At 38.3% G+C, this 117570-nt stretch overlaps 35 protein-coding genes across 35 annotated transcripts; 15 read left to right on the plus strand and 20 right to left on the minus strand.

Moving 5' to 3' along the window:
* Nucleotides 1-3658: 3658 nt before the first annotated feature.
* GCK72_002355 (uncharacterized protein) lies at nucleotides 3659-6553 on the plus strand (the record flags this gene model as incomplete). Its single annotated transcript, XM_053723386.1, has 6 exons — nucleotides 3659-3703; nucleotides 3754-3920; nucleotides 4461-4671; nucleotides 4934-5054; nucleotides 6307-6434; nucleotides 6527-6553. 6 exons carry the CDS (start codon nucleotides 3659-3661, stop codon nucleotides 6551-6553), a joined length of 699 nt encoding a protein of 232 aa, XP_053592031.1.
* A 377-nt stretch (nucleotides 6554-6930) lies between these two features.
* Nucleotides 6931-10342, minus strand: GCK72_002356 (uncharacterized protein; the record flags this gene model as incomplete). The annotated part of the gene is made up of 10 exons (XM_053723387.1): nucleotides 6931-7065; nucleotides 7113-7341; nucleotides 7386-7499; nucleotides 7550-7687; nucleotides 7741-9587; nucleotides 9632-9744; nucleotides 9790-9934; nucleotides 9984-10108; nucleotides 10161-10266; nucleotides 10310-10342. The coding sequence occupies 10 exons, from the start codon at nucleotides 10340-10342 to the stop codon at nucleotides 6931-6933; spliced, it is 2985 nt and encodes a 994-aa protein (XP_053592032.1).
* A 2799-nt stretch (nucleotides 10343-13141) lies between these two features.
* On the plus strand, nucleotides 13142-16083 carry GCK72_002357 (uncharacterized protein; the record flags this gene model as incomplete). The annotated part of the gene is made up of 11 exons (XM_003111971.2): nucleotides 13142-13228; nucleotides 13278-13337; nucleotides 13388-13487; nucleotides 13606-13700; nucleotides 13750-14167; nucleotides 14277-14527; nucleotides 14575-14634; nucleotides 14723-14873; nucleotides 14921-15200; nucleotides 15295-15814; nucleotides 15868-16083. The coding sequence occupies 11 exons, from the start codon at nucleotides 13142-13144 to the stop codon at nucleotides 16081-16083; spliced, it is 2238 nt and encodes a 745-aa protein (XP_003112019.2).
* Nucleotides 16084-17111: 1028 nt separating this feature from the next.
* Nucleotides 17112-17968, plus strand: GCK72_002358 (uncharacterized protein; the record flags this gene model as incomplete). Its single annotated transcript, XM_003112103.2, has 4 exons — nucleotides 17112-17249; nucleotides 17447-17550; nucleotides 17602-17751; nucleotides 17800-17968. The coding sequence occupies 4 exons, from the start codon at nucleotides 17112-17114 to the stop codon at nucleotides 17966-17968; spliced, it is 561 nt and encodes a 186-aa protein (XP_003112151.2).
* Nucleotides 17969-18599: 631 nt separating this feature from the next.
* Nucleotides 18600-24617, minus strand: GCK72_002359 (uncharacterized protein; the record flags this gene model as incomplete). Its single annotated transcript, XM_053723388.1, has 17 exons — nucleotides 18600-18818; nucleotides 18863-19003; nucleotides 19056-19196; nucleotides 20129-20350; nucleotides 20416-20495; nucleotides 20543-20646; nucleotides 20710-21012; nucleotides 21060-21316; nucleotides 21495-22007; nucleotides 22116-22302; nucleotides 22388-22522; nucleotides 22571-22741; nucleotides 22787-23234; nucleotides 23859-24030; nucleotides 24076-24253; nucleotides 24303-24457; nucleotides 24504-24617. 17 exons carry the CDS (start codon nucleotides 24615-24617, stop codon nucleotides 18600-18602), a joined length of 3540 nt encoding a protein of 1179 aa, XP_053592033.1.
* A 6310-nt stretch (nucleotides 24618-30927) lies between these two features.
* On the minus strand, nucleotides 30928-32264 carry GCK72_002360 (uncharacterized protein; the record flags this gene model as incomplete). The annotated part of the gene is made up of 3 exons (XM_003111928.2): nucleotides 30928-31341; nucleotides 31894-32070; nucleotides 32115-32264. The coding sequence occupies 3 exons, from the start codon at nucleotides 32262-32264 to the stop codon at nucleotides 30928-30930; spliced, it is 741 nt and encodes a 246-aa protein (XP_003111976.2).
* A 913-nt stretch (nucleotides 32265-33177) lies between these two features.
* On the plus strand, nucleotides 33178-35023 carry GCK72_002361 (uncharacterized protein; the record flags this gene model as incomplete). The annotated part of the gene is made up of 5 exons (XM_003112216.2): nucleotides 33178-33348; nucleotides 33399-33478; nucleotides 33692-33811; nucleotides 34202-34760; nucleotides 34856-35023. The coding sequence occupies 5 exons, from the start codon at nucleotides 33178-33180 to the stop codon at nucleotides 35021-35023; spliced, it is 1098 nt and encodes a 365-aa protein (XP_003112264.2).
* A 7043-nt stretch (nucleotides 35024-42066) lies between these two features.
* Nucleotides 42067-42408, minus strand: GCK72_002362 (uncharacterized protein; the record flags this gene model as incomplete). Its single annotated transcript, XM_053723389.1, has 1 exon — nucleotides 42067-42408. One exon carries the CDS (start codon nucleotides 42406-42408, stop codon nucleotides 42067-42069), a length of 342 nt encoding a protein of 113 aa, XP_053592034.1.
* On the plus strand, nucleotides 42108-46417 carry GCK72_002363 (uncharacterized protein; the record flags this gene model as incomplete). Its single annotated transcript, XM_053723390.1, has 7 exons — nucleotides 42108-42276; nucleotides 42526-42620; nucleotides 43068-43950; nucleotides 44238-44578; nucleotides 44693-44787; nucleotides 44838-45309; nucleotides 46073-46417. 7 exons carry the CDS (start codon nucleotides 42108-42110, stop codon nucleotides 46415-46417), a joined length of 2400 nt encoding a protein of 799 aa, XP_053592035.1.
* Nucleotides 46029-46424, minus strand: GCK72_002364 (uncharacterized protein; the record flags this gene model as incomplete). The annotated part of the gene is made up of 1 exon (XM_053723391.1): nucleotides 46029-46424. The coding sequence occupies one exon, from the start codon at nucleotides 46422-46424 to the stop codon at nucleotides 46029-46031; it is 396 nt and encodes a 131-aa protein (XP_053592036.1).
* A 543-nt stretch (nucleotides 46425-46967) lies between these two features.
* GCK72_002365 (uncharacterized protein) lies at nucleotides 46968-50807 on the minus strand (the record flags this gene model as incomplete). The annotated part of the gene is made up of 14 exons (XM_053723392.1): nucleotides 46968-46992; nucleotides 47036-47106; nucleotides 47149-47697; nucleotides 47747-47816; nucleotides 47862-48050; nucleotides 48094-48238; nucleotides 48347-48523; nucleotides 48615-48723; nucleotides 48767-49060; nucleotides 49142-49293; nucleotides 49341-49432; nucleotides 49480-49588; nucleotides 49637-50281; nucleotides 50723-50807. The coding sequence occupies 14 exons, from the start codon at nucleotides 50805-50807 to the stop codon at nucleotides 46968-46970; spliced, it is 2712 nt and encodes a 903-aa protein (XP_053592037.1).
* A 519-nt stretch (nucleotides 50808-51326) lies between these two features.
* GCK72_002366 (uncharacterized protein) lies at nucleotides 51327-53264 on the plus strand (the record flags this gene model as incomplete). The annotated part of the gene is made up of 5 exons (XM_003112020.2): nucleotides 51327-51383; nucleotides 51671-52204; nucleotides 52340-52637; nucleotides 52685-53056; nucleotides 53104-53264. The coding sequence occupies 5 exons, from the start codon at nucleotides 51327-51329 to the stop codon at nucleotides 53262-53264; spliced, it is 1422 nt and encodes a 473-aa protein (XP_003112068.2).
* A 740-nt stretch (nucleotides 53265-54004) lies between these two features.
* Nucleotides 54005-56160, minus strand: GCK72_002367 (uncharacterized protein; the record flags this gene model as incomplete). The annotated part of the gene is made up of 5 exons (XM_053723393.1): nucleotides 54005-54202; nucleotides 54252-54977; nucleotides 55020-55610; nucleotides 55663-55856; nucleotides 55905-56160. The coding sequence occupies 5 exons, from the start codon at nucleotides 56158-56160 to the stop codon at nucleotides 54005-54007; spliced, it is 1965 nt and encodes a 654-aa protein (XP_053592038.1).
* Nucleotides 56161-57172: 1012 nt separating this feature from the next.
* Nucleotides 57173-57742, plus strand: GCK72_002368 (uncharacterized protein; the record flags this gene model as incomplete). Its single annotated transcript, XM_003112141.1, has 3 exons — nucleotides 57173-57196; nucleotides 57375-57523; nucleotides 57568-57742. The coding sequence occupies 3 exons, from the start codon at nucleotides 57173-57175 to the stop codon at nucleotides 57740-57742; spliced, it is 348 nt and encodes a 115-aa protein (XP_003112189.1).
* A 67-nt stretch (nucleotides 57743-57809) lies between these two features.
* Nucleotides 57810-58629, minus strand: GCK72_002369 (uncharacterized protein; the record flags this gene model as incomplete). The annotated part of the gene is made up of 3 exons (XM_003112060.1): nucleotides 57810-58225; nucleotides 58272-58467; nucleotides 58513-58629. The coding sequence occupies 3 exons, from the start codon at nucleotides 58627-58629 to the stop codon at nucleotides 57810-57812; spliced, it is 729 nt and encodes a 242-aa protein (XP_003112108.1).
* GCK72_002370 (uncharacterized protein) lies at nucleotides 58503-59531 on the plus strand (the record flags this gene model as incomplete). The annotated part of the gene is made up of 2 exons (XM_053723394.1): nucleotides 58503-58611; nucleotides 59428-59531. 2 exons carry the CDS (start codon nucleotides 58503-58505, stop codon nucleotides 59529-59531), a joined length of 213 nt encoding a protein of 70 aa, XP_053592039.1.
* GCK72_002371 (uncharacterized protein) lies at nucleotides 59461-63175 on the minus strand (the record flags this gene model as incomplete). Its single annotated transcript, XM_053723395.1, has 13 exons — nucleotides 59461-59637; nucleotides 60267-60461; nucleotides 60510-60689; nucleotides 60734-61177; nucleotides 61223-61842; nucleotides 61887-62039; nucleotides 62087-62213; nucleotides 62263-62387; nucleotides 62435-62516; nucleotides 62559-62725; nucleotides 62778-62914; nucleotides 62968-63078; nucleotides 63126-63175. The coding sequence occupies 13 exons, from the start codon at nucleotides 63173-63175 to the stop codon at nucleotides 59461-59463; spliced, it is 2568 nt and encodes an 855-aa protein (XP_053592040.1).
* A 257-nt stretch (nucleotides 63176-63432) lies between these two features.
* Nucleotides 63433-64939, minus strand: GCK72_002372 (uncharacterized protein; the record flags this gene model as incomplete). The annotated part of the gene is made up of 5 exons (XM_053723396.1): nucleotides 63433-63570; nucleotides 63628-64125; nucleotides 64174-64356; nucleotides 64522-64770; nucleotides 64817-64939. The coding sequence occupies 5 exons, from the start codon at nucleotides 64937-64939 to the stop codon at nucleotides 63433-63435; spliced, it is 1191 nt and encodes a 396-aa protein (XP_053592041.1).
* Nucleotides 64940-65588: 649 nt separating this feature from the next.
* Nucleotides 65589-69040, plus strand: GCK72_002373 (uncharacterized protein; the record flags this gene model as incomplete). The annotated part of the gene is made up of 16 exons (XM_053723397.1): nucleotides 65589-65666; nucleotides 65720-65858; nucleotides 65910-65972; nucleotides 66019-66157; nucleotides 66210-66298; nucleotides 66377-66519; nucleotides 66567-66806; nucleotides 66987-67109; nucleotides 67161-67298; nucleotides 67342-67575; nucleotides 67619-67771; nucleotides 67814-68149; nucleotides 68193-68291; nucleotides 68336-68628; nucleotides 68673-68858; nucleotides 68905-69040. The coding sequence occupies 16 exons, from the start codon at nucleotides 65589-65591 to the stop codon at nucleotides 69038-69040; spliced, it is 2589 nt and encodes an 862-aa protein (XP_053592042.1).
* Nucleotides 69041-69267: 227 nt separating this feature from the next.
* On the plus strand, nucleotides 69268-69878 carry GCK72_002374 (uncharacterized protein; the record flags this gene model as incomplete). Its single annotated transcript, XM_003112010.2, has 3 exons — nucleotides 69268-69326; nucleotides 69422-69567; nucleotides 69613-69878. 3 exons carry the CDS (start codon nucleotides 69268-69270, stop codon nucleotides 69876-69878), a joined length of 471 nt encoding a protein of 156 aa, XP_003112058.2.
* A 269-nt stretch (nucleotides 69879-70147) lies between these two features.
* GCK72_002375 (uncharacterized protein) lies at nucleotides 70148-73578 on the minus strand (the record flags this gene model as incomplete). Its single annotated transcript, XM_003112157.2, has 11 exons — nucleotides 70148-70363; nucleotides 70428-71085; nucleotides 71128-71493; nucleotides 71544-71666; nucleotides 71721-72001; nucleotides 72046-72307; nucleotides 72351-72620; nucleotides 72675-72785; nucleotides 72864-73140; nucleotides 73205-73296; nucleotides 73349-73578. The coding sequence occupies 11 exons, from the start codon at nucleotides 73576-73578 to the stop codon at nucleotides 70148-70150; spliced, it is 2886 nt and encodes a 961-aa protein (XP_003112205.2).
* A 2072-nt stretch (nucleotides 73579-75650) lies between these two features.
* GCK72_002376 (uncharacterized protein) lies at nucleotides 75651-79245 on the minus strand (the record flags this gene model as incomplete). Its single annotated transcript, XM_003112052.2, has 11 exons — nucleotides 75651-75866; nucleotides 75917-76541; nucleotides 76588-76995; nucleotides 77065-77199; nucleotides 77250-77551; nucleotides 77604-77832; nucleotides 77885-78061; nucleotides 78180-78368; nucleotides 78714-78804; nucleotides 78849-78943; nucleotides 79016-79245. 11 exons carry the CDS (start codon nucleotides 79243-79245, stop codon nucleotides 75651-75653), a joined length of 2697 nt encoding a protein of 898 aa, XP_003112100.2.
* Nucleotides 79246-79443: 198 nt separating this feature from the next.
* On the plus strand, nucleotides 79444-79912 carry GCK72_002377 (uncharacterized protein; the record flags this gene model as incomplete). Its single annotated transcript, XM_003112136.2, has 2 exons — nucleotides 79444-79524; nucleotides 79571-79912. 2 exons carry the CDS (start codon nucleotides 79444-79446, stop codon nucleotides 79910-79912), a joined length of 423 nt encoding a protein of 140 aa, XP_003112184.2.
* Nucleotides 79913-80151: 239 nt separating this feature from the next.
* Nucleotides 80152-81067, minus strand: GCK72_002378 (uncharacterized protein; the record flags this gene model as incomplete). The annotated part of the gene is made up of 5 exons (XM_003111953.2): nucleotides 80152-80250; nucleotides 80298-80432; nucleotides 80487-80701; nucleotides 80809-80926; nucleotides 80972-81067. The coding sequence occupies 5 exons, from the start codon at nucleotides 81065-81067 to the stop codon at nucleotides 80152-80154; spliced, it is 663 nt and encodes a 220-aa protein (XP_003112001.1).
* Nucleotides 81068-81315: 248 nt separating this feature from the next.
* On the minus strand, nucleotides 81316-82120 carry GCK72_002379 (uncharacterized protein; the record flags this gene model as incomplete). Its single annotated transcript, XM_003112219.2, has 3 exons — nucleotides 81316-81489; nucleotides 81574-82037; nucleotides 82087-82120. 3 exons carry the CDS (start codon nucleotides 82118-82120, stop codon nucleotides 81316-81318), a joined length of 672 nt encoding a protein of 223 aa, XP_003112267.2.
* Nucleotides 82121-82454: 334 nt separating this feature from the next.
* On the plus strand, nucleotides 82455-83045 carry GCK72_002380 (uncharacterized protein; the record flags this gene model as incomplete). Its single annotated transcript, XM_053723398.1, has 4 exons — nucleotides 82455-82532; nucleotides 82585-82689; nucleotides 82742-82834; nucleotides 82911-83045. The coding sequence occupies 4 exons, from the start codon at nucleotides 82455-82457 to the stop codon at nucleotides 83043-83045; spliced, it is 411 nt and encodes a 136-aa protein (XP_053592043.1).
* Nucleotides 83046-83197: 152 nt separating this feature from the next.
* GCK72_002381 (uncharacterized protein) lies at nucleotides 83198-92141 on the minus strand (the record flags this gene model as incomplete). Its single annotated transcript, XM_053723399.1, has 27 exons — nucleotides 83198-83276; nucleotides 83323-83429; nucleotides 83475-83594; nucleotides 83642-84125; nucleotides 84172-84311; nucleotides 84357-84555; nucleotides 84602-84723; nucleotides 84780-84969; nucleotides 85293-85520; nucleotides 85564-85678; nucleotides 87672-87759; nucleotides 87807-87998; nucleotides 88048-88407; nucleotides 88466-88618; nucleotides 88675-88888; nucleotides 88933-89483; nucleotides 89533-89722; nucleotides 89850-89967; nucleotides 90012-90255; nucleotides 90300-90450; nucleotides 90499-90792; nucleotides 90907-91139; nucleotides 91207-91350; nucleotides 91394-91504; nucleotides 91786-91869; nucleotides 91920-92054; nucleotides 92100-92141. 27 exons carry the CDS (start codon nucleotides 92139-92141, stop codon nucleotides 83198-83200), a joined length of 5088 nt encoding a protein of 1695 aa, XP_053592044.1.
* Nucleotides 92142-92537: 396 nt separating this feature from the next.
* On the minus strand, nucleotides 92538-93085 carry GCK72_002382 (uncharacterized protein; the record flags this gene model as incomplete). Its single annotated transcript, XM_053723400.1, has 4 exons — nucleotides 92538-92720; nucleotides 92795-92902; nucleotides 92949-93010; nucleotides 93058-93085. The coding sequence occupies 4 exons, from the start codon at nucleotides 93083-93085 to the stop codon at nucleotides 92538-92540; spliced, it is 381 nt and encodes a 126-aa protein (XP_053592045.1).
* Nucleotides 93086-93470: 385 nt separating this feature from the next.
* On the minus strand, nucleotides 93471-94385 carry GCK72_002383 (uncharacterized protein; the record flags this gene model as incomplete). Its single annotated transcript, XM_003112184.2, has 3 exons — nucleotides 93471-93533; nucleotides 93587-94149; nucleotides 94229-94385. 3 exons carry the CDS (start codon nucleotides 94383-94385, stop codon nucleotides 93471-93473), a joined length of 783 nt encoding a protein of 260 aa, XP_003112232.2.
* Nucleotides 94386-94583: 198 nt separating this feature from the next.
* On the minus strand, nucleotides 94584-95355 carry GCK72_002384 (uncharacterized protein; the record flags this gene model as incomplete). Its single annotated transcript, XM_053723401.1, has 3 exons — nucleotides 94584-94817; nucleotides 94866-95142; nucleotides 95192-95355. The coding sequence occupies 3 exons, from the start codon at nucleotides 95353-95355 to the stop codon at nucleotides 94584-94586; spliced, it is 675 nt and encodes a 224-aa protein (XP_053592046.1).
* Nucleotides 95356-95965: 610 nt separating this feature from the next.
* Nucleotides 95966-96498, plus strand: GCK72_002385 (uncharacterized protein; the record flags this gene model as incomplete). The annotated part of the gene is made up of 3 exons (XM_003111913.2): nucleotides 95966-95971; nucleotides 96017-96158; nucleotides 96209-96498. The coding sequence occupies 3 exons, from the start codon at nucleotides 95966-95968 to the stop codon at nucleotides 96496-96498; spliced, it is 438 nt and encodes a 145-aa protein (XP_003111961.1).
* Nucleotides 96499-97360: 862 nt separating this feature from the next.
* Nucleotides 97361-97887, plus strand: GCK72_002386 (uncharacterized protein; the record flags this gene model as incomplete). The annotated part of the gene is made up of 4 exons (XM_003112182.2): nucleotides 97361-97468; nucleotides 97512-97597; nucleotides 97647-97758; nucleotides 97807-97887. 4 exons carry the CDS (start codon nucleotides 97361-97363, stop codon nucleotides 97885-97887), a joined length of 387 nt encoding a protein of 128 aa, XP_003112230.2.
* Nucleotides 97888-98866: 979 nt separating this feature from the next.
* Nucleotides 98867-101670, minus strand: GCK72_002387 (uncharacterized protein; the record flags this gene model as incomplete). Its single annotated transcript, XM_053723402.1, has 12 exons — nucleotides 98867-99018; nucleotides 99064-99163; nucleotides 99212-99342; nucleotides 99387-99564; nucleotides 99608-99663; nucleotides 99711-99777; nucleotides 100056-100274; nucleotides 100322-100408; nucleotides 100454-100555; nucleotides 100863-101209; nucleotides 101253-101327; nucleotides 101637-101670. 12 exons carry the CDS (start codon nucleotides 101668-101670, stop codon nucleotides 98867-98869), a joined length of 1548 nt encoding a protein of 515 aa, XP_053592047.1.
* On the plus strand, nucleotides 101485-103371 carry GCK72_002388 (uncharacterized protein; the record flags this gene model as incomplete). Its single annotated transcript, XM_053723403.1, has 6 exons — nucleotides 101485-101562; nucleotides 102304-102422; nucleotides 102468-102633; nucleotides 102681-102878; nucleotides 102926-103059; nucleotides 103107-103371. 6 exons carry the CDS (start codon nucleotides 101485-101487, stop codon nucleotides 103369-103371), a joined length of 960 nt encoding a protein of 319 aa, XP_053592048.1.
* Nucleotides 103372-104565: 1194 nt separating this feature from the next.
* On the minus strand, nucleotides 104566-107821 carry GCK72_002389 (uncharacterized protein; the record flags this gene model as incomplete). The annotated part of the gene is made up of 9 exons (XM_003112153.2): nucleotides 104566-104682; nucleotides 105598-105757; nucleotides 105803-105923; nucleotides 105970-106068; nucleotides 106376-106558; nucleotides 106715-106873; nucleotides 107027-107179; nucleotides 107522-107670; nucleotides 107715-107821. The coding sequence occupies 9 exons, from the start codon at nucleotides 107819-107821 to the stop codon at nucleotides 104566-104568; spliced, it is 1248 nt and encodes a 415-aa protein (XP_003112201.2).
* Between the last annotated feature and the right edge of the window lie 9749 nt (nucleotides 107822-117570).

The raw sequence follows: 117570 nt of genomic DNA on the forward strand, positions 1-117570 counted from the left end.
GACATCCTTCCTCACTGGATTATTGCGTCATATCATTGCGTTCGACAGGATGTACAAGTATGTATGAGTGATATTTGATACAATAATAGGATAAGAGAAAAGGATTAACCGACCATTTAGGTTGAAATACGAGGCAATTATGTTGTTAATTTGAGAACGAAAATGTTTTGAAACAATGAATAGGTTTCCTTTTTAGTTCCCTTTTAACTTTTTAATTGATATATCTTCTCAAAAATTCGGTAATTTGGAAATATTCAAATATGCAAGAAACACTAGTGTCCAGCTACTGTATCAAGGTTAGTAAAACTAAAGCCCAAGGTGTTGAGTAATCCAGATTAGGATACACAATGTAATTCAGGGATTAACCTTAAGACGGAAGGAAAGGATGACAAGAGTCCAGATGTCACTGGGAAGAGGAGACATGTTCCCTTACAGTACCTTATAGGTCGTATCAGAATTCTCGATTTCTTTAAGAATTCACACCTGTTCTCAATTACGAAACACCACCAATTATAACAATTTCTCACTTCTAAACGTTTCTTTCTTTTCCCAACTTTTTGGATCTTGACACGAGAAATCGAAGAGTCCATTTGAGGTCGTAACCCTATAATTATCACTTATGGTGTATTCACAGAGAAGAACAGAAGTTGGTGCGAACGGTATCTCGGATTCTGGGAAGAAATGACGGCGAGGTATGAAAATGAATACTGTGGGCAGATGATTCTCTGATATGGATTGTTGGAAGAAATGACTTCAGAGCATTTGAAAGAAAATTAATTCCATAAAAGACAATGTGTCTTTTCATAAAAATAATGGCGCCACCTGACTCATTCCCTTTCGTTTTTATTTTCTTCACACCTTCCGAAGACGTTGAATCGAAGACGTTGTGACACCTGTATCAATTGGTTATTTGCCTCATTTCACACCACAAAATGAACACCTGCACACGAAGAAAACAAGTAGGGAAATGAATTAAATCTTCAAATGAGACCATTTCCGAAATGTTCTTTCTTGACTCTTTCTCTTCTGAATGTTGTTACCTTCCCACCCACCAACAATATTTATCTAGTATTACTTAATCAAATGAGTGGTCTCATCCATAAACTGTCACTGTTCCTTTTCTCTTTTTTCTACGATGAGGTGACAGAGTTTACGTAACAGAAAGCGAGGACAGAGGAGAGCCGTCAAGGACATTCCACAACTGGGGGAAAAACAGTAAAGATGGAAATGAGACACCAGAAAAAAGAGAGTGATGAATTGGGTAAACTGCATGGGAACCTCTTTTATAAAGTGAGCTCTGTTTGTGTTCTCATGACTGACGGCTCTTTTTTGATCTTCCGGTTCACACTTCCGTTTTGTTTCCAGATACCAGGTTCACACTTTCAACAGGAAGTCAAGACAACGTGAGAAAATGTCATCATGAAAACGGGATACAGGGATATAGGGATAGGTATCCATTTTCTAATTTTCAGTTCAAAACTTCTGAATATATTGATAGTGTATCCCCGCGTTGTTTCGTATCAGGTAATCTCAATTTTTGGAAGAATAAGACTTTCCGGATTCCCTGAGCTTGTTTTGTTTCTTCTGGCGCCACTGCTTAGGGAGAGCTCGTAAAAATATATCAACTGCAGAAATGAAGATTCAGGGATGTTCCATGACGAAAAAACACAAATCATAATTTGAATCTACCGTATAGTTTCAGGCATCACAAAAAAGTTTTAAAGTTTTCACAGAAAACGAACACATTTCTGCTACCGTAATCCCTCTCCTATTCTCCTTTTGTTTTTCGAAAACACCCATGACGAATGGCTCCGTTTCCAGTTGTTATACACCTCCGTCTGCTTACAATCCATTCCTTCTTTTCAATCCGAACCTTGTCATTAGTCGGCATATCCACTTTAGCATTCTTCGTTTCGTTTCTTCCTATATATGAAGATTCTCCTTTCTCTTCTTTTGTATATACTATCATTAAATATGTATCACCAACTTTTTAGAAGTATTTATGAAATCTTCCCAAAGATTCGAGACATTCCGAAACCAACGAGAAGTTTCGAAATTTCCTGTAGCCTTTTCCCCGCATCTTCTTCACCTTTCAATCCACTAATTTGATTACCTTACGTATCCTTTTTCTTATAACAGCTCGCTAATAATTGTTCCATATGCTATTAGATAATCGGTTATGAACAGATGATGCCGGAGTACATAAAAGGGAACCAATTAATAATCAAGATGTCGTTCTGCTCATCTTCTTTTTATCGGCCACCGCCGTGTAAACTCACAGGTGTAACGGGAAGTGTTCCCAGAAAGAGGAAAAAAAGAGGAGATTCTATCAGAAATAGAGACCACCGTACCGACAAGAAACAGAGACAAATTGTGTGTGAAAAAATTGGGAACGTGAATTTATGTGAGGTCGTTGACGATGGGCAGGAAAGAGAATCACCTACCGAATTGGCTGGGACATTGAAATGTTGCTATACGTTTTTTATGTTTTTCTATTCAATTTTTCATCTCCACTGAAAGTTTGTTATTCATAGATTCCTATCATAGACTTGATCTCTCAAAAGCTACAGGGATGGCTTAGAAAAGTTGCCTCTAAACTTCATAAGTTGTCTCAAAATGAGCTGAACTCTCAGCTCCCTTATAATTCAAGTCATCAGAGACCGTGCCTGCTCATTCCAGACACTTTTTGAACCCGTATACATTAAAACATCTCTGTTTTCCTTTGCCCATTCCAACATTTTAAAACAAAAAGCCGAAACTTGAAATCAAGTCTTCGAAACCCTGTAATTTAAAGGATTCGTATAAAATGTACTATCTTCGAGGGAAGAAGTGACATGTCTCGTTTTGGTTTTCTCGAGAGAAAGACCAGAAACAAAACCAGCATCTTTTCGTATTTTGGAAGAAGAACGGAGAGAAGACGTTTTTGGACAGAAGGTATGGGATAACATACCCTGTTATTAATACATTCGTGTGTATGTACCACTCTTTTGACCGGCTGCCACGTCATCTGGAAGACAATGTTATTCTATGTCGTAATGAGGAGAATGACATAAGCTAGATTAGTCAATCCACCTGTAACAAGATTAGGTCGTTCCTATTTCGGAGTACAGTAGCTCAGAAAATAAAGTGACGTGGAGTTTTGAACGAACTTCAGGAAGAACGGAACAGGGCTTCTGAGGAACTCGATAATCCATGGCTCCACATTATCATAATTTCTTTTCTCGTGTACCGTACTCCAGTGCATATTTTATTCGCTTCAACGAAATTCTATACTTTTCAAGTTTCAAACCTCAATTTATAATTTGTTGACACAAATCGCTTTCTCAATTAGTTTCTCAGAAACCGAAGCTCTCAACCCTTTAATTTTTCATCCGAATTCCAATTCTTATCACATGTATGTCTTGTTATTGCCACGTCATCATAACATATCATTCTAATAACACCTTTTCAATTTACTGCTTTTCTCTTTTGTTTTCCACTACCACATCTACAGTAGTCGTCGTCGAAAAAGGGGGCGGAGCCTGTTTGCCCCTCTTTCCCATCAACGTCGTATTGCATCGCCCCTCCTCTTCTTCTTCTTTCACTCTTTCTTCTTCTTTTTTTTCGGCTCGCTTCTTCAAAAGTGAAAGAGAGTATAAATTTATACCCTGATTCAGATATGTTGAATCCATCAGATGCTGCTTCCGCCGCCCTCTCATTTTCAGTTAGTTTCTGTGAACTTTAATTCAATTTCCAACGTTTTTAAAGTTTCAGGTTCCATTCCAAATGAGTGAGAATCCACTCTCAAAACTCGTTGAGCACTGCAATAAATTTGTTCCGGGCGGGGAAAACAAGATGAAACTGGATCCGTCGAAATCAGATGCACTCCTCCTTCCAACTGATATGAATGCGTATTCTCCGTATCTCACAAATCCAAACTGGTTAGTTTCTATTCATTAGTCCAGATATCCATAATCGTCATATTTGCGTACGAGATTCGTATAAACTTTGGTAGAGACCAGATATAAACACAAATGATATCACTGCTCTTCAGCTTCGGCAGACGGTTTCAATGTATTTGAAGAAGGAGCAAAAACATGTAAATAAGTTTTCGCAGATGATGTCATATCCATATCTAATTCTGACTTTGAAACCATTTTCGAATGCTTAAAACCAACGCGTAAACTTATCCGAGAAGCCAGACCTCCCGTAAAATTACTGGCGGGCGGAGCATGTGATTAACACAGAAACATAGAATTACGTTTTTTTTTTTACTTCGACACAGTTTGCGCTAAATTCTAACAGTTTTGTATATGCGAAAAATTATAAAATTAAGATATGCGGGAGTATAGAAGTATTGAACTCCACAACTTACAAAGTAAGACTTGTGAAAGTTTCAATCAGGTTACTGCACCCTTTTCCTTCCGAAACCTAATATACTCCCGCAGTTATCTCCAAAAACTTTTATTAATTCATTTCAGGTGGGTAGAACAAGCAAATTGGTCGCATCTCTATCCTACAGTAACCTCTGCTTCCTCAGTCGACGCATATCATAACTATTTGGCATCCACACAACTCGGAGGCCTTCTGAGCTCGTCAGTATCTGCAGTTGCTGCTCAACTCCCATCATCAGTCAGTGCACAATCAGCTCTCTCCTCTTCAATCGCCGCTCAGCAAAGAAGTATTTCAAAGGTTAGTGCGAGCGAAACTTGTGTAATTTTGGGTCGTATCAAAATGCACTTTTCCGTTTCTGAGATTTCGAAAATAGGTGAACGATTAGGTGGCATTTGTCAGTGTAAATGTCTTGCCTAATTGAAGGATAGAATAGAAATCTTATAGACTAGTACTACGTAAACTACGGTTATCACAAGAAAGATAATTGGTGTGTGGAAATAGATGATCAGAGAGCAACGTACCTATAGCCACAGAACACCAATATTTCTAGAGTTTGCAGCAAGCCAAATCATCTGCATCATCATCTGGATCAGCTAATTCAAATGGAGGTGGAAAGTATCAAGCATCTCGAGCCGCCAACAAATGCGAGTGTCCAAATTGTCAGGAAGCAGAGAAATTCGGTAAGTTTGAGTCTCTCCGATTCTTCTTTTTTACCAAAAAAAAATGAAGAAAGGGGTGTTGAGGCAATGAATCAAATCGTTCCGTTTATTCTTCCTTCTCATCCTCAAAGCGTTCAATTAAACACGCAAGATTTCTCTCTTCTCTCTCTTTCTACCCCACTATTTCTGTCTGTGGTTATTCTGGAGGTGTCACTTTTTTCGCTCGGAAGGAGGGAGGGAAGGGACGACGTTTTTGGAAAGAACGCAAACGCATACATTTTATGCGACGGAGCTTGAGCCTCTCGGACAATTTTGATGGAGGAGAGGGAGTCGAAAAGAGTGAAAATTCACGCATTGATGGAATTGAAAGAAAGAAAAAAGGAGTGTTTCTTGAAAAAAGGGATTTATTTCTTTTTTTGTTTTGGGCAGATTTCATAGAAGTTGAAATAGGAATGACAAGTTTTGATTGGATCAAAACATAAGCTTGTACTAACTCTTGGAATGTGGCATTTCGGAATTTTCTGAAATTTATTTGAGCTTAGAGGGAGGACAATACAAAATAATCTGATAAGCAATTCTAGCGAACAGAAAGCTACCGTAATCCACGAGAGACTGAAAGTGTTATTTTTCTTATTGATATTTACCGATAATCGGCTCACATGTTCACTCGTATAATTGCTTCTAATTCTGTTATTTTCGAAATAATTTCTCCTAAATGCTACCTTCCTAAATCTGTTTACCAGCTCGTCCCACAGCAGTCCCACCTGTTCGTTGATCTAAACGCTTAATCCGATATCCTCTTCAACCGGTATTCCTTTTAGAATTTTGGATAATTACCGTGGAATAGATAGGAGGAGAGAAGGAGGAGGATGAGCTCTTGGGAGCATTTAGATGCCGCCCGATAATAATAGAGATTAAAAGGAACCGTAATGAAGGGAAGAGAAATGATAAAGATCTCAGAGGGAAACTGTCACGATACGTAGCAAAATGCGGGAGAATAGGAGACAGAGCAGATGATTCCAATCTCTAGGAACATTTACTATGGGTGAGCATGGGAACATTTACCAAAGAAAAGTTTTATTGAAAGAAGGGATAAATTTTTAAATGCTACACTTTAAATGTATTATCCGTCGCCGCTGATGAGTTTGACCTTATGACCAGAAGCTTATCGGTTTAAAAGTTTCACGCCGCCGAGCGTTCGCCACTATGCACACACCATGACAAGCAAAATTCTATTAAAAAGTCTAAAATTTCTATTAAAATTTCATTCTAGGTCCAACCGCTGTTGCTGCTCGGAAGCGCGGAGTTCACAACTGTCATATTGCCGGTTGCGGCAAAGTATACAACAAAAGTAGCCACTTGAAAGCTCATTTGAGATGGCATTCTGGAGAACGTCAAACGGTAAGAAAGAACTGAGGAATCGACACGATTTCAGGTAAGTTGATTAGAAATTAGATTCCCAGTTTCAGAGTCAACCAAAACTAAATTTTCAGAAGAGACGTTCCGGCGATAGCACTTGAATGAAGCAACGAACCCTGAATCTGTCCACATATCTTTTCCCGACCTTTCTCCCATTTCCCACTTTTCTCATTTGTTCCCTATTTCTGGTCCTCTTTCTTTTGTTCCATATTTCAGAATGATTTTATTAATCATGCACGTAAATGAATTACAGGAAAGATACTTTGGCAGGAAAGTTGCTTGAATAGGATACATGAAAGCCTTATATAGGGGGAAACTTATAAACAAGGTTCCTTAAGGAACCGGTGCAGTAGAAACTAGACGTATAATTTGACAGAAAGTTAGAATATAACAAGGTTACAAACAGAAAACAAATTCGAACAAGAAATGTACTTATAGATATTAGAATAAATTAACAAAATTTTAGTAGAAAATGTAATTACAGAAGAATGTAGAGATGGATGAGGATAATGTAAATGACGATACCGAAAACCCCATACATATAGTTTTGATTTTGGGCCAGATGATGAACCAGTTGGCGCAGCAGTGAATCAATATCCGGATATGCTTGTTCCTGAAAAACATAACATTCTCATTAATATCGACACATTAACAACTCACAATGACAGCCTGAGTTTGGTTGTTTGTTTGTCTTGAGGACTGTGCCTCATCAACGTTGTTTTGACTCTCGTCGAGATCAGTTAACTGTTCTCCAAGCGATGGAACAGAAAATGCTTTCTGACACTTTGTTAACTTATTCTGGGTAGCAACAAGTGCGGTGACAAGTCCCGAACGATCTTGCGCGCTTTCGGACTGAAGATAACTGTTTTCTTCTTTTAGCTGAGAAATTCTGAAATCAGATTCGGTTTTTCATGAATACTAAGCAGCTCCTACGTTTTCTGCAGTTCCACAACCGTATCTTCGGTCTCCTTGACTTCGGATAGTTTCTCTGTCAACGACAAAGTGAGTTTTTCGGTGGAAGTCAATTTCTCTTGAAGCACTTCATTTCTGTAAAAATTAATGTAGTGTTACAAAGTGGATAATAAAATAAGCAGTACTGTTGTTGGAGTTCATCACACTTAGCAATGGCCTCTTGAAGTTCGATTCTGGCAGATTTCAAGTCCTCATCTAATCTTTTCTGTTGGGCTTTGGCGGCTACTTGAATGACTTCGAGGCGAGACTCGAGTTGAGCTGCCCTTCAAGAAAAAATTATGTATTATTTTTGTGAAATTTTCAAATTCTGGCTTACTTGTCTTTTTTTGGTGACAAAGATTCTTCCAATTGCTTAGTGATTTGCTCCGTTTCTCTCTGGAGCTGCAGTTTTTCTTCGTTAACTTTCCTAAAGTCGGCGGTCTTCTGATCGATATCTTTTTTGAGATCGTAGAGTTCCTCCTGGAATTTAGCTTTCTCTCGCTCGTAGCTCAAGATGCGCGTCGCCAAGTCCTCAGATGCAGTTTGATACTCCATTCGCATGGCTTCCTTTTCCTTCTCCTGCTCTCTGAGCTTTTCCATCCAACTATCCAACTCCTCCAGTTGCATCTTAAATCCAGCAACCTCTTCTGCACACTTCCTTCTCTCCTCTGACAGTGAATTCTCGTACTTTTTCAGATTCTCTTCGTTGGTTTTTCTTAATTCTTCATTAACTTGATCTTTCAATTTGTGCTCAGCTTCCAGTCGGTTTGCTTTGTTTGCTATCGCTTCCACACTTGCCATTGCTGATTGCAGAACATTTCCAATTTTGGAAATGGCTTCGTCAGAGCTAGCATCTTTCACCTTTTCTTGTAGCATGGTTAAGTCAGCTATAACCTTTTGAACATCACAGTGTTGGACCATAGGGGAGGTATCCTTCAGTTTGGGAGAGACAGGTGTCTCGCTTTTACGCTTTTCAGCTGATTTCGCTGCTTTTTTAAGCTTCCAGAGTTCATTTTCTAGATGCTTCTTAGCTTCTGATTTTTGTTCAAGAAGAGCTTTTTGAGAGCGTTCCAACTTGTGCTTGAGAGAATCACATTCGTCCCGAATACTTTGTTTTTCGTCTTCCAACAGGCTCACTAAAACATCAGTCTTCGTACGTTCCAGTTGTTTGATACGTATGAGCTCTTCTTGCTGTTGAACGGTTGTAGTCTTTAGCATTTCAACGGTTTCTTTCAGATCAGAGATCTCGTTTGATTGCTTTTGCGATTGTTCGGCCGACAAGGAAGTTGTTTGTGCATTGAGCTCTTGTTGGATTTCCAAGGATTTTTCCGACGTTTCCAATTTCTGGCAAACCTCTTCATAGCGCTTACGCAAGCTCTCAGTGGAGCGCTGTAATTCCGCGATGCGACGCTCCGATTTTTTGTCCACAGTAGTTGTTGTATCTCCGCCAGAACTCTCCACTGAATAATTCGATGTGTTAAGACCAGACTCATTAGCAGATATATCTGAAAGTCTTTCCGAAACATTGATATCCTCGGGTTTGTCCTTGTCAGCAATTCGCTTCAGCTTTTTCACTGCGTTATCCTTCTCCTTCCGTGTCTTCTTAAGAAGTGTTTTCGTTTTCTGTAGTTCCTCAGACTCTTTCTTCTTTTCTTCTCCGACCTTTTTCACTGTTTCCTCCAACCTATTTTTTTCTAAAGCCAGCTTCTCGTTCTCCTTGTTCTTTGCTTCAAGAGCTGTCAAACTGAACACGTGTTTTCCATGCTCTAGCTGGAAACTAGCTTGCATGCTCTGAACAGCTTCAGATAGATTCGTGAAGTCGGTCTTGAGCCCAAGGAACCGTGAGATTCCTTTTGTGGCTTCCTCGACTTCATTTTCGAGTTCGAGAAGTCTCTTCTTTTCATCTTCCCGAGGGAGCAGTTGACTTTCCAGATTTCTACTATCGCTGAGCTCAGTGGAATGGTTTTCGGTAGTTTCGGCTTGAGCAATGCTGGGAGTAACGAGTTCCACATCAGTTTCGGTAGAACATGTTTCGACTTCCGAGCAATGTGAACCAATTTCTTTTTCTTCCTCTTCTTGCAAGGGTGTCTGATCAGAAGCTTCATCATTGATCACTCCTTTCGGTTCAACCATTTCCTCCGACAACTGACTATTGTTCAATGGAATTTGCACCAATTTTTCAGCCTGAGAACGGAAGAATAAATTATTCAATATAACAAAAACTATACCTTCTTCTTAGACGCCTTGTCTTGAAGTTTCCGGAGAACTTTCATTGCTTCTCCGAGGGCTTCACTGTTTTCCTTCAACTCGCGGACAATGTATTCAATCTTTTTCAGGTCAGCTATTAAAAAAAATTTCATGATCCGAGTTTATTAAAATTTCTCACCACGCTGGGCCCGATTTACAAGATCGCGAAGTTCCTCGGGTAATGATGCATACAAATCACGCTGACTTCCATCAAACACATCAATGGCACGAACGATCTTTGCATCAGAATCTTCGGTTTCATTCACCACAGACAAAGAATCGGGCTGAAATGTTGACATTTTTCTTCTTCTCACAATCAGAAAAAAAACTAACAATAGCACTGTCCACTCCAGCGGTTTTGACAAGTCGCACGTGCTCAATGAGCTGGTTGGCAGTGTCAAAGTAAGAACATTTCTTGTTCAATTCAGTCACAATCGAGGTAACCGCTTCGCCATCAACTATAATAACAAAGTGATCTTTAAATTTGTTTTAAAGATGTTTTTATGATACCGTTTTGATCACTTTCCAAGAGAACGTGGAGCTGTTCAAGGAATGCATTGAATACGGCATGTTTATCCGACGGACCACCGCTCGCTAGAGACTTTTCAGCAGATTTCTGTTTAAAAAAAAGATGAATGTTTATATACTCGAACACCAACCTCTGAAACTTTTGCCTGTTTGACACGGGCCATATCGAGAAAACTCAAGTTTTACCTGAAATTTTTCGTATTGAATACCGAAATTATCTGAAAAATTGAGAAGCATAAAGATATCAAAATAGGACCGATCGACAAAGTAATATTTGGAGGTGCTAACATTAAAGGTGCACGGAATTAATCAACCATTCGTGCCGAGACCTCCTGTCTACAGTAATACCGGAAACTGGTTTGAATATTTTTAAAACGTAGTGCTCAACAAAAAGATGCAAAGTCGGTAAAATTTTTCAAAATAAAGAGTTTTCTTCACAGTTTTCATCCACTGAATGCACTCATGGAATGTGCAGCTTGCGACATCGCAGGTTTTTACATAGCTGTCCTTGTAAAATGAGTAAAACACACGCCGTATTGTCTGTCTTGAGACATTAAGTAATTAATCTGTTTTCATTGGTTGAAAACTTTATTGGACAAAGAATCAAAAAACGGAGAAAGCGGGACTTTACGAATAAAACGGTGATCAGTATTGTAGACAATTAATTAAACAAAAGGGGTTTCAAGGTTGTGACTCGTAGCCGACGGAATTTCTCAGATGCGTTAATATAAAGATGAGCTTCAGACATCGCACTTAGAAACCTCCACGAAGAGCAAGCACCAAATGAAGAACTGATCCGCCGAGAACCTTGTAATCTGCCGCTGTCTTATCATCGTTCATTTGCTTCCCGGCGAAGATGAGACGCTGCTGTGGCGGTGGAATGCCTTCTTTTTCTTCCACCTGTAAAATGAAATTTGGTCAAGAACACTTGCTGTGTCTGAAAGTACAAAAATTCCCGAGAATAAATGACTTTCAAGATTAGGATAATATAATTTCGAAAGTTTTACCTTCTCCTTGATACGCTCGACTCTGTCATTTGGTTCGATATCGAGTTCGATTTCCTTTCCGGTCAATGTTTTCACTTTGATGAGCATCTTTCTGCAATCACCAAATACGGAATTAATTATTGGAATTTCGAATTTTACAAAAAAAGGCTTTGGAATAAGTTTGTGAGACGTGGACAACTTAATAGCACAGAAGAATGAAGCGAAAAGGCGGGGGAATAGAGATAACTTGACGAAAGAAAGACCAATTATCTAGAGGATTATCGATTGTTACGCAGGTTTAAATAACTAAAATTAGCAGAGCGCTTGTGTCGACGAACGCGTTCGCGAATCGAGTGTGAACTATTAAAATTGTGCGGCAGGGTTGCATTCAACCGCGCACAATAACCTTATTTCCTTTCTCGATTTACCCGGTCCGTTGGATCGCGATACTTTTTTCTTACTAAATCTGATATTTATATCGAATCGAACTGAGAGGAAGGTGGGAGAAAAGTCAGGGAAAAAATGATTGGTATCGAAGAAGTTGATCAGAAAATGCTCTCTAAGCTTCAGGTTATATGAATACATAAAAATCAACCGTGCAACTCTTATTGAACAAAATCAAAATGATACTTTTATCAGAAAAACCACGATATCACGGTGATTTTTTCGGTACCACCTCCTTTCATTCTAACGAGTTTTTCTCAAAAATGAATTAAAATTTTCGCAAATTTTATTGTAATTACCCGAGGTAACTGGAGGATCTATAGCAGTTAAAAAGAATTTTCCGAAAATAATTAGCCATTTTCGAGAAAAACTCGTTAGAAAGAAAGGAGGTGGTACCGAAAAAATCACCGTGGATATGGCCTCATAACAAAAGTATATTTTAAACTGGATCAAATTCTATGATGTTCAGTCTAACGTAAATCGCCGACACAAAATGACCGTCCGCAAATGCGCCCCACCGCACACCCATATTTTGAATAATCAAATTTATCAAAAAACACCACACACATTGGGACCTGCCGCACCCTCCTCCTCCACTGCCTCGGTGGCTCAGTAGGGAGAAGGTGCTGCCGGTAGTCAGTAGGTGTTGGGTTCGAACCCATGCTGGCGAAATTTTTTTTGATATTTTTTTAACATTAATTCTCAGTTTTATTAGTAAGTTAGGAAGATTTTTTCTACTTTTTGGGCCTTAGGACAGATTTTAGGACAGATTTTCACTATTTTAAAACTGATTTTTACTTTGAGCCTCTATTCGAGTTTCTACTAAACGTTTGGGTATTCTCTCGCTGGGTTTTTCTAAAAATTCAAGATTTCTGACCCAGAATTAACTGGTTACAAAACTTAGGAGACTTTAGCTTCATATCTCTATAATTATAGTCAAAACATTCAAATCTCGCGCCTATTTTTAGAGTTCAATAGAGCGCATTTGCGGACGGTCATTTTGTGTCGGCGATTTACGTTAGAGTATGATGTTCCTGGTTAACACAGTAGTTGTGGACTTCACAATTCGCGCCAAGACAAATATCGGCAGAATATTCACAAATTACAAAAAATCGCGAATTCGTACAAATTTGAGTTGCTTAAATATTTATGCTGATATATAAAATCGAAGGTGGCTTTTCGATGTTTCGTTGACACCATATATTATTATTAGCTGAAAGAGACAAATTGCACTACTCAGAATTTTTAAAATTTCACAGAACAAAATGAGAATGCAGATACAAGTTTTCGTAATATATTGCGAAAATATCACTGAACATATTTCAAAACGCTGAGAGTTTCCGGCGGCAAAAGTCATGGGAAGTTGATGGCCTCCTGGCCGAACGCGTACTCTTCCAGCTACGTCGAAGTGAGACTTCGATTTTCCCGTAACTACAGCTTCACCACTTCTCTTGTCATCACAAATCTCAGTTTCTTTCGTTTTCAGCTCAAATTATACATTACTCTTTGTTTATTCTCTCATTTTCAGTCAAGATGCCGACAATGGTGATGGCGAATCCCCCTAAAACGGGGAATAATTCGCTCCGCAAGCGTCAAAAGAACAAAAACGACAACATAGTGGTGAGTGACACCATCAAGTGGATATGTGAAGAAAAATTGTTGTTTTCAGGCTATTAGTTACATGTATGTCGGTACTCCAAAGAAGAAGTTCACTTTCTATGTGAGAGAGGTACCTAAAATTTTCAAAAATGCTAGTTTATTTCAAGACGTAAATTGCAGCGCTTGGTATACCGATCAAACGTTGAAGTGACATACGAAGACGTCTACAACTTCCTCGCTCACACTTCCAACGATGACACCATCTCCTTACATTATTCAGGTTAGCGGAAACGCACTAAAATAGTAGATGAATAAATAACAATAACGAATAACTGTCAGAAACTCCTGCTAACTTTGATTAATTAACAATTTTTGAGAAGAATATAATCATGTTCCAGTTAATGGGTTATATGTGCCAATCACCACCACTGGACAACTGCATACATTTATCCGTCATGTTCATAATGACTCAACTGCTTTCTTGTATGTGGAGGTAGGATATATCATTTATAGAATGAGATCACCATCATTTAACTTTATAGAACCAAGACTACGTGTGGAATGTGACACCACAGGACAATACCCACAAAATGGAAAAACGTGTTCCAGCTGGTGGGGCTGCTCCAGGTGATGGCACTTCTGATCCATATGATTCTATGGAAGATGAAGACGAATCTCAAAACGAGGTTGGAGACGAGGAGATGACTGAAGAGGATAACAGTCAAGACGAGGAAGAATACGAAGAAGAAGGAGAACGTGACGACAAACAACAGCCAATGCCAATCTTCACGGATGATTCTGCTCCTGCTGTTTTTGCTGAGAAAGTTCCTGTGAAAGAAGCCTTCCTTGAGCCAAAACCAAGAGTGGTGGTGAAACCAAAATCACAAACAACGACCGAAAAACCTGCGAACAAGTCAAACAACCGAGCCAGTTCAAATTCTGAACGAACCGTAGCCCCGGGTAAGAAAAAGAACAAAACATTATTTTTTGATGTTTCCCCCTTTTCCGATGTGAATTTTTAAATAGTAGCGAAAATAAGTTCGCTTAAAGTGATTACATTTATTTTCAGCCGTACCGTTTCCTTCTAAGAAATGGACAGTACAGGAAGCTTATTTCCAAGTCAAGACGATGTTGACGGATGCTCTTACTAACAAAACGATGGGATCCGTTCCAGAGCAGGTATCAGAACAGCTGGTTGTCAACGTTTGGAATCCCGCATTCCCACCCAACACCCAAGTCCTCAAAGATACTGTTTCGTTATTGAAAAACAGCATTGGAACTGGAATCCTCTATTATTACCATAAAGTTATGTCAAAAATGGTATGGTTGGGGAAGTGAAATCCCTAGTTCTAAAAAGAGGCTTTCAGAGTCCGGAAATCTCGAACGGGGACAAAGCCGATTCAATGGAACTTCTTACCGAATTCATGGTGATTAATAGTAATTCAAATTCATTGGCGATTTTGATGAATCTAAAAAATAAAAATACGTTTTATCATATCCAGTGGCTTTTTTCAGCCAACGCATGATCCCGAATATCTTGCGGAATTCGTTGAGAGTGCTTTGATTGCAGCCTGTGACATTTTGGAAAGTGTTCAGCATTTGGCTCACCTCCAGAAAGAGTTTGACTACTTCAACCAGGCTAACGAAAAGCTCGTGAAGAATAACGGTGAATACAAAGTATCGGTCTTGTTACCGATGTTCATTTAATTTCAGAACAAGCTGAGAAAATGCAGTTGCCTAACCTTCAAGAAATTCATGAACACCTGAAGACAGCTCTGGTTTCGGCTCATTTTGGATTCAATCTTCTGAATCCTGTCTTCCCAGCTGGATGCGAATGCAAAGAGGCGATACGTTTAGTAACCTTGGAGCTTCAAAAACTTGCTGCGGTCATGAAAAATGTTCATCAAAAGAGTTCCAGCCCTCAACAAATTCAAGAGACTGAAATCTTCCTCATCGAAAATGCTCACGAGATCGTCAAGAGATTCACGGATAAGTACGTAATCGCATGAATCAGAAAATATTATTATACAAACGTTCTAATTTTGAAAGAAGGTCATGTTTTATCTCTGTACGCTATAGTTTTTCAGGGAATGTCCACAACACCGAACGATCGAGCTTGCACTCCGTAGCTCTGAAATATACAAGTGGCGTAAAGATCTCTGCATTGGCTACGACAAATGGGTTGGACTCCGTGATGCTGGAGAAAGTCGTCTCAAGATACCTCTCAACTGTTATGACGTCGTTGTTCCACTGCCAGCTCCGTTTTCCATCAAACCGGAAGGAACCGTTGGAGACCCGAATCTTGTTCCGATTGCACACGGATTAACAGATATGCATTCCAACGCTACACCATTGAATATGCCTTCTGATAGTGCTAAACCACCTGCGCAAAACCAAGCTGATTTGGAAGAAACTCTCGATACAATGAGAAGTATGACAATTAATGAGAAACCAAAACCAATTAGTGTTAACAATGAGACAGTCGTCGCCAAATTGACTGCTGCTCCCACGACTACATCTGCAGCTGCTACAAACACTGGAGAAGTAGCTGAAGATACAGGAGAGAAGAAAATGAGTGATCAGTTGCAAGCAATGGTTGATAAAATGGTGAGTGAGACAATTTACATGATTTGTTCCTAATCAAATATTCAAAATTTCAGTACAAAAGTGTTCCAAATCAACACAACTTCGTCTACCCCCCTCCACCAAAGCCGGGGGCTATCCTCATTCCTACAGGAGGTTTGGCTCACTGTCGTTGCTCTAAGAATTGTCCAGAGTTCTTGATGGAGCCAGCTTACGAATACATCGAACGTTTCAACGAGCCACGCCAAACCGTTTGGGAAAAAACCAAACAAAAACGTTTCAAGAAGAACTAGATTAAATGACGATAATTTATATGTTCTTCCATCCTGAATCCCGTCCTCCCCAATGAGCCGTTGCTTTAGTTTCGTTCCCAATGACTTTTATTCAACCGTTTTTTGTTTTCATCACTTCATATGTGATTAATCATTCTTCACTGGCTTCCCTTGCTCAGTAAAACAACCCTTTTTGTATTCACAAAAGTTCTTTTCGAAATTATATTGATTCCAATTTTCGCTTCGTGTTTTATTTGTTCCCATACTGAAGAATATTAGACTGTCTTTTTTTTAATCGAAACATGTGGCTTCACTAAAGTTTTTTTTGCATAATCTGTGTTTCTTCAGATTTAGCCATATTCTTTCTTGAATTCCTTCCTTTTTTCTGACGTTTCGCTCTCTTTCTGCATCTCTTCTGCTTTTCTTGTGAATTGTGCATTGGAGTACACTTGTGAACGCATTGAACCCTTAGAACAGTTGTGTTTCCCAGTAGTTTTTTTTTTATAATATTCCCTCTTTTGTATTTGCCCCTACAACCATTCGATCATCAATGCTTATTAAATTACAAAAAGTAAATCAATGAATTCTTCTGTTAGTTTGTCTGAAATCTGTATCAGAATTTTCATTTTCTATACCGCTAAAGATACGGAACTTGCGATGCTTTATGAGTAGAACCGAGCCAGCATTTGAGTGATAAGAATTTCTAAATAACATACATCCCTCAATTTTGAGCTGGCGGGTGTCATCCGCAAAGGAATCTTCAGTTTCGTAGCTTTTGAAGTTACGGCAGCTGCGATTGGATTTGCCGCATTCCGAACTGTGAGAAGAAGTGAAGAAAAACGAAAATATTTGTACCTGAACTGGCCGTCTTTAGCATCTACATACTACTGGGTAGAAGATTCCATTTCTTTCGGACAACTCACTGTAAGTTACCAATTTCCAGAATCATTACAAACCGAAGATTACAGGGAACTCGTCTCCGATTAAGCGATCAGCGACGGTGGGCACAGATTGATCCGAATTCGGAAAATATAGAAACCGATTGAATAATGGTTTCTAAATCTCAAATTCAAACGGGAATCCTTGGTGCGAGTCTCATGATGGCTATTACATGTGGATACATCTATGAGTACTGGCAAAAGCACAAGCCACCTCCAGAGATTCCCATTCAATCGTGGGATAAGTATGTGAAAATGCAGAAAGAGAGTGGCAAAGATTATTAGGTTAGGTTTCGTTTCATCGTTTTTTTTTAAAAATATTAATAAAAATTATTATTATTATTATTATTAACATTATATTCAGTTTATCATGTTCTTGAAATGGTTTTGTCCCATATTCCTTCTTCTATAACGACGATTTCAATAGAACCTTCAATCATTTTCAGATGTCACAAACAGGTCCTTTTATTCGAGTAACAACAGTCAGCGCACCATTGAAAGGTTCCTTTCCATTGGATCATGAAGGAACTTGTAAACTCGAAATGCTGAAGTAAGAAACTTTCGAAGGTTACTGGTCTGAAATACAGTTTTTAAATTTCAGTTATATGGTGTGTTTACACGAAAAGAAACAGCAAAACAGTGAGTGTCGACACGTCGCAAAGGACTATTTCGAATGTCGAATGAATCATGGATTAATGGATAAAGAAGAATGGCAGAAGCTTGGATATGGTGATTCGAAGGAGATATCAAAGTAAATTAATCGTTGTTCCTATTTTATTTCTTGTTATCGTTACTCTAGATCCAGTTCTTTGCTCTTTGCCTTTTCTTCTCCAATTTTTGAGAATAAACAAGAGTTTTTAATATTTCGCGCTCTGCTTCGTGTTTCTGCTGATAAGAGTGACGGCGGCGACCGCGGTGCTGGTTGGTACCAGGGACAACCCCGTTTGGAACTAGCCGTTATCGGATGACTCCCGGAGCAAATAAATGATAACAATAGAAAAAAATTTGATGATGATAAAAACATTTGAGAAGAAGATTTCTGAAATTGTGAGAAACATATGGTGATGTGATGGAAGAGTGAGAGAGTGGAAATTTCTGATGTCACTAGTCCATAATTAGCTCTGTGAAGTTATTAGTATTGTAGAACCAAAATTATGAATTTTTCGATTACATAAATAACAAAATGCTTTCTTTATATGACGCAAACGTTGTTTGTCTTTTATCGTGTCTTACTGTAAATTATCGCTAGAAAATATATAAGATTTATTGTTGAAAAATTGGATAGTAATGAGGTGAAAAGAAGTTGGAAATGTTTAGATTTGCGGTCAAATAATGATTTTTCAAAGAATTTCTTTATATTTCAGACAGAATATACCGGTAACATGTGTGTGCAAAGTGCAAAAACTGGAAGAGAACGTGATCTACACGGGATGAATTAGTAACGTCATGGGGATACTGTAGAAGAGAGGAAGTGAAAGAGGTATACTGTAGAATTGACAATTGATGACTAGTGAGAAACTCGTGACGACATAGATTCGGGAGAAGTACAATTATTTGACAGAAATGTGGCGAGGAACGGAAAATTCAAACAAAAAAAGTTCAGAAGATATTCTTGTATTCCGGTGCAATGGTAATCGGCGAGGAGACAGTTGGATCCGCTGGAACTTGATGAGTGGCAGCTGGAACAGATTCAGATGATGTCGTGGTTGTTGAAGACGTTGTATTGTGAAGAACAGGTTGATATGATTGATAGAAAATGGGTTCATAGTATTGAAGTCGCATTTGAACCTCAGTTAGAGTATCTTTGAGTAATTTTATCTGCAAATTTAAGAGTTTAGACGGGACAGCGAGATAGAAATTACCTGATTTCTAAGCATCATATTATCCGTCTCCAATTGCATCTGATTCTGAACTCGTCGTGCACGGCAATTCAATGCGTATCCTCGGTTTTTGAGAGTTCTTCTTTTTTGTTTCCACTGCATTACCACATTTCTATCTTGACCCTGAGAATAAAAATAATTCTGAATGATTTAAAATTCAGAATGGGCGACTTACCATAAGTTTTTGATTAAGTTGCCTGACTGAGATGTGAGCAAGTTCTTCATCGGATAAATGATCGAAAGAGTGTGGGCTTGGTGATCCAGACGCTCTTGATGAGCTCACGGATCCAACGGAAGACATTGGACTCAACATTTGCTGATTATTATTCATAATGGAGTCGCTTGAGACAAAGCGAGCGGTTGAACACCACGACTTCGCAATAACTGAAACGTTTGCAATTTTTCGAACACTTTTTGGTTCAGGGAGAGGGAAAAATGGGTGGAGCCTGGAGCCCTGGAGTGACTCTGATAAGCGACGGTAGGTGGGAGGGAAAGTTGTTGCAGGCAGAACCAAATGTAAACATAAAGGAGGGGACAAAAATCGGCGGAAGCAGGCAAAGTCGAAAATGGAGTAACTTTGAGTTAACTTTGGGGTTGTATTCAAATGTATTCCATTCTGATTTTGTGAGAAATTAACTGAGGAATCAGGCAAAACTTAACCATTTCGTACTGTGAGTCACATCACAAATTCATGAGAACTGTCATCAGAATTTTGGAAAACTTGAAAAAAATAATCTAGTCGAATTTTTTCAGTTTCGGTAAAAGTATCATTTTTTAGAACAACTAGATCCCGTAGCCATGTTCAGTGCAGTGCGCAACTATTACTGAGCTTCTTCGCTATAATCAAGTTGAATCTTTTGAAAGGGTCCGTACAAAATATGGCTAAATATAAAAGTTGAAGTCCAGAATTGTTCTACATAGTCAACAAAACATAAGAGATTCTATAGAATCGTCGATTTTAGTAACACTCTGAAATTAGTGATTTTCGACTAAAATCTGGAGAGTACAGTACATTTCGCGATGACAATCTGCATAAATCTGTGAAAAAGCGTGAGTGTTAAAGCTCAAAAAACCCAAATTCAAAACAAAAAAGAAAGAAAACAACTTTGAACCGACAAGAGAGAAGGGATAGAGGGCAGAATGAGAGGATCTCTGGTCTGAAAATGGAGTATTAGGATCAACTATTAACTAAATATGGTTAAAGAATCTACCGGCTATGAGTTCTACTTCAAAATCAATCCAACTAACCTGTTCAAAATTGTCTTCTTGCGGGGGAGCAGTTGGTACAGTAACCACCGGAATAACTGGAACCATTGGAACCATTGGAACCATTGGAACAACTGCTTTCCCAGCAACAGTTGATAACACTGTTCGCATGCTATTCTCGATTGAATCAGCCAGAAGTGCTCCTACCTCGTCTTCCGCTTCTTCTAGTAGCAGGTTGGCAGCTGATGAGTTGATTTTCTCGTCCTAAAATATCTGTTTGTATAGAAAAAATAATTTTTAGGTACCTGATATCGTCTACAAGCATCCACTAACTGCTGAACATCATCGTCAAGCCCTTGTTGTTTCTTTCTTCCAACTATCGAAAAACTTCGAGAGAATTTACTCGCAGCTGGAAAATTTAACAGTTTTCTCTATTCCTGATTCCGAAAAAGATACCTTCTGTCTGTGTTGAGACATCAGTTGAATGAGTACTTCCTCTCGAAACCGGCACATGAACTGACGCCGTTCGAGTGACTCCGCCTCCCATACTTGACGATTTACTGGAAAATCTACATTTACTGGTAAAACATTAAAATATTAATAATGGTTTCTTCGAAACTCACCTTGCCGAACCACTTTGCACTGAAGTTCTCGCAGTTGTCTTCGATCCAAGATGTTGTTGTTTACTCGTACTATCATAAGCAGCTTGAGAATTTCCAAAGTGACATCTAATCAGTTTTGTAGTTGTATAAGATGCTCGAATATTCTTCTCCGGATGCATCAGAATTATATAGAGCTTCGGGAAGAATAGAAGAGCAAGAGCCACCGAAGCAGATAGTGAATAGGAGAAACTCATGACTAATGCTTTATGAGTTGTACCCATATGAAGAACGAGGAAGGCAATCCATACAACGACAGTACAGTACCTAAACAATAAATTTATTTCTAGTTTCCGGAACTCATGAAAACTCACATCGTAAACCCAATAAATTTTGCTTCATTAAAATTCTCCGGAAGGTTTCTTGTCTTGAATGCGTAAAGTGTACACAGAGTGATGAGAAAAAAGTCCCAGAAGAACGGAATTAGAAATGATTTTGTCTCCGTATCACACTCCAGGATCAGTTTTCGAGGCAGTGCATACTTGGCATACGTGGCATCTGGCCAGTCGCGCATCAGGCCGACGCCTACTATTACGCACTGAACAGCGACAAGAATCCATGTGATGACAACCTGGAAGCTGGTAGGATTACTTTGAGACTTTCTCTCTAATTGTATGTGTCTTTCCGCGACTCGTTTTTTTTCCTATTAACAAACTTCTTCAATTGGCTTCCAAAATGAGTGAATCTTCGGAAAACCGCTAACGAAATATGGATTGTCATGATACCAGAAATCAAAACACCTGACTCACCTGTGAAAAAGTGGTCAAAAACCTCGGCTTCTTCGTCAGTATCCTCTTTTTGCTCCCCGCCAATATCCTCGCTATTCGATTCGTTTTTGTCAGTAATGCAGAATAAACAACAGCAAATGCAATCGGAGGAATAACTCTTGTTATAAAACATGAAGATGTCGATGGAGTGGCAAGAAGAGCAAATGAGACAGCATAGCAAGCGACAAGTCCCGATAAAATAATATAAGAGAGCTCTCGAGTGGTACTTTTTACAACTGGAGTTGAATTGTGTCGAAGAAAAACAGCAAGAGTGGCAAGACTTGTGATGATTCCAGTTACTGCAAGGACTAGAGCAAGAATATGACCAAATGATGTCCAGGAGACAACTTCTGGAATGATATCTTCACATCCAGTTCGGTTCATATTTGGCCATGATCCAAGAGAACAGTTCATGCATTGATTCGTTGTTTTGTTGACGAATTGAAAATCAAGACAAGATTCACAAATCCAACAACAAGCCATAGTTTCTCTTTGCTGGAAATCAACAGACATTTATTTCAGTTTTACCGAGGTTTGTATTTGACTTTTAGTTTTCACACAAAATAAATGTGAATGAGGAATTTTCAGAGTAAAAACACTTACCCTCTGTCCAACTCCACACGGTCGACTACAAACACTTTCCGGTAGAATTTCAGTTTTATCGTAAAACATTGAACTAGCAGTCATATCCAATTCTTCGACACCGTAATCATTTATTGATTTAAACGATCCCACTTCATTGTACGGATTATCAAGATCTTTCGTTCCGATGTAGTTGAGAATGTCGTACCTGCAAATGTTTCTTTCCCAGTTGGTCAAGATAGTGGCGAGTTTCGAGTTATGGGTGCAAACCCACAAAACTCATTCCAACTCACCATGCTGGTGGATCCCCGTTTCGATCAAAATAAACTGGCTGTTTGAACTGATCACTGTACGTTACATTTAGCAGATATTCGTACAATAAGGTTCCATTTCTCGATAGCATTTCAGTGCAGAGAGTCGAGTTGTCTCTGGAAAATAAACTCAATAGCACGAAAAAGGTGAATTCAAAAACTCACCGACACCTATCCTGATACATAGCTTTCAGTCCCAAAGCAACAACTCGTATCGAATTAATCACTTGAGATAGTTTTGGATCCTCTTTGTATTGCTCGTCAAGATTCTCGTCTCCACTACAGATTCTGATGTTTTCATTGTTCTTGTCTTCTTTCGATACGGCAAATTGGCAACTGAATTCAGAAGTTTACAGACTATCACTTTTTGAAAGAACTCACTTAAATTTCTGCTGCCAAAACTCTCTAAACCATGGATTCATTGTATTATTCTCTGGATGAAGTGCAGTATAATATTGTCTGAATCCTGGAATCTTCGGAGCATGAATTCGAATCGAAAACGATCCCTCAGCCTCCTGCTCCAGGTCTTCCACAACATCGTTTCGATCAGCCCATCCATCAGATCCAATCCATTGAAACCGTTTCATTTGTCCTTTTCCATCAGCCAAATGTTTTTGAGCTTTGAAAAATTGTCTCATTGAAGCACCTTCACAGAAACAGACAACCACTTGAGGACGAGAGTTTTGAGAATCCAATCGAGTGAGGACCTGTCTATATTCTTGATCACTTGCTAGAGTTTTAATCTTTTCGGAGTAAGCTATACAGACAGATGATGATCGATGGGCAATCAATCTCTCCAGACTTTCGAATCCTTTTTCTCCGTAGTTTCCTGAAAGAATAAATTGGTTTGGTTGTTTTGTTTCAGTTTCAAGTAGCTCATTTTCTCAAATTCTTTTAAAGATAGAATCTGACATCCCGACTCAGCCGAGGATTCTGATTTGGAGTGGAGCTTTCAAATAAGTTCAATACAAACTTTCAACTTTCCCTTTTTTATTTTTTGATCCCTCTTTTCAATTTTTCCCTATCGTCAATGCCTTCTGAATAGATATCAACGTCTACTTCAGATGCCAACAATTTAATTATTTTCTCTTTTTGCACAAGAAAAATCCCCGCATCCACCCTCAATCCCTGTTTGAGCTCTCTTCCTCTCTTTTTGCTTGTATCATCAGATGGCAAAAACGAGATAGACACAAATTCGATTCCACTTGAAGCACCCGCAGGGCATAAGAAGAAGAAGAAAAAGAAGAAGTGAGTGAATAAGGAAAAGAGGTTAAAAAAGATAGAGAGAGGGGATGAAAAAGAGAGGGTGTATCATGTAAAACATTACTTTTTTATGATTCATTTTTGAGAAAAACTGTTGCTCAAAATCTGAGTGTACAGTAACCAGCACTTTACTGAGCACTTTTTTGACCAGTCTACTGTTAGGTTATAGTTTTAAATCCCCCAGACATACCTGCAGAATATAAAACAGCAACGTAAGTCCAATTGTAATGATGGAGAAGTCGATTAATCGCTTGTGCTTGAAACACGTCAGAAGGTACGACACGAAGGAAATAACCGAATTGTTCCTTGTCGGATAAATCAGGTGTGGTGGCAGAATATCCGACTTGAGGTATTCGAAAGACCTGGCAGAATTTGAATAATTGGAATCAAATCAATCAACAATTTACCTGTAATAAATTCTGAACTGCAATGGTCGATGAACTCTTTCCAGGTCCTATAACTGCCACCACTGGAACACTCTTCTTATTACAACCAGGTGTTTGACAACATGAACATTGTGCCACTCCTTCTCGTAAAAATGCAATCGTCTGCTCCATTGCTATTCGTTCTGTCCAGCATGAATCTCTGCAAGCATTTAATTATTGTTTTTTTCAATTGAAAAATAGGAACTAACCGTATAGATAAACCTAATTTAAACGGTAACTCTTCATTCAACTGTTTAACTGTGAGCATTGCTATCTCTGATCGTTGGATTCCATATTGTTCCCATATTTCTCCACAACTTTCTGATCCGGCGATTTGACGATGGATTGGAAAGAGGGCACCGATCTGCAAATTTGCAAACTTCAGTTCAATAACTTCCATGTCTCCTCACCTGAATTTCTCCATGAATCTCGGCCACCAACATTCGTGCTGACTGTTGAACAGTCGTCTTGGCGACGACGTCAACGACGCGAAGCATGAGAAGTGTGACATGACTGTAGAGCATTTCGAGTTCTTTTCTACACACACTTCTCCTCCAATTCTATATCTACCACCTCGCCTTCATTCCTATTTCACTGAAAAGAGTGAGAATAAAAGTAAAGGATTACTGAAAAGAAAAGAAAAAAAGAAGAAGGAAGTGAACGGATTCTTGAGGGTAAAAGATGAGATCCTCTCCCTTCTTGAGAAGTTTTTCGTCTCTTATAGAAAAGAATGGCTAAACAAAAAGAGATGGAGGCGTGGATGGACATATTTATGAGGTTTTACAGATATACAAATAGATTATGTTATATTCTCTCATTTGGAAAAAATAAGAAAATACGCATTGATTTTGAAACAGTATAGGTTTAGGGGGGCTCTTTCTGGATTGTTGTTTTTTGAAAGTTAACGATGAATTCAGACGTCACTGTCAGAAACTCCAGAAGTAATATCTCCAGAAGTAATATCCAGCTTGGAATGAAATTTGGAAATCAGGAATCCTTGAATTGATTAAATCTAGAACTCCGTTCGAGAACTCAAGATACCATTGTTTTAGAATCATGAACCTTCTCAGATGACGTCACATCTTCAGAATCGTAGAAACAAATCCTTCAGAATCTCAAATGACATGTGTGTCACAAGCTGGGCTTAGGAATTTATTCAGTAGGGAAGGAAGAAAACTAACAACCTGGTGGATAACACGGACCAAAAATCGTGGAAGAGGGGAAAAGAGGCCAGAAATTTGTGGGAATAAATAGGGAATAGGATAGAAAAGTTTCAAGGTTCTAGGTTCAAAGTTCTAGTTTGATTATGTATTCTGAAGTTATCAGAGTTGGAATTCTCAATCTATCAGTGGAGTTTTTTGGTTGAAAAGTTTTCAAAAACTTTAACTTGAAAAACGGTTGAATGCTCTGTGGTGCAAGTCGTGAACTTTAAAAATGATAGTGTTATCTATGAAAGAATTCAAAGTAATCGAAGAGAAGAAAATGAACATTTTTGTGTTGTGTCGCTTGTTGACCCCTGTCTTCTCTGATAACAAAATATTATCAAGAACCGAGAGGGTCCAAGAGAGAAAACATGAAGAAAAACAGAGAGTTGGTTCTGTTTTTCGTTTGCCTTCTTGAGCAGTTTTCTTCCATACATTTTCAATTATTAGTCGCCTTTTTGCTCTCCTTCTTGAGAAGTCAGTCTTCGCTTACATCTAGTCAAGAATACCGAAGAAAAAGAAGGGAAAAAAGAAGAGAAAGTGAAGAAAAAACTAGAGGTGGGCGTGTAGATTGAAAACAAATATAGGCAATAAGTAAGGTCTATCTCAGAAAAAATGAGTCAGGAGATGCATGTGAACAGAAATATGAGGATATCTTGTTCTTTAAAGGTCTGCTTTCAAAGAAGAGTCATTCGAAGGAACAAGAAAACTTTCCTGCAGATTCTCAAAGATGAAATGACACCTTTGAGGGACGGTGGGCCCGTGTCAAACTTAGTATATGAGAGTAACAGAAAGAGGAGAAAACTAACAACTTTATCAACATGAATACCAGAAAGAGTTCTCTTGCCCTTGAAGTTAGGCTTCTCCAGAGCTGCCGTAGTTGGCGGTGAAGGTGTTGGACTCCTCCCTGATCCAAGCTTGTGAGCTTCATTCGCCGGCACTCCATGTAGAGATCCACGCAGCCATTCTCCAAGGTTCCTTCGGCAGACACGGTAGAACATCGGAGAGTGAATGATCGAGAGACGACGACTTCTGACGGCTTCCTCTTCCTTTTATGCACAGAATGTAAAGCAGATCCTTATCGTAAGGTCACCAGGTTGAGTTTAGGAGAGCACGCCCAGAATAGTATTTGTTTCAGTATGGTTGATCACGGTTCACGTTTCACGCAGTTGTTAGTGTTCATTTTATTATTTATTATATTTAGAGTAAATTGTGTAAGTCTGGCAATGGACCAGGCTTAATACTCAAGGTCGTGAATTAAGACCTATTGGTCCAATTTTAATTGAAAACTGCAAGACCAGACTGAAACGAATCTCTGGTCAGGACTGAACATGGAAGGCTAACTCAATGTTTCTTCTTGTTTTTAAAACTTCCAAAGGTTCATATCCAAGAAGTAAGATACAGACTTTAATAAAAATTCACAGAGGAACTTAACTCAAAACCCGTAGTATCAGTTTTATGTTTATCAAAATACATTAGATGACTTCTTCAAACAAACGGTCTTAAACTGAAACTAGTAGTGACAACATGTCAATTGTCAGTTAATCTCACACATTGGCTCATCAAAAATGAGTGAAAAACTATATTTATTTGTAAACCGATATGCGTATTGTTACTTCTCTCCGTCTCTCTGTTAGTTTACACTTTTGAAAAGTTAGAGATCAGCAAGATCATCAAAAACCTTCTTTTTTCATTTTCTTCGTTTTCTAAATCATATCCTGAGGGGATATTCAAAGGTCACAAAGTAGAAAACTATGTGGGTGTGTGAGAATTCAAATACTCTTGTCTTCTAGAGGATGGGTCAAAAAGCAACAAATTCATTGTGGAGCGGAAAAAATAAGAAGAAGAAGAAAAAGAGAGGGAGGAATTCGGATTTAGCAGAAGAAGACTGGAAAAGGGAAGAAGAAGAAGCGGAAGCGGTGGCTCCAAAGTTCAAAGAAATGTTGCACCGATATGGAGTAATTGAAATGAGAATCGTGACGTGGCAGCCAATGAATTCGAGAAGCTAAGAGTATGCAATAAAAGCAGTGATTGACTAAAGAGAAAAGCTGCTGCAGTCGGTAAGCCACGAATCAATGGAAAAGTAATTGACTGGAATTGAGAAAACAAGAAATCCAGTAAAGTGAGTTAAAAGTTGTTTGGCGTTCTATTGTGGTTGTTGTCAATAATCAATTCATTGGCCAAGAAAAAAGTACTGAACATTTTTAAAACTAAGACTGGACGCTCGCATTACGAAAAAATTAGAGACTGAGCTTGCAAACAGAATCGTGAAGGATTTGAGATGCTATTGATCCAGTTTCAAGACCAACATCTTCAAAAAATATCTATTTTTCATTTTAAAAATTCTAACAGATGAATCAATTAACAGTAATATCTGCTTCCTAAACATTAATGTGCTTGTTGACTGTCCAACTTAACTAAATTCGAAAGAAAACAAAAGCTTGTTTATATGGAAATTTCAGAGAGACTCATAGAAAATAAACAAAAACTAAAACGAAGTTTTTCTCGTTTTTCCTATGATTGAAAAAACCTAGAAAATCATCAGGATTGTCGCAACCCTTTTCGATAAAGAGAGGATCGGAATTGTTCAAATCTTGGTAGTCAGCCACAGATTTTTCGTTTTCGAAACGGTAATCGTCGATGAACAGCCTAGACTGAATTCACTGTATTACAGTTCCAACTGATTAGAAGTTGAACAGAACTTTGAGTTTTTCTCAATTCTAGAAGATTACGAGATTCTTCTTTTTCTCCTATATTTCGTTATTCCGAATTTTTTCTAAAGATGATATGAATCTTATGCAAAACTCAGAATGAGGGTAATTATCAGAGACAACCTCCTCTTCTCTCTCTAGAAATCCAAAATTAGGGTTGTCCGTATCGGATGCCACATGTCAAAAACTCGAAAAATATGAAAAAGTCGTCGAAGATGTATAGAAAATGGGATAAAAAAGAGTTGAAGAAGGCGACAGAAGTATGTCGACGGAAAAGAAGAAGAAGAGAAGACACCCTCTTCCCAAATCAGTCAACGCCTTGCGTATTTTGACGAACTTATGTTAACTCAACGTCTTCTTTTCCTCTTCTTCTTCTTCTCTTCTCCGTCGTCGTCAGAATTCTCGTGCCGCTGAAGTGTGAAGAGTGTGAAGGAGAAGCAGGATGAGAAGCACAAAAAAGAGAGTGAATTTTAAGGGACCGCCCATTTCGAGAAAGAGTTCATTTAAAAATAAATTTAGACAAGAGAGAAGATTTCTCTGTCTGTCTGATGCTCCGATCTCCTTCTTTTCTGTCGAATTCGTTTTTGGTAATTCTTCGAAATTCTATGTATTAGATTACTCTACAGTCACCGAAAAAGCTGGAGTGGGCCAGACGCTTCTGCAACTATCTCCTCATCCAATACTTTTTACTGGAACCGTTTTCAGGAAAAGTAGGATGACAGAAATTCGTGGAATTCACAATTGAACTGTCTGGAAATAGAGTTAGCAGTTATAATTTAGCAGAAAGCAAGATTTTCCTAACCTTCTGAAAAGAAAAATCCTTCTGGTTTCACAGACTACTGTCATTTAAACGTTTTACAGTTTTCGAATGTAATTTTTTAATAGACAACACGAATATTATCATCTGTCTTTAGTTATCGAAAAATTCTCACAGCGTTCGAAGACATTCGACCATTAAAGATTCAAGAAAAAACACCGGAAAGAAGGTATTCTGCAAAAAAACGAGTACTCCTTCACACGTTTATTTTCTGAAAAAAAAAAGTGCTGATCAAATTATTTCCGGAGAGCAGCAGCACGATGAGGTACAAGTGAAAAAAGGAAGATATCGAAGCGAGGGTGGAGAAAAAAGAGAAGGATTCTCTGGAACAGATGATGTCATTGGAAGAGTGGACATGAAACACGTCACGGTCTGATGAAGAAGGAAAAGACGATGGGTGGGCGAGATCAAGGTATTCGAAAGTTAATTTTCCAATTGATAAATTTTCGAAAGATTTTCAGATCTTTTCAATTCGGGGTTATGTCTAACGACGTCGGACATGATTGCCGAGTACACGGGATTCTAGAATAGGAAGAAAAACTAGTTCCAAAGTTTCCCAATCTTAGACTGGTCATGTCAACTGATGTTTCAATTTTCTGGGTTACGGTATCGACAGTAACTAAACTGTGAAGTGCACCCAATAAAAGTAGAGATGTTAACCGAAGACTAGTAATTCTAAGAATGATTTTTTGAAATATCTAAAAAGCTAGTGGAATACAGAGAAAACTTTGAGATCAGCTCAATCTAAACTCACAAAAATATACTCTAGTAATCCTCTCCCCGTTCAAAAATCAATTGAGCACTTACAGTATTCCCACGGAAGTTTGTCTACCGACTTATTATGAAAGTGGAATTGACATGTCGTTTTGTGGAGAAAAAGAAAAACTTTGATCTATTGAGTTCGAAAAATGAAAAAAAAAACATTTATTCCCAATAAAATAACGATTTGAGGGTGCCACATGTGTTAGAACACAGATATTTGAAGCAAGGTGTCAATGTGGAATCACGTTCAAGAAAAGGTTTTCCCATGGGCTTTTAGTTATTTCAGAGTCTTATGTTCTACTTTTAAAGTTTTTCAGAAAATCTATAACTCTTTCTGAAAAATCAAATGAAGTGGTACGTCATCATAATGATTGCCTCCCTCGCATTGAGGTAAGAAGAGAGAAAGAGAAAAAACGGGGCGTCGGAGGGTGCCGATTCTATTCAATTTGTTTCCTCTTTTTTTTCGCTACTGCTCCAGAAAAAGGACATATTCTCGTGTAGTCGTGCTTCTGATGTCCTTCTACGAAATATGGAACAATTATTAGATGGTGGCGCTAGAAGAGAAGGGGGAACGAAAGGAAAAGAAGAAAGTTTTGAAAAGAAGAAAAAAGAGAAAAGGATTCTGGATAATTGTGTATAATGGGACGACGGAGTGCAGTGGTTTCAAAGGGAAAAATTATAAAAGATTTTTTTTTAAAAGAATATGATCTAAGAATTGAGTAAATCTGACCTAAGTTCCATCTCACCGGCTATAGAGACAACGATCATGGCGCCTCTGAAACAATAAGTTCATTACAATTTAAGACGAAAAACAAAAGTGGAATTTTAAAAAGGAGACCGAGTTATCCTTCTTCTCTATCTCTGGAATGGGCCATTAGGTTCAGCCGTCGTTGCATCGTTGGGAGTTTGTCGTCCTCTTCTTTGAGCAGGCAATTTGTTATCCCTTTTCTCCTCCCCCGTTTTTGTCATACTTATTTTTGAAACTTTGCGTCTATGTGTGGAGCAGAAACGAAAAAGGCAAAATTTGCCGACAAAAGAAGACGAAAAAAAGGAAAAAGGTGACAACAAAGAAGGATGAAGTAGAAGACGTCGCGCCGGCTTGATTCGATTCTGGCTGTCGCATCCACTTTAATCTCACGTCTTCTGAATCTTATTATGAGCTGAAACAGTACTCGTGATGACTTTATATAAACTCTTATTTACAAGCGCGACACAATAAAAATGACTCGTGATTGATGAAATTTTGGATGTTTCCCAATTATGGATGGGCAAGGCATGAGAGGGAAGAAATAAATAAATAAATCACTAATGAATGAGTATAAATATACGAGAATCACTGTTATTAATTTCCTCCAAGTCGGGCACCGGCACCTCCTGGCCAGTGATGTCCACCACGTGGTTGTTGTCTTGGCCCTCTGATATCACCGTCTTGTCCATGAATACCTCCGTCTTCATCCGGAATCAAACGATGCAAAAATTCCGGAGTAGATATCAGATCAACACCATATTCATCTGGATACTTGAGTGCCACGAAGAAGTAGGCGTGTCCTACGATGATTCCAACGAGTTCGTTTGTTCCACCACCACGAAGAACAGCGTTGAAGCCCCAGAGTACCCATGGTAGATAACGAGCTGGGAACCTCATTCCGAACCAGAAGGATACGATCGTGTCTTTGTTGACTTGGCACCAAACGTAAAGAACTGACATCACCATTGGTTCGAGTAAGAAGTAAATGCCCATCGCCATACAGATTCCCTGAAAAATTCATGTTATTGTTTTCATCCTGAACACATTCGACCAATAACAGGTAGCTTGACACATCTCCCTGAGTCATTCTGTATATTTTTCATGTAATTCTACTGATATCGTAGATTTGAAAGCCAGTTTTTTGCAGACTTGCAAAATTTGGGCCCGGTCGGCACGGATTCAAAAAATGTGCACAATTTTTTTCAAAATTAGTCAAAAGTCCTATTTAAGCTAGAGTTTGATCAATATTTGGAAAAATTTTATGCAAAAAAAAATCAACATTTAAAATTTCTGTAACGACACCCGAGCCGGGTCGGGCCGGTAAAAATCTCAAATCGCCCCGGCTCTACTCGTTGCATGTCTGATTTTTTGCAGTTTGATAGAATTTAATATTAAAAATATCATAATATACTAGATACATTTTGCTAAAATGCTTAGATAATTTTTCCTCTGTTGAATATATCTAAATTTTTCTGATATAACTTGAACAAATCTTCTCGTGGTCCCACAGAAAATTCAGAATTTGAGCGGATTTTTTTCTAATTCAACAATAAATCTTACCACACAGAAGAACCAGTTGAATATGAGCATGAAAAGGTAGTCAGCTGATCTGCCACGATACGTTTCTCTTTCTAGTGCTTTTGAGTAGTTGTATAGAAAATAGCACATCATTAGCCAGTGGAATCCAGTCTGTGGAGTGATCGGGTAGTATATTGCAGATGTAAGAGGTCTCCATATCTGGAAAATTGAGCTGATTAAAATAATTTGTGAATAAAAATTACATGGAACTTGCTGACGACTAGATCCCATTCAAGGTACATCCATTGCATCTGGATGAATCCGAATCTACCGAGAAGAGGTACGATCGTCGACGCGAGAAACCAGTACCTCGTAACGACTGGTATTCCCAAAAGGAAACTTTCTAAATCCATCTGTAAAAATATGTTTGATATTTTTGAATAGGGAAACAATTCGGTTACGAAGAGAAAAACAGTTAGCAATATTGTCGAAAAGCTGACGTCGTGTAAGGAAGAACACGTGTACAAAGGCAACGCTATCGATTTTTTTGCTATAGTTATGAAACGTATGGGTACGTATGCTATTTTACAAAAACTCTGAATCGTAGGAGATTTTAATACTTTCAACAATCCAATAAATTGATTCATTTAAGTTTAAGAAAATTTCAATATCAAGCAAAAATTTTGTAGTTAAAAATTTTGAAAAATATCGTATTTTTAAGTAATCTTTTTTTGAAAGAAATCTTTCTTTTTTTTAAATTTTATTCAAATAACTGTTCAACAAGAAGGTTTAATTTCGATTCTTCAAATAAAATATATGTGAGCTTAGTTTCAACATATTTAGCCTTGTTTTTGTGATTACTGGTTTGAAGATTAGATGCTCAACTGAACATTTGATAAAATTAAAATATTTAAATCGATATGAGCTTTCCATGTTGAAGTTCCAGTAATCTAGATTCATTCAGTACTTTTCCACGACGCACGGCCTCCCACAGAGGCCCTTTCAAAGTACTGCGCGCAGTGCATTGAGAGGGCCTCCGCTGGAGGCCGTGACGACGTCAGTACACTCCTGCCGGCAAATCGTTGCGAGACCCATCCACCGTATCTCGCTCCCCTCTTTAAGTGAACGTGTCTTAGTCGGTCACACCACATGGACAATTGATTGATTCAGATGTGAAGCAAACAAGTTTTGCCACCTGTTCAATGTCTTGAAGATTCACATATATCTTCAAAAAAGCTCTTATGTATCGATTTTGCGCCGATCCTCTCTAATTTCACTCGATTTTCGAAGGTTACTCTTACAAACGATTATTCAATTTACAGAAGAATGACGGATGATATGGATGTTGTAGCAGAAACAGTCACACCTTCTGAGGACATTGAATTGACTATTCGTCAAGCATATCACACGGAGAGCGATCTGAAGTTCACATGTCCAACAAACTGGACTATCAAACAAGTAAAAGAGCACGTCAAAAATACCCTCACTAGTCATCCAGTAAGCAAAAATGATATCAATAATTCAAAAATCATGAAATAAATTTTTAGGATGTGCCAAACCAGCGTTTGATTTATTCTGGAGCGTCCTTAAACAACGATCAAATTCTTTCCGATGTTTTGAGAGAAAGGTACTTTGAGTTAACTATTTATTGTCGAAATAAAAAAGTTCCGACATTTTTTTTCACGTCAGAATGCAGACACAGTAGTAATTTTGTACTGAGTCTGCATTTTGTCGTAAGAAAAAATGTCGGAACTTTTTTATTTTGATAATAGTTAGCAAGTATTTTTTCTAATAACGTCTAAAAATCCGTCAAAACCTGAGAAAAACTTCAAAAATTCAGAAATCATATCGCTGGAGACCAAGTCTTCTTTCACTTGATGATTTCACAACCATACCAGCAGGCTACGCCAGATTCCGACGTTCGCAGAAGAAATGTAAATGGAAGTGGGACCAATTCTAAGTTAGTTTTTTCAAATAATTTTTGAAAACTTCACCAAAAAAGCAAATGAGTTTGTAAGATTTTTGAGCTAGCTGTAACTTGAGTAAATTGTCGGTTTTGAGTAATTATGTAGTATAATTAATAATGAAAAAGCACTCGAAAATTGTTTTTTTGTAAATAAAAGGAAATTTCCATCCGGATCGTATTGAGAAATGACAAGTATGATTGGAAATACCACCGAAACCTTTCATTTCCATCAGTGATGTTTCGTATCCAATCAAAACGATAGCTTAAAATGAGTTAGAAAATAGCATATAGTTTTACCATATTTTCAGTCAATAATTAGTACTTTCACCTTTTTCTGATTAGAATAGCATTAATCACTTGTTTTAACTGAATTAATTTTTTCAGTGCGACAACAGCATCAAATTTGAACTCGGCCAACTATCCTGCTTACGCTCAGAATATGATTGCCTGGCAGCAATACTGGACGGCTTACAATCAATTGTCTCCTGAACAACAAACATCTGAGCAAATGAGATTGATGACTCATTACTATACTTACGCTATGACTAATCCAGCAATCTCAATGAATCAAACTCCAGCGAACAGTCAAGATCAGAATGCTGCAGCATGGAGAGCTCGAGTGCAAGGAGGAAATCCTGGCGCTGCAGTTCAAGCGAATGGAAATCAAGCAGCTGCAGCACCGCGTCAAGGAAGAGTTGATATATTGGAAGTAGGATATCGAATTTTCAAACTTGTACTATTATTCTCGGCTGTTCTTCTCTACTCATCATTCGAACGATTTGCTTTAGTTTTGTGCTCGGCCCTGTTCATCTATTTCATTCAACTTCGTAGAAATCATGCAAGAAACAGAGCTCAAGCTCAAGCCGCTGCTGCTCAACCAGCAAATAATCAGGAGGCTCATGTTAACAACAATAATAACGGAGAAAATGAAGGAGAGAATGCGGTTAGTTCTTGAAAATTTAGCATATTTACATATTACGATCATTAATAGTTGTGATAGTGAATATCAAACGAGGCATCAATAAGATACATTTACAGGCTCCTGCCACTGATGGTGAGACGCCGGCTGCTCCTGAAGCCCCAACAGGACCACCTGTAGTACAACCAACTGGAATGCAAGTCTTCATCGCCACTTGCTACTCGTTTGTCACCTCATTCTTCGCATCCCTCGTTCCGGACCATCCGATGCCGATGGATCTTAACTAGGTCGTCATTTCAAATGTAATTTTATTCATGATTGTCATTGGTTTTAATATTTTCTCACCGGCTCGTATCATTCTCTCCAACTCTCCCGATGTATTACTGTACAACCGAAAACCCTATTTCCAGATTCCTTTTACACATGTAGCGCACCGTCTAGACACCTTTTTTGTGTATATGTATCTTAATATCGCTGTTTCTTCCACCCGCGGGTTGCCCCACTCTTCCGTCTCTTCTTCTCTTTTTTCGAATAAACTTTATTACGATTCGTTCAGAACCGTCGCCTATATGTTCATTATGCACGATAGAAAGGACTGGTCTATCCCTTCCCTTTTTTGACCAGTGTCCATTGCTGACCATCACTTGTCTAGTTTTCTCTACTCACATAATCGTCATACTTTTCGTGTCGTTTCGTACACTGGTTCGGTTTTTTTCAAATGTGTCGATTTCGAAGGATAGTTGAATAACACTGAAACTTCTACTAGTTTTCTACTAATCATCATATTAGGATGTAATTGGGTTAGGAAAACGACTTGTCATCGAAAAGCAATCATGTTTTCGGTTTGTTCAGGTTTAGGAAATCATTAAAATTTTAGAAAAATAGATGACTGGGTACTGTAATTGACCGATCTTTTTCTATTGGAATCCATGAATTATGGTAATCAGATAAGATTGAATTCAAATGAATCTGGATATAAGTCTTCCAATCAAAACAATGATAAATCTTTTGATTGAACCAGAAATTTAAAGATAAATCAGCATTTCTCAAGAAGATACGCAGTATTGTAATAAAACTATTAATTAGAAGCGTTCTAGGTTCTCTGACGAACATCACATTTTGACTGTTTTTGAAAAACTAAGATTTTTCGAAAAATGCGATTTTAGGACCAAAAATCCTTTTTTTCCAGAAACTAAATGAAATTTGCAACAATTATGTGTCAAAGCCATTTTCTGAGCAGCTGCTAGCAGACTGACTGGGCAGAATAATCTAAAAAATTGATAATAATTTTTTTTGAAAAATCTCAATTTTTCAAAATGTGAGTACCCAAAATACTCGATTTTTTGAACGCGTAGCGCAGACCGCAATGGTCAAAGTCGTCGGTTCGACTCCCAAAAATATAGAATTTTCCTTGTTTGAATGTTTCTTTTTCTAGTTTATATTATCTTCTCATTATCACCGATCTCTTCAATTATAGTTTTTTTGTCACTTTAGATACCTTCAAATTGTTTTCAAATCGTTCAAAAACCCCTTTATCCCGAGATGTTTACCAGAAGATTTCTGGTTGAAATTCCATTTCCCATCTCCAAATCTTCCATTGTCTTCCCAGACATTTCGACCTGATTTCTCTAGGTTACGTCATATAAAAACCGTCTAAGACCCTCTCCTCTTTCCTCTTTTTTCTTTCAATTTCGTTCATTTCCATCGTCGTCATTGTCCATCAAATTGGCACGTAAGAGTGAGGTCTCATCTCCTTTTTTCTCTTTTTCGGAAGAGTTGTTTTGTGTTCCGATTGACCTAGTTGCCAGTAGATTTCCGAGAGAAATGGGATGAAAGAAAACAGAAAAAGAGGTCCCGACGACGGTGGCGCCAAGGTCGATTCGATCTACGTTCATTTAATTTCATTCTGGTGTAACGACTTCTTCTGGAATATTCAAAAATCTGGAGGGTGGAGGAAAATAATTATGGGATTGGAAAATTTTTCTACAGAAATCATCCTCATGTATAAAATAAATACAGAAATTAGAAGTTTCCTCCAATGTCTGTAACACTATTATGTTTTAAATGAATTCCAATAGCTCTGAATGGTTTACAGTTTCTTCGTATTTAAAAAAAAGAACATTTGTTTAGGCAGTTGAAGATTCTGAATGGGCTTTCAAACTCATTTTTAGTGTTAAAATAGACCGAGTTATTTAACTGTCGACCGCAAAAATGAGTGAAGTTCATGATGAAAACTCAAGAATTTGACACGCACATCCAGAACTCAAACGACGTCAACGGTCCAGTTACGTAGATTTTTTCTGAAACTATAATTTTCCCAGAGAAAAATAGTAGGAAATCCTTGAAGGTTTATCGAAGAAAAATGGAGTAACGAAACCCTCTTCTGATCAGATTATCCTTTTTCACAATAGAATAAAGTCTCGAAATGGACAGTGTGAATGTAGGTCAAGTTATTGCAGGATTACTGTAGTCTTTCTAGTGGAGAGGTATATAAAGGAGATGCACTAGTTCTGATAGAGCAAATAAAGTAATGTAACAGCTTCTGGCAATAATAGTTATTGTTGCATTTAATGAAATATGGTTGATCTTTGAAATAAAAGTTTAATGTTGGAACGGAGAACAATTAAATATGAATAAGATATCCGAGATGATCGTATCAAATATTAACAATCAAATATATACACATTCCTATTTCTATAATTGTCTATTTCTCTTTTACTTTTATTCTCTCTCCTTCCATAAAATTCCATTTCAACACAACAATGCGGGTACGGTCTTCTTCTTCTTCTTCTTCACAGTAATATCCTTCCGTCGTCCCGATTCTTTCTCCCTCTTTCTCTCATCTGAAGGCCACCATTCCTCCATTTTTCTTTCAATTACCTTCTTCTTTTCTCCTGTTTCTCCTCTGCATATAGACCGATTTTCCTTTTTTTCTTGGATCTCTTTTTCTGTTTTTCCTTTTTCTTCTCTCCCGATATCCCCCCGCCGCCCGATCGTCATCAAAATCGTCGGCCGTCGAATTTTTCGATTTTCATATTGATAGTGAAATCGAGAAAATGGGATTTCTCTCGACTTTCCATTTAAACTAAGACTGGATATTCTCTCCTGTGTCCACTTGATCTCGTTTCCCTCTTTCTCTTTTTATTTTTCTTCTTATCACTCATCAAAATTCTCGTCATGGCAGCAAATCATGCCTTTTCGAGAATTTTTTTCAATCAAAAAGAAGAAAATGATAAACGATTTGTGATGTTCGTAATGACTGAACTAACTGTCTACTTACTTTGTACTGTAGATATTACACTTTTTCTTTTTCTCGCAAAGTTATTTAGAAGAGAAAAGAAAAGAAAAAGAAGACGGCCATATCGGCCTTCTTTGGTTTTTCTAGCATGAACCTTCTGTGTTTCGAGTCGTTTTTGTTTTAGAGATATTAGAGGTTTTCGAATTCAACTTATTTCTTCTAGATTTTTTTTCTAGAGAACTTTTTCTTCTATTATTTTTCATCGCTCCCAAATTCAGTTCTATGGTATAGGGATAGCCAAACAAAATACCGTAACCGATAGAGCTGTTCAGATGCGGCCGAGCATGATCTCATATCAATTCTAAAACTACTTCTTTCAAGATTCCATTGACATTTGAAGCCTCCTGGAATTCAAAATCTTCATGAAAGATCAAATAGTAATCTATGACAGTAGTTATGGCTCTAACCCAGTATAGTTCTAGAATTGATTTTGAATAGTTTTCCTTGAAATACTTTCTCCTTCTCAAAAATATGTTTATTTCCAATTTCTGCAAACCCAAATTATTCGACCTTTTCCATTAAAAAGGAGAGGTGTATCCAATGAAAGTTGTGACTTGTCCTTTCCTTTTTTAATCTCTCCCCATTTTTCGATTTTACAAATCTTGTTTTAACCTAAAAATTATTTGTGCTAGCTTTATGAATAGTTGGTTATTGAGATTTTCGGACACATCTCTTCTGAAAATTTCGACAGGAAAAAACAATGATACCCCCAAAAAGGTAACCTTCCAACGAGCATCCAGATTTCGGTACTCTAAAATTATTTTTGTTGATTACCAGTCGACCTAATAACTAAGTTTTTGAACTTTTGAATTCAGGCTACTTATATTCCAGAATGTACGAACCATCTCAGTTCTCTTTTTTCATCTCGAACAACTGAATACAGTGATCTCCATTCCTAGTTGTAAATCTCCTTCCTACCCATACAGATTTCCAAAGTCGAGATCCACATGATTTCTCACTTTTCCTCTTTTCATTTTCCGCAAAAATTCTGGGATAGCTGTAAAATTGCGGTGTGGTCGACCTTCTCTGTCTCCCACTTCCACGCGCAATGATTCTCGTCGTCGTATTCGCTTTTCGAGCGATTTCACCTTCGTACCAGTCGGTACAGGTCGGTGCGCGCACCGTCAATCTCCCTCCCTTCCCCCGATTTCTCTCGTTTCCATTCGATTCTTTTACCACCCGTGAGAAGAAGAAGAAGACGTTGTGGTCGAGAGAAAAAGAAGACATTGTACAACAACTTGACCCCCAAAAATTGTGTTGAACGAGATGGAAAAGAAAAACGAAAATAAGAAGAAGATGATGAGGAAGGGTGCAATTCTGAGGTGTTATAATAATTATTATGAATGAGAATCGAGGCGGAGGTGTCACATTTTGGGAGAAGAAGAATCCTTGACATTATACACAAAACTAATAAAAATAGGATTCAAAAATTAAATCCTGAATTACCCCCTAATTTTCGCTTCTGTCCTCATAGCATCATTGAACACGAAGCGTGGAAAAAAAATGAAACACGTTCGAATGATTGATGACGTCAATGTTCTGAAGAAGAGATTCTCTCTTTTTTCTTGTTAATGGACATCGGCAAGTGATGAAAATGAAATGACACGAAATACATTCGTGTGGTCATTTTCTATTATCAATGTTTCATGACGAATTCTGGCACTTGGGGGTGTGATTTTAGAAGATGTCAAATCTAGAAACTCGTGTGGCTCGTCAAAAAGCAAGTGGATCGTGTAGAAATCCGAGAGTCGGAGCGTTTCAGCTGGCTGAGAAATTGCTCCAGCGAGCTTCAAGTCATTGATTCAAATATTTCTCTGCAAAGTTGCTACTTTAGAGTGCTATTACACGCTAGTAAAACCTTTCAACTATTCTAATGTTCAAGTTTGCAAATCTGTAGTTATTACAGTAACCCAATCGGTCTTATCGTCAATTCCAAATCCCTCTTATTAGTTACTGTCAAACTATCCAAAAGATGTTTTTTGTTTGGGTGTTCAGTTTTCTAAAATCGTACACATCTTCTTCTTCTTCTTCTGCCCTTCTCCTCCTCCTTCTTTTCATTTCCCTAATAGCCATTCGGATGCCAAAAAGAAACCAAAAGCTTCAGTCCGGCGACGCGTTCTCTTTCTTCCACTTTCTTCTTCTTCTCCTTCAACATCTTCTAACAAACATCGTCGTCCGAAAGACTAGAGAGACGATCCGAATCACTGTGGCGGATCTCAACGGACGATATGCAAGAACAGGTCCAGAGGGAAGAGAAAAAGAAGAAGAAGCCTCTCTCCTTCAACGTCCATTATGCAAGAGAGTGCGCGAACAAAACGAGCGAAGAAACCGGTCCATTTCTCTTTTTCTCAATATCTCCTTTATTCATATTCTATCCATCTGATTTTCTCTCCCTCTCAACGCCTACAACTCTTCGGAAGACCACCGTCGAATCCGAATCCATGGATGAATGGTCGTTGTCGCGCGGGCGACTATTCTCGGGCGGCGCCATGACTGACCGTCGCTCTGCTTCTCTTATATCTAAATGCTCTTTTTTTAAATGTCTAGCTACTACCGTAATCCTCTCTATTTTCTTTTTGCTTCCAATTCGTCCCCCTTCTTTTACACCAACATCACCAGCTATTTTCTCGCTTCTTTCCCTTTGTACATACTATTCATCTCCTCGTTTTGAACGATCCTCCTCTCTTCTTTTCTCAATTTGTCCTTTTTTCCTACGTTTTCCAATTTTGATTTCATATTTACCAAGCTACCGTATCCCTCCTCCCCAACTTTCCCATCACTTTTCTCCTTTTCACCCTCACGAGTCCTTTTTTTTTTGAAAATGGTGTTTCGGCTCCTTTTTAGGTGCTGAATCATTGGTGAGAGATACGAGAAAGACAAATAGAAATGACCCCGCCTTCTGTTTTTTTACTTCAAAATTTCCAACTTTTTTCTTTTTTCTTTCTCCTTTTTTTTTGTACCTCTACCCTCCTTCTCCCATCATTGACCTATAAATGAATGCGTCATTATTCTAACTTTCTCTCAACAATTTCCTGATATACTTCCAAGATCTAATTAAGGATAACAACTTCCTATCTAAGAATCAAACAACTGCGAGAGTGAGAGTTAATCAGCTAGACGGTATCGCAATCCATGTGTGGTTCTCATCGCTTTTATTTATTGTTTTCCAAGTTTATTTCTAAGAATACTATTCACACCTTATCCCATTTCTCCGTATGACTATAAATCCTTCCAACTCATCAATTCTGCAGTATTCTGATTCCATGTAACTTGAAATTTCAGTGTCCTGAAAGCCACTCACTTTGAGCGTTTTTCTGATATTGTTAGTTTTTTTTGGAGTGTTTCCTAATTGTGTTTAACTAATCTAGAATCTAGGGCTCCAAATTCTTAACTGATAGTTTTTTATATGTTAGAACTGGTTAAAGCCATAACTCTGTATAGAGAGGATTCATCTTAAAGACTTTTTCAATTGAAGAAAGAGCTATTGATTTGTTCCATAATCTTAAAACTCTTGCACAATCCAGGACTCTTTGATACGTTCTAAACTTCCCAACCCAGTTTCTCAAAGATAATTGCAAAAACCCAAACATCTTACTTGACCTGTACCAATTCATTCATTCCTGTTGTGCTACAACCTATTGCACAACTGCTCTCCATTCCCCTGACCTACCCCAATATTTTCTATCATCTACCGTAATCAATTTCCAGCTTTTCACTTTCTATTTTTTGCTCTTTTTCTCTTCGAATCTACACTTTCTGAACACTCTTTTCCTGATTCCTAAAACCGTCATTTTTCGAGTTCTTATCACATTTTTCGACTATTTCGGCGCCGTTTTCCTGATTCTCGCCCTCGCCTTTTCCGTCTCTCTATTTTTTTGCTCTCTCGTTTGTTTTCTTAATTGTTTTGTATTTAAAACTTCTTGAATTTCCCTGAAACGTCCATCTGAAACTGTATTCAGTTCCTTGATTTCATCTTTAATTTTCCTCATTTTCAGAAGCAGACCCTATATAGATACTCTCCTAATCTCACCTTCATTCCCATCCTCTTTTCGATCTCATTGAATTCTTTAAAAATGGGTCAAGGATGTGGGGATGATGGTGTACCGCCGGCACCGTTCTCTTCTGCTCACTCACCGGCTCACTCCCCTCTGTCCGTTGGTGTTTCATCGGCTTCATCCGCCACGTCGTCTTCTTCAACACCTCCTCCTTCAACGTCTCCAACTGCTTCTGGAGCTGCTCCAGGTAAGGATCAAGATACTTCTTCTGAGAAGCTGAATTCATCAGAAGTCGCATAAAATTTCGTTTTCCAGTCCCCTCATTTTCTTTTTCTTTTCCATATTTCTTATCAAATTTCGATGCCGCCAAGCTTATCATTCGTTATCATTTATCACTTAAAATGTTCTTTTCCCTCTTTTAGACACCAAAAAAGAGAGAAAATGACGGAAGAGACAAAAAACAACAACAATCACTTCAAAATTAATTTAATTCCAGGTGTGCAGGCAACGGAAACTGACTGGAAACGGTTTAGTGATGAGCGACTCGCCGAGTTATGTATATTTCATGTTCCCGATAAAGTTATCTCGTTGGTGAGTGGTCTTCTAGTCTTTTCTTAGAATTGAGGGAGCAACAATGAAAAATAGATCTGTAGTACCAATGTAATAGTTTTGGGTTGAGGTTTAAGATTATTCCATGGCGTTGTCCCATAATCTCGATATTTGTAGTGGATATAGAAAAAAAACTGAAAATCTTCATTTCATAGTTGAAGCTATAAAATCAGAGAGCGTTGTTACCTTGCCGTTCTAAATCTTTTCAGGAAGGACTCTCACAACGAAATTGTCAACTATAAAAATATAGCTCTAGTTTTTTTCTACATACCCCTATTAAAATATTAACTTTCCGGAAAAGGAATTTTTATAACACACTGTCAAAGTTAGTTTAACTGTATACTGCAAATAATTCAAACATGTTAGTCGGTACTGTAGTTTCGATTCAGCACAATCACCTACTTCATTTCAAACATTTCTTTCATTCAGCCGAACCCAAAACGATCGGAATGCACTCTCCCAATGAATGTAATTCTGAAACCCTCCTCGAAAAATCGAAAGAAATCCTCAATTTGGTCATCGGATCAGATTCCAAGAGGTGTTCGATTTGGTCCTCTCGTTGGAGAAATTCGATTAGTCGATGTGGAATCAGCACTCGTTTGTCCTGCAGAAGCATCAATGGCAGGTGGAACAACAGCCCAAGAAGAAATTCCATTTGATGATTGTCCAGAGGAATGGAAGATTTTCTCACCTTCTGGAGGTCGATTAACAAAAACAATAAGTGTAAAAGATGATGGTAGATCAAATTGGATGAAGAATGTAGTTGCTGCAGAAGACGAGAATAACCAGAATATTGTTGCGGCACAAGTTGGGAATGATATATATTTCTATGCAGTCAAACCGATTGATTCAAATACTGAATTATCATTTTGGTTTAGCAGAGATTACGCAAGAAAATTAAATTATTCAACGACACCGCAAGTAAGGACAAGACTACCCCTACAAGCATCAACTCCTCTGATCCCTTCAATACCTTCAATCCCATCTGCACCGCCTGTTTCTTCCTCCACAGCCATTGCAAGCCTAGCTGAAACAGTTGTAGCAATTGATTATTCAGTGAAGAAACTTGTTGAACCAGTCGATACTCTCTCAACGGATGCATCCTCAACAAGTGATAATGATGAAGAAATGATCGATGTTGAAGAGAGTTGCACGCGGCCTTCTGCTCCAGAAGTATCAAGACCCAATGTTATTCAGAACCCGGTGGTTCGACCAGTTCCAACGAGAATCACAAACTTTGCTTCACCATTGTCAACTCTCGATCCATTGGCAATTTATAAGGATTATTTGAGGAAAACGATTCAGTTAAACAGTGAGTTCATTTTGTTTTTCTTTGTTGATTGGTTCTTTAAGGAAATCTTAGCTACCGTAATGTAACTGAGTCCTTCTCCTCTCTCACCTTTTCACAGTCATCTTTCATTTTTCTTTTTCTAAAATTTAGCTAGAATCTAAAGGTAACTGCTCTTTTTTTTATGCCTTTTTGTTACTTTGAAAAACACGAAAAGACAGTTTCAGTCAAATTGTGGGGTATTTCATGCTAAAGTTTTAGAAAACTCCAAACTATGAAAAAAACCTAAAATTCACAAGTTTGAATTTCAGAACTCACTGAAACGGGAATGTTCGCTAGTCCTGTAGTCCAAACTGCTGCAACAATCACAGCGACTGGAGGACGATCCGGACAACCGATAGATGTTCAACCAGTTCTCGCAGCGACCGCTGGAGCTCATTTCGGAAATTACGCAGCCATTTATGGAAGTCAGGATTTCCAGCATGAGTTGAAACCATTGTTCACGACTGCCACGCCGACGTTTGGTGGTGGAGGTATGGGCGGAGGATTCGGAATGGGAGGAAGTGGACATGCTTCTTCATTTCATCAACTTCCTTTTGTTAATCATTCTGCTTCATCTCATAATGATTCTTCGTTCAATGGAGTTCCAAATGTATGTTTTAGTAAGGGAATAGAGTAATGATAACACTCACCGGTAGAAAAATAGTCGGTGGAGCATGGCAGAGGCAACAAAAGCCAAACTGACTAATGAAATATCATTTTTCAGTATGTACAACAACAAGAGAATGGAAAAACGAGATATGCGTGTAAAGACTGCAATAAGACATTTGGACAGTTATCAAATCTGAAAGTCCACGTCAGGTTAGTGACTTCATATCGCCATCCCAGTTTCCAATTTCCTCTATTTCCAGAACGCACACCGGCGAGCGACCATTCAAATGTGAAATCTGCACAAAAGAGTTCACTCAACTCGCCCATCTCCAAAAACATCATTTAGTTCATACCGGAGAACGGCCACATCGATGTGATATCTGTGACAAAAGATTCTCTTCCACCTCAAATCTCAAAACCCATCTACGTCTTCACAATGGCCAGAAACCGTACACTTGTGACGTGTGTGACGCGAAGTTTACTCAATATGTTCATTTAAGACTACACAAAAGACTGCATGCAAATGAAAGACCATTCAGTTGTAGTACTTGCGGGAAGAAGTATATTTCACCGAGTGGATTGAGGACTCACTGGAAAACGACGACGTGCAAAGAAGAAGATACAAAGGAGATGCAGATGTGGAAGGCTGGAAAAGATGATTTGATGGATATTAAAGGAGAAATTGATGATGGAAATGGAAATAGTTATATGGATATTTTTGAGAATCCATTGGTATGTGAACACCTCTGTTATCACAATCAACACTAACACATTTTCTTGAAAAATGCATGTCAAAAACCACTAACACTTAGCGAACTCATATGATTGCATGTCTTAATCAATTTATTTTCGGAATAAAAATGTTTCTAATATGAGATTTTTCATGTTTGAAGTGTCTGAATTTCGAAAATATGGCGAATCCCGTCTTACAGTACCTCTCAGAATATTTCTAAATTCTCAGTTGAACATTCTCAGTTGAAAAAGACATAGTCAATTTTTGCAAGATGCATGGAATTAGCCGAGAGGTTCATTGTCCCAGTTGACGAATTTTTTGTAAAATCTCCATAGTTTTGACTTCGCACGTTTCGCACTGGAATGCACCAACTGGTAGGAGCAACTATCTTGTTGAGCCATACTTCCGGACATCTTGTGAAACGATGTCAACTGTAAAAATTGTTCTGGAGTTTTGTCCTATACGTCGTGCATGAGTAAAATAGAGAAATAAGGGATTCTCAAAGTTAGCGGATTCTGAAAAACTGAAAAAATCTTCTCGGCACGTTCATACCCAATTATTAACCTCCTCCCCTCCCTATTTCCGCCCTAATTCACACTTTTTCACTGCTTTCTTTCAGAATTCCGATCTCAAACCCCGCCCACTCCTTCCTATCGAAACTATCTATAGTGTAAGCTTTTTCACATTTTCTGCACGCGCTTCCTCGCACAAACCACTGCTATTGAACCCGATTTACACTCCAATTATTCAATGATATTTCAGAAATACAACATATCCAACCCCTCACTACTCGGACAGGGTCCAAGTGGAATGCAAGAACAACAGGCACCTCCACCGACACCCCAGCAACAACACATGATGTATGGAAACTCAATGGGACACATGGGACAACCACAACATCTACAAGGACCTCCACCTCCTCAACACTTCCGAATGGATCATAATGGAATGCAGAATGGAGGACATCCACACCCGCATCAACTGATTCAAACACAACAAGGACCTCAATCACAGCAACATCCACATGATAGCATTCATCAACCTTTAAGACTTCCTGATCTGAAATCTTCGCTTCTTCCAACTCTCGGTCTTCCACACTATCAATAATTTTCATATTTATTCTCAATTTTAGCGATTTTTTCTTTTTTGTGAAGAAGTTGAAAATGAGTTCTCACCTCCTTTCCCAATTTCTCATAATTTCTGTGAGATCAAAACCACAATCAATCAATCATATCATTTGCACCTCTACCATCTTAGCATTTCTTTAAATATTTTCTATTCAAAAGTACAGTATCCTGCCCCCCTTTCCATTCCACAACGAGTCTCCCATAATATTTAATTGTATTCATATTCCAAGTTGAGTTCAAACAATTCGTATTATGATATACATCCTCTCGAGAAAGTTTAATTTCAACATTTAATTCCGTTTCCTCAATCATTTTCTCATTCACTCTTGCTTTACTCTTCTTCTTTTTCACTGTCACTTTCACCCCCAATTTGTCATTTCAAACCCTCCAACTCTTCTGTGATCCTTCCTTTTTTAATTCCACCTCATCAGTATTTCTTTTTTTGTTTGTAATGTACATAAAATATCAAAATTCGTTTTTATTAACAAGAATCTTTATTCAAAAAGATACAGAGAAGACAACAGAACGGATCATCCTTTGATCTTGCCGTAGTACCTAAAAATTGATTTGGAATAGAGAACAGAAAGTGATAACAAACTTGAATTTGATGGCCGAATTCATGAACTTGTTCTGGGAAACAGCTTCTTCTCTGGCGATTTTGTAGGTTTCCTGAAAAAGAAATGATGGATAAAAAAGAAAAGTTACGTCTACCTTCTCCTCTTCAATATCCATCCGCTTCTTATCCACATCATCAGCATCCTCATAAAATTCTTCTGGCTCGAAAACATCAATATCCGGAACCAACATGAATTTAGTCACTCGGGCACTTCCATCCTCCTTCTCAGCACATAAAGTCACTGCTTCACTCTTTGCATTCACTCCCAATAACTCCATTCTTGGTGGCCGATCAGCTACAGATTTCACGAATTCAGCAAACGTCTCTTGTAATTGCTCCTTTTGGAATTGAGTTCCAGATAAATCATGATGAGTTCTAATTTCGTTTCGAAGAATTTCAAGAAGAGCTTCAGTGATTTCGGTCCCTTTTTCCAATTTCTCATTCAGATTCATATTCCATTTATGATGCAAAAAGAGTCGTTTGTTGAGTGGAAACATCTCGTCTTTCATTATTTCTCTCTGTTCTTTTGGAAGTTTTTGAATTTCTTTCACTTCTTCTCGAGTCCACATCGAAATTGGATCATATGTAGGGGCAAAACGAGCTGGGAAACGCTTCATGGCAAACCAGAGAATTGCTGACCAAGTCTGAAATAAACTTGATGTTCTAGTTTTCAGACTAATTGATATTATAGACATTTGGATCGGTATAAACTCCTTGAACAAAGCTGAAAGACCCATAGAGAGTAGAGACAAGAGTGAGAGTCCTGAAAATGAGTATTTTCGATTAAAGATACTGTTTCTGACGTTACCATCCAAAAACATATTTGCTTCTCTTATCAGATGCTAGGATAGTGAAAAGCCACGTGACAGATAGAAGACAGATTCCAATGAAGCAAAGAACAGTGTTTCGACGGCACTTTTCTGCAACCCAACCATCAATAATTCCAATGTCTCTCTCGATTCGTTGACGAATTTTCAGATTGTACAGTGGACGGCGACTGGAAAAAAATTATTGGAATCTTCGGGATTATAGAAGATTACTGGGTCAAAAGAACACTAGACTCCGCAAAAGCTGCAGTTGAGACGACCAAACATAGAACAATCCAGATAGCAGAGAGCCAAACGGAAGTAGTTTGATTGCAGATGACACCGAGACATGTCCACGTGGATGGCAGATAGTACCAGTCTGAAAATGTTTAGTCTATCCAAAAGTTTATCTGCAATTGTGTATTCTCTAATAAGTTTGAACTGCCCCCCACTTTTCCAAGATTTCCTTCAAAACTAGCTCACTCACTCGATTTGAAAATCACCGCCAACGCGACAGCCATCATAATCAAAGGTATAACCATCCTCGGTGCAGCCTTGATTCCCCAAGCTTTTCTATATTCGAAATCTTTCTCCCACTCGTTCAGATGAACACATCGAACCACTTGATTCGCATTGTATCCTTCCAACATCCATTGAATCATTGCTGAAATTTCAGTTTCGTTTATTAACTTGAATATCAGTTTGAAGCTTGCCTCCCATGAAGCAGAAGTGAATAATTAGGAAAAACATTCGACAAGTTGCCAAAGAGATCTTGAATAGGTACGGGTCATTGAAAAACAAAACACAAGTAGTTCCCAGCGTCATGAAGAATGCTCTGGCTGCTTGATGAGTTTCTTGCGGGTCCTGAATAATATAATTCAGAAGTTTCTATTCTCCTGCAACCTACATCTTCTCCAGTTGATCTATAAATCTTTCCGATCGACTTTGCAGCAATTGTCAAAAATATCCAAGAATTCGTTTGAACAGCATAAATAGTTGGAAAGTCAATGATATAATTTCCAAGTCGCGTGAAAAATGAATCAGTTGTATTGGTGACTCGATCCTTATTCACTTCACAAGAATCTCCTTCGTATCCCCAATCGCAATCACATTTTACATTTCCGAGAGTATCAGAGCATTTTCCATGTCCATTGCAGGTTTCAGGAAGACAAGAATCAGAAGTGTACCAACATGTTCCCATCTGGAAAGAGGTTCATGAAGAGATTATTGTATATCCACTGTTGTAACAGTATCCAATATAAAACTCCTATCTAAAATTTACCGAATAAGAGCTTTTACAATTGCATTGGTATCCCGTTTTCCCATTTTTATCAGTTGCTTCACTACAGCTTTCCGTTCCTCGCTCGAAGCATAGCGAGCAATATTCCACAATTTCAGCTGTCGTGTTTGGTAGTTTTTGAGCGTCTCCGGAAGCTAAAATAATCATTTTTCAGTCATCCTTATTCTAGATTTCTATTTACCTTCACAACTAATAGTAGTCGGATTTGGCATCATATTTCCACGTGATCCACAAGCAACTGTAGATACTGATTTAGTGTAAGAACAGGTTATACTGAAAGAAAAGTTTAAAAAATTGAAGCCCGCAAGTCAAATCAGAACCTGGTAGTCGAAACACTGACAATAACTTCTTTAGATGAGCTGAGAATTGTGTTCAATTCAAGAACATCCAGAGCTGAGTCGACGTAACATTGAGAAATATTACAGTATTCTGAAGTGAATCCAGTTTTTGAATTTTAATAACCTCTGAGAAACCCACGTGGAAGAACACAAATAGCAGAGACATTCGATGTGGCATCAGATATTCCAACAGTCATTTCGATTGGTGACGTCATTCCAGTCAACATGTTTATATCAAACACTTGAGCTTTCTTATCGAATCTCTCTTGAACTGAACCTCCTCCATTTGCAAAGTACCAAGTAGTTGAGTAGGATGAATTCACTTTCGTCTTCAATATCTGAAGATCAAGCAGATTTCGAAGATGTTCCAGAGATATCAGATTCCGAAGGTTGACAGTTTGACAATAGGAGAGAGCGGATTGATATGATTTGATATTTGATAAATCAACTATGAAGTAACAGAGAGATTGACCAATAATGTATCCATCTGGGCATTGAATCAAGCAAGATGGGTTCACTGTGGTTGTTATCGAATCAGCAGCTTCCGCATGTTCAGTCCATGGAGCCGTAACTGTGGTCGATAGATTGTCAATCTCGTCATCCCAATAATCGTTATACAAAAAGATAATGTCAGTTGCATTCGAATAATCTATGATTGGATAGGATGCAGTTGAGTAGGCAGTATACTTTGAAGGCAACAGGGAACATTCACAGAGAATTGATTCCAAACTTTCACAGTTCGTAGTAACTTTCTGGCTGATACCGTTAATAGTGCAGTTTACAGCTGGAATATTAGTCTTAAAAAGTGAAGAGGATATCGCAAGTGGTATATTTTGAGCGTAGTTCTAGCTAAAATGATTTCACGCGATTGAAAGTTTTTACGAGATTTTGAAACATTAATAGTTTACTAAAAGATGCCCCATCAGACTCCAGGGCGTAAAGATTCTTAATTTCAGAGTCTAGAGTTTCGGGATTATAAATTCTGAATCCAAAACTCTCACTTCCGGATTTCTAACTTATCATTTCGAACTCTTGGCAGCAGGATACTGAATTCGAATCGCGAGATTCAATTCTGAAATTCTGAACTCGTTTTCAGGTTCTAAACCAGTGTACTCTAGGTGGTTGCACCCAGAATTCACTATATTGAACTTTAAATATTCAACCCTGAGCACTCAGAAAACTAAAAATAATATTATCATTCCAATCATTTCCCTTCTCAACTTACGAAGATCAAACAAATCCAAACTTGTTGCTGTTGTAGTCCCAACACTAGTTGACGCTTCTGAGATACTCAATTCATCATGAATCATCGATATAAATGGGAATCTCACCTGAATTTTCAGTTGAAAACAAGACAAGAATCAGAGAAATGACAAGCAGCCGCTCTCTTTCACGCATCTTGTAAGCGAATGAAATGATTTTTCGAGGCGATTCGAGGGAAGAATCGTTCGGAGAAACCAAGCAACCAAACGTATTCTCTTAGTATCCTAGGATATCGCCTCATTATTTTCTATTTTTCGTGTTTTTGCCATGAGATGAATCCATTAAAAATGGAAAGTGTATGTCCTCTCCTAAATCTCGAAAACGGAAGTCACAAAGTGTTTTTTCTTCGGAAATCCACGTGTTTCAAGCATAGTTTCATATCAGTTTCAAATAATAAAACTCCGGTAGAAAATGAGAGAAAGAGTAAAGAAGAGTGTGGTCAGTCAACTAGATACAATTCAACTGATAACAGACATACCTGACAACTCCTTTCGATATTATAATCATTCGCCTCCGGTCGGACTCACTGATAGAGCACATTCTATCATTTGAAAAGAGGTTTGGAAATGAAGATTGTTCTTTCCATTTTAGCTACTTCTGTTTTATTTGTGAAGGCAGGATTTGTAAGTTGTTTCAAAAAAATAATCTTGGAATTCGACTGGCCAATTTTCAGTATTCAGTGAAAAATTAATTGACTGAATTCTACACAACTTTGTTGTACGAACTTTCCGTAAAAATTTCTAGTTCGGTGAAAGTTTTAGTGCAAATTAGAGCTATTTCATGACAATGGAGTATAACTGTTTTAAATGAATCCAAAAATGCAAAAGCCGAATTCATTTTCTTGCAATTTTCAGAAATTTCATTGTATTAAAACAAATTTTTATCCCTAACATAAATCATATATTTACAGCATGAAGAATGTCAGCAAACTCTTCGTGAAGGTCGTCTTCGAGTTGAGACCATCGCTGAGAAATTAGCATCTCGAGAAATCGACCGTCTCGTTTCACTGATGTCCAAATCAAAAGACCAAATCAAATCATACAAAGACGAGAGTTTGAATCTCTCTCCAAAACTCCAAGATCTCATTAAAATCCGAGATGGTCAACCACCATGTCCTCAACCAAATGCAACAATGTTCACAACTTCAACTACTACAACTACTCCGAAACCAACTACAACTGCTCCAGCAACAACTGCAGCTGACACTACGACCAATGGAAATACTGACGGAGCTACATCCGGGTCTCCAGCAGGATCCACGTCATCTGCTCCAGCAGGATCCACGTCACCTGCTCCAATGAGTTCTGCGGCTCCAGAAGTGGTAGAAGAAATAAAGAAGGGAAAAGATGAAGAGAAGATTAGTGAAAAGTTCAATCCAAGTAAATTGTATGTTACGAGAACAAACGATATGGATCCATTCTCCTGGTATATGAAAACTCTGCATGTAAGATTTACAGGTTTCTGTTTTTTTTATTTTGAAATATTTTGCGACCTGTATTAAAGTGTGCTCCATTTTTTTCAACAGGAGGTCCCGATCCAGAATTGACTAATTGCGAAACGTAAATTTCCCAATTTTCAGTATTATATGAAACGCGAGTCCGAAGTCTGCAACAACCAAATCACTAACCTGAACTCCGTCACCGAAGACCAGTTGTTCGGATATTTTTCCACGTTGGCAGCCGCCCATCCTGGACCATTTTGCTCCCTTTGCCATCGCTTCACTGAAGAAATCCACTCGAAAGTACTCAAACCGAATAGTCTTCTGATTGCTGATGATGAATACCATATTTCCCATTTACTCTATAATCATTTCCCATCTCCAAAATCTATTTGTACTGCAATTGCTCCTGGATGTGATGAGGATTACGCTTTGAAAGGTTAGTTAAAGACACAAGTTGTCCGTTTTGAATCTTTATTTTTCCAGTTGGAAATCTAACGGAATCTGTGGTTTGCCTCGAATGCACCGCCTGTATGTCAATTACGAATGTCCTTCAACACAAAATATTCTTGCAACCGGCAATGCTTGATCAGGTTTACAATTGGCTTAGAGGAAATCTCTTCCATAATATATGCGCAGAGTTATGCCTTGCATTCCAAGGTCTCGATATTCCACTTTTCCCACATGGATTAACCTATGATGGTTGCCAGAATGTAATGAAAAAGAAGTTTTATCAACTAATTGATGTGGCAACTGTAATTACACGACCTGAAAGATTCTGTAGTTTGGAAATTCAATGGTGTGAGCTGAATGAGCAACCAAATGCTCTCCATTGCCTCAGGGAACTGTGCCAAGAATGTAATCGGCTATCACAATTGATCTCATCCGAAATGCTCAACTTTCAGACTTCAAAGATACTCCACAAACTCGTTGGCTCTGCAGTCAAATACCAGATCGTCCAGAGCAAGCAGACGCTTTTCTCAATATTCACCAAACGAAAGTACGGAAAGAGAAGAAAGATTATCATGTGAAGTTCCAGCAAAGAAATCTTCATGATGAACTTTAGTTTTGTTACATTGGATAGCATAATTTGAATGTAATAAAATGTTTTCTTCTTTTTTTCCAGTACTTGTTGTATTTCGAAACTCTCGTCAGTCACGAAGTTGATTTAGACACATTGTACCGATTTCAAGTGTATGTTTGTTCGTGACCGTTCCCGAACAAAACTTCTAACTCAGTCATAATTCTGTTCAATACTATCGATGCGTTCTGTGTTTTTACTAGTTTCTATTTCTACAATTTTTATTGATGGGGTAGAATCCATACAATGTCAGGTCTGTGATTCTTTTCAAGGTTACTGCGACTTTGACGGTGCTACTTGTGTAGGCTCCAAATGCTCGAGAAGGACTGCTCCAATGTCAAGTCAGTACTCAGAAAAACTTCCTTCGTAAAATCGTTCTTTAGGTGGCCTTATTCGAGAACAGAGATTATGCGTTCCATCTGATTCGCCTATTGGATGCAGGAAAACAGTGCTTTGGGATGGAATTGAAGGAATTGAATGCGTCTGTCAAGGTCATTTGTGCAATGTTTCGTTTCGAGGACCAATTGGTTATGTAATAACACTGACTTTTTTAATAATTTTATTTTAACATGAATAAACATCCCAAAAAGGAAGATTATTCAGGGGATGTGGAGGCGGCTAAACCTACCACTAACAAGTAACAAAAAGAAGGGGGTGACATAAAGAAAAAGAACAAGGGTTAGGCTTAGCCGGTAGGGGTGACAGCATTTTAGATGTAGAAGTTATTACTTCTGAGCAGAGGCGAGAACGGAAGCAGCCTCGTCGACCTTTGAGCGGAAAAGATCACTATCTTGGAGCATCATGATCAATTCAGAGTTGTCAATCTCGAGCATCATTCCCGTGATCTTTCCGGCATCCTTGTGTCCTGGATAGAGCTTCTCGATCAAGGCGTAGATACGCTCACCAAGAAGTTGCTTTTGCTCCTGAAAAAATAAATAATGCCTTCAAAAATAGATAAGCTAATGATCTTACTTGTGGAGCAGCAGCAGCCAACATAGCTGAAGTGAGTGGCTCTTGTCCTCCAATAACGATTCCTTGCGGTCTTTGTTGCTGGTACTGCTGACTGTAAGGCTGTGGAGGAGCCTTTGGTCCGGAAGGAGCTGGTCTTTGCTGTTGCTGCTGTTGTTGTTGTTGCTGTTGAGGTGGTGGGCGTTGGATATTCTGTTGCTGAACACCGGCGTTCTGGGCTCGTGGTGGTCCTTGCATACGGACTCCTCCTTGAGCAACTTGGCTGTACTGCTGAGGTGGCCCGCGTGGTCCTCCTTGTTGGTTCTGTGGACGACCCATACGGTTCGGGTAGACACCTGGTCCTTGAGCCATCATGTATTGGTTCTGCATCGGATACTGATTTTGTTGACCCCAACGTCCTCCTCCTGGACGAGCAATTTGAGGTCCACCAGCGAAATTGCGCTGTTGTTGCATAGGGTTGGCGACGTAGTAGCCCGGACCAGTTTGAGCAGGATTGTACATGCCTCCGCCAGGAACGTTACTGTGCATTCTCATGCTAGCAAGACGTTGCATGTACTGCGATGCGAGCTGGGCACGACGATCTTCCTTGCGTTGGGCAAGAGCAACGTAGAGCGGCTTCGAACAGACCATCTTCGAGTTCATCTCTGTGACAGCGGTTGTCGCCTCTTCTGGCTTTTCAAAACAGACGAAACCGAAGCCTTTCGATCTTCCATTTTCGTCAGTCATAACCTGAAACAAACTTATAAAAAATTCAAGAGGAACCAAACCAACCTTCGCACTCGTGATGTTTCCAAAGTTTTCAAACTGCTTCTTCAGAGCTTCATCGTCGACAGACTCATCGAGGTTTTTCACGTACAAGTTTACTCCTTGGTACTTCTGCATACGCTCAACCTTGTGTTGTTCGTGCTTCTTTTTTAGCTCAGCATGTCTCTCCGACTTTTTCTGAGCGCGGCAGACGTGGAGCTTCAAATCCGATCCATCGACGGCGGAGTCATTGAGCGCTTGAACAGCAGCTTCGGCTTCTTCTGGTTGTGCAAAAGCAACAAATCCGAATCCCTTAGATTTACCATCCGAAGTCATAACATCGCAACTTGTAATTGCTCCATACTTGGCGAAAAGCTTTTCGAGAGTTTCCTTGTTGTAATGGTCACCAAAGTTTTTGACGTAGACGTTGGTGAACTTTTTGGCAGTCTCTCCAAGTTCTCGGTTACGTTGAGCGCGTGGTTGGAACTTGCCAACGAAAACTTTCTTTCCGGCAAGAAGCATTCCGTTGACTTTCTGGATGGCATTTTGAGCGGCTTCTTCGGTTTCGAAATGAACGAATCCATAGCCCTTGCTAGAACCTTCATCGTCGATGGCGACCTGTACAACATGAATTCACGACGGTTTTTAAGTGTTCTATAGGAAACGTTACCTTGCAGGACAAAATGTTTCCGAAAAGGGAAAAGGTGTCGTAAATTGACTTGTTGTCAATGACCTTATCAAGGTTTTTGATGAAGATGTTCCCGGCTCCGGAACGACGCATTGCAGGATCTCTCTGCGACCACATGATTCTCATCGGCTTGCCATGAAGTGCTTCGAAATTCATGGTGTCCATGGCACGCTCAGCTGTAATTAAAAATGTGAGGAACGACATGAATTGAAAAAAACTCTTACCATCGGCTGGTTGCTGGAAGTTCACATAAGCGTAACCAAGGGAGAGACGAGTAGCGTTGTCTCTGCAAACTCGGATGGAAAGAACAGGCCCTGCGGCACTGAATTTCTCGAACAGAATAGACTCGTTGACATCGGGATGGAGATCTCCGACGTAGAGTGAGGCCATGGTGTAAGACGAGCCAGTTGGGTTTTGTCCTGGTTGAGGGGCTCCAGCGCCAGCAACGGGAGCAGCAGGGGTTGCGACGTTCATTTCCATGATTCTACTGAACGAAGGGGTTTTTGAATATTAGATAGAATATAGTTTTTTTTTTCCCGAAGAACGACTGTAACGTGTTCGATGGTTTTTAATAGCACAATTTAGACGCGAACGGAGGAGACGGTGTGGGACGCGATGTCCAGCTAATCAGACCGCACCCTACAACTGAAATGCAAATGAATCTGGGTGTACCAGTACGCAGTGGGCGGAGTCAAACATTTTTCCCAGGAGCACTTATCCTGTGGGAAAGGAAAAAGATGGCGTGGGAGGGTCTTATCGCAAGCCGTTATTGGCAAACTAATTACGCGAGTTATGCAGAAAATATTGGGTTTGAGTAATAATGTATGATGGGAACAAGGAAATCATAAGAACACGGCAAAACTCGTTACAAATCGATTTTCGAAAAAGAAAAAATCGATAAAACTCACGTTTCGGTGTCGGATCGGCCAAAGAAAAATTTTTTTGGTGATTTTTTAGATTTTTTAAATTTTTATGGGTTTTTGAGCAGTTTAAATTGGGATTTACTGTCCTTTTGCTCAGAGCCAGGAGAACTCGGATCCCAAAAACCGGAAAAAGAGACACAGATGTTTAAAGGGAGGCGAGGGTTGTTGGACGGGTCTCGCCACGAAAAGCGCCGCAGACCGTAGGCATCGGGTAATTCGTCTATTCCTGTCCCAAAAACCGTCATTTTTTCGATCTTTTTCTCTACAGAAATCAGCATTTTTTTGTGTACATCTGTTTCTCAGTAATTAAAAAAAGTTTAAGACTACTCCTAGAAGCTTTTCTACGTTTAATCACTTCGAATATATTCAGTATTCGAATGTTTTTCTATAAGTTTTGTTTCTCACCAGTTTTATTCAGAGACGTAGAAATATTTTGAAGTTTAGCTGATTGTTGTATTGACAGCACGGAGAAATACGCTGATCTTTGTTGTCACACCACCCCCGTTCTCATTTTCGTGGAATTATCGAGAGTTCACGTTCCAACTAGTAATCTTGCAGGTAAAATCATCATGGCTCCAGCTGCTAAGCCACAGGTTAGTGAAGTTTCTCTGGAGTTAAATTTTCGAGCAGCGATGGAGTAATCCGGAGCTCGTGATTTAATTGAGAAGGAGTAACTTCCCCACTCATTCTGTCACAGGCTCTGGGTGCTCAATGTAAGCACTCAAAATTTATATACTTGCGACGTGCAAAACTCTATAAAACAAGTTTTAGGTCAAGAAAAATGCTGAGAACATCAACTCTCGCCTCTCCATGGTCATGAAGACCGGACAGTACGTCCTCGGATACAAGCAGACCCTAAAGTCCCTTCTCAATGGAAAGGCCAAGCTTGTCATCATTGCCAACAACACCCCACCACTCAGGTTCATAATTAATATTTTTCAAAACGTAATTTGTTTTTCTTCAGAAAGTCCGAGATCGAATACTATGCTATGCTCGCCAAGACTGGAGTCCATCATTACAACGGAAACAATATCGAGCTAGGAACCGCTTGCGGACGTCTCTTCCGTGTATGCACCCTCGCTGTTACAGACGCCGGAGATTCCGACATCATCCTCAGCGTTCCATCGGAGAGCGCATAAACTGTTCGTTATTGTTAAAATAAATTGTTAAACACGGAAACGCTTTAAATAATTTATTACTCATTAATTACTGCATATCGACAGGGGGCTTCACTGCGCTTTCTAATTGCGCTTCATAGATAATGTCTCGAAAGGTTTTCTGAATTTTAAGCCATCGTACTCGATCTTTATAACCAATTTCTTTCAATGGTAAATAGATGGATCGGCAGAACTCCATGTATTCATCAGTCGGAATTTCTTCTAGCTTCTCCTTTTTCATAGTCGGTCCCTGGTACATATCATACGATTGGGCTGGGAACGTCATTGACACAGCCCGCTTCTTCAAAGCGAAGTCCGGTTGATTAACAGCATCGAGAAACATTAGAGAGTCGAAAAATTTCCACTTGGGACGGATAAGACAACCATCCTGATCATACGTTATCTTCCGACGTGTCTTGACATATGTATCCTTCAGGTTTTTCCAGTGTTTTTCAACTTCTTCAACTGAAAATAAATGAATTGAAGCAACATTTGTTTCACAAAACCCTACTGGACAACGGCGGACTCAAAACAAATTGAGAGTTTATAACATCAACTACTTCTCCGAAAAGACGTTTTCGGGTTGCGGAACTGCATTTTTCACGACTCGAATCCCACAAAGGAGTGCGGTGACTTATAGCTTCACACATTGCAAATCGTACACTATCTGTGACCTGCCTCATCATATACTGAACTTCTTCTTTCGGCTGAAAAGAGGCAAAAGGTATACAGAGAATCTCATATGAGCAAACCTGCACAGCTACATGTCCCATGTGAGCATGAGATGGTGGAGCTGATGATGTTGTCTGGTTCTGATGGTTCTGATGGTTCTGATGACTTTGGTGATTTTGGTGAGTCCATTGATCCATTTTTGATCTCGCAGGAACAGTGGACTCTGAAAGTATAGGGATGGAGAGGAAAATTCAAAAATAGCTAATATTCGAGCCGTGAATGTCAAATACAGAATATGAAGTTGATACGGAGACGTTTCTTAATGTTGATCTTGAAAGATGTAAAAAATGAATATAAGTTTATGTATGTTTTGATTCTTAAAAGCTCACTTTTCAGGTTTTACGTGGTATTTTCGATCGATTCACCAAAAAGGGTTCTAACTTCTAAAAAGGGACACTGATAACAACATAATCTTGCAGCTATCATACATCAAAACATTTAATTTCCAGTTAGTTTAAGCATTTACTCGAGTTGCGACGTCGCGAAACGTCGAAAATTGATCGGGACGACGCGTGCGGTGCCGCGTTGCGTGCTTGCTGCAAGATAGTGTACGAAACAAGGAGAGTGCATAATTTCTATTTATTATTATGAAGAAGTAGAAGCACACTGGGTGGAAAGAGAGGGCACAAACACAATTATAATACAACCAATATGGCATCTTGATTTGAGAAAAAATACAGTAAATTCTACGAATCTGATGAGGTTATTTAGTTACGGAAAAAAGTAAAGAAACCTTGTTCAGGAATCGTGAAAATTTAAATGGAAAAAGCCTATACAGGATCGCAAGAAGCTTTTTATGAATTCCTGAATGGGATGTTGTTTACTATCTCTAAATGTTTTCCGGTAAGTGGGTAACCTCATGAATAACTCAACTACAGTACCTACAAAAAAGAAAAGATAGGAAATAACGTTCAATTTTCTTCATCTACTTTTAGACAGTTCAGGGAAAGTTCTGAAGGCAAGAGTTATCATTGTGTTGGTCTATAATGAAGCGGATGCTCGCTGGATATCATTGGAAGCGATGGCGAGTGAACATTGAGTCTGCATGAGAATCGTTTTCCAGCGATATCAATCTCGAAGTGTCCAGATGAAACGAATTCAGGAGAGACTCCGAATTCCTTATTTTCGACGTATCCAATGCATACCTGCAATTGAAATTCATAGTTAGAATAAGATGCTCGGCGCCTTGATTCTTACTTCCAAGAAAAACTTTTCATTTTTTTGGTACATTGTTTCTTGTTCTCACGATCATTCAATTATTAGGCTCTCTCCTTTTTCTCTCGGTCGACATTTTATTGTCGATTTCCAACTGTGGAATATCTAATCCCTTTGTCCACACTATTCATTGTAAGATCATTGTGAGAATGTCATTTTCCCAGGAGTTCAACAAATTTCCTACAGACCAAAAGATGTTATCGTCTCAATAAGTCCGTATTTGACAGTGTTAATTGAAATGTCCAGATGTGCATGACCTAATCTCATTGTCTAAATGGCTTATTGTACAAACAGAACCGTTCCCAAGTTTAAAAAAATTTGCTTCTAGGAAAAGAGGTCGGTGAGCTAAAGACCTATCCGATAGTGTTAATTGACAGTTTGATGGATGAATACAGTCTGTCACTGCTCTATTATACAAAAAGAGATAATGATGAGTAGTCTGATCGATGTGGATTCATCTGGAGCTGACAATCTAAAGGTGTGACAACAAACGAGGGACAGGGGAAATTGTATCGAGGATATATTGGGGGACCATGTTTTGAATGAAAAATGAACTTACTTGACAGCCCAATGTGAAGCCATAAGCAGCCGAAGTTGTTAATCCAACTGGTCGACCATCTTTCAGAATAGTTTCACCTCCTTGTGGCCACGGATCCGTTTCCTTATCATGTCCATCGACAAGCAGTTGCACGAATCGTTTTGAAACTCCTCGTTCGACCTGCTCCTCGAGAGCTTTCTTTCCTATGAAATCTTTCTGAAATTCACCACTTTCACGCATAAAAAAAGAAAATATAGATCGCACCTTGAAGTCGACTCTGAAAAGTCTTCCGCACTCAACAGGAGTTACTGTGGCATTGATATCCTGACCCCAATAGACGTAGAACTTTTCTATTCGAAGTTGACGAAGCGTATAATAACCAGCATGTTGGAGACTGTACTCTTTTCCAGCTTCCAGAATCTTCTCGTACACATTTTGGGCCACCTGAATACCAAGCTTGTGTAGATTATGTATCCAATTAAACTCACTTCATTAGGTATATAAATGACCCAACCAAGTTCTCCACAATGGGTAACACTAATCGCTCGTATTCCAGTCGCCATTCCAATATTAATCTCTTGGCATCTAAAAGTTGGAAAGTCATTGCTGCTCATTGATAAACCAGTGATATCTCCCATCAAGTAACGAGAAGATGGGCCAATCATGTCAAGAGCCGTATAAGCGCCGGTCACATCTTGAACGTGTACTCGAGCTTTCAGAATTGCCTGCCATTTTTTCATCCATACAAGTACTCGTTCCTGCTGAATTGTTGGAGCCACCATAAAAAACTTCTTGTCGCCTAGCCTGCTGAGAGTGCAATCAGTGACATATCCACCTTTCTGATGTTGCATTCCAGTATAAACTGTTGTTCCAATTGGTTCGTCAACGTTTGCTGAGCACAGAAATTGAAGATATTCGACAGCATCTTCGCCCTGAAAGTTCATCGATATGTTTTAATTACAGAATCAGTCTCATACCGTAATATCATATTTGCTGAAGCTACTCATATCCATAAGTCCAACTCGTTCTCTACATGCTTCGTACTCACTGGCGACTCGTTCAAACCAATCCGGTTTTCCAACGAGAGAGTCTTGCCCACTCATCAATGCGTTTCGTTCTGATTTCGCAGTTTTTTCAAACCACAATGGCCGTTCGTAACCCATAATCTCTCCAAACACAGCTCCAGCATCTCGCAGTTGATGATAAATTGGTGCCATCCTCAAATTTCTTGCAGTATGACATTGGTGGGAGTGGTAAAGATTTGAATACGTCAATGCAGCCACTTCCGGAGTTCTTCCTATCAAGTACTGACTGTTCGCATGAAGATCAATGAATCGTCCAACATCAACACGAGCCACGTCTGCAGTGGAACTTTGTGATTCACACATTAGTTCTCCGAGCACTTTTCCAAGTCCTCCAGCCAGTGATAGCCCTTGACCATTCATTCCACACATGACCCAGTATCCTTTTGCTTGGGAACTCTCTCCAATAGTTGGAAGCTTGTCAGGTGTATACGCTTCCATCCCAACTATTAAATCACCATGATTGCATTCTCCAAGCATCGGGCATCTGGAGATAAGCTTTTCGAGGTTAGAATCTATAAAACTAAAATTATTCATAGTTTTAGCAGTGCAGTGATACCGAAAACATTCCAATCGGGTTCTGGATGTTGCCATGGTGTTGCTGAACCTGTTTGTCTGGCTAGAGGTCTGATACTTTCTTCAGAGAATCCTGCACAGAGAGTTTTGAATGAAGTTGTACGAAGCATGATGTTTCCGTCCAGATCATTGAAAACTGAACTTATTCCTATTGTAGAATAAAATAACTTCACATTGACTTACTAGGGGTCATATCACTAACAGATCCAGTTGGTAGTTTTGATGTATGAATGTAAGAATATGTACACGGATATGCTGCAGTTTGAACATGCTGATGTGGAAGAGCTTTCACAAGATGGCTTCCAGCCCACTGAAAAATGGATAGATGTGGTCATGAAAACAATCAAAAACCTTCTTACGATTCCTGCAGCATCAACAAAGTGACTAGTTTCAATGAATCCCATTTTTGTAGAAACGCCATAAACTTGTTTTTCATCTCCAATGTGCACCTCTAGAACTGGATTGCTTTCGTATATCAACGCGCCTAGAAACTATTGGATGAAGATGAATAAGAAGATAATTTGAATTTACCATGATCCTTTGCGATCAGAGCAAGATGTTGACACAAAGCAACTGGATCCAAAGCGACGTCTTCTGGAGAGTACAAAGCCAACTAAAGCAGATAGTAATTTATGAATCATAAAACTGAAAATACCTGAACATCCTCAGTCTGCAAAAACGGCCACCTTTCGAGCATTTCGCTTTGACAATCAAGCAGTTCAACCTTGTCGTTATGAACTACACCTCTCGAATACATTCGCCGCAGGAGAATTTCGTTTGCCATGCTTGAGGCAAGATATGTTCTACCACATTTTACATACCCTGGAAACATTAGAACATTTGGTAGAAATTCATTTACACTATTAGAACATACGGAATTTGCAAGTTTTTGCCAAATGTGAGTACAAATCGAGAGAAGCTTGAGCAATAGCTTGAAGACTTGTATCTTGCCAGAATATTGGAGCAGATACGAGTCCAGCAGAGAGTCCTGTGGCGCCAGAACATCCTATCCTGGAAACTACATGATTTGAAAAACACGATGTACGGTTTCATGAAATACTCACGAATCTTTTTCAACCAGTGCTACTTTTTTACCCCGTTTCGCTAGATGATAGGCAATAGAAGTTCCTGATATTCCACCACCGCAAACGACGACGTCAGCGTTGGCGACTGCTCTGAAACATTTTGAATTTTCCTGTTTGATTTCTGACTGATTTTTTACGTTGTATAACTTCTGCTCCATCTCCATTTTGCCAAACGATGCCCGATCATCACATTTATGTACAAACCTGTTTGTTCAAACTATTGGTTATATTTATAATTTTGGAAACCGTTTGAACAGTATAAGGGTCATTGAACCCAGTATTTCAACATTTATGATATTAACATATCTAATATGACAATCATTTTTTGCTGTAAACGATGAAAGAACGAAAACATGATGTTTGAAAATATCAGGGCAACATAAGAACCAGGAATTACAGATTATAAATTAAACTTATTATCGGGACCACCAAAAAAAATACACATTAGTATACGATTCGTTGAAGCATTTTCTCGAATCTCTTAAATAATTCCATGTTTCCCATTAAATGGGCCAAGTTCAGCCCGAGTAGAGCTACGTTCTCAAGCATGTTCTCGTCGAGTTGTCCGTCACTCAAAAGTAACTGAAACGAAATAGATATATGCTCTTATGAATAAGTAGCCAGTGATTCTAAACTTACAATTACATATTCGTGGGCCTTCTTGAAGTTGTTCTTCCGCATATATGCCATGGTTATCAACATGAGTGCACGATGTTTTGCTCTGACTGTCGTCGTCGTTGCAACAACTCGTAGACAATATTCGATTGCTCGGTTGTATCTCCCTATCCCAATCATTCCCTCGGCTTTGTAGGTGAGTAGAAGCGTCAGACTGTCCACACATTCGCCAGTTTTGTCGTATTTCATCAATATGAAGTTGACTGTTTCTATCGCCTCAGTATACTTCTTCAGTTTAAGTAGCAGAAATCCATGAAGGGTGGCAGCTGCATAGTGAACAGGCTCCCTGCTTGAATGCTTTGCTAAAGCGAAAGTCATCAGCGTGGCTGTTTCAGCGAATCTTAGATTCATGTCAGGATGGCGAGCTTTGAGTTCGTTGCATCGCCGGCGTAGGGAGGCGACATATCGTCGATCACAACCCGCAAAAAGGCGCTTGTAACTGTCCTTGAATTCCCATACTTCCTGAAAAAGTTATAAGTAATATTTATCTCTAGAACGAACGCTTCTCACTTCGTAGAATTCATAGATGAGCGCTTCTGACACTCGAATCCAGACAAGAACATTCGTGTTGAAATATGGAATACATGGTCGAATGCGATGAAACATTTCTCGATAACATCCATCGTGATGAGCTTCGAGACCACGGCTGTAGAGCATCAGGATATCTCGAATCGCTAGATCCGTTGAGCCATGCTGAGGGTATAGTTCCTGGCGGCATTATTAAAATCCTTTCGGTGCGGGCGGGGACTTTCAAAATTTTTCTTGGTTTTTCGCAATTAAAAACAAAGTGTTATTTGTTTCGAATACAAAATTGATTTTTAGTAATATTGTAGGGGGTAAATAAAAGCAAATTCTTACCTCGTTCACCATCTTCTTCAGAACGCCTTGCTGTTCTTCAGAAAGAGCGATAGCATGCCTTTTAAAGCTTCGTTTCATATGGTTAATCCATTGAGATGCCATTGAAGATGACACTGTTGTAGCTGTGCTGGAAAGACCGGTCATTTCTCCTTTTTCAGTCTTTCTTCGGAATTTTTCCATGATCTCTGTGAGATCTGCTTCGTCTCTTACGCCTTCCATCATTCGAATGCAATCAGCGGCGGTCTGGAGCTAAAAATATGAGTTATCATTGTAGAGGCAGGAAGCGGAAACTTACGTTATCTTCGCTGTCATATGCAGCGCCTCCATTATCTCCTTCTACTATTAACTCGAACTCAGGACGGGTCAGGTGTGAGTGTGACGTTGCCGAAGATTTCTTGTCTTCTTTACTTTCCATCATTTTGCCGCCCTTTTGACGAGCGCTGTAAAAATGCAACTTATCAAAAATAAGTTCGAAGGATTTAAAGGAACAGTGTTATATAACAATATTGGTGTATTTTTTCTTAATTAACGGCTTTCATCGATCATAAGATTTATTTGTCTCTTCTATTATTGTTTAACAAAGCTGGGTTGAGCTGGTAAAGCTGAATAGCATAGACTGGATTTTAAGCAAAGAGGAAGCTATTCGTCGCGTCAGTTAAAATTAGCCAAAAGGCTTGTTTTGGGTGCTTATGAAAGGTTATTTATAACATATTTGATTGAAAATTTAATACTTTTCATTGGAGAGCCGCTTTTATTGTTACTCATTGTGTTCTGTTCGTTCAGTTTGATTAGCAGCAGAAAAGACGGAGTAAATAAAAATAAGGAAAAAGTGTATTTTCGTGAACAAAAACTCGAATCTTTTCTTTTTTTGAGAAAAACAAGCTTTCTCGCGTATTACACTGAAAAGTCTGCGTTCAACAAAATGGCGTCCGCGGGCCGACAAAAAGCGGGAACTTCGGCCGCGAATTTTCTGTTTACTTTTGGACGAAGACACCGGCCGACGCATCGATCATAAACCGAATTTTATAGTTAGAAAAATTAAAGTCTAAGAAGAATTTGGAAACGGGATGAATGGGAACGGCGCCGCTCCGGTGGCCGCGGCGAGAAGACAACGTCCTATGCCCACCGAAAGGTCTGCAGTCACTGTAAGAAATAGATTTTTCAGTACAAAAACTTTCAGTCAAAAAATTTTTTTCAGTCTAACGAGACAGGACTTCTAATAAATGTAATTCGTTCTTTGACTTCTTCAGTTTCGGAAGATCAGAGAGAAGTTGAGAAATCAAGATTAGAGAAAGGATATAAAGAATCGGGAGTTCTCATTGACCGCTTGGTTAAAAGTAAGTCTCCAGAACGTTCACTGAACTAAAATTGATAAAAGATTCATTCAGATCATCAACAGGACGTAGAAAAATGTCTGGTATCTTTTCGAGATGTTTCTTCCAAAATTTCCAGTATGTTTACAAAACAAACGTTCTCAGTAATAAATGTGATTCGCAGATTGTCGAGAAAGAATACACAATGTTCGAAATGCACTTCACACGGTTAAAAGTTTATTGGAGCTCAGAAGAGATGACCTGAAAAAGTTATGGCATGAGAATGCACAGCAAAAGTCTGTTTGCGAAATAATGGCCAAACTGTGAGTCGTGAAATTTGCATTGTAGAAAGTTTTTGACTATTCACTCATTCAGAGAAGAGCTTCGAGAAGCGCCATCAAAAATCGAGAATCTTATATCAAAGGAACAATATCAGCAAGCTGCGGACACGGTTACAGAGTCGAGTTAGTTTCAGTTGCATAAATTTATATTCGATTTGGAAAAAAGTCATTTAAAAATTACAACAAGAAACTTTTTTTCAGGAGATTTGATAAATGGTCGGCTATCTCGAGTAGAAGGTCTTTCACATCTATCTGCAGAAATCGAACGATTCACCAAAATTCTCATCGACAGAATAAATGACAGCCTGGTCAACATGTTGGTTGTTGAACCATTCGAGAAGCATGTATGAGATACAGTTTGTATAACATATGATAAATTACTTACTTGAAGCTTCTTCATATTCTTCGAACCATTCCTGAACATCGGATCAATCAAAATTCATATTGCCTCTCGCTTCTGACCAAATCACGAAACAATTCTGGTTCTGGATCATCATTTAACAACGCTAAAGCTAAATCTCGGATAGTGTCTTCTGTAGGAGCTCTGTCAACAATTCTAAGGACTTCAGAGGAGAGGAATTGGGATGTGGACAGACTAATGATGCTAGGAAAAAACATGATTGACAAAATGGTATTGATTCAAAATGTCATCTGATTCAGTGTTGATTTCAGATTGTAAACACCGTACAAGTGATGAAAATAGGAGCAAATATTGATGAGAGTAATGAGGGAGATACGACCCATTTAAAACAGTTAATGCAATTAGTAAGTTATCACAATCAAACGATGAAAAGAATATAATAGTTTTCAGTTATCTGCTCAATTCGATTCCGCCAGTCAGCAACATGCTGAATTTGGAGTTTTAGTAGAGAAAAAATTGGGAAGAATTGATGTTCTCACGTCGTTTTGGAGATCTGCACAATCTGCTATTGAGGTATTTAGGAAACAATAAATTGGACTACTGTATGCAGTATTTTTTGTTAAGGTTGTAGTTTCGGAGCATCTCGATATTAATCCACTACTCGAAAAGCAAAATGTATTGGTAACAGTCAATCGGAAACAGCTTTTCCGTTTTGAAAACACTGCATGTGCCGCTCCGAATACAAATTCTTCCAGTCATCAAGTGAATTTCAGATCGATATCAAAATTATAAGTAAAAAATTCAGGCAAAAGCATTGATATGCAAACCATCTGCGTATAATATCAAAGTGATTTTTCCAATTCTTAGTCGAATGATGGAAACAACGGAGAAGAATATAAACGATTCGCCATGTGAATTACGACGGTTCATGCATTCATTCGTAATGCGAGTGTTTGTTGAACGAGTTAAAGGAGAACTTGCATCAAGGATCGAAGGAGCTTTGAGAGGAGGAGAAGCTGTTAGAATTTCCACGAATAAGGTAATTAGGGTATAATAAACATGAAAATATCAAGAGATTTCAGAAAATTCTGCCATCATGTGAGAAAGTATTGAGTTTGTGTAAAGATATACACGACTTGATAATTTCAATCGATCTTTATGCTGATCGATTCGCTGCTCTCTGGATTCTCGTTCTCACCGATTACTTCAAAAATATGACAGATGTTTATGAAAAGGTAACATAAACATTTCTTCTGATAACTAATTTTATGCCTCAGATGACTCCGAAAACATCAGATCCTTCACTTCCTTCGTCAGACACTATTCCTACTAGATGTCAGAAAATCTCAGCTGCTTGGACAGCTGATGACGATATTTCACGTCTTCTGATGAGTCTCCCTAACTGGCATACTGCTTCGATTTCTCCAATGACTCCAGCGGCTGAAAGTGAACATGATGTTGGGGAACGAAACAAGAGAGAATCAGAGATTCTGATTGGAAATCTTGGGACTCAAGCTCACAATAGTTTGAATGAGAGTAATTTGATAATTGATATGAACGATATCAAAATGTTTGCCAGTCTACATGAATCTCTGCGATGGTTTAGTGAAGAAGTAGGTAGTTGTAATAAATCAGAAAGATAATTATTGTTTCCAGATTCGTGAACTCGTTCATTCTCTTCCTGCTAATGTAAAAATGATGCTCGATACATGTATGGTTCAAGTTCAATTAAAAGATGGCCAAATGATAGATAATGTTAGTTCATTTAACGGAAAATAAAGATTTCACTACATTTTCAGAACTCCGTACCTTCTGCAATCGAAGATTGCGTCCGCCGTCTTGAATCTATCGCCGACTCTTGTCTTTTACTCCTACATATCGAAATCCGTGTTCACTGTTTTTTCCACCTTGCTCCATTAGCTAAATATCGTAATACATCGTCTCATAACGAAGTGGATCCAGAAGTTGTTGCTCTTGGAAAGGATCTTCATCAATTCCATGACAACCTGAAAGATGTTCTATCGCCTTCAAAATTAGCTTACGTTTTCGATGGCCTTGGTCATCTTTGTGCATCGTTGTTCATTCACTACAGGTACGGTTTTAAAAAGAAGAGCCTATTTTATGATCGGGTTCCAGTCAATTCATGCCACGCCTTACCGAAGCTGCCAAAAAACGAGTTTGTCGAAACGTTTGGGGAGTTCAACAAAGACTATCGAGAATCACAAACCGCCGAGAATTGGATCTAGATAGAGCTCGTGCATTCTTCGATTTGTTGCTAGATAACACGCCAGATGGAATTTTGGCTATTGTTCCAGAGAAAAGGTTTCCTGGCTTTCACAAGTACAGCATTAAATTGAAAACATTTCAGATCCTTATTCACGGCAACAGAACTCAACTATCTTCTTGCTTTATCCGTTCGTAGTGATAAAGCACTCTCCAATCAACCAGGCGCACTCGAAAAACGACAAATGATACTGAACTCTATTCTCAATCAAAAGAAATAACGATCTTGGCTTCATATTTATTAATTTTTTTCTAGGTGCTTTCTTCTCACTCTACTTCTGTGATTTTTAAACTCAAGTTATTATTTGAACGCCTCTTTCACGTGTAATATTAGAAAAATAAAACAAATTATCTCGATTTTTCACTATATGTCAATTGTTGTACAACATAAAACTAATACTTATGTGAAACGCTTTTAATAGCGCAGTGATTTTCATAGTTCAGGTTGATGGCCCAGATCATTTCCGACGTTGTCCACACCGTTTCGGATTTTTTGCCAATTAAACGGTGAGTAGTTTACATGGTTTGTTGTTAATAAAAAAGCATCGATGAGATTCACTCTTGTTAGACGAAAAGAAAATACCAAGAATGTTATTTTTCAGATTTGCAGCACTTTTTCCAGCTGTTGCGTCATCTCCAACAGTAGAGTCTCTCATTTTGCCACCTGCGATTGACATGTCTCCATTTATTCGTCTCGCTGGACTCTCTGGAGCTGCTGCGATTTCTCTTGGAGCATACGGATCTCATGGTAAATGACCGGAAGTTTTCCCGATACTGATTTTATTTTATACAGTACTCCGTGATGATCCATCAATTGAAGAGCGTCGAAGAACCGCTTTCGACACTGCTTCCCGCTATCATTTGATTCACTCAGTGGCTCTTCTAGCTTCTCCGTCTGCACGCTTTCCACTACTTACAGCTGGTCTCTTCACTACTGGAATGCTTCTTTTCTGCGGTCCATGTTATCACTATAGCATTACAGGCATTGAATCGACTAGAAAGTACACACCAATTGGAGGAGTTACTCTGATAATTGCTTGGTTATCTTTCATTTTGTAAACTTCAAACTCTTAGAAAAGGACCCTTATTGTAAAGATATTTACTCGAATAATTGGTAAAACATAAACTATTTAAAATACGGGAACATTTTACGGAAAAATACGGAAAAAAATTTCGGACGGGTTTCTTTAGAACAGTGGGGGAAATGATGAAATTCTGGAATAGACCAATAATAATTACAAATGAAATAAATCAGGTCAACATGCAAAAAAATAAAGCTATTTCTCAAAAATATCAATTTGAATTTCGTGGATTAACAACTGCTAGTTCTACTGACGATCATAGAAAAGAACGTAGCCTGAAGTTCGGATTGAAACTTCAACATGTTCCCTTTTCACCTCCTCAATGTCATTATCTGAGCAGTAGATCCATTTTGAGGACTTATTGGGATCTTTGATGTAAGCCACGTAGTGTCCTCTGTGTGGCGAATCTCCAAGGTGACAGACGACTGCTACCAAATTGTACTTGACGTCTTCGGGGGCATGCTGAATAGAGAAAGATTGATTTTTTGTGTAAAGTTTTTCAGTGTAAAGGGAATACTTCACTTACCGTGTCTCGTTCCTGTGCAGTCATTGTTTCACAGTTCTCTTGATCAATTTTGCACTCTGAAATTTCTCCGTTTTCGGCAGTGTGTATTTTATTTCTTCTCTCGAGAGTGTCTTCTTCTGACTCATTGTCATCCGCTTTCCGTTTACTTCCGCATCGTGATGTTTTATTGGCGACGTTTTGCTGTAAAGCGGATGACTGGGAATCGGTATTTTGTGAACAAGACTTCGATAGAGAGGTCGTCGGTTCGTAGTGATGGAATTTATTATTCAAGTAAATCGATCCTCCCGACGACGATCCCCCTCCACGTGGAATATGAGACACCCATCGACGATCCAAAAATGTCAAAATCTCGATGTTCAGCATATTGGCCATTGCGAAAATCTCACAGGAGACAGCCCATTCAGAGTTCTTTTCCACTTTCTTGACATAATTTTCGTAGTTTTTCTCCTTACAGTACTTCTTCAGATTTTCTTCATTGTTTTTGAGGTATTCGGCAGTGGCTAATCGGAGCCTTCGGTGGAATTTTTCGGAACCAGTGAGACACCAAGAGATCGCACGATAGAAGCAGTTACCATCACCTTTGATCATAGCTGTTTCCGCAGGAGAATCAGAGCGCGACATCTTCTCAACGGGTAATTTCAAACTATCAAGATGTGATCTGAAATAATATTTTTTGATTCATAATTTCTTCTTCTCTTACCTCACAGATTTCTCGCAGAAGGCTATATTCAACTTCCCGAGTATTTCTTTCACATCTTCGATATCCGAAAGCGGCTCGAAATAAAGATCCTTCGACTTTTTCACTGATTCTATGATTATGTCATTTTGTGATTCTTCTTGTGATGCATTGCCATTCTCATCTGGTTTAAGGTCTTCGAATTTCAAAGAAGAAGAAGCTGGGCGTTCGACGAAATTATATTGATTCATATCGAAGTTTTCCGGTTCTGTGTGAGACCTGAGTGAAGATAAGTCAATTTCGAACGCATCATTCACAGAACAGTCTTTCTTCTTTGTTATGCCTTCTGTTTCTTGCATTTCATATAGTCTCAAATTCATGATAAGGCTTCTAAAAGAGAAAAGTAAGTCTGAAGATATCAAGTTAGATGGTAGACGTACGGTGGAAATTTCGAAATTCGTTCACAAGCCGAAGACCGGGTTTCTTTGCAATATGAGCATTCTTTTTCCACTGGAGACCATTCGGAAAGCGAGGAAAGAAGCTTTTGAACATAGCAATTTTCACTGAAATAACACATTTTCTTTCAAATCAGAAACTTGGTAAGAAAACGAACAAACCTCACGTTGAGGGATAAATCTGATCGATAATCAGATTTTCGTTCCGTTTTGTGACAGGATTGACAAGCATACAACGTTTCTACCTCGTATTCGAATACTTTTGACGGGTTAAGAAGAGCAATACTCTTTCCTTTCATGGTCTTTGACTTTTTCCTGTTGGCTTCTATTACGTCATCGACTGATCCTAGAAGCATTAAAAGATACTCATGAGCATCTTGCTGGTTATCATTGTCGAAGTCATGATTGATTCTTCCAAGATTCTGACGGATTCTCGTCAATCTCTGAATATTTACATGCAATAACATTTAGTACTGCAACAACTTACACTTCTAGTCATGCGGCGGAGAATCATATTATTTTCGACTATTTCTTCACGGGCGCTCAAAGTCGACATCATGTCCAACATGTCAGCGAACAAAGTATATTTCTGCTCCAATTTTGTGGTTGAATACTTTTGATTTTCGAAGAAATTATTTTTATCTTTCTCCGTAAGCTTGAGAATCCTACAGCGAGAAATCATTGGATGACACGCCGATAAAGCTTGCATAGTGGCGTTGAAGTAGCACGAGTTTCCAGTATTTTCCAGCCTGAGATTAGGAAATTTACTCTTTGACTAAACTTTCAACCTACCTTCTGTTTCGGAATTCATCTTTCGTAGGTGATGGCGAAGGAGTAGAACAATTCTTCTCTGATATGTTTTCTTTAAACTCCTTATCCAAATCAGGTGAATCAGTTAGGCATTTTATTTCAGAAACCACCGAGATCGATTTTGAAGGAACCTCATTGTCCAGTTTTCCTGGCTTCGATATCTTTGGCTTTGCAGGGGGGAACATATCCGTTGGTGAACCAATTTCGATACGATTTGATTTCTCCGGTGTGAAGTAAGACTCAACAGGTTCTCTGGAAGGAAGTTACTTTCATGAGATGTATTGTACATTTTGGTATGCAACTCACTCTTTCTTCGGCAGACGTTCAACTGGGTTTTCAAAAGGTTCGAAATCCATTGGTGACGCGTTTTGACTACGATTCGACTTGGCAGCTTTATAAAGAGTCACATCTGGTTCTCTGAAAGAAAGTTGTCACATATAAGCAAAAAAGTGATTGTGAGATAACAACTTCACGTTATAATAATAAAGAACTCACTCTTTCTTCGCCGGAAATGTATTTGTGAACGAGTCTATAGCATCGCTTCGAGACACCAATTGTTTCATATATCCCAGACTTGGAAGTTGTTTGGGCGGAGTCTGCTGGGAAACAGGTGAGACATTCATTGCTCTCGACTGGGATCTTTGTCGTTCTAGTTCAGCTAAGCAATTTTTCTCGTTGTAAATCGGGCGTATCTGATAGATGTCTTTGTTAAGCACTTCTGTAGAGACGATCAATGGAACTTGTTTGCTTTTGGGTTTCTTGCTCTGCATTTCTTAAAGATTTTTGAATTATTTTTGCACTCTTTTCTTTCAAAAATTCAGAATATTCTCACTCACTGTCCTTATTTTCTTTAATCATTTTATTGAACTGTTCTGTCACCCATTCGATAAATTGCTCGTATTCTGGTTTGAACGTCATCTTAAGTGACCTGAACAAACAATCAAATCAAAAGCCCTACATTTGTCCATTTTGAAACTCACAAATAACCTTTTTCAGTTTCGGGCACGAGTAGAAAATTCAAATGTTTCTTTCCGGCTTTCAGAATCTTGAATTGGAACTGGGTACATGGAAGGATTCGGGGAGCTTCATCTGGCTTGGGACTCAGTATCTCCAAATGGGCTGGAGCAAATTTTAGTCGGCGGTTTTGAAAATGAATATTGGTTCCCCCTTTGCCAACAAAGTAGCAGTCCACCACGAACTGATCTGTCATCTGAAGAAGTCCAAATACTTAGTTTATTGATAGTGAGTCAAGAAAATAGAAGCAAACACGTGTACAAATGAAATCACGGTCAATCAAATGAATGTGAGCCCGTTGATTAAAAAGAGATAGGAAAAATAAATATGTGTAACAACTTAAAAACTCGATTTGGCGCGTGGAAATAGATCACAGTTGTCCATCTTGAAGAAAGCTGATTGGCAACGAGATTATTTTCAAACAATAATTGACTAATACACAGTCTCCCAGACTCCGAGTAAGAACTGCAAGGAAATTCTTGATCTACCCTCACGAAACGAAAAATTTGAGAACTTAGCAGGTCTAGAACATTATTTCTATAATTTTTAGAGTAAAGCTCCAAGTCAGGAATGATAAAATTCAAGTTTTAGAATTATTCAGAATGCATTATCAACCCATTCAATCCAAAATATCCTGGTTTTATATATTTTTTCAGGTCGAAATGGCTATTTTTCATTTTGATTTCGGAAAAATCTACGGGGTTTGTTTATTTCTCAACATTATCCAACGAATGATATCTCAAAACGTGCTCCGGAGATTTGTACATATTTCTGTAGGACGGTTTTTTAATATGCTCATTAGTTTTCGAGAAAATAACAAAAAATTGAAAAAAATTCAGAATTTGATCGATTTCTCGAAAACTAATGAGCAAATTGAAAAACTGTCCTACAGAAATGTGAAAAAATCTCCGGAGCACGTTTTGAGCTATCATTCGTTGGATAATGTTGAGAAATAAACAAATCCCGTAGATTTTTCCGAAATCAAAATGAAAAATTGCCTTTTCGACTTGAAAAAGTATTTGAAACCAGGATTTTTTGGATTGAATGGGTTGATAATGCTTTCTGAATAATTCAAAAACTTGAATTTTATCATTCCTGACTTGGAGCTTTACTCTAAAAATCAAAAAATAAATTTGTAGACCTGCTAATTTCTCAAAATTTTCATTTCATTAGGGTAGATCAAATATTTCCTTGCAGTTCGTTTTAGGAGGCTGGGAGACTGTGTAATAACAAAGAATAGAGGCCGTACCGAACGGGAAGAAACGGGGAGCGAGAGAAACGAAACCGGGAGAAACGAAACCGGGAGAAGCGAAACGGGGAGAAACGAAACCGGGAGAAATGGCCTAGCGGCGATTTTCGGGCAGTACATGTGCAAAAACTGAGCGCATGTACTGCCTGAAAATCGCCGCTACGCCGTTTCTCCCGGTTTCGTTTCTCCCGGTTTCGTTTCTCCCGGTTTCGTGTTTCTCCCGCTTTCGTTTCTCTCGCTTCCCGTTTCTACCCGTCCGGTACGGCCTCAAAGAATAAAAGAACAGCAGCTGTATATAAAAGTTTTAGGTCCTTGCGCGTACTGTCCTATGTCGGATACGCGAACACAGCAACGCGTAAAAACATACATATTTAAGAAATTTCAGCATTCAGGAGACCGTACAAATCGGGAAGAACGCGCGATCGGTAGGAAACGAATCAGGAAGAAACGGATCGGGAAGAACCAAATCGCGCCTAAGCGTTGCTACTGAAAAGACTGTATTTGCATCCTGCGCGCGCGCTTTTCGCAACTTTGCCGCACGGTTTTCGTTCTTCCTGATCCATTTCTTCCCGATTCGTTTCTTCCCGATCGCGAGTTCTTCCCGATTTGTACGGTCTCGCATTCAGTCATTCAAGCTGTGCAATTTAGAATAGCAAAAAAATTCCGTCGATAAGGTTGCTACAATTTGCTTCTTATTGATAATCTTAAATGTTTCATATTAAGCGTCGGACACCAACTTTGTGGTGAGATTTATGAGTGCAGATTAGTAAAGCTAGTCGTTTATTTCCTGGATCGGCAAGTAAAAATGTGAAAAAGCATGTATTCAAAATATTAACAACAAAGAATTTAGAATATGGATAAAAAATAACAGTGATTTATACAGAGGAAATGATCAAGAATGATGGAAGAAAAGTTGAGCACCAGAAAAAAGGAGGCTATATGATCTGATATAAGAAAAAATATGGAACAATTCTAGCGAGTTCAAAGTACTAAAAGCATTCAGTATTTCATTTTGCTATCTACTGGCGTTCGTAAAATAGCAAATGACAACGATACGACACTGCATCGATAACTTCTCCAACAGAAACATCCGTTATTTTGTGATCATCACATTTGAGCCACTTATCATCGTTGAGGTTCTTCGTGTAAGCATAGTAGTGCCCGAACTTCATATTGCCAATATGACAAATAGCAGCGATGAGTTGATATGTACACAATTCTGAAGGATCAGCTTCCTGTAAAGTTGGACATGGTCACGTCATTCCTATCATTATACTGTACAAACCTTTGGCTTCTTTTCCGTGTTGCAACTTCTTGTAGGTTTCTGTTTAGTCGGAAGCTTGGCTGGAGTTATGGTTTTGTTTTTTGAAGAAGATTCAGCATTTTTAGATATTTCAGCATCGCCTTCTTCTCCGCCATCACGTACACATCTTCTTTTATGAGCTCTCCGATCTCTAGAATCCGCACCATGTTTTTTTAATGATGTCACTGGTTCGTAATGTTCACTGAGATTATTCAAATAAATCGACCCTTTCTTTGATGCTACTCCAGTCTGCGGTTGTTGCAATGACCAACCAGATGGTAGGAAGGTGTAAATGTTAACGTTCAGGAGTTTGGATATGGCGGCTATTTCGCATCCGGTGGCCCATGTTGCATCTTTGCTCATATCGCGCACATGTATCTCGTAGCTTGGAGCTGTGCAGTGTTTCTCTAGAGCGGATTGGTTGTTCTTCATATATTCAACCAATACTTTCCGTACTTGTTTGTGGTGTCCCTCAGTTCCAGTCAAAAACCACGAGATAGCACGAAAGAAGCAATTTCCGTCGCCGTCTATTATACTCTTTTCATCGGGATAGTCACTTTTCTTCATATCGGTGGATGGTTTATCTTTGAGAATTGAAGCGTGGTATCTGTAATTATTTATCAGAAATTCAGTTAGCTGCAGTTTGAGCTTACTCCATAAACTTTTTATTGTATTTGATTCCGAGCAAACGGGCCATCTTTTTCAGCTCTTCGGGACAACTAATGAGTTCGAAATAAAATGGATTGTTGATTATCTCGTTATCAAATTGTATGTCATCGTCTTCTGAAGGTTCTTTCGCTCCTCCCAGCACTTTAAAAGGACTCGAGCACTTCATACCTCCGTTCAACATCAGATTTTTCGTTGAGGTTATTTTTGAAGACGATATCTGTGGAGTTCCCACACCATTCAAATTTAAATTTTCGTCGCTTTTGCATACTTTTGCGAAAGAAGTAAACTTTGTGAGATCCAATTTTAGAGGAACATTTATTTGGCGGGAGTCTTTTCTTGAACCATCTTCCCCCCCGGAGTGCTGCGTCCGTAGTGGATTCAATATGATACATCTGAAAGATACAAATCGTAGGAATATAATAGACGTGATCTGACCATGAGTTTCGAAAAACTAGACTTACGGTGAGAATTTAACAAATCTTTCCCGAACAAATGCGTCTTCCGTGTTACACGACGAGCATCTCTTATCCAGAGATTCCGTTGCAAAGTAGACGTCTAACAGATCCCCTAACTCAATCGATCCATTTCTTGTTTCACTGATAATTAATATTTGGTTGTGTAGGAGTTGTGTAGCTAGTTTACTTACTCAATTGCAAGTTGAACAATGAGATTTGAAACTGATTCCACACTTTTCTTTGAGCAATTCACGCATTGATACTCTTTTTCAGTTATAGACTGTATTGCATGCATCGGATTTAATCCAGCCAAAGCCTTCACAAACACCGGGCTTTCATTGCTCTTCACATCAGGTGGACTTTTCACTTTGTCCTTTATTACATCGTTAATGCAGTCGATCACCAGTAGTAGGTATTCGTGAACATCTTGCTGCTCTGGAGTGTGAAATCTACCAACGAGAAATCCTGCGCTTCGTCGAATCTCCTTGAGCTTCTGGAAAAAATTACGAATAATGATCAGGCATCAATTGAATAAGTTGACTGACTTGGATTGATACAATATCAGGTGTTCTAGTCAAATGTTGAATCATTGTCAGGAAGCCTTCAAAAACGTTGAGTTTGAACTTCATTATGCTATCATCCTCTACATTAAACACGCGACTGTACATGGACGTGACTCTTGAGAGTTGATTACAACGTGAAACAATTGAGGGAGACGAAGCAAACGCCTGCATTGTTGCGTTGAAAAAACATGAGTTTCCGGTGTTTTTCAGACTGAAACAACAAATACATCTGAATTTAAAAGTCTATAGATGTCGAAAAATACCCTTTCTTTCGAGGGATGGTTTCTGGCATCAACATGTTCAGTTTTTCGCGGTGTGCATCTGCAGAGTTCTGTAAACCGTTTCTCGATCCATTTTGTGTAGCAAGCTTTTCGTTGGATCTTAGTTGCGACACTCTTGCATGTTGACCAGGTGATTTTGTTGACGATGTGTTTGGCTCTCTGAATTTTTTAAACGTTAGCTAGATATGTGATATTGTCAGGTGAGTGAAGTTACCATACTTTGTAGGGTCATTTGAACAACAAAACCGTTGAGAGGGGGAGGGGTTCAAATATTTACCTTTTATATATGTTCGGATTTCCTGAGCTCGTGCTAGGTTTTTGGGCAGATCCTGGCGCTACATTGAAATTTCTCGGAGATATGGAACTCACTGGAGGTAGCAGTGGTTTTCGTTTGGGACTTGGAGAATAGCTGTTTGCACTGACGGAAGGTTTCATTACAGGAATCTTCGGTGCATACTCTTGGTACCTGAAAAAGATCATACTAAAAAATAGTATAGAAGAATTGAAGCCTATCTTTGAAAAATAGATTTGTAATTTTTAGGCCGGATTCAGTCAAAAGACTCAAAAAATTTCGGAAGTTTGGATTTGGTAATTAAATCCCGGCTCGACCGGATCGGTAGAGATTCTCAAAACGGTCCAGCCTGCGACAACTCTGTTGAAAAAAAAACAAGTTTAAAAAGATATATCCGAAAGTCATTTGAGAATGTTAAAGAAGTTGGATAAGCATTCATTGTCAGAACCTATACAGCTTAATGCAAAAATAGCTTATTGGATTCCATAGAAACTGTCTTTATTTTGATACTTTACTGACTGATTCTCTTTAGTGGGAACTGATGAAGTTATACTTCGCTGTGGACCAACTGTTGGGACGTGCGTAGTTTTCGCTCGTACTTGTTGTACTTCTGAAAATGCAGATAGATCATGTGATTTTTTAAATTTTACTCACTATCTTTATTCGCTTCAAGGAATTTATTGTATTCCTCAACTACATATTGAGCGTAATCTCGGTTTGAATTATGGAATGCCAACTTTAGTCCCGGCCTGAAATAAAATAATTTTGTTTCCGTGAGTTTGTATAGCCTTTATGAATTATTTTAATACCAACACACTTACGAGCTTGCGAATTGGATGGAAAGAACAGTTCTTTCTCGCACATCTGGGTGCTTCAATGGTTTGTTTAATAATAGAGAGGAATCGAATTCTCGAACTGTTTCAAAACTTGAAGCTTTTAACACTTTGATCGTGCGTCCTTCGAATTTTATTCTATGATCTTTTAGAGTAATTAGCATTTTTTCTGATGTATTCGCGAAGATCGTGACATCTACCACGAATTTGTCTGTCATCTGAAATAGTCTGGATAATTTTGTCAAGAAGCAACGATAAGAAGTTATAAAAAGAGGTTGAACTATAAAATAATGCGTGAACTCCTAGATCCTTATCAGTTAGTTTCATCATAAATAGAAAGATTATAAGAGGAGAAACGTTATTTCCCTTATTCATCTCAACCCTAGAACCACATTTCGATTCGCAGCTCATTGAAGATGGCTCATGTCGAGAGTTTCTACTTGGATGCCAACTTGGAAAGTGACGCAGCTACTCTGCCTGTCACTGAGAATGACTTGGTATGATAATGAAAAAGTCAATGCTTACTAATCAGTTATTGTTCAGATGGAAGCGCAGTTCATTGCTGATTCTCCACTAAATAACGATGCCATCACTCGCATCGTTGGTGCTCAACTTAAATTTGAGAGAAACAGTCAAGTTGTTTCCGACTACTGTGTCGAAGCTCAACAATCAATGGAGCTAGAAAATCCGAATCTCGTTGCAATGAGCAGCTCGATTCTCGATAACCATAAGTATTTCGCACCACCACAAAATACTGATGCATCGCAGTACGTCTGGAACCCAACTGACGCCGTCTCTTCTCATCATCAATACGTGGCACAGAGCCCGAACATCTACACTAACGACTACATGACTAGCGAACCATCCGACTATGTTTACATGTAAATTGAATAAAGATGCTAGGCTAACTATGAAGAATTATACTTATAAAAGAAGATTAATAAACAAGGGACAGTATGAGAAAGATTTAAACTTTCGCTTCATAGAAAACAAATATCTCCCATATTGAGAACGTAAGTTTTTATCACAGATGAGAAATTACAATTTCCCTGCAGGAAACTACAGAGGTGTATCGAAATTAACATGACAACATGACAAAGTAAATATAAATACATAACAAGGTGTTAATCAGCATCAGAATCAGATAAATATTCCGAATAATCTTCTTCGTTCACTCGATTTTCCTTCATCGCTTTGTCGAGGAGAGCAGCAATATCAGCGTCCTTGAATAGATTACTACGTGATAGCCTCATTTTTCATGTGAGCTCACCTTTGTCACGTCAATCGGCAGCTTCTGATCTTGGTTTCGAATGAAAGGGCTCGCGGCAGCAGTCAGAAGTAATCTCACGCACTCAACATGTCCTTTGTAAGCAGCTGCATGAAGTGGGGTATCACCGAGTTTATTCTGAACAAATACTCTTCCCACTACATTCATATATTCTCTGGACAGGACACAAACCTGAACGGAAACAGCAACTTTTTTGTCTTTAAGCAAAGTGTCCACAGCAGTTACGTGACCTCCATGTGCAGCCCAATATAGTGGAGTTGCCCCGGATTTGTCCAGTGAATTGACGGAGACTCGCTCCCTGAGACATTCACACAACATATCCATATTCCCTCGTCGCGCAGCCTCATGGAGAGGGTTGGGTAATTCTTCCATGTTTTCACTTATTACTGAAAATAAAAATTAGATATAGATATCTTTCAGGTCTTCTTTTTCTTTCCAATAACTCGATTTCATTTAACAACTTTTACAATTATTATTTGGAAACTACGCTAACCATAATTTGCGGGAACTAATCCTTTTTTACCACCGATGCTCGCTTGAAACCAATCTTTGTTTGGCTGCTCGTCGCTAACATACATCAGGTCTCCTTCGCTAAATGTTAGCTCTTGGTCCTGAAATTTTGGAATTTTTTGTTGAAAGAGGATTCAAGATCTCACAGATCTGGCCTGAAAATCGTAGAGCGCTCGGAAAACTTTCACTCTCCCTGGTTTGGGTGCAGGTGGTGGTGGAGCCATCGGGCGAGCAGTGGACATCTTGAAATTATTTTTTACAATAAAAGTTTACAGTGTAAATTTGTTCAGAACGAAAAGATAGCATCAGCGATCCAATCAAAAGAATCATCGAAACGAACAGAAAATTAGAAAAAAAAATCAGGATACATATCTATATATATACGGTATATGTACAGACAGAACAGTTCATAACGATGAAGACCACCTCCCAGAAGGTGAAAGAAACAATCAAACGATTAAATACTTTAGTGTCAAATATAGTGTCACTTCTATGAATAGTAAAAAGTGAGTGGACCACATCGTTCTTCTCGAACTCGGCGAATATGTCGGAGACATGGAATGGCTTTAGCAAATGATGGCCGCAGACGTTCTTGCAACAATGGGCGAATATCATTTTCGATGAAGAATAGTGTCGTTGGGAGACGTCCTTTTGCTTTGATTTCCTGAAAAAGTATGTTTGTATGATTTTAATATCACTGTGATTATCTTGTATACGAAGTGGTTCAGAAATATTTGATGAAACTCACCAATTCTCTCCAACTGTCCAACATCTCTCTGTCGATTCTCGTCAATTGCCTATTTGTTTTTGAGAGAATATTGTTCTTTTTTGTCAAAAACTCATCCATTTTCCCAACAATTTCATTCAAGTTATCCAATGTCAACCGTCCCAGTTGATATTTTGGAATCGTCTTGAATTCTTGCTCAGATATTTGTGCAACGATTCGAATTTCCTTTTCAACGTTTTTAGAGAGTTCATCTTTGTTTTTAACTTCTTCCTTGTCGGTAGTGTTTGACTTTTCCGAAGATTGTGCACAAGATTCCATCTGGTTTGTAACGGGTGTAACCTCAATTCCGAGGAATTTGTACAATTCATCTATAGAACAACTAGTACAAGTTTCTTCGCATGGATCCACTAGTTTTTTCCGGGTATTCGTGATATCTTCGAGTAAAACTTTGATATTGTTCATTGATTTAGTAATGGGAGTCAACGCTGGAAAAAGTTATATAATTACGTTATGAAATACAAAAAAGCGACTTACTTGCATCAAAATTAGGAATATTCTCTCGGAACATACTGAATTTTTCAATGTTTTCAGTGTTTAAACTATCCATAAAGCTTTCCATGTTGAATGAATTATGATTAACAGTGATTTTTCCGGTCAATAAACAAGAAAAAATTGCTTGAGCAATGAGTCACATTCGCGCCTATTCATTTTAGAATTCGTCCGAGAGGAGAACACGAGCTGTTCAGTAGTGCGCGTTTACTATACGTATTTCTAGTCCGCGTTACCGACGGAGACGAATTTGAAAATTTTTAATGTGAGCTTGCAGGCTTGTAAACTGTAAATCTAGTATTAATGTATTGTAACCACTTCAAAAGCTCACCAAAAAGGCAACTACACTGAAAATGGAAGAAAAAGACGATTACGATGTATTTATCGAAGAAGCAGAAAACGTAATCGAGCATTACACAGCGGGTGAAGATGTAAGTGAAATATTTTTTTTTCAAAAAATTTTCCAAATAACGTTTTTTTAAGGTACAATATGAATTAAATCGATTACTTGAACGAGCTCTTCTTGTTGATCCAATAAATGCTCCATGCAGAGATGCCGAAGCCATCAACGCCTATAATTTATTGAAGGTCGGTGACGCTTTGATGATATGGTTAAAACAAAACAAAAAACATTATTCAGCGCGCTATAGACACAGAGAGCCCCATAAACATCCCAATCACCCCTATTATCCGTCAACGACAAAGATCTCACTCTTCAAATGATCATAATAACGTGAGTGTTATATTGTTTTCCTGTTGAGTGAAGAATCTTTCCAAAAAGTACATAATTAAAACTTGAAAACATTCAGGCATCGACAAACTCTCCAGCTGAACCTGCCCTACATTCCAGATTTCCTGTTCTCATTTGTTTTATAATTTTTATCCTTCTTTGTCTTATATACTATCTAATCTTGCCACCACCATGTCCTCGCCCACTTTGGTGAGAAATTAATAACATATGTAAGTATTCTCTCATTGAAAGAGAAATTGTTTATTATTAGGCAGAAGTACAAAGAAATTTTAGAAAATAAACTCGATATGATCAAAAAATAACAATTGAACCGTAAAACCTAACAAATTAAAACAAGGTCAGAGATCAGTCACCCTCGGTGACGATGCTTGCAATACATCGTGCAATTATGGCATCAGATTCTTTGTTGGTCGAGAACACTTTCCTGCAAAAAATCTGTAAAATCTGAAACGAAAACTAATATTTCTTACAGTAACAGAAAGTCTTCATCTTCGGGATAAACTATTGTATCTGTGCGGAGTTTGATAGGTGCGTCTTTTTTTAGATGCAGCTTTTGAAGAGCAGCTTCTTGAAGAGCCTACAAAGTATTAGATACACACGAATAAATGTTTTCCCAACTCACTTCAGCTTCTTCTTCTTGTAACGTCGGTTGGGGATACACAGCAAAAATGTCAAGCTCATCTTTAGGATCGCCGTCGTTTCTTATCAATCCTTTGTCTCGTTCGATATCCTTGAAAACACACTGCGATGAAATAAATTACAAAATTAAAACAAAAGTGAAGCAAATACCTTAATAGTCTTCCGACATCTATGGTAATGTGATGCAGCACGATTTCCATTCCATGAACTAAAACCGCATTCACATTCGAACAACGTATTTCCAGTGCAAGTTAGATCATATCCCTGTCGTTCTTCGTCTTCATCACATGCCACTTCGTTACTAATACGATGTCCTTCTGGAGTTTGAAGAAATTTCTTCTGCAGGATACTGATTTTCTTAGGGTTCGACATGCGCTCTACTTCTACTTTTTCATGAATCTTCGGACGTTCATGAACCTGCCAAAGAGGGTCCAGAAGAGTGTGATCTTGACCTCGATGGTAATCAAGAGAAGCACGATCATTGAATGTCAGTGAACACATATGGCAACGATACTGCGCACTAGTGGAATGACGTTGCATATGTTCCACGAATGAATTGACGAAAATATGTTTACTCCGACGAGCTGTTGGTCGCAATTCTTCTTGATACAAGCAGATTGGACAAACGAGTGTCCTGAAAATTATCAAGAATTTTCGAGTAGATTAAGATTGAATCTCACTCATTGATGTGTCTTTCAATGAAATGTTCATAGAAATAAGCTCTAACTGATGTTCGGTAGTTGCATTTCTTGCATTTATATGGAGCTTCGCCTGATATGTGTTTCCTCTTATGTGCTTCGAGAATCGATGTGCTTTCGAACTAAAAATATCAGAAATTAAACATGTGGAGGCATGTGAGACTCACATTAATTTCACAGATGTTACATATCGTCTTTGTCTTGTCCTGATCAAAATGACATTTGGAACGATGTTGGTGCATCAAGTAAATGGTTTTGAAAACTGCTTGACAATACTCGCAGGTTCTAATTTTCTTCAATGCAAGAACACTCCATTTGGAGAGAGCGGCAGTATCGTGAAAATTGCTCGGTATTCGAACTTGTGTCCTGAAGTATAAATTTATATGAAGAAAAATATACTGAGAGGACTTACTGTGTTTCTTTTTTCTTTCTTGGTATGAATGGTGGATCATAAACTATATGTGACCATAAATGATTAATGAATCCCACAACGCTGTCACATAGCTTATAACACTTCGCAGCGTTGAAAGAACACTGGAAATTTAACAAAATTGAAATCAGAGTTGAATGAAGCTTTGTGAAAAACGTACCACAAACTGCCCTTCAAGCTTCTTTGTGCTGAATCGAGAAGAACGTCGAGATGGCTCATAGCCTTCTGTTGCCTCAAACATATAATGTCCGTTATAGACTGCTGGAACTGTTGTATTCTGACTGTTTCGTTGTCTTAGGGATGGAGTAGATTGATGAGAAACATTGGGAACGGCTGGAGATGGCGATGGTCTGGAAAACTTTATAATTGTATGCTGTAGTAATTCCTCATTCTATTTCCGATTTCCTTCCAGCTATTGGGAGACAATGATTGAAGTGCATCTACTCTTTTCATAAGAAACGTGAGAAAATCATGCATCTCGGTGATAGATTCTAGAAAAACTAGAAAAATGTATGCAAGACAGAGATGGAATGATTATAGTACCGGTGTTTTCCAAATATTCTCATTTTACAAAACTTGAGTTTATTCGAAATTCACATTCTCATTTTTTAATTTCTAAGAGTCAGATTTTTAAAATAAAAATGTTTTTTTTTAAACTTTTAGGAAATTGTACCTTTTCAATGCTCTTGGAATAGAATTTTGGAAGCTCGTGTGAGCGATAACTGGTGGAAGTGCATAACTTTGAAGTGGATTAAATCCTGCATTTTGACTGCTTGACTGGTTTCTGCCTAACACATTCGCTAGCGTCCTGATTCCGAATTGTTCCAAATTGATCTTCGAAACTGTGGAGATATGTGCAGTTGCGCCAAGGCTGTTATCAACTTGGTTCAGGGAAGTGCTGCTGAAAAAAAACAATGAACACTTCGTCTGAACTATTGCCTCACGTTCTGAGTACATCTGGGGCTGGTTTCGGTGTTATATCGATGATGTCGTCGTCATCATCAGATAATGTGATCACTTCTGCCATCGTACTGACCACCAGATGATACTTTGACGCGTCTGTAAAAGGGATATTTAGATTAATTAACTCTAGAACTAGATGGTTAAAGGTTCGGAAGAATCGATCTGTTGATCTAGCATGCGCGGGTGAAGGCTGGACAACCAGTGACGGTGAGCGCTTTTCTAATCGAGAGACGCAGAGTGTAGAGGAAAAGAGCGAAATATGTGGTTGAGTGACGCGACGACTTGTTTTCTTTCCGATTGTTAATGCTCTTTCAGAATTATTCAAAATATAGGCTGAGCATCCGTGAACAATGACACAGACATTATGGAACATATAATTCGAAAAGAGATTCATACATGACTCGAACAGCGTACTCACTGCGTAGCAACTTATTTGAGTAGGAGAGAAACTAGCACGGCACGCTTCTTTCAACCGCGCTCTACCGAAACCGAAGAAATTTGTGTGCGAAGTTGAGAGACTCGGAGAAGAAGCGAAATGTTCGAGGGAATTTCGGTGGAGCGCAGTTGTAAGAACTGTGCCGAGCTAATACAAAACTAACTCTATTTAACAAACATGATAATCATTGAGCATGCTAGAATTAATGCGTCAGGGCGCCATCAGTGGTGCGATAGAGCACAAACCGCAAGGGATCACAGGGAGTTAACTGAGTCAGCCTAGATAGATAGATTGGGTGATGAATCTTGCAGACAGCACAGTGAGCCAACATCAGGCAGAACACTCTGTTCAAAACTACTCTATCATTTCGTAAATAATAGAGTATGAAAAAATGGGGACCAGGTTTCCCAAATCAATTATTGGGTCAAGACTGGACCTAGGCAGTGGGTTTTGAATTGATGAAAAATCAGACTTGTCAAAAATAGGGCCGAAATTTCTCTCGGCCCAGCCCGGCTCGGTCGGCCCGGATTCAAAAATGTGTACTCATTTTGTAACACAATTTTCTGAAATTTTTCGAAAATTTAGAGTAAAAATGCTTAAATTATCATACATATTTACCTTTTTATTGAATTTGGAATATTTATTCGAAAACTTTTTTTTTCAAAAAATTTCCAAAAAACATCAAACTTTCAAAAAAAATTTTTTTAAGTTTTAAAAGCGGGCCGGGCCGGGCAGAGAATATTTTTGATTTCGGCCCGGCCCGGCCCGTGACAACTCTGATGAAACAGTATTGAAAACCAAGGAGACGCAGTGATAAATATGAGTGTGTGATCTTTTTGAGGAGTCGGCGTCTCTTCCTTGTCAATGATGTTTCCTTCTTTGAGTCTCATTCTCTCTCTCGAATTTTATCAGTTGAGCGCGGTGGTCAGACCAATAGTTAAAAATAAAAGCAAACCGGTCTCATTCTACAAATATTTTAGGATCTATTCATACGGATGCTAATGGATTATGTATAATCTAAAGAATTCGATATGCAGCAAAGACGAAATATATGTTGAAAAATACAGATTTCAATTTGAGAAATGCAGAGATTTGAAAAAATTTTGAAGGACAAATGCGGTGTCCATTTAGTGTATTTAGTTAGTGTATGCAACTGCGGGCACTATGCGTCTAATAGTAAATACCGTGTTCGTGCGGCGCAGTGAGAGGGGCGTTTCGCGCTCCGCCTTAGCAATACTGTCGCACACTTCTGCCAACAACGTTCACGATTTTCCGAATGTGATATCGACTTGAATGTTTTTCACGAAAAACTTACTTTTTGAACCTAGGTTTGTGAGACTGCCAGGAACAGCATAGAATGGATAAACAGTAGTTTTAAGACTTGCTGCACCTCGAAGAATCGCGGATCGAACGAAAATACCCCTGAAAACTGGTTTTCCTGAACCCCGAATGTTTACTGTCAGTCAGATTCGAGAAGAAATACGACTCGTATGTAACATGTTACGTAACATTTAGTTCCAGAACTATAAGAATAAACATTCATCGAATAAAAAGGTTCCACTGAATTAAAATTTTAAAATGATAATAAAAACACAAGAGAATAAGAAAATATTTAACACGCTCTTTTGTAAGAGGAATGCAGATATTTCGAACAATCCAAGTTATCCTTGTCGACGAGATACTCGTATATTATTTCGATGATGTAGAGCGGCATGTTGTCCCGCTTCAACATCGCCGCACTCTGAAGATAATTAAATTGAGAAACCTGTTGAGAAAGAGCTGAATTACCTGAATGTTCCAATTGAAATCTTTGAATGCAAAAACTCTATTAGGTTTAATTGATGAAATCTGGATGTATTCGGAGATGTAATAAACAACTGCTCCGCCAGCCTCCAGTATACTCGCTACTTGTAGAGTTTTCTTGTCCTCTTCATGTATAACACATCGCCAACCAGTAAAAGCACCATTCACACGAGACTCCTAGTAATAATATGAGTTTGACTGAAATTTGAAAAATCTTTCAACTCACCATACTAACAGACGAAGTGATAGGCATCTGCTCAATCTTGGTTCGCCACAATCTACAGACAGACACTAATTTTTCCAGGATTTTTCGATTATCGCGATCTTTCGGATGGTTTTCTTTCTCTGATACTTTTGGTAGCTTATCATAAGACCACTCAAATCGTTTTTCATCGACCCATCGGCCAGAAGCAGTACTTTGAGTAACATAATCCGGTGTTAGACACCATTTTCCGGCAGCGATCGAGCAGAGAACTTTTGGAGTTCTTTGCATATTGCTAGCGATTAAATGAGTAACATCTCTATTATATTCTTTTTCGATACGTCCACCCAGTTGTTTGATGGCTTCTTGAAGCTCTTGTATTTCCTGTAGAATGTGGAAACTTCAGTGATGTGAATAATAAAATACAGTTAGAGAGTAATACCTGCGGGTTCATGCTAGAAACGCTGAGCAAGAAACGTGGTTGCATGGCGTACTGTCGATTCAGTTCCTCGTGTTCTTGATTCTGTTCAGCAAAAGACTCGTCCATCGCCATATATCGTGCAGCACGATCTATTTCTCTGACTAAAACAGGAGTCTGAAAATATAAAAGTCAGTTATAGACAGCATTAAACATGCTTTTGGTAAACTAACACTAGACACTGTTCTTCTATTCTCTGTCATTGCGACTCTTGAGTTCAGCACTTGACAAGTTGCTGGTTCATTCTCCTTCTCTGTTCTGCGACCAGTGTTTATAACAGCTTTCCGCAGAATACTCCCGACCCGGGAGTTGGTAATTGATTCTTGAGTATCTCGTGCTGGCGACTCCATATTATCAATATACTCATTGGCATTATCTAGATTGAGGCTGAAAAAAAATGTTGTGAATATATTTCTGAAATTCGCACTAACTTCATCTTATATGGCTTCCTAAGATCAGGAAAATAGGGATTCACGTATGGAGTACTCAAATCAGTTTTTTTTCCTTCTCTTGTTTGAACTGGTTTATCTTGAACTTTATGTCTATCTTCTATTTCTTGTTCCAATTCTTCCGTGGTATCTCTTTCTTGAATTTTCATCCATACATCATCATCTCTTTGAAAGTTCAACAGAGGTTCGGCATTCTCTTTATATAGATAATTATTGATTGGAAGGAGACTACCACGGCTGACACTGGCTATAATCCACGAGTAATCTGCAGTACGAGCGCGATGTTGAGGTTCATCGATGGGTCCTTTAGTAATCATGATTTTATACGCTTTTGAATCCATCTCATCAATGACAGCGCCTCCATTTGTTCTGATGATAGCTCCCACATATTTGCATAAATGCGAGTGAGAGGAGAGAGAGCATATCAAGAAAAATCTACAATGACTGAAAATCTGAATTGGAGGTTTTGGAAGTGGAACAAAAAGCGGATGCTTCTTTGGACCTGCGCGGTATCCTTCCGTACGACAAGAATCCTAAAAGATAAAGCGATTACGGTATTTTTTAGAAACATTTGAAACTTACAATGTAAAAATCGGTGACAACTGTGTCATAAACTAACAGCTCGTGCATCGTTGCAGAGTGTCCAAAAACAACGAATTCCGCTTTTTCCAGAGTTCGCTCAATCTGTCCTCCCAATTCTCGAATATTCTCACTCAGTTTTTTGGCGTCGTCTCTTCCGAACGATGATGGATGCACTCCGTAGGTGTGATTTCTTAAAGTAAACATTTCTATCATTGATTCTCAAAACTTGCAATGATAATATTTTTAAAAAAAACTTCAGCAGTACAGTACTTTTTTTTCCAAATTTCTCATTTTCGGAAATTAAAAAAAAAGCTTACGCAAAAATGAACTCGATGCTTGAAGTTTTGTTTGGCTGTGACATTCCAGTTTGAGCATAATCATCATTCTGAGATTGCCATTGGCTTTCATCCATTATATTTTCTGTCCATACAAAACCTGAATCTCGACTTAATTTTTCAATTCATACGAAAAGGTCTCACCATCTGCGGGTACCATAGTTCGACGTTTTACACATTCCACAACCCATTGGGCCGTAACTATAGCTATATCTTCCTGCTGCATGAACTTTCTTAATGCCATTCGTTCTTGTTGATTCGGAGCAATGACCACAACATTTGTGGCTGATTCGAATTTCGGAGCTCGAGTGGCTCCAGTTTCATTCAAAAATCTTCTCCACTTTTCCATTCGTTTCTCATCAACTCCACATATATAAAACAGGCAATTCTATAAAGATGAATTTTTTGTCGAGCATAAATTATACAACTTACTTCGAACAAATCACTGTGTCCTTCATCAATTAGTTTTCGTAACTCATCAATCGGATCTAGAGCGCTATCTGCCGGATCTTGGGTTGATATACTCTGAGTAGTGGGAATACGAGCAAGCGGAATGGAACTTTGTCGAGCAAGTGGAGTTGAGCTGGAAACTTGATATTTGTGAAAAAACATTCGGTATGAGAAGTCATACAATTGATCATGTTTTCTTGCTGCAGAAGTTCGTCCAATCGTTATATCAGTACTCATTATAGTTGTGGATGCAACAATGGAAGTGGAAGTGGTTGATACATATGATCCTGATTGTCTGCGACTAGATTTATCCACTGGTGTCATCGCAGAAGACACATTGAATGAAGATGTACAGAGGCGTCCTCCATTCCCAGAAATTGCAGATACATCTGGTACACTTTCATTGACAGTTGTGTTTTTTTTTGGAGTTGAAGATCGCATATGTTCCGCGGTAAGGTATTTGGGGTGATACTTTCTGAAAATTATCAATTAGAGTCACGTGACTGACGTGTTCATTTATTTGGTTATTTGAAATACGATTAATCGTGAAATAGTCACTAAACAGTCACTTTGAAAACAAAAAACTAACGTCTCATCGATAAGATGACCCAAGTCAATACATTTTCGAATCCATCTCGTTTGTACGATTTTGATTGTTTTCCATTCAACTGCTTTTGTATATTTTTTGCCAGATGTTTTATCGGAAATCAAATGAGTACATCTAGGTTTCGACATGTTTCCATATACTTTTCCACCATGTTCTTCTACCAATTGCATCAAGTTGGCGCGATCAGTTCCATCGATTGAAGTGATTGCCATTTCCTGAAAAAGTAACATTTAAATTTATTCACATTGCTTGAAGATATCTAAAGTTTAGAAAATAACTTACGAGTCCTTCAAAAACTCTCAATCTATATGAATTAACCGCATCTCTGCTCAGAGCACTGAATTTTCCCATTGTAGTTTGTGACGTCTCCCATAGTTCCTCAACCCATTCTTTTCGCATCAACTTTACTGAATTGCTCACGGCGGACTGTAATTTTAATGGTAGAATATATTCAAATCTTGATTTTTACTTTGTATTTGTTCGTTTGCTCTGCTCTACTTGCCAATAAGTGTGTCGTCTCGTGGTACAGATCACCACTCGCTATTCCACACATCCAACCAATTTTTTGGTATAGTTCGAGCTGTAAACTAATTGAGATGATGTTGTAAAACGGATAAGCGAAAACTAGCCTTCTTTTCAGGTTCGAAGGAAGTGAGAGTTAATTTAGCACCCTCAAAAACACTGGAAAATACAGGATGATTCCATAAAGGCAATGGTTTCTGTTCATCGATACACTCTCGAAGAATTGGCGGACCGTAAATTCTGAAAATTTCAAACTTAATCATATTGAGCCTTTGAAAATACTAACTTGAACTTTTTTTCTAGCATTCTTCGAAAAAGTTTTCCGCGGAAACAAGGTACGATGAAAAAATCATCGGAAGACTGAATGCGATCCAATGATTCAGAATCCATCCATTCTGGCATAACTCCTGAATCCTTCGCTATCTGAATACATCAAAATAAATATTAATTCGTTTCAAACTCGTTTCGCGTACATTATAAGCATCTAAAAAGTTTTCGTCCTCTTGTTCTGTCGGTTTTCCATCAGGAAGTTTTACAAAATACATTGTACACGATGAATCGTCATTATCGTCGTCACAAATAACTGAGTCTTCCTCAATCATATTGCTCTGAAAAATGAGAAAATGGGCGGAAATTGCAGAGGTATAACTTACTTCATTTCTTCTTGATTTTTTTGGCGCTGGAGGGACTGACATTTTTTCTGAAAAATAGGAAAGCAAGATTTGAAAACAGCAAAGCAGCACAAGAAATTTAAAAATGACACTTTCGCGCGGAGGTTGAGGCGTAATAACAAGTGTATCTCTGTCTGCGTCTTCTTTCTCTCTCATTCAGTCAACAGTTGCAACCAATTCTTTCCGAGCAATCAACACCAAATATGTCCGTCCCGGACAGGGGTTCTCGAGTTTTTTTTTCAGTTTTTAAAATATAAAAACGCATAAGCAGATTGTATTGTAATAAAATTTTTTGCGTTTGAAAGTAGAAATCTGAGAAAGAAAACTTGAGATGAGAAACGCAGTCTTCTCTTCCTTGGAATACGGATACAAAAAAAGAAACTTAATCTTTAGAATAACTATTATATTGGATTACAAAGATTATTTAACGTCATTCAATCTAACTATTTGATTTTCGAATTCAAATCCAATCGGATTTCCATCTTTATCGAACCGAAAACGATGATACAGTTTATCCGTCAACTTGTCAGCTACCAGTGCTTTCCCACCAATTGAGCTTTTATGATATACACGTCCTGTCGAAGTCATTGATAGTGTTGAAGGCTGGAAAAATTCAATCAAATTTATTCTGAAACTTGATGTACTTCGAATGGATATTGAATACTTGATTGACCGACTTTCAACGACTGTTCTGTTGGATCCAACTCGGTATACACCAACGGAGTGTCATCACATCTCAAAAAGTTTCGTTCGATTCCACAAAGACTGACCCATGGGAATGTATCCTGAGAAAATGTTTACTCGTTGATTTATTTTATTGAAAACTGCTACCTCATATCTTCCTGTTTTATTCTCCTTGATTCTCGCATAAAAGAAGTTGAGAAATGGGACATCTTAAATCTTCAATTCGGTATACAGTCAATTTTTAATTGAATTGTACCTTTATAAGCAGCAGTGAAGTTCTTCATTCTGGAATCATCCAGGAACAGGAACCCATTATGGCTAATATAGTAAAAATATTCTCTGAAATTTCTTCAAAGTTAATTGGAAGATCAATGGGAAATGACCTAATTTTTCCATTGTATTGTCCTTGTGTGTATAAGCTTCTTGCAAATGTGATATTCATCTTAATCTTTTCGATTTTGGAAGAATACTCAATGATTTGAAGTTTTAAAAGAAAAGTTGCAGGTATACTATCCCTCCGACAGTTATAATGAAACTATAAAAACTCATAAACTACATTTATTCACTCTGGATCGAATAAAACGCAACAGAAAAAAATATTGTTACGAAATTTGAAGAAGTCTCAACACAAATCGTTCTAAAAAAATTATATGAAAGGGTCACGAAAATTTAGAAAAGACGGAAGTCTGATTTCTTTCCTTGTTCCTTGTCGAACTCTGGATCTAGGGAAACCTGAAAAACGAGGAATTTCAGAGTGATTATATAAGTAGCTTTTATACACATACATTCTTATAGTATTGCCAATCCTTAGACAACGGCTTGTCTCCCTCGAGTGGTGACTTGGACATGTAGAACTCATATGGTGGTTCATAGTTCTTTTTGTCCTGGTAGAACATTCCCTTCTTCCAGAAAGAGTAGTCGAACTCTCCGTTCGCAAGTCTTTCTTTGTGATCGGCAAGTTTCGCGGAACGTTCTTCCATAATTTCTGGATGACGACGCTCCCAAATCATACGATGTTTCTGTTTCATGTATGCATCACGAACATCAGCTTCTCCTCCCATTTCTCCGTATTTGATGAAGAAGTTCAATTCGTTCTCTTCCATATCTTCAATCACCTTGGCGCATGGAGAATGATCCGGATTGTTGTAGAGCATACACCGATCAACACGTTGGCGAAGCGTTTGTAAAATGAATCCATCGACCATTTTATCGAGACGATATTGTTCGTTGGCTTCATAGAAACATGCTTTGTCATTAACTCCGCATTCGTCGATTTCTGGTACGCGGTTGAGTTGTCGATGGTAGTAAGGAAGACGGTTCCTGTTGTTCAATGGTTGAACGACCTTCTCTGAAAGCACAAAGTTCTAAATGCTTATAAATATTCCTAGATAAAGCCAAACTATTTTCAGAATTCAACGCTTTTTTACCTCTAAACCAAGTGGCTGGAGCGTCAAACGCTTTATGCGCATAGTATCGGAACCGTGGGTAGATGGATCCACGTGAATCAACATCCCGAACTTTCCAGTAAGCATCCCACGATGCTTTATCATCAGCTTGACGCTGCTCCACTAAGCTTTCACCCATCTCTGAAAATCAGTTTCCTGGTGAACTAACGAACATGAATATAAACGGAGGATGATAAAAATAAACATCTGCGTCACAACGCATATTCGTGTGGAAAGTCCAATAAAAAATAATAGTGTTTTTTTTAATTCAAAACTTAACAAAGAAAGATCAACAGAAAATAATAAAAATAGAAAACAAAACTAATTAATTTCAGCCTCAGACAGATCTTGTGTAATTATTCTGAACCATAGCAATTAGCTCATCTTCATCAGTTACTAATTCAGACTTGACGAGAATATCGTGAATTTTGATGATGTCGTCTGTCGTTGAGGCATTGATCCAGATTCTCCCATTCATTCCAACAGTGATTTCAAATTTGAAAAAATTTCCAAGAGTAAGGAGAATTTTGCAGGATGGACTTATGAGACGACGGCAGTGATTCAAAGATACCTGAACGAAATACAAATAACAATCCATATCAAGCTTTAAGATACTCACCTTGAACATGTATCCTCCATTGAGTTGTCCCATTCCACGAGCCCGTTTCTCGTCGTCGACACATGTCAGCTCAGCTTCAGTTCTCGGAGTACTATCGAATACTGTTGCATAGATAATGTCCCCAGTTTTCAGATTAGGTCTGTTGCGTTTTGTAGCTCCTTCAAAGTTAGTGAAGTTAATCATAGCATATTCGGCGGTTCCAATATCTAACCGGAAGAAATCACCGGTTTTTGATGTGACAATCCCGATTACTCGGTCTCCTTCTTGTGGAATATATCTGAATGATGAGAGTTACTAAAACGGAGTTAGCTTAATATATTTAGTACCTCTTGCTGTGAACGCTGAGCCAAACTTTTCCTTCTTCACTTCGCAGTGCCCCTGGCTGGGTTACCAATCTTTTATCCCCACGCAGGTTGATGCCATAGCCGATGATTGAAGAATCACTAGATGATGGCTCATTGATTACGTCTCCAGGAAGATAGATAGACATATCTGAAACATTGACGTGGTTGTTTCCATGAAACAATAAATAATGAAGAATTAATTGATTAAGATATAAATGTGTTATACATTTGAGGAACATGAAACATTAGAACCACATCTACATGTTTAACAGAAAATAATGAAGAAAAAACATATGTTTATCGATAAAAAACTTTAATAAAAGCTGAAAAAGATTGAAAAATAATGGAGCGGCTATCGGTGCGCCGCATTTTCTCGTGAACGTGTTTGCAGACTTGCTTACCGTACCTCAATACAAATATTGAGACACAGTTTCCAATCAGATTGCTTCTGAAAGATTGTGAAAACTGAAGAAGAAGAACAAGAAGAAGAAGAATGTTGTGACAAGTGAAAGAAGGAAACGATTTTAAAAACTGAAAGAATGAGCATAAGAATGGCACATGAAATATATTGGTAGTAAAGTCTCGCAGCTTCTCGTTTTGTGCATCGCGTGAATATTTATTTAATTTAATGACATTCGTGACATCCTAAATCTCTTCAAATCCACGTCAACATCACAGTGCAAATTTTCCTAGTTCAAGGTTTTTATTAGTACCAACTGATCTACAAAGATTGTCACGAACTTCCTGAAATCAGCAATGAAGGTCTGGTAATTTCTGCTTCCTCTCAACTGTTAGCTAACTTTTCAGATCATTCTCATTCTTCTCGCTATGACTGCAGCCCAAGCAGCCCCACTGACCGACTTTTCTGTATATATCAAGGGAACACTTCTGTGTCATGAAGAACCTTACAAGAATCGTAATCTGGAAATTTTTTCGGAAGGGGAGCGTCGTGAGCAGCTATTCTCATTTCATTAGTTTTCTAGTTTAATTATTTTGCAGTCAGATATGAGGATGATATGGACCGTTTCACCAAGGACAATGGCGAGTTCAGTATCAAAGCATGGATAACAACAGACGCTTACATGATAACCCCATATGTCATGATCTATCATAACTGCTGGGAGATGAAAGAAGTTCCTCATCGATGCCAAAGAAAAATTCTTCAGCCTCTGATGCCACCTAATGTAACAGTCGATTCAAAAACTCCAAATGAAAATAAGCTTTACAACTTTGGAGTCATTGATCTTCAATTCAAACATCCTGCTGAAGTCGAAGTTCATTGTGGATAGTAGGATAAATTTATCATTATTTATTTCATCATCGAAAGAAAATTTCGATTTATTCTTTCAATTGTCGAAATCCTTATTTCCCACATAAAATTCTTTCTTGACTTCATTGAGTATCCTATTCCTACTCTCCTCTTATACTTCTTAAATAGCATTGGAGAGACGAGAGAGAAAAAAGGAAGGGTGGGGCTACGCGCACACAAAGTATGCTGGTCGGCGGAACCCGTGAGATGTCGGCTGCTGGGTTTACTGAAGAGCGGCTGCCGAGTTGCTATTTTTGAGACCATACTATACAGAATCATTTCTGCAGTATGTATCTCGTAATTCCCATCAATTTGGTAGAGATGCCAACTGCGATGAAAGGGAGACGGGCAAGCCGCGAGCGTGAAACAGTCCTTTTGGACTTGATGACCGCACGGAGCCGATGAATTTTGGAGCCGTAGTGGCCTGCTCTTCTGAGCAGTTATATAAAGTAATGTCTGGAAATTGGAATGGAAAGGAACGTTCTTTTCAGTTTTTTCGAAGTTATTCTGATACTTCAACCAGGGTCGAGCATTTTATTATAAGATTTAGAAGCAATCTCGTTAATAATTCTCATTGAGATACTTATGATAAACTAGAATACTGATATTTGGTGTGGTTCAGGTTCTTGAGTTTTCAGCGTACAATTTGTTCAATAGAATATCTGCAGTCAGTTATTTTCATCTTGCACTGCTCTCTCAAATAAAGAGAAGCGAGCAGCCTTCTCCACTGCCTCTGCGTTCTCTTGTTTCCTTGACAACCATTTGAGAGCAACTGACGTCGTCGGTTTTCCTTCTTCGTTTCATTCATTTCACTTCTCGCTTCCCTTATTTTCATCACCAAAATGGAAGAAATTCATGAACAAGAAGAATCGAGTAATCATCAGTCGGACTCAATCACTGCAGAAACAACTGAAGATGGGCCGGGAAAAGAATATGAAATTTATACGAGAGTGAGTTTTTTGTCAGTGTCTATTCAATAGTAATCTTCATTAGAACGAGGAATTAGTCGACAAGTTGAAACTTCTGAACTACGAGGAAGGATTTTTGAAGCTCGGTGTCGCTTACAAACCAATTTTGAAGTAATTTTAAAATATTTTCTTATAGTTTCTGAAACGAATCTCGTTCCAGACACTATTTCGTGAAATCCAGAAACGTGGGTGAACAATTCTTTTTGTTCACTTCTTTGGCTGCTTGGTTGATAAGGAAATCAGGAGATGATTCGTATAATATGCCACAGGAAGTTAGTTTTCTTTTTTTGATTTATTTTTATATAAGGAAGACATTTCAGTTTGATGATCCGAACTCAACAATTGCAAATATTATGGCTGGCGCAAAAAGCAAGGTGAGGTTGAGTCTTATTTATGGATAGGAACAAGTTTTTCAAAAGTTTTGATTGAAATATTTTTACTGTTGATAGAGGCAAATAAGAGGTCATTCGCTGTGAAATAGGAGCTTTCGGAGAAAAACGATTTATATTCAAAACGTAAAAATAGAAAAAGAGACTATCATTCATCGTCTTCATCTTCATCTTCATCTTCATCTTCGTCATCATCCGTTGCTCCAACTAAATTTTCCCTCTTGAATCGTTCAACGTCTACCGATATAGCATGTCCATCAGAGTGGTGACGATGAACAGAAGCAGCATATGAGAATGAGAAAATAAGAAAAAGAATCAGAAGAATTCTCATTATTATACCTAGCTTGGAGGTTTTCTTGTTGCTGATTTCACCTTCTTTTTATACGTTTTTGCCTGATCTATTTCACAACATTTCTAAGCGAGACAACCAAAAAGACTAGAGATCAGAAACATTTTTCTCATTTTTGACAGACAGACTGTTTGAAGAAAGGTGAAATACGTCAATTCTGAAACTAGATGACCTCAAAACATATCACAAGGTGGTCAGCTGAAAAAAAAATGAAAAAAAAGATGAAGGAGATGGAAGATAAATGTAGTTTGAGATGTGTGTATCGTAGATTTTTTCACAGAGATAAAACACTTATTCTAGATTGAATTCTGTCAGTGAAAATACATACAAGCGTTGGAATGGTGTATGATCTCCGTGTGTTTTGAAATTCAAAACCTGCATTTCGAAGAGATGAGACAACAGATGATTTTATGTGCATGGTGCCATGATTTGTAGGATTCATGGAGTCTTTTTGCTGTTGAAATTTTTAACTCTCTCTCTGGTCGCACGATAAAAAATTTGGGCGCAGCGTGGCTCTGTAGGTATCAACTTCAAGGTCAAGCCCACTTGTGCAGTCGTTTTCAGAGTTAAAATCTTTATTGAATTCTAGAAAATGAAACCCGTAAATAAAACGAGACAAGTTGTTTGTTTTTTTGAAAGCGACTAGAGAGTACATCCATTCTCTCCCTCCTCAAAATCAGTTGATATCAATTGATGAATATAAATATTCCTATAACTCTTGTATGTCACGAATTCACTTGCCACGTTTGTACACCGTAATCCGGGAAAAGCGGGAATATTACAGTACTCGGGTCCTGAAAATGTTTGATTTTGGTTAGACAATTCAACTGTAGAGTAACCTCGGCATGTTCCAATATCTTTCATACTGTAGAATATTCGATTGTAGCACACTTCAATGAGTGGATAGTAGAGAGAAACCTTGGGAAGGCGGGAATAGATCTGGAATATACAATTTCAGATTTTAGTTTCATTTGAATTGATAATAACCGCTTTCATGTTCCCTTCGGACACTCGGTTCTTGAATTTCCGTTGAATTTTGAGACCATCTGATACTTTGTAAATCGTTCTTTTAGTGGCATTCAAGTGATATGGATCGAAATATGGAGGGTTTGATACTTCTGAAACTAATAAATCATTTTACCTCTATCGGAAAACCACTAACTAGTTCTATTAATAGTTGGGAAATCAGGAAACTTCCAAATTCTCAAATGATAGAATGCATTGACATCAACAGGCATAACTTTCTGTTCGTAACCCTCTCTGATGGAATATGACCTATGAATCCAAGTGCTGTCCACTCTTTCCGGTCGGACGACCAGTTTCCCCCATCTCTGTTCACCCTGGAATAATACAATTTACTGTAGAAGAGCTTGAAAAAGTTACCTTAAATTTGATAGATGCGAGAAGAGAAATTGGAGAATATAGCGCTGGCGTCGTTGCTGAAATTATGGTTTTTTGTTCTCTCTTTGAAAGTATTCAAACTAACAAGACTCGATTGAAGTTTGTGTCATATTGTATACGATAGCACCAGCCGTCGGAAACATATTGAATGCCTGGAAGACGTTGAATTCAACTCTTAAATGGGGTCTAACATCTATAACAAATCGACGGAAGATTTCAATCGGAGATTGGAACATGAGAAGGAACGTGAGAATTAGCACTTTACTCAATTCTATCGGTCTATAACGGTTTATGAATATGATTATCTTCGATTCCAACAAAACATATAGTTTTCTCCTGTCTGGTCTATTATTCTCTGTGCTTTCTAATAATTTTTCAGTATCAAAAAAGCCTAATGAGGCGCAAACACAAGCATCTTCGGCTGACCAACCTGCGTAAACTCTTCATGATAATTCTTCCCTAACGTAGGAACAAGAATATCATCTGGATCCGGAAAAACTACAAACTCTGCCGATTCCTTGTACTGTAGAAGACAGTCAGTCATAGCAGACGCCTGATTTCTGAACTCTAACTCTGTATTAGGGTCGAACATCGGAGACGCTGCACGGGATTCTCCTATTCTGATAGCAGGCCATGGAGAGATCCGACTCTGAAACATTTCATGTGTGTGCTTGCTTTCTCGGGTAGATGACTCACATTTTTGTTTTCTTTGATCAGTTTGAACAAGTCAGAAATCATAGATCGGACATAGAAATGCATAAACGCTCCGTAGTGGGAGTAAATCTAGAAACATATTTGATGTATATTCGATGATATTGAAATACGAACCTCAACAGTAGCTAGAAGAAGTTGCCAGCGTTCGTTCAAGAAGAGAGGAGAAAAGCAAGCGACAACTTTCCGAGGAGTTTGGAATGGAGTACGCAGGGAGAGCTGGAAGTCAAGAAGAATTGTTTAATGGGTGACTCATCGAAGAGACGTAATGAACTCTTCGAAATACAAGGCTCGAGATTAGAGACATTTGTGCTTTTATGGAGTTTTTCAGAACGAGAAGAGCCTTCTCTTCGATTGAAGATTCTATGTTATAACACACATCATGGTCTAGTTCACTATGGCCTACTGTAGATATTTACACTTATGCTTGATGGTTAAATGAGTATCACTTGCTCCGTTCGGTGACAAGATTGTAGGTTCTGACAACTGGTAACTTGGAAAAAGAATAAAATACTGCAGATCTCACCTCCATTCCATCCTTTTTATTCGTTGATAACTTGAGCAATACATGATCTTCTGGGACTTGTCCAACAGCAAGATAAGGAACCCATTTACAGAAAAATGGAATCGTATTGATAACTGGGTGAATCTTGAATTGAACTTCCACGTTTCCTTGCATCGTCTCGGCAACCACATTCAGTGTTGAGTATTTCAAATGGAAGACTTGAACGGAATTGAATAAAATCACAGCTGTATTTGAGGGAAAACTTTTCGAATTCTCGTAATAAGTAGTTGATAAAACAACAATGTCATCATTTCGTGCCACGTAATCATGGAGAATATGATTGTGCTGACGATCGAATATTGTGAGACCTGATAGGAATTTATGGATGGTGTGATTGAATTGGAAGGTTACCTGCTAGAATAGTGACAGCTATCAGGAAACCAAGACATACAACTATGAAGATGAATAATCGAACGAATCGTTTTCCTGGAATTGTTTGATTAAGTACTGGTGAAATTCTCACGAAATCGAAATCGATCTTGATCTTTCACCAGGACCGTTGCCCGAGACAAGAACTAAACTGAATCAATGTTAGGTGTGATTCATGACTAATTTTCTAAAAATATCACAAGAGACTCCCACCATGCACAAGCACGACGCTCGACGCAATGGGAATAATTTCAAATCGAAACAATACAGTTTTAGAATGTTTCTAGATCTAGTTTTGAACGGTGCTAATCTTGAAAAATAAGTAATGAACTTGAAAGCTAATCCTTAAAATCCAAGACAACTCACCTTTAAAAATTAATCCGCAACTCTCGAGTATCATAACTTTATCACTATCAATTTGAACTCTTCTTTTAAAAAATCAGCAAGTTCAAAACCAAGGAAATAGTGCGTTGCCAACGACAATGAAGAGGAAAAGGGAGAGGAGAAATCTACGTATTGAAGAGTTTCATTCCCCTTGAAGAAGACGAAGGAGATCTAGATATTATCTTTTTTCCGAAAAGGTGTATATTCCCTCAAATTCTCTTCTCTTCATTCATCCCTCATCTCTATAGGAAAGAACCGTTTTTTTTGGAGAGTCACGCTTTCAAAAAACCAACAGTTCCGATTGATGTGATTGATAACTGTAGTTCAGATTCGAAGTTTCTCATTTTGAATTTAAAAAAAGAGATGCGGAGAGCTTCTGATTCTGCCGAAGGGAAACGTCACAGAACCGGTTAAGGGGATTGAACCAAAAAATGGAAATCAAAAGACACTTCCCTTGAACATTTTGTTTGGTGAAGTTCAGAAGTTCAGGGAGAATTCAACACACGAAAAATTGTGGAATCAAAGCAATTTTTAATTTAATCTTTCAGTTTATGAGATAGATTTGCGCCCCTTCTTTGTAATCAACTGAGTTTGAATGAATATGAAGAGTATAACTCAAAAGAGTGAACAATTTAAATAATATTTCCAGGGTGTTCCAATCGACTTCACCGCTGCAAAGCTCAAATCTGGAGCTGGCGAAAATGTGATTTACATTCTGAGTGCCCTCGCGGACGCAGCTCTTGTTCATGTTGGATTTCAGTGGCAAAAGTATGATTCTCTAGAGTCATTACACAATAATTGAGATGCTTTCAGAATGATTCCTCCGAAAGAAGAAGATGAAGACACAGCTGTCGATGAGCAAGAAGATGACGATGAGAATGAAGATATTTCGGAGGAACCGACTAACTTTTTGGATGATGACGATGATGATAATGTGATTGAAATTGATCTGAAAGCACAGGGTTTAGTCACTGAATCGGTGAGTTGCTGTGCGCTTTGTTGTGTTTCGAACTGTGAAAATTTCAGAAGAATCCTCTTCAAAGTGTTCTCCAAAGTAACACCGATTCAATTGCTTGGAAACAAGAAGTCGAAAGAGTGGCCCCTCAATTGAAGATAACATTGAGACAAGATGCAAAAGACTGGCGTCTTCACCTGGAACAAATGAACTCAATGCACAAAACAGTCGAGCAAAAAGTGGGGAATATTAGCCCTTTTCTGGAGACTGTGAGTTTTGATTTCTGAATTAAACGCAGTCGACGTTATAATTTCAGTTAACAAAAGACATTGGAAAGACATTAGAACGAGTTTCAACCAGAGAAAAATCATTGAATACTCAGTTGTCAAGTATGATGAGTAAATTCAAGAGAGCAACTGATACAAGAGCTGAAATGAGAGAGAAATATAAGTGAGTACGCTGAAATTGAATCTCTCTTCATCTTATTGTTATTTCAGAGCAGCGTCTGTTGGTGTGAGTTCTCGTACTGAAACGCTTGATCGTATCAGTGATGATATTGAACAATTGAAACAACAAATTGAGGAACAAGGAGCAAAATCAAGTGATGGAGCACCTCTTGTGAAAATAAAACAAGCAGTCAGCAAATTGGAAGAAGAATTACAGACGATGAATGTTCAAATTGGAGTTTTGGAGCAATCGATTCTCAACACTTACCTGAGAGATCATTTCAATTTCAGTGCAAATCTTTTGAACATTCTTTGAAAAGTTAAACTCTCATTCTTGTCAATTCACATATATTTCCACCAACTATTCCCATAAAAATTATGTTAATTCTCTTGTAAATTGTCCCCTTTTCCTCAAAAATTATGACGTTTAGTCTAGTCGTTTTTATCCAAAAAGAAGAAGTCAAGGATGTCTTTTTTCTAGAAATAAATTCCCCGGGGCTCAATATCTCACAACAGAAAGTTTTGCTCTTTTTCTCTCCCCTCTGACACCTACTAACCTACAAAACTTTCTCTGTATATGTGCCCTTGCGGAAGAGAAAACTTGACTAATGAGCATTGGGGGGCCGCCCGGACATATGGCTCGGGGTGACAAAAAAGTTTTTGAAACTTTTCTTCTGTCACACACTGATTGGAGACAGCTGGAGAATTTGGAAGAAAAAAAGAAGAAGAAAAGGAGGAGTGTTGCGAAATAAAAGTAGAGTTACGTCCAAATGGAATGTATAAAAATGTATCTAGATTATTCAGAAGATTTTCAAGAAAAATATAATAAAAATTCACATAACGTCCACACATACGAATTTGTTCCAGGCGCGCATTGTTCTGATCAATTTCTGGCAGACTCAACTGCTGGAAGATGATTACAGTAACCCTACAGTAAACTAATCTAGAAAGAACTTGTAGACATGGAGACCTATAATTTTAGATCATCATACCGATTGATTTCTTCCCGCTTTTCAATTATACCAGACCAAAAAACATTTAAATGTCAACTCTTTTCTCTGAAAAAGAGCATTCCAATGCTTCATTCGATATTCATAGAAAGCGATTAAACATTGAAAAACAGGTAAAGAACTGAAAATAAAATTCAAAAAAGGGGAAAAAGATCAATTCGTGGATGATTTGAGAATGTTTTGGTTCTGGGGTTTGGAGTTTTTTGAGTTGAGGAGAAATGAAAATGAAACTATCATTTTGAAAAATGGAAAACAGTCGAAACCCGTAACAAGCGAAATTAAGAGAAAAACCTATAAAATTATAATGCGAAAGCCTCTTTTTTGGGTCGGGGGATTTTTGTAAAAATTGGGAGAAGAAATCACAGGTGATTTGCTAGAAAACAAAGAGAAAAAGAGAAGCAGAGCAGATGAGAGAGTGTGTGAGAAGAAGAGATTTAGAGAAAGACACGGGATATATTGAGGTGAGAAAATTGAAAAAAAAAACAGAAATAAAGAAGTTCCTAGGCGAAAGACACTTCGTAACGGCATGGGATATCGGTTAGATAGAGACGGGAATAATTGGGTCCCCATCCTTTTCCAACTGATATTACCAGGTTTTGTTGAGCCAGTGCGGGGTCCTGAAATCAATTTGTAGGTCTTTTTACAGTTTTGTATTGTTTTTGGGAACATTTTAATTGGGGAACAGGTTTCCAGGCTATTTCCGAAAAAATCGTAAAAGATATTGTTAAATTAATCCGGAATTAAGGGCTATCAACAGCTCTAACTATTCAATCAATCAGAAGTGCTGTCCCGAATCAGAACTGCCCGAAATAAAACCGCCCGAATCAGAACGGACCGTGTCAGAATTGGTACCGATCAGAACCGATTAAAAGATTATTAATAGTTAAATTTAAACCTAGATTTGACTGATTTGATTCGTACCAGTACTGATCCGGAGAGTTCTGATTCGGGGCAGCACCCATTCAAAAGCTCGATGTGCCGTAATTTAGATAAAGTGGACAACATAATAAGTGACGTAGGCAGATGAAAGTCTATTTCATAAAAATTCTGGTACCGAGAGGTTGCAATACCTTTTCCGCTACAGCGACGCGCATCAAACAATTTTTCGTGTTTCATGGTTTCAAGGAATTGTAAAAGGTTCAGTTTTTGTTGGCCTGATATAACAAATCTCTATTTGTGTCGTTGTTAACTTTTTCAACGAGTTTTCCCTAAGAAGTTACAGTAAGTCGAAGAAAAACTTGGAAAATGAAAAGGTCTGGAATCATCTCACAGGATTATAATTTTTTGGGATCTACTTGTACAAAGAAAGTTGTCAAATACAAAAAACCTATCTTTGTTTGAGATGCGCATTAAAAAACAATTAATGGTTCCTGACATCAAGACAATTTTTTAAAATTGAAAGTATTTCAAGTATTTAATGAAACTGCAGAGAACACAGAACCATCCCGCAGAGATTTTCTATTAAATTGGTTTTCCAATTTTTGACAATTTTACTTGGGAAATTATCAACGTTGATATTTAAAATCTCCAACCTTGCTGGGCCTTCGCACTTTAGTCCGTTCACTTGCGGGTGCTGATGCAGATACTTCTCCTCGATGTACTCGTATACAGTATCCAGGTGATAATCTTCGAAGAGTATCTTTTGTTGATGATACATTTGGAGTCATTGATAGAAATAACGGTCGTGTTCCACTGGAAAATAATAGAGTTCGCGTCGAAAAGAAAACAAAAACGAACCTATTATATAACCAAACATCCTCGGGATTGGTTGAACCAATCGGATCTGCTTGTCGTATTAATGCAAATGAAACTTCGTTCTTTAAATCCCAAGGACTACATTCCAATTGGGCGTCATGTACTTTAATATTCTTGTTAGAGTATTTAGTCGATAGACAGTAACCAACCTGATTTTGATAAAACTCCAACAGCTGCAAATGCACCATGCAGCCATACTGTATCACCGATTTGTTCTTTTCGTTCATACCTCGTCATTTTTGCCCATGCTGCAAGTTTTTGAAGAATTTTTTAAATATAATTTTGAAAAATATAAAATTTGGTGCATTTCCTACTAGTTTTGTTTTTCTGATATCTTGAAAAAATCGTTTAATTTGAAACAGTGCTTTAACGTGTTCTACCGAATTCCGCTGTTTCAGTAGAGCACATTTTTCAAATCGACACAATTTTTAATACAAGTTTCTCAAAGCAACTGAACATTGTTGTCTCTTTCGCATAAGATTTAATGTTTTAATGCTTCAGGAATACAGTTTTTCAATATAACTTTTTTCAAATAATATCCAAAAAAAAACTCACATCGATTAGACTCGTGATGATGATAATGTATCAAATCATCCGGATCCTGTGAACTCCTTGAAGTACATGGAGGAGAATCATCTGGTATCGGGGGAGTTGCCGTTGGAACTGACGGTGGAGGTCGATCCGGTAATTCACCCGCCAGAATTTTCGGTAGTTTTGAGATTTCTGCATCGTGGGTGTCTGGAAAATATGAACTTTCATAGAAATTGTTTCCAGATCTTTTTTTTAAATATCTGACTGAAAATTTAGAGTTTGTACTCAATCATACATCTCTAGTTTTAAAATTTTGAAAGAAATAAAAGAAAATTTTGAAAGAAATAAAAGAAAAAAACTGACGATCTCGATGTCGATAAGTGATGTGTCCGTTTCCAATAAGTGAAGATCTATGATTGTTTTGATGGACAGAAGAGTTCTTGTCTTCAGATCCATCATCATCACCTCCATTTGTTTCGGGACGGATCCATAATGCATAGTGATACGGGTTACAACATGATACTGCAATCATTTCAAGGTTTCGTTTACTTTTGATTTTTGAGACTATCAGTATCAGATGATAAGAGATAAATGATAAAAAAGAGAAGACAGGGGAAGATATCTTGCTCGTAGAATGTCCAAGATACTCGTTTTTTGATTCGAAAAAATACTCACCCGTGGCATTATTAATGGTGACCCTTCCAAATCGACACCATGGAAGTGCTTCTAATCGATGGAGGGCTGCATCCACTTGTAAATCTTTCCATCTCCAAAGTTTACAACATAAATACGGCATACTCATCGGTCGGTCGATTTGGGGTATCAGACCTGGAATGTTTAGACTATACTATTTAAGTGACGATTTGGCAAATGTGCTCTGCTAGAACTGAATTTTCTATATTTTTTATTGAAACTGCTCAGTTTTGGTAGAACGCATTTGGTAAAAACTGGTCACAATATAGTTCCAGAGTGTTTATTTTTTCATTAATCTTCTGAACGACATGTCAATTCGTAACGTCTTTGAGCGGAACGGTAACATAAAGTTCGCTCTTTTGAAAGCCTCTTCAAAATTTTTCAGCTTCAATGGAGCTTACAAAATTCAAGAAATCTTCATTTTTCCATCCAATATTTTTTTATTCAGAATTTTCTTTTCAGAAGAAAACAACTCACCAGAATCTTCATCCGGAGGATCTTCTTCCACCCTTTCATCCATCGGAGGTCCTGGAGCGCATGCTTTCGAATCGACACCATCACTTTCCACTGCTTTTCGTATCACCTCCACATCTTCTGCATCGAAACCACGCATCAACCGAAGAAACCTGAAATCATTCATCTCATTTCAATTCAGTCAGAATCCGAATACCTCCTCCTGGCTCTCCGCTCATCTGAAGTGACAAGGAGACGTCGTCGCCAGAGTCTCTCGACATGTCGCCGTCTCTCGCTGAACACACACCACATGCCACAATCCATCGTGGTGCATGCCGTGTTGTGTTATTCCACACAATTCAGCGATACGATACGGTTCTTCGGATGAAGCACGTGGATGGAGAGGGACCGGATGGTGTGAGCAGGGAGAGACGTGGCGACCGAGGCGACAGATGATGGTATCCAGATGGCGCCGCTCTCTGCAATAATTTTATGGTTTAGAATTGGGAATAGAGAAGAATAAAGAGAAAGCTACGGTCAAAATAGAAATTATAAGGTGCGGAATGCTATAAATTAGAGATAAGAATATGCCATGAAGTTCTGGTAGATCAGGGGAATCTGATGTCAGATTGAGTAGCGTTGTGAGTAATTTTTTTGTATCGGAGCATCGAGTAATGTTCTCAAACGAATCGAAGATACCGAGAAACAATTTTAGAGAAGTATATTATGATGTACGAAAGAATCTTATGTATTCAAAGTTTCAAAAAGACTCCAAGAAGTCGTCAAAGAGATTCTTCATCCGCAGGCTCCGCCCACTTTTTCGTGTAAACACCATAAAATAGAAGAGGAGTGTCTGTTTGAAAGAAGTCGTAAACACTTGACTAATACCCAGAGACAGCAAAAAAAGAAGAAAGAGCAGATGGAACGAAAAAAAAGAAATAAGTAAATCATTTCGTTCCCGTGTTCTTCTTTTTCTTTCTCTTCTTTTCTCTTCTTTTGTTGTAAGACCTTCTTTGTTTCTCTGCGTCTCTCTATCTCTCTCATTTTCTTTTTGATCTAAATACGATGATGATGGTGATGATGATGTTGAACCAAAAAAAACGTCTTTTTGGAAAGAGAACGGAATAAAAGTGCACGGAGCAAAGAGAAAAAGAGAAACAGAGGGAGAGAATTGGCGGCGTCCCTCTTTTGACGTTTCGGACGGACGGACGCGGGACGAAATTAGCTGCCATCAATCACAATTTATTACCACGCAATATGAGCAAGAAGCCGAAGAAAAGGAGAGAATGAAACGAACGGGAAGACGCAGAAGGATGAAGAAAATTGGTAGTTTCTGGTAGAAAACAGGTGCACGAAGTGATCAAAATGAGGTCACTTAGTTGGGTGGGATCAGAGTAACCACAGAAGCAGAAGCACAATTCAGAACAGCTAGAAATGAAGGGAATCTGAGTATTCACAGGACGAGCCGATAGAAAACAATCAGGATCTTTTGGATTTCTAGAGCTTAAGGCCTATGGAGTTTCTGGTGTTGCATGTGGGTTCAACCGATTCCCTAGATCTTCAGTGTTTTTTTTCCTAAAGCCGTTGTGCCCTTGGATCTTTATCTTTCTCGCTCAAACGTTTAGATTCAATAAGTTTCTACAATAAAACCACCAGGTTTCCGTATTTTTCCAAACCTACAGTCTTTTCTTCTCCGTCTCCAAACATTTCTCTATATCCTAGGAGGTCTCGAAAACCTTTTTTCGTCTTTCTCATCTTTTTTAAAACTTTAAAACTTTCTCCATTGTTTCACTCGTTTCCTCTTTTCTTTTCTTTTTTTAAAGACGTACTCTGACTTTTGAGAGATAGAGAAAAGAGGGGGTGGAAAAGTGAGAAAGAAGAAGAAAGAAGAAAAAGAAGAAGATGGGAAAAGGGTGTGAAAATGTTTCAATTTATCTCAATTTATACAAACATGAAAACATCATGTTTCTTGGTTCGAGAGATATCGGAAGTTGGAAGGATTGAATTAGGAAGTTGTTTTTTTAGATGGAGAGGAAAAAATTCTGAAATAATCAAGTCAGATCTGGTCTAGAAGTGTTTTACCTATTCGTAGACAGTTCCTGACAGCAGAAGTCTGAGTCTGAATTTTTGCTAGTTAAGAAGTTTCTAGAAACCAATTCAGATTCTTCGGGATTGTGGTTCGACTCTCAAAATAAGGATCAGAGTGGGGAAACAGCTAAACGAAAAAACGGTGATGACTGTGTTCACTCAAGTAACTCCGTCGCCAAGGTTTTGTACGGACGAGCATCGGTGGATGAGATCTCTTTTTGAAGACACTTTTCCACATCTAACTTCATTTAGACTTCGTTCTCTAACAGTTTCAGATCAAATGTCGAAATTTAAAAACAAAAAAAACTTCATTAGAGAATTAGAGAAAACTACGAAAAAACTGGCGGGTGATGGTGGGGGTGACGAGCAAAAAAAGTTTGTGAAATACGAAAAAGAGCGGGTGGGAGAGGGGGTCTCTCCCCCCCTTCGACACCAAATTGGTGGGGGCGAAGAGTGTATGTGCAGTATGTGGCGGGGGGCGAAAGAAGAAGAAAAAGAAGAAAAAAGAAGAAGAGCTCCAAATCCGGATGGGAAGAAGAAAACGGAAAGGGTTGCGAAAAATTAGCGAGCTTTCTTTGTGGGTGGTGGTGGTGATGGTAGTCGTTCCCAAGAAAGTTTTAGTCGTCATCTACTTCCCTTTTTCAGATCTTTTTGGTTTTTTGGAAGAAGAAGACGTGAAGGAAAAAACATTTTGCAGAGATTTTGGGAAGGGATCAGAATGGGGGGAGTAAAGAGAACATTTTGGGGAAAAAAGAGTTTGGTGAGCTTAAAAAATCGGGTTTGATAACCATGGTACCATAAAAAGCGTGCGGGCCGAGAATACAGTATCATGTGCTGTGAATATGCAAAAGCACGACTCGAATAAAGTTTTAAAAGAGAAAAACGTAGAAAAAGTAATCAGATAAGCATTGATTTTGGGGATACTAAGATTACGGTATTAAAACCTAAAATAACTGATATGTGAACAAATTAATTTGATGTTCTGCCACACCTGAACAAATTCAAAATAGAACTGACTGATATCTCACTACATAATTTATGATTATTCACTGGAATAACGTGAAAAATTCTGGGAAACGTTACATTCAAACCACGAAGGTATCTGTTCAATTAATTTTCAGAAAAGACAACAACTTTTGACGTTTCCCGCTTGAACCAATTTGAAGAGGTCTAGATTGAGTTCATGAAGAAAAAAGTAACGATAAAGATATAATTCTTCATCTCAGTCTGAATGTCGCTGTTCATAACCCCGAAATCAACAGAGACTTCACTTTCATGCTGATAATGATCCGACGCTTTTCTAGAAAATTTGAATTCAAGTTCAAAAATTGTTTGATAATATCTGATAACAATGATAACAAAAATTGTTTGATATATTATGTTACTGTTTCTATTAGAAACGCTGATGTTAAATCAATTCCACAATATTTAACACAGGAATCATTCAGAAATCATAATCAAACATGAAAATGAAGTGATAATTACAACAATTAGAAGTGATAAGTACAACAATTTATTATCTCAAAAACTGTAAATAAGACTTCGATTCCAGAGTTTTTAATAGATTTTGGATAATGTTTGTCAGCAGAAATCTCAGCTTTCTAGTTGAAGAGACTCTAGTTCTTTGGAAGGCTACATGATTGTTCAGAAATCATGAACACCAGAGGTATCATCTTTCAAAAGAGACACTGACTTTTATAGACTACCTTCGAAATACTCTTTGGTTACGAAGTCTCTTTGCAGAAAAGAGTGAGACTGGACTACTAACACTTGAAATTGTAAAAAGTAGTTTCCTGTTCCATATTAGTATTTTCTTGATCAACAATTTGTAAACTTTGGCCTTGCCAAGTGAAAGTCACTTTGCACTTTTCGTCTTTTCACAAAAGGAAATAGTCGAGGCTTCCTGCTCACACCAATTTTCAAATTTTCCGTGTCGGGACCCTCTTAAAAAGTAGAGAAGGTCGGGTCATATAGAGAAGAGACAAAGTGGGACGAAGAACAATGGAAATTGAATCGAAAAGGCTTGATGGGGGACGGCTGGTTTTGGCGCCGGGAACGAAGAAGTAGAAGACGAAGAAGCAGAAGAAGGAGCGGGTGTAAAAACGACGATGGCGGTGGCATCGTCGGGGCGGGCATGAAGAAGAAGAAGGGGACGGCGTCGGGAGGACTAGGAGAAAAAAGAAGAAGAAGAATAAAAGCAGAGCAACAATGGACATGACAAAAAGGGGTTGGAGTGCGTGTGTGTTTGCGGTGACAGAGACATAGAAAGAGCCCACCGCCCGGCCCCGATTAGTTGTGTGTAGTGGCAACCGGGAGGACGATGGACGAAGTAACACGAACAAGACAAAAAACGTGTGCAAAATGCAGGAAACACGTGTCTGATGACACATTATACAACTCGGCAAGACGAGGGATTCCCCACGTTTTTCTGGTTTCGAAGCAGGCATTCTGGAGTCAGAAGAGGTGAGCTGGGGTCTAGAAGCTGTTTATCTTGAATCCAAAGGGTCAAAATGTTGATTGGCCGGTCATAGACCCCATTTATGCTCTTTTTGCATGCCTGGAAATGCTAAACAAGTCGAGAAAGTTCATAAATAGGGATAGGAATGAGGATCTAGCGATCGTCGAATCATGAACTAGATACTACCAGTAGGCTCGGATCACAAACGTTCAACTCAACTCATCTGGATCTATCCTCTCTTTTTTTTTTGAAAAACATGCAAAAAATAAATGAATGGGGGAAGTCATTGTCGTAAAGGTGAAAGCCTTGTGTTTTGTGTTTTTGTTTTAAACATCGATGTCTTCCGTCGTTTACCATCGGAAATCTTTCATTTCCTTTTTTCTCAAAAAATCTTAGAAAGGAAGTAAGATGTGGTTCTCATGATGGTGTCCATGGAACAAAAAAGTATAGCGGATGACTGTTTTCACTAGAATTTAGAATCTCCACTACCTGGGGCTGAAATTTGATTCATTGCCATTCTTCAAAAAATATCCCTTCTGTAAAAGTACTTACTAGATTCATTTTAATGAAAAAATTCCATATTTCTGATGTGTTTCAGTCATGAGAAAAGAAAAAAACCATTATGGACGAGGATCGGAATCAAATTCTTTTCCAAAAATCAGTCAGATAGGGTTCCCTCTGATACAAAACTCCCGCGAAAGAACACTGAGAAACAGGTCATACGGGTTAATTTTTAAATTATCAGTCTGAACTTTCCAGGAACAAATTCCAAAAATCCAACGATCACTTCCTTCTTTTCTTTCTTCCAGATATTTCATTTTCTCCACTAAACGTCATTATTCACGTGATTTTATCGGGTGCGTGGGAATGTTTCCAAAAAGTTTTCGTCCTCCTCCAAAATCAGAGAGCATCTTCTTTTTCTCCGACTCCTCCATCACTTCTTATTGCTCATTCATCATCAGTTACACGTGTCTTTCTCTAGTTTTCGTTCGGAAATGAATGGATCAAACAGGGTGGACGACACCACAGAGGCAGGAAAAGAAGATGAATGGGAGGGCGGGACGGAAATAAGTGAGTGGTGGAACAGTGGAGAAAATGAGGAACAGTTGGAGGAGAGTTTGACTGGAAAATTAAGTCCGAAAGTTTGGAATTCGTGCTGCAAAAGTTGCAAGCTCTAATAAAACCTTATCCTAGAAACCATCTTAATTCCCTTAAACTAGACAAATTTGACTCAGAAATACGGTTTCAATATTCGAACTCAAAAAAAGCAACCAACAGAGTATCTGGATAGCTTATTTGCTAGAATTCTTTAAAAAAAGTTTCCAACTAAACCTTTTTGCAAAAGCCGAAAAAGAAGAAGTGACCTGACTAGTCAAGACACCAAATTAGAAATTTATATTGGTTTCGAGGGAGCATGTGAATTTTAGATCACTGACTCGAGATCTCTTTTTAGAGGCCAAACCCTTCCGTCTCTCCCGGTTTACTCACATAAAAAATCACATTTTGTACATTTGCATCTCATCACCTAAAACTACCGTATTCCTTCGGGATGCTTCAGATGAATGTACAAAATGTATGTAACCAAAGGAAAGAAGAAGAAGAAGAAAAAGGGAAAGAAGATGTGATTTGGAAGAAGCTTCTTCACTACAGACGGCTTCGAAAGTTACGGGTCCCCAGAGGATGGTTCATAGAAAAAGGAAGAGAAGAGGCCACAAGTTGAAAAGTGAAAGTGTATAGGGAAAGGGACTTGTTGGTACATCTCTACCCGCCATCTCTTTCATGAAGCAACCATCATTTTGTTTATAAAAGGATCGATTTTTAGAGTAGAAAAAGAGATTTTCGGGCGAAAAAGGAAATATAAACATTCGCGTTTCGACTTATTTAAAGAAAAGAAAGTAACACATGTACTGGTGAAAGGGGCCTTCCAGAATACACCAGCACACATAAAATTGATGAACCGGAAAATTATTGTTATGCCCTCCGCCGTCACTCACATTTCTATTGTTCTTCTTTCCTTTTTTGGGGCATTCTTCTTCTTTCTCCACGACGAGAGTAGCACATACTTTTAAGAATAGATGAGTGGAATAGACCAGAGAAACAAATCTGATGAGAACAGAGAAAGAGATGAAGAGAGCTATTCTATTTTTAATTCTTTGATTTTCTGGTTGCAGCTTTTAGAAACAACTATAGAGGGCGGGGTCGTTTAGTTCTAAAGGACTGGAATCAAAACCGGCTTAAATCAAAACCGTTTTTACCTATGGGTTGGGGTGAAGATGTAAATCGCATCTCACAAATAAAAAATCAATGAAGTTCCTAAAGAACGGTTTCGATATCTGTTATCAACACGAGATACAGTTCTCAACCGTAAAAAGAACAGTAGATTTTTCAGGAAATTGAGGGCTGATTGGGATTTTCAACCTAACAAAAATTGATAGAGCCTAGGAAAGTTAAGCTGTATTCCAAAAGATTTAATTGTTGAAAACTGTATTAGGCTTGATGAGAAGAACTGAAAAAAATTATCTTGATAAAAACTTTTACTCACGAAAACTTCAACACCACCACCACTTCTGTACAACTTTCAATGTGTTTTGATCATTGAATTATTCTGACGAAACGAAGAGATGTTCTTCTCATAAAACATGAGAAAATCTAGAATTACAAACGAAAGATGAGATGAAAGAAGAAGAAGAAGATGTAGAAAGAGATGGAACATTGGATAACTTGTTGCTGAGCATATCGGAGCAGTTGTTGTCTAGTTTTCAAAGATTTTTAAAGAGAGATTCAAGAAAACCACTGAACACTAAGAGTTTATCTTTCCTTCTTTTTCTCTCTATTTCACCTAAAATAAACAAGAAAACTTGTGAAATTGTGTAAAACCATTTGGGAATCAAAATACCGTACGGTTCAATATGTTGTTCCAAAGAAATTCGAAAAATGAACTGATAATAGGATTTTGTAGTTGAAATCTTCATCGAAAAATTGATTATCAGTTTAGAAGTCAAAAAGACTTTTCTCATGTGGCGCATTGTTTTAGAGCTCGCGTATGAACTGTCATCGGATCGACTCTCAATACGAGATCATCTTCTGACGCTTGAATATTTCTAGATCCCGCTTCCTAACAATCTTTTCGATCTACCAATGAAGAAAGTAGACGATAGAAATGCACAGTAAATACTGTTTCCAAAAAAGTCAAATCCTCCACCCGGAAAAGAGTTTTTTTTTCAGAAAAACTTGTCGCTCGAAGAGTGTGAAGCTGATTTAGTTGGTTTGTTTCTGTCAGTTGTTGTCTGCCTGTTTGCAAACAAAAAAAGGGCCACTGGAGGGGGCGGAGAGATGAGTTGCCGGGGCCAACACGCAAATGAAATTCAATCCGAAAAGCACAAGAAAAAAGGCAAAAGAAGAAGGGAATAAGAAGAGGAAGACGGGCGGAGCAGTAGACAGACAAGAAAACGACGACTACGACGGACCGATTATGATCTTTTTCCGGAAGCTCAAACAAAAGCAAAAAGTGAAAGGAAAAGAAGAATAACGAGGAGAAATAAGAGAACAAGGGAAGAATGGAATGGACATGAGATGAAGAAGGAAGGATCGTCAGATCAACGATGGAATACAGACAGAACTGAATGGAATGGTGAATCGGAAGTGACTTGGGAGTTTAGAGAAATATGGGAACGGTATGAAACTTCACCAGAATATGGAAAAAGAGTTCCATGGTAAATCCTAGATTGTACAAGAGAAATTGAAACAGTTGAAAATATGAAATTTCCGAATTCTAGGATTTCCGACGAGAGTACCTCTTTTCAGCTCTTACATTGCCAGCAGGGATGTGTGGAACTAAAAATTTCGGTAACCGGAACTTTTCCGAATTTTTTTTTGGAAATTTCAAAACTCGGGAATATTCCGAATCATTCTTTTCGAGAATTCCGGAAATTTCCTGTTTTTTTTTAAATCATCACGAAATTACTTGAAATTTCGGAAATTTCGGAACCAAAGTTTTTCCGCAAAAATTTATCGGAAATCGGAAATTTTCCGACGGAAAGCAGTTCCGAAAAATTTCGAAAACTTCGGAACTTCCGCTCCGCACAGCCCTGGTTGCCAATAAGAAGTATATAGAGTTCTCAAACTACAGTAGTTATAGATATGTATATTATTCTGAGCTCAAACCAATTTTCTAGAGTGAAGTTGAAGTTTTCAGAAGGAGACTATAATTGAAACCGTGAAGATTATATTCATAAGTTCTGGCTAGATACCAGAGTAAAAAAAAGTGAAGAATTTATATTTGAAAACGTACAGTAAAAATTATTAATAGAGACATTTCTGTCTTTAGAAAATCAGGAAACTACAGAATCATAGAAAAATAGTAATTTATGTGAATACCGTGTACTACTGTGCTACTGAATTATAGTCTCAAAACTGCATACATAATTTGGTTCATTTTGGGATATAGTGGTTTTCGAAAAAATTATCAGAATCTCCAGAACGTCAACCTTCCTTTTATGAACATTTATTTGGAAAATACTAATTTACTGCGAAGACGAATACCGTTGCAATCCAAAATGTTGGGTAATGAGCAAATAGATAGCAGTAAAAACTATTATCGACAGTTTATAATAATTTTCTGTTTTTATTATAATTTTGTTTTGACTTTCAGTCCTTGTTCTATATTACTTCCAAGACGGAGAGATCCTCTTTGATCTGAATCGAAATCTATGACATGTGCACTAAATGAACAGCTGGACATTGAAAACAACGTATTGGAGTCTTTGGAATTCGAAAACAAAAGATCAAAAAGATTGGAGAGCAAGTTTTCGAAGAGTTATTTTTTGATAGATTGGGTGATGGGACAAGAGAATCAGCATATAGGATCAGATAATTAGGGAGACTGTAAAGATAATTTATGATGTCAATTTATCATATCCAAAAAAAATATGAAAAAAAAAAACAAAAAGGAAAAAGGGGAAATTGAGAGGAAATCACCGGAAACTATTCCATTGTTCTCACATTCTCAATCTCGATAAGAACACAAAATTGTAGCGAGAAGTGAGCGGAAAGGGAACGGGAAACGATGTTAGTAGTAGAGGGGGGAGGGGCGGGAAGAAGAGAAAAAGTAGTAGTCATTCTCTTCCCATCTTCTTTTTTTTCTTTTTCTCTCTGTCTCTGGAACAATAAAAATGAGTGCTCAACCGGGGGGAGCCGGCGGGCGGCTCTCTCTATCTCTCTGTCTCTTCTGAAATTCCATCACAAAAACGAAAAAACCGCAGGTGAGAGTGTCGACTTCTTCTCGGATCACCTATCACTCATATTAGCACTTTATCAATTCTCCCACACCTTGGCAAAAGAATATCATCTTTCACTTTTGCCTTCTTTTCTTTTCAAAACTTCAACATCATTTTTTGATGCTAAATAAACAAATAGCTGGCTTTGTTCTTTTTTGTTGAGATAATAATAGTTTTTCAATGATAACTTTTTAAAAGAACATTTTTGTTCCGTCATGAAGTTTCCTCTTGTTGTGTCAGTCTATAACTCG

The sequence above is a fragment of the Caenorhabditis remanei genome, chromosome I, assembly GCF_010183535.1.
Source record: "Caenorhabditis remanei strain PX506 chromosome I, whole genome shotgun sequence".
In the NCBI taxonomy this organism is placed as follows: Eukaryota; Metazoa; Nematoda; class Chromadorea; order Rhabditida; family Rhabditidae; genus Caenorhabditis; species Caenorhabditis remanei.